Source organism: Myxocyprinus asiaticus, chromosome 42 (assembly GCF_019703515.2).
Source record: "Myxocyprinus asiaticus isolate MX2 ecotype Aquarium Trade chromosome 42, UBuf_Myxa_2, whole genome shotgun sequence".
NCBI classification, from domain to species: Eukaryota; Metazoa; Chordata; class Actinopteri; order Cypriniformes; family Catostomidae; genus Myxocyprinus; species Myxocyprinus asiaticus.
This window is the reverse complement of record NC_059385.1, coordinates 19,771,374-19,907,224: the sequence shown is the minus strand read 5'-3', so window position 1 is coordinate 19,907,224 and position 135,851 is coordinate 19,771,374. Positions and strand designations below refer to the sequence as shown.

General features: G+C 37.4%; 5 protein-coding genes across 9 annotated transcripts in view; 2 read left to right on the top strand and 3 right to left on the bottom strand.

Moving 5' to 3' along the window:
• Positions 1-2,197: 2,197 nt before the first annotated feature.
• On the bottom strand, positions 2,198-20,741 carry LOC127433006 (protein mono-ADP-ribosyltransferase PARP14-like). 3 transcript variants are annotated; one of them, XM_051684588.1, is made up of 17 exons: positions 20,496-20,737; positions 20,206-20,324; positions 19,846-19,876; positions 19,437-19,640; positions 17,262-17,489; positions 13,329-15,796; positions 12,649-12,885; positions 12,201-12,410; positions 11,942-12,050; positions 8,508-8,657; positions 8,292-8,354; positions 7,987-8,169; positions 7,607-7,813; positions 6,886-7,491; positions 6,552-6,691; positions 3,074-3,248; positions 2,198-2,985 (listed from the first exon to the last, which is right to left on the bottom strand). In XM_051684588.1, exons 1-17 carry the CDS (start codon positions 20,674-20,676, stop codon positions 2,705-2,707), a joined length of 5,592 nt encoding a protein of 1,863 aa, XP_051540548.1. In that variant the 5' UTR covers positions 20,677-20,737; the 3' UTR covers positions 2,198-2,704. The 3 variants fall into 3 exon arrangements, with proteins under 3 accessions (XP_051540548.1, XP_051540547.1, XP_051540549.1); XM_051684587.1 differs by having other exon boundaries at positions 6,552-6,694; positions 20,496-20,736; XM_051684589.1 differs by lacking the exons at positions 2,198-2,985; positions 6,552-6,691 and having other exon boundaries at positions 3,110-3,248; positions 20,496-20,741.
• A 13,551-nt stretch (positions 20,742-34,292) lies between these two features.
• LOC127433017 (Kv channel-interacting protein 1-like) lies at positions 34,293-96,403 on the top strand. 3 transcript variants are annotated; one of them, XM_051684626.1, is made up of 8 exons: positions 34,293-35,037; positions 89,833-89,957; positions 92,518-92,587; positions 93,229-93,299; positions 93,396-93,503; positions 94,164-94,268; positions 94,363-94,425; positions 94,654-96,403. In XM_051684626.1, exons 1-8 carry the CDS (start codon positions 34,950-34,952, stop codon positions 94,699-94,701), a joined length of 678 nt encoding a protein of 225 aa, XP_051540586.1. In that variant the 5' UTR covers positions 34,293-34,949; the 3' UTR covers positions 94,702-96,403. The 3 variants fall into 3 exon arrangements, with proteins under 3 accessions (XP_051540586.1, XP_051540588.1, XP_051540587.1); XM_051684628.1 differs by lacking the exon at positions 34,293-35,037 and adding an exon at positions 71,770-72,012; XM_051684627.1 differs by lacking the exon at positions 34,293-35,037 and adding an exon at positions 81,391-81,657.
• A 289-nt stretch (positions 96,404-96,692) lies between these two features.
• Positions 96,693-104,306, top strand: LOC127432867 (nucleophosmin-like). Its single transcript, XM_051684351.1, has 11 exons — positions 96,693-96,824; positions 97,876-97,955; positions 98,075-98,194; positions 100,220-100,313; positions 100,646-100,761; positions 100,851-100,906; positions 101,743-101,803; positions 101,900-101,980; positions 102,104-102,226; positions 102,458-102,532; positions 103,384-104,306. The coding sequence occupies exons 1-11, from the start codon at positions 96,785-96,787 to the stop codon at positions 103,432-103,434; spliced, it is 897 nt and encodes a 298-aa protein (XP_051540311.1). The 5' UTR covers positions 96,693-96,784; the 3' UTR covers positions 103,435-104,306.
• Positions 104,307-106,485: 2,179 nt separating this feature from the next.
• On the bottom strand, positions 106,486-112,567 carry LOC127432714 (T-cell leukemia homeobox protein 3-like). Its single transcript, XM_051684075.1, has 3 exons — positions 111,898-112,567; positions 109,480-109,717; positions 106,486-107,702 (listed from the first exon to the last, which is right to left on the bottom strand). The coding sequence occupies exons 1-3, from the start codon at positions 112,334-112,336 to the stop codon at positions 107,489-107,491; spliced, it is 891 nt and encodes a 296-aa protein (XP_051540035.1). The 5' UTR covers positions 112,337-112,567; the 3' UTR covers positions 106,486-107,488.
• Positions 112,568-132,357: 19,790 nt separating this feature from the next.
• Positions 132,358-135,851, bottom strand: part of LOC127432551 (UDP-glucuronosyltransferase 2C1-like) — a 4,293-nt gene continuing 799 nt past the window's right edge. The window contains exons 2-3 of the mRNA XM_051683763.1: positions 135,805-135,851; positions 132,358-135,225 (exon numbers count right to left, since the gene is read on the bottom strand). The exon at positions 135,805-135,851 is cut by the window's right edge and continues 97 nt beyond it. Of these exons, the coding sequence (XP_051539723.1) occupies positions 133,627-135,225; positions 135,805-135,851 (1,646 nt within the window). The 3' untranslated portion in view covers positions 132,358-133,626. The remainder of the gene's footprint in view (positions 135,226-135,804) is intronic.

The following is a 135,851-nucleotide window of genomic DNA, read 5'->3' as shown; positions in this document are numbered from 1 at the left end:
GAGCCAGGCCTGGTGCGCTCTCTCTCTCTTATGCACATGCAGACCAAGAAGAGAGAGAGAGAGTGAAGCCGAACAGTCTAAAGGAATAGTTCACCCCAAAATGAAAATTCTCCCATGATTTACTCACCCTCCTGGCATCCCAAATGTGTATGACTTTCTTTCAATGCAATGCAAATGAATGGGTGTCAAAATTTTGAAGCTCCAAAATCCACATAAAGGGAGCATAAATGTAATCCATATGACTCCAGTGGTTAAATCCATGTCTTCAGAAGAGATATGATAGGTGTGTGTGAGAAACAGATCAAAATTTAAGTCATCCACACCTATCATATCATTTCAGAAGGTATATATTCAACAACCAAAGTTGTCTGGAGTACTTTTATGTTGCCCTTATGTGGATTTTGGAGCTTCAAAATGTTGGCACCCATTCACTTGCATTGTATGGACCTACAGAGTTGAGATATCCTTCTAATAATCTTCACATGTGTTCTGCAGAGGAAAGAAAGTCATATACATCTGGGATGACATGAGTGTGAGTAAATGATGAGAGAATTTCCAATTTTGGGTGAACTAACATTTTAAGCAGTTTCTTTCTTGCTTGTTTTTTAAGCAGAGCATTTTGAATGATCTATGAATTTGTTTTGTTTTTTTTGAAAATGTGGTAAACACACATTTACACAGAGAATACAGATGCCAAAAAATTTTTTTTTCGTTTTTGTGCACGTCATCAAATATATTGCTAATGTACATAACTTTCATGAAAAACATTACAATTATTTGTCCAAACTTAAAATACATTTCAATGGATATTCATGAACAACTAATCTGTTAAGAATTATATAATGTTTGTTAATGACTAATGAAAGTGTTAAGTTAAAGTGTTATCAATATATTTTCATAAAGGTGATAAGTCATGACTGGTGTTGTTGGCTAACTAAAAAAAAAAAGAATTTGAAAAATGCTATTAAAGAAGGCATCTATTGTCCTTTGTCAGGTATCAAATACAGTATCTTTTGTTTCTGAATTCTGAAGTAGTTCTTAAAGGGATAGTTCACCCAAAAATGAAAAATATCTCATCACTTACTCACCCTCATGCCATCCCAGATGTGTGACTTTCTTTCTTCTTCTTTTGAAGAAAAATAGAAAACTCTCTCAGCTCAGTAGGTGCTTAAAGTAGGGCAGAGTTCACCTATTCTCTCGTGTGACGAATTCACGATGTTACGGACATAATCTCACGTTCTTCTCTCGGTTGAGACATCCAGGATAAGCACACAAATGCACCATTGTGAGTAAACAAACAGATACAAATACAGATATAAACAAAAACCAACAAAGCTTCTGTACAGCGTTCCTTCTACTCAGTTGTAGAGTGTGTCGCACGTGCATCAGTTCTTCATGCCAACGCAATTATGTCATATGCACATACCACTGCTGACCAAAGTGATGCTTTATAGTGAAAAAGTACTTAGATATTGATCTTTTTCACACCAAAAGCGTTCATGTCGCTTCAGACTTTAATTTAACCTCTGGAATCGTATGGATGATATTTATGCTGACTGTCTGTTCTTTTTGTAGCTTTTCAAAAGTCTGATCACCATCCATATGCATTTTAAGGATCTACTGAGCAGAGATATTTTTCTTCAAATGTGTTCTGCTGAAGAATGCAAGTCATAAACACCTGGGGTGGTCTGATGGTGAGTAAATGATGAGAGAATTTTCATTTTTGGATGAACTAACCCTTTGATACCTGCTTGTGCATATATTGTAGTGAGAAAAGTATTTCAAAACTGAACACTGACTAAACTCTGTGCCTAAATCTTTGACTTGAAAATGTTTTAATTTGTAAAAAATTTCACTTAGTGGCACGTGCACTCCAAAACAAAAACGTTAATGTAGAACACGTACATGTAGCCTAAAAGTCTCTTGTTGTAGTTTTGTGCCTGACAAAGTGTGCCACCCATTTTTAAAAGTTTTCATAGTTCACATTATGGGTGTAACAGTCTTAGTGGTTTATGTGTTGATTTATTTTTCATTTATTATTTTGTAAGTTTGCAATACAGTAGCTCTTATTTCACTTGCTCTAGTGCAGTTTATGCAGTGGCAAATATCTGACTTGCTGGAGAATGTCTGTGCAGCACAGGTTAGTTGCAACATTGGGGAAAGTGAAAAATCAATAAGAAGAATTGTAAAGTCATAGTCAGATAAGAATATTTATTACCGTAAACCTGTATTCAGATAGGGTTTAGTGACAATAGTCACATTAATAATGAAAGAAAAATGACACAAGGGTATTTCAGACACTGCAATCAATTAAAATGTACAAATTCTTGTTTTTATAACCTCTAGTAATTATGGGATGCCAATACAGTATAGCCATAGAAAATGTCAATGAAATATTTCAATCAATGTAATAAAGAAACTAAAAACAGAGCATTACTGTTTATACAAATGCGAGGGAAGAGAACAATTTATGCAAACAATGGGCTAAGGACTGAGATTTTCCTCAGGATTATATTTCAGCACAGACTCAGAGATTCCTTTTGTGCTCTCTCAGTTTTTTGTCATGTATGAGGAAGATACCCCAGCCTTCATTGTTATGATTATTTCCTAATAATTCCTTCTAGTATATATTACACCTGTGTGTTCAGCTTCATCTAAACAGTGTAATAAAACAGTACCAAATCATTCACTGAACTCTAAATCCTTACTGGAAAGTGATTAAGAATTCTGGGTAAGCCTGTACATCATTGAAGATTACAAACATAGATGGGTTGTTTTGGTTATCAGTCACACTGTTATAGAGATCAACACCGTTTGAGCTCTTCGCAGGGGGAATGACAAGGCCTTGTTTTCCTTGAGTGAAGTCCCCGACAAGCACCCTGGCGAGGTACATGCATCTGTGTCCTTTGGCATCAGGTTTAGGGTAGCCTTGGGCTGAGTAACTTGGATCAACAGCAAAATATGAACCCTTCCCATACATAGCTCCTAAACCAGAACAAGAGCAGTTGACAGTTAATTCAAATGACAAATGAATACAATTGCAAAAAAAAGTACACTGAATTCTGGCTGGTACCATGCATGCCAGCGTAGCTGCGATTGAAGCCATGATGGTTGATTTGATCTGTCTTATCAGGGTCAGTGCTGTGGAAGAGATGCTTCTCGTTGTTTTTGTGCTGGTTTTTATCTTCCAGTTCTTCCTTTTTGATCATGTAGTTCTTCCAGAGGGTGCTGTTTTGGACTCTTTCAATCTGTGCATGAAACACACAAGTATGCAGAATAACTATTCAGCTTAAACAAACATCACTATTACACTGAGGTACTACATTTAGTACAAAATACAGCAACACTAGAAAGAACTGATCGGAACCTTTTAAATCTGATATATTTACATCTATTATGTGAGTTTAGGTCAAACATACTGTATATTTAACCTTAATTTGCACAGTTAAATATATATACTGTATATAATATGGTAGAGACTATGGCAAGTTGCAATATAAGGAAGTTGTCACAAGGGCTATATCTTAGTAACTGTAAGGTTTTGAGTCAAAAACTCCCTCAGCACAAGAGTATTTTTCATAAATGTCATGTCATGGCAAGTTGTCTCATGTATCTTAAATGGTATAAAAGACTGTAATTTTTTAAGTACAGTATTCGTTTACCAAAACAATGGTTTAATATTTTTGGTTTCATTTTTGTTTCAGTTTAATTTTAGCTTAAAAGTCTATAATAAGCCTCGTACACACATGCAGCGACTTTCTCGCTTGATGTCGCTAGTCTCTGTACTATGAAGTCGCTATTGGGCGTTCCTACTGCTGTCGCTCTAATGTTATTAGTGGACACGCATCTGGCCATATCTTTAAAAATTGTGATCACAGATAAGATATATTGCCTGTAAAACCAAGATATAATTTTAATTTGACAAGGAATTTGTGTTCTTGTCAATAAAAAATTACATTCTGCTGTGGAGAGTGCTGTTACATAAACTACAGCAGTGCCCAATGCATTTAATCATTAACCAGATTAGCGATCTATCAATGTACAAAATCTACAATTCAAACCCACCCAGACTGCCAATAATTTCTAAAACGTCTTTCTAATTTGACAAATAATCACTTATTTTATCCTTAAAAATTTACATTCTGCAGGGGAGAGTGTTTTAATATGAACTGCAGCAGTGTATACTGCATCATCAACAAGATGAACGAACTACTGATGTATGAATTAAACTCACTCAAACTGCCGACATTTTCCTTTCCACGCATAATTTTTGTTATATCCATGTATATGGTCAGGGCCGACCCATCCTACAGGCAATACAGGCAGCTGCCTAGGGCCCCGATGTGCCTGGGGGGCCCCGCGAACACGAGCAAAGTAAATAAAATTCAGAAAAATTCATGACTTTTATTTTGAAATTCTCCACAGTTCAATTGTTTCTAAAGCACACACTCAAAGTTGCGATCAACATACAATTTAACATTTAACATACAATTCACAATGACGGTGAAAATTAAAAACAACATATTAAGTATAAAATGAGCTCTGAATAATCACAAAAAGACAAATAACTGAAAGTTACAACAAATAAAATAACAGCAGTTTATCTAAAATCTGCAAGAAGTAAAGCTAAGCAGTACACACTAATCTGCATAATTTATTCATAATGCAAAGCATTACTGGGAACTGGAGCGCGGCTTCTTATAACAGTATTATTAGACACAGATTGCACCTTGCTGAATAATGCTCATGTCTGACAGAAACACAAGAAATAAGTAATGAAAAATATTGCTTTGGGCTATTTGAGTCTTTGAGACTTATTTAATGTAAAGGATAACAGATACAGTGCTTGACAAATCATTAGGGCTTTTCACGTTTTCTCAAGAATAATCTGCTGGGGAAGGAATTCAGACACTGTGGATATAAACACGCAAAATACATGATGTGTTTATTCTTTACATTTGTTTACAAATATATATTTCGAGGTGTTGTTTTTATAGGCCCTATTTAAAATATGTAATTGTTTTAACTTTTATTTACTTCTGCACACATTCTGGCAAACTTTTTGTTTTCATTTATTTTGTTGCTCTAAGTAAACTTAAAATATTTATGTGGGCTGAAATTGTCAGCAGTGTCCTAAACAATTAAAACTACCTAAAACTATTTAAAACAGCATTTTCTTATTTTATGTAACTTTAATTAGTAACACTAACAGTTGTAAAAGTTAACATTAGTTAATACAATATGAACTAACATGAACAAACAATAAACAATTGTATTTTTATAAATTGACATTAGCCACGATTAATAAATGCTGATAAACTGTATTATACATTGTTAATGATACCTAATGCAAACCTTATTGTACAATGTTACCCAGTAATTATCAGACTTGCAGTTTCCATGACCTCATATTAATTGAGACACTGGTTTATTTGTACTTCTAGAAAAAGGCTGAAAGGTGATCAAAATAAGGTGAAAAAATGGTGACTTGTCACAGCACCTAAAATACACATATTCACTTATGCATGCATGTTAACCTAACATCTTCATGTTGGGAAAAAAAGCTATCGGATACCTTATTTGTCATCTACCAAGCTATACAGTATAGTGCTTCCTTGTTAGTGCTTTTTATTAAAAAAAACTGCTCATCACGTTTTCAGTGGTTCTATGGATGTTTTAAAGTTATGAGCAATTTTCATGATTTCGCCTAGGGCCCCACAAACCGGCCCTGTATATGGTTACAGACAACTCGTATAGAATGGTGGAATTGCTCCCAGAAACTTTCATTTCTCCTCTGTCTTGCCTGCACTCGACTACATTACCACAAAGGAAATGGGTGACGTGAGCTCCAGTGAACACCGTCTTCACTCCTATTGGCTGTCGCTCCCAAATGTCGCTCTACATTTGCATAATGTTCAACTTTAAAAGTTTTCATCTTTGTTGTGTCGCTCGCCATGCCCACATACAGTATAGTTGCCAGAGGTCGCTGTCACTCGTGTCACTCGTGTCACCGGAAGTCGCCAGCTCTCATTGAAAACGAATGGGATCATGTCGCTTTGTCGCTGGAAGTCACTGCATGTGTGTACGGGGCTATAGGCAGTTTAAAGACTGATTGATTCCATTATGACACCTTATAGTGTAACAACATGCCCCGCTATTATCAAAAAAGTTCCATTTGTGTTTAATGAACTGTATCTTTTTCCCTGGGTAATGGTGGTGGAAATGTTCAAAGTTTTTTTTTTTTTTTTTTGTCAAGACTTTGAAAGAACAGTTCACATACAATGAAAGTAAATGGTGACATTCGTTCCACTGAAGAAAGAAATACAGGTTTCCGAACACAGGAAGGTGAGTAAATGACAGAATTTGCCTTTTTGGGTAGACTACCCTATAAGGTATGTGCCCTCAGAAAAACTGACTGTCAAAAATAAACCTACCCTGAAAAATGTTCACAGGGGAAAAAGTTGTGACAACTTGCCCCAGTCTCCCTGTATATACTATTATGTATTTAACCTTAGAGGATTACATATTAATTTCCATTTAGCCAATCTTACTGTAATGATGTTAAAGGTCAGTCCAGTTCTCTTGAACGCTTTCTCCACATCTGCATATTCCTGTGATCTTGCTGCGAGTTGTACCACAACAACTGACTGTCCTTTCATATCATCCCAATGTGAAGGCAAAGTGGTTTGAGCTACTGAAGCAGGCAAAAAAAAAAAAAGAAGAAAAACCCCAAATTTGAGTAACTAATCTTTGCACATGAAGACCTTATAATCAGTGTCTAAACAGACAGAGAAGTTTCACCTTCACCTTCAGCATTGCTACACATAGCTAACAGCTAACTTTAATTCCAGCTTTACCTATTTTTATTAAAAAAAAATAACTTACCTTCCAGATCTACTCGCTTTAGTTTGAACTTCGTTCTCTGCCCTATGGCAACTTGCTGAAAAATATCGACATAAAATTCATCATTATCAATCTTGATCTTCACTGAAGGTTGTTTGTTCTGATAGGCCATTTCCAGATCAAAATTGGTGAGCATATCAAAGGATTTGAGGCTGTGCCCACCATCCATATATTTCCACTCAACCACGCTGCTGAGCATAAATGCATCACGTCTTCGTTTTTCATTCCTTTCCACTTTACGGATCATGTCCCAAATACGACTCTCTGCAATGTGTACGTCTCTTGTCAGTCCCTCCAATGTAATGACTGAGTGTTGGCCTTTCTTCTCAAGTTTGAAACTAACTGTGAGCTCCCTCTGCATGGCGTTCAGCATTTCTACATCCTCTTTGGTGAAATGAGCAATGGCTGGATCACAGATGGGAATGTTCATTTGCTCCTTTATTATCAAGGTGTTGATCATTTCTCTGGCATTTCTTAAGTCTTCTGCTGTCTCCCCACATAGTTGGAACACAACTGGCTCAATTTCCTTGCTCACTATCACAAACTCTTCATTTGTGGGATTTTCAGAACTGTACCCAAGGAAGAAGTCTTATGTATGTCCAGGTACATGTTTGATGGAAAGAAACATAAAGGGATCAATCATATTAAACTCACTAACAAGAATGGATCAAATTGAAATATATATATATTTTTATTTACTGACCTTTAATCTTGCCTAACATGCTTTTCTCTTCCTCCACTTTCTCACCGGATCTTCTGAGCATGCTTTGATGGAAGTCAGCTACCATGTTCATCTGGAATATAAGGAACTTCACAAACTTCACATGCACCGCTTTCTTTTTCTTCACAAAGTCAACAAATGCATCAACCATTGCGTCTGCAACATCAGCTGGATTTGCACCACCTTGACCTAAAGGGTTAGAGGTATATTTCAGTAGATGCAGGGATGTAAATGTAAAACTGGTAATACACACATAATGTAAGCAAAAAGAAGAGTTTGATAGAAGTAAATAATCACTGTTACTGCAACTGTGTAGAAAAATGAAATCACACACAGAATGTTAGGAATGTTGCCATTGTTACCTGTGCCAAGAGCTGGGAATGCAACAGAGGTAAATTTGTGTGCCTCACACAATTTAAGAACAGACAAAACACCATTCTTTATGTCAGCTGGACTATTACGCCCAATAATATGGATGATGTTTCCACATGGGAGCTGCCCAGCTGAGGTTACAATCTCTTTTTGCTGACTGTTTGATGAGCTCACTATGGAAAACAAATATAACAATAGCTTCTCAACAGCATGGTTCATTAGATCTATAGCAATGCATAAAGTGTTTAATTCAAATTTTTATCAAAATAAATAGTAAATCTGAAGCAATACAAACCAATCTGTAAACATTCCTGTTCCACTTGTAATCCAGCAGCACCTAAAATGGCCTTGGAAACTCCTGGATTACAAAGGGAAATAAAATGTTACATTATATTGTACATCTTACTAGCAACATTATTATATTGTCTTTGAATTTAAATAAGACATTTCAATTATAAATTAAACCAACATTCATCAAAATCAGTAATACTATGTTTGAAGTTGGATTTACCTGCTTTCAGAGAAAATGTATGATTTGAAGAGTTGACAATGGCATCAGTTTTTTCTTTAGTTATGTCTCCTGATGAAACCTCTAGGATCACTTGACCCACATGCAATGTGTGAACTCCGAGAGAGGGAGTGGAGACTTTGCCAAGCATTTCTAATGATAAGAAGAAAAAAACAATACAGAAATGTATGGAATATCTATATATTTTTATTCTGTCACTAACCTTATTATATAACTATCCTGTGACATTAGATTTATTGAATTAAATATTGGGTTCCACACTGAAAAATTGTATTTCATACTATGAGTGCAAATGATTAACTCATCCTAGTTTGTCACATATGTTAGAACTTCTCCTAGTGACCACTTGGGGCAGCAGTGTATGTTTTGTTAGGATTGTTTTATTTTGAAACCAACTCAAGTATCCTGTTTATTTCTTCTTTGGTCCCTGATCCACCCATTTGTTTTTTATCTGTGCATGCTTAACCTATTAGTTATTATCTCTCTGCACAGGATGTCTGATGTAAATTCTTGAATGTCCAATATGAATTTCTAAACCCCATTTAACTTTTGTAAATAAAAAATAGGGCAAACTCAGTAATCATTTCAGCTTAAATTTCTGTGACTACTCAATGAATCACTCGATGAAAAGATTTATTCTGAAAAAAATATTTTAAAAAATGTCTTCAAATGAATGCTTTTATTTTCAAATTTACAGTATCTCCTGTGAACATAACATATCAAAATTACAATAACAAAATATGAACCATTACTTCAAGGTCAGTGACCTGCCATGTTAATTTTAGACAAAGATGGTGCGCGGATGCCAGAATTTTTTGTACTAACTTGAACAGAACAGTTTCAGGGACCCTCTTTTCAATATTTTTCTTAGAAATTTGGCCCCTCAAATGCCTGTATCACCCATATACAAAAAACATATAAAAGGAATGGTTCACCCAATCTCCTTTTGTGCTGGTAGAAATTTACTGTCATTTACCCACCCTCATGTTGTTCCAAAACCATATGACTTTCTTTCTTCCATCCAACACAACAGAAGATTTAAGGCAGAATGTTAGCCACAGTTACCATTAGGGGTAGGCGATATACCAGTATACATGGTAAACCGGTAGAAATTTGCAACCAGTATACATTTTGGAATATCGTCTGTATCACGGTAATGCAAAATCGCCACCACGTGACAAGAAATATGCACCTCATTCTATTCAAGTCACATGTATGCGGTACACTGTCAGAGAAGTGGAGGATGAGGCAGAGCGGCTTCTGTTGAGACTTGAGAGAACTGAAGAAACAGGGTTTTTCAGATAGGCTACTGACAAGTGAAAATTTGGGCCGCCGAAGCAAATTCAGTTACATTCATCTCACGTTCTAATTAAACAAGCTTCTCATCTGACACATGCAGCTGTGTTTTACGTGATTGTCACGCATGCTATATCTGAAGCATGAAAGTGCGCCGAGTCCAGGCTTCACCGTTTGTGCCCCACAGACAGGAGATCTAAAAGCGGGATAACGCTACTCAATCTGGTTTCTCTCTATCGTGGCACAAAGTTCAAAACTTGCGTGACCCGTTTGAATTCTACCAAAGTCTTTCTAGCAATTCAGTCCACTGTCGGCCATCTTTGGAACGCTCTCGGAAGGCTATTTCCAGTCATGCCAGTGCAGCATCTATCTACTTGATTGGGGAACACCGAAATCTCAAAAACGGTTGGTCAAGATTACGATCAAAGAACATACTTCAAATCAGAAAATAAATTTGATAATATTGGAATAACAAATCGTGCTTCTTCACCTCATATTATGCTAAATCACGCAATTTCCCAGCTTATATAGCTAATGCGCGTGCGCGTTAGCGAGTTGACTGACCTGTAGTTTAACCCCATTGTTTATTCGCAGATTTAAAAAATGGCATACCTAGCCTAAATAGTAATTTACTAGGTTTCTTAAAAGCGTACATTTTTTTGATGAGCAAAATTAACACGTCAACACGGTGAAAGACTGGACTTGATTAACCTGAGCCGACAATCCCGCATTTGAGAAAGTCTGCTCAGTGGAAAAATACCTTACAAGCACGCGAGTGAGAGAGGGAAGAAGCATGAGCAGCCTGAGGTGAAATGAAACTTTGTAACTGCTCCAAATATCCTCTTTTTTTAATTTTTTTTTTTATGTGTAACATTAATATGACAGTAATTTAAGAGCAGACTTTGTAAAAATATAAAGCCAAACGTAAATCTGTAAAAATGTTCAACAGTTTAATGGGAAAATATATTAACCGACTAGCAATTCCAGTGTTGACTAGCAGCATCAGAACCCTTTAGTCGACTACCCTCGCACATTCCTAATATATACAGTATATTTACTTAAGGATTATTTCCTTTGTTGCATTGCTTTCAAAAGATGTTTACAATAAAAATAATAATACTAGTCAACATCAAACTGAAATGTGGCATAATGTGAAATTTATCATTACAGTAAGGTTGATTTAGAACTAAATTTAGTTGTTTTTGTTTTGTTCTGTTTCACTCTGACTATGTTTGTCATGTTCCAAATAAAGAAATTATATAAGTGGAAGTCGTTTTCATTTATAAAGTACTTAATTAAATGACTATTATTATTATTATTATTATTATTATTATTATTACAATTACTATGAATATTCAAAAATAGGCATTACAATATGGTTATTTAATATATCAACCAATTTTATTGACTAAACAAATTACTATATCGTGATATATATCGCTGTCATGATGTAAAATGATTCATATCGTGATATAAGATTTAGGTCATATCGCCCACCCCAAGCCACCATTCACTTTCATCACATCTTTTTTCCATACAATGAAAGTGAATGGTGGATGACTGAGGCTAACATTGCCTAACATCTCCTTCTGTGTTCCACATCATCAACATATGTTGGATCAACATAAGGGTGGGTACATAACAATAATTTTCATTTTTGGGTAAACTCTTCAGTCAAAGGTGCTGTAAGCGATTTTTTCATGGAAAAGTATGCAAAAATGTTCCTACTCCCTTCAAAATATTCATTAAACAAGTGTCAAGAGATATCTCACCGGTCTCTGTGACAGCTGTAGACTTTGTAAACAGCAAACAAAAATGTGCCCGTGGACCGCAGACATTGATGCTTTTCACCTGTCAATCATTTTGCTCCTTCTCATAGTGTTTATCATTAAGGCTATGATTCATAATATTTATCAGTTAAGGGCGATATTGTGCCACTGTCGAATTTGACAGCAACAGGAACAAACAATGCTGCTTTTTTGCTCAGTTTTGGTCTCAACATTATGTTTGGAGGGTGGGGTTTTGGAATGAGGGGGCATGTTCAGTCAGGTGAAAGCTTCAGAACACTAAGGATTAAACTGTTTTTTAAGTGTGAAGGACGTCAGATAAGAAAGTTTTACCAGAGGTCTGTGCAGTCTTGACAAACGAATTTGCTTTAGGCAAGTTCAGTTGATTTCCCCCTTTTGTGATGGGACCCTGAATCCCATGTCTAAAGATGTTGGTAAAGCACTGTAAGATAAAGCACAAAATGGCATTAACATGACATTAACAAGCTGTAGTTTAAACAATTACAATTTGGTCATACAGTGTACGAAATGATAAAAATGTGGTTTAGTGATTCTTTGGCTATGAATAGTTTCCCATCATGTAAACACTCACCTCAGCACTTTCCTTGTCAGAAGGGTGCACAATCACAGTTACCTCACGAAGGTTTTGAGGGGTAAATTGCTGGAATTCACTCAGCATGATCTTGGCCACTAGATCCTTAGGAAAGCCAAGGTTCCCAGTACCAATAGCTGGGAGGGAGATTGAAGCCATCCCCTGAGCGTCTGATTTTCCCAGGCAATCTCTAATTATCTGAATTAGTACCTTTCATCATTTAAAGAAAAACATCTGTTATACTCCTTTAAGAAGTATTGTCAAAGTAAACAAGTAAAGCCTACACAAGTCAATCTGCAATATCAATTTAACAATTCCAAATCAGCCAATTACACTGCAATGCTATTTCTAAAACTGTTAAGACTTAAAAACAAAAATTAGTAAAACAAATTAGTAAATTTTATTAGTAAAAAAATATTACTAGGCTAAAATTTTTATTCTCTCTAACCTCATCTTCTGAGCGATGTCCACCATTCCAAAAAGGGCAAATCACATGGAAGACCTTTGTACATTTTAGGTTATAACCATTTGTGATGACTGTGTCTCCATAATGTGGATTGTCTAAGCGAGCAGCTCTAGTGACTTCTGACTGAAGCTGATGACCAGCAGTCTGAAGGATTGATCTGGAAACAGCACCTTTCCTAAGGTCCAAGTCTTCTGATATAGTGTTTACAATTATATCAGCCTGCAGGTGAAGCAATGGAGGCACTTCTAAATGTCCATAAATAAACAGATCATAAAAACATGTCCTCATTAAAATGTCTTAATCAACTTAAATTGAGAATGTGCGTAAGTGCATACATGTATTGGGTATATCCAGAATGTTGTTTGATTACCACCAAACAAAAGAAAATGTAAATTTGGGCTTACTTAAGTTCTTGTACTGCCAAGTACATTAATAAAAGCAGTAGTTCTTCAATAATGTACTCAATTAAAATAAGAAATATAATGTCAGTTTACATCTTGATTTTTGGTGGGGATTAGTAGCAATTTAATGAAATTAGATTACGTAAATATAACTTATTTTAAATCACTTTAAGTCATCTTGGGGCCGTTGGAAATCTGTTGAGGCCCCGTGGTTGAGAAATATAAGTAATCTAGTTCATCAGTAATCTGGGATTCACTTACACAAGCATCCTGAATGTTCCCTTTCCTCAAGGTGATTTTTAGTCCCTCTTGTGTTGTTTTGGTCTCGAAAACACCTTCAAAGTTCTCTGATCTAGCAGGAGAAAATGAGCCTGTGGTTTCTCCTCTACCATGTGTTTGTCTTTCAAAGTCTCTATTACCATGTTCATTTTTTGGTTCATAATTGTGACTTCTAAAGTCTTGGTTTCTATGTCCATGATCACCACGACCACGACCACGGCCACGACCGCGATAGGCTTGACCTCTGTGTCCATGGTTGCTTTTCCAATGAGGTTTAGATGAGGGATGATGAGGGAAAGTCATTTTAGGGCTAAAAGCAGCAAACTCCTTTCTGACAGCATGAGCCATGGCTTTCACAGTGCTGTCATTGTTGTCAACCAAATTAATCTCAGTTAGGCTGCTCCTTGATCCACTGCGGTTCTGATCATCGATGTAGTCATGCACCTCCTTAGCGATTGTCTCAGTGCAAAGTTCGAGAGGACAGCCAAATATCCCTGAGCTGATTGTAGGAACCGCAATGGAGGAGCAATTTTTGCCTGAAGCCATGTTCAAACTTTCCCTCACAGCATGTCTTAGGCATTTCACTGCAGTAGGTCTGTCTGAATTGCTGAAGCGGGGTCCAACAGCATGGACCACATATTTACAAGGAAGTTGACCAGCCTCAGTGATGACGGCATCTCCAGCTCTTAGACGTCCATTTACTTTAGTGTACCGATCACAACATTGCTGCAGATGTGGTCCAGCAGCTTTGAGAAGTGCTAAAGCAACCCCACCAGTGTGCTGCAGATCTTCATTAGCAGCATTGACTACAGCATCAACATTTAACTTGCAAATGTCTGCCTTTCTGACTGTAACAGTTACACCCCCTGGCATCCGAACCTCACAAGACAGCTGCCCAAAATCTTCAGAACTACCTTCGTAAAATTCATCCTCCTCATCCTCTATCATGTGATCTTCCTGGAGCACCACCACAAATCCCTTTTCCTTCAAAAACATTGAAAGCATAAATCTGCCTTGCTCCATGAAGTACTTCTTTGCCCCTGCCTTCTTAATGATCAATGTGTCAGTGTAGAGAGCATCTGCCATCTTTATGAAGAAGGTCATAGCTGGCTGGACAAATGCACGTTCTCCAGATAGTTTGATCCAAGGTCTCTTTGAATCAAAATTTACTTTCACCTCATCAGATTTAAATAAACTCTTCCAGTCCTGTGATTTTTTGTCTTTTATGAATTCAACCACTGCGTGTGATTTGACACGAACTACATCTTCAATTCTACTGCGATTCTCAATGAAATCTCCTAAGTTTAAACTGACCTCTCTTACTGGTTCTCTGAATCCAGACACTATTACTTTGTCTCTCTGTGCTGAAAAGTTTATTAAAACAGTTCTCTTTTTGGAAGTGTTGTATGAATTTTGCAGTGTTTTATTGAGATCCTGCCACTGTGGCAATGCAAGGACACCCTGATCTTTTACAGTGAGGATGCTGAATGTGAGAACCATCCCCAGCTTCTTCTCTGCATCAGCAAGTGCTCTTTCTGTGCTCCCAAACAAAAGAATATCTCCATTAAAGACTGTGTAGACAGCACTTATTCCATGAGATATAAACAAATCTCTGGACATCTCATCACAATCCACTGATCTCAAGAATTCCAGGATTGAACGGTCCATCCTTAAATGCTTCTGTTTAATTTTTAATTTCTTCTCAAGGATATCATTCTTGAAGGTGAGAATTTCCGTTTTAAGACCTGATAAAACCAATTTGTTCAGGTCTTTTTTGTAGTCAATGTGCAGTTGTGGAGAAACCGTAGAAGCACCTTGCATGCCATCATGCACGAGCAGAAAGTACATGGTAGGGGACATATCCATGTCTTCTGTAACACTTTTCCTCTCTCTCTCCATCTGAGTTGTTGCTCTTTCTAACATTTTCTTCATGATGGGTTTCAGGCCAATTACATCATTGGCCACACCTGCCAGTGATACGATTCCTTTAGAGCTATCCATATCTATAAATACCATATCTGTCACTACTTCCTTAATTTCACCCTCCAATTTGGTCCACAAGGTGTTCAGTACTGGCCACTCAAATGCTGTGTAGTTGGACATCAATTCATTGAAGGCATCTGAGGCATTCTTACTCCAGCCATCAATGTGTCTTCTGGTTACACCTTTCTGTTTCAGCAATGCTGGATCAGGACTGAGAAGAACATCAGGTTTGTCCATGTTTATTTGGCTGAAATGTGAGCTCATCTGGTCTCTGATAGAGGAAATCAGCCCTTTCTTTAGAAGGAACTTCCTGATTGCAGGATGTACACTGACTGTGATGGGATCAGGCAGCTTCCATGTTGGCCTGTTGCTACCATATAATGCTGTACCCAGTGATTTAAAATACGGATATATCTTGACTGGAACACTGCAGATGGTATGCTCCATCTTCAACACTTTATCCTTGGCTGAAAAAGAATGAAAGCTGCAGGTCAAATGAAAATGCACTGTTTCAAATTTTTTTCAATTCAATTTTATTTATATAGCACAATTTAAAAACAACAACAGTTGACCAATGTGCTGTACGTGTCTGCAAAAACTTTTTAAATACAATAAAACCCACAATAAAACATAATAATATATACCTAAAAGACAAAAAATAATAACAACAGACAACATCACAAGTTGTAGGCTAAAGAGAAAAGATGCGTTTTTAACTTAGATTTAAAAATACGTAGTGTTGGAGCAGTTCTGGTAGAAGTCAGTAAGCTTTTCCAAAGTTTAGGTGCGGCTATTGCGAACGCTCAATCACCCCTAGATTTTAGCTTCGACTGAGGAACAGTTAATAAACTCTGGTTGGCGGACCTAAGAGCTCTTCCTGGACGGTGTTCACACAAAAGGTCGGAGAGGTAGGCAGGGGCTCAGCAATTTAAGGATTTATATACGAGCAAGAGCACTTTAAAATCAATTCTAGAACGGACAGGAAGCCAATGTAAAGACACTAAAACAGGATTGTTCACGTTTACAGACACCCGTTAAAAGCTGCATTTTGAACCATCTGTAATCTAGATATGGTAGAATTGTTTATTCCCAAATATAGGGAATTACAGTAGTCCAGTCTAGAGGTGATAAAAGCATGTATCGCTGTTTCGAAGTGCTTGATGGACAAAAAGGACTTCACTTTAGCAAGTACTCTTAGTTGATAAAAACTGGATTTTACAACTGAGTTAATTTGCTTGTCAAATTTAAGGGCACTATCAAAAAAGACCCCCAAATTTTTCACACAAGTTTTAACTGAAGATGATAAGACACAAGTTTTAGGGGCTTCTGAAGAGCCAAATACAATGATCTCAGTTTTACTTTCATTTAAATTTAAGAAACTTAAAGACATCCAGGCCTTAACATCAGACAGACAGGCAACGAGAGAGTCTAAGCCATTTTTATGCTTCAGGGGCAGATAAATTTGTGTATCTCCCGCATAGCAGTGATAATTCAAGCCATGTTTTTTAAAAATTTAACCTAAGGGAAAAATATAAAGAGAAATGGGGGCCAAAATAGAGCCTTGGGGACCCCACAATTCAGGGGAGCTACACTCGAGTGGAATTTTCCCATGTTTACAGTAAAAGTTCTATTTTTCAGATATGATTGGAACCAACTAAGGGCAGTTCCTCTAATGCCCACTACATGATGTTGTGGAGAGGAGGTAAAGAAATGGTGTGACCACTAAAAAATGGATCAAAATAGTTGTCTCTTTAAAGTAGAATGGTCTGCAGGTATTATGAAAATTAACAGACACTTGCTATATAAAAAGATGCCTCCTATGAGAATCAATAGGCATCATACTATATGAGATATAAGAGAACATGCCTCTTGAATTCCATGTCAGCCCATAAATAAATAAAAAGGACTAGCAACAAATGAACTTAAATTTACCTTCTTCCTTCTTGAAGGTCATAATGGCTGCTTTCTCCGATGGAACTGTGATAATGTCTTCTACTGGACCACCCCATTTTTGAAAATACAGTTCCAGCAACATCTCATTGGCCTCAGCTGGAAGATCCTCCACCCTCACACATGTGCTTCTCTCCAGTGCACGGGCCCTCAGATTATACTGCTGGAAATTTCGATGTGTCCTGCTCTTCTCAAGGAACTTTCCTGCAGCTGTTAATGTAGCAGTCACGTTTAAAAAACTATTCAACTATAGCTATAACAAGATGTACAACTATACATAAGAAAAGTATTAAAGGGGTTTTAAGGGATGGCTCACCCAAAATTGAAAATTCTCTCATCATGTAATCACCCTCATGCCATCAGATGTGTATCACTTTCTTTCATCTGCTGAATACAAATGAAGATTTTAAGAAGAAAATTTCAGCTTTGTAGGTCATTTCAATGCAAGTGAATGTTGGCCAGACCTTTGAAGCTCCAAAGAGCAGATAAAGGCAACATTAAAGTAATCCATACAACTCCAGTGGTTTAATACATGTTTTCTGAAGTCCAGCCGGTTTTGGGTGAGAACAGACCAAAATATAACTTGTTTTTCACTGTAAGTCTTGCCACTGCAATCTCTAGGCATGATCATGATACCAAGCTTGATTAAACTTCCTAGTGCTTGATGCATGGGCAGAGTGATAGATGGCACTATAGGAAGTGTAATCAAGCTTAAAATCATGATTGCCAAGGAGACTGCTGTCAAGATTTATAATGAAAAAGAAGTTACATTTTGGTCTGTTCTCACTCAAAACCAATTGGATTGCTTCAGATGACTTTGATTCTTATGGGTTACTTTGATGTTGCCTTTATCTGCTTTTTAGACCTTCAAAGTTCTGGCCACCATTAACTTGCATTGTATGGACCTACGGTGCTGAAATATTGTTCTAAAAATCTTTGTTTGTGTTCTGCAGATGAAAGAAAGTCGAACACATCTGGGATGGCATGAGTGTGGTTAAATTATAAGATAATTTCTTTTTTGGGTGAACTAACTCTTTTATCATCAAAAAAAATAAAAAATAAAAAAATAATAGTTCAATGCGCCAAGCTTTAAAAATAGTAAAGCTTTCATCTTAAATACAGCTCATTCTGAAATCTGTGACATTGTGACATCACAAGGAATAATACCACCTGACTGCCTACATTTACACATCACTGATTCTCATTCTGTGTTCAACAACTTGGCCCACTCAGTTTTGGTGAAGAAATATGAAGGACATAAGATATTATTTGTAAAGACCTGAAAACGAAGATGATTTTATTGTAGCTGGAATTTAACTTATGAAAAAAAAATATGTGGAAAATCTCCAAATGTTATGCTGTTTCTGGCAAACAGTGATAGAAACATGGTATTTGTGGCAACTGTTCAAAAGTAAATCCCTTAAGCAAGCATTTTTACTCATTTCACAAAAAAAGGGCATTGACAGAGAAGTTGTAAAAGTACAGTAACAAAACAGTACAACCTGTTTGATTCTAAAGGGTCAGAGACAGGGTGCAAATGGTCATATAAAGCTAAATTAAGATTAAGCTAAATAAGGTTTTTGGTTTTGCGTGGAATCTGTATACCACATGGGGGGAAATAAAATTCTTTAAAAAATGTGATATGACCCCTTTAAATGTGCACTCAGTAACATTTTACTTGTGTCATCTTGGACTTACAGTGACACCTAGTGGTGTGGATGCAGCATAATTTAAAATCAGTAGTTTTCAGTTACAGATGCCATTGTAGAAATTCACTATTCACAATCAACCATGATTAATTTAATCCAAGAGTGAAAGTGTCCAATAACAAGACGAGTTAATCAAGTAGTGTTCAGCTGGTCATGTGATTCTAAAATGGCAGCCCCCATGAGGGTGCCCCTGCCCCACACAGAATAAGACTTCTTGTATAAGGTTACTGATATGACTATACTCGTAATCTCATGTGAGTGGTCATGATTTTTTACATATGTTCTAAAATTACAATTAATTTCTTTAGGAGTGAAACTTTTTTAATGGGGAAAAAAATTACTGAGTGCACCTTTAAAGTGAAGCTTTCCATTCCAAATAGGGTTGTGTAAAGAATGTAAACTACACTCTTTTTTATAATAGTAAAACACATGTCACAAAACAACTTACCACTGTGATTATTAAAGATCACAACTGTTTTGTTTAATTCTGGTATTAACTCCATGCGGAAGTCATTCTCTGAAAGATTACTGACATTCTCCACCAAAAGAGCCAAAATATATTTTTTAGCATCATCAGGAACATTCTCCAGTACTACAGCACTTGACTCTTGAGGGTCCTTCACATCCAACTCAGTTTGAGGGGCACTTTGATCTTAGGGCAAAATAAAAGTGACATGCATATTTATCCAAAGGCATACACATATATGATAGTACATAATAAATAGCCAAATAAGTGAAATTGATAATAGCGAGAAGTATGTGTGAAAGTACATCGCAATAACATGATAACCAAACCAATAAAAGATCATATGGATCTACACAAGCAGCCAGAGTACGAAGTCCAAATAATTTCTTACTTGGTTTCTGATATCCGCATGCCTGCTCCTTCTGAAATACAAACAAGTAATTATGTAAATGCTGAACCCAATCAAACAAGTAGAGTGTGTCATTTGGACTCCCCTCCACCATTTTCAGTGTTAAAAAAACAAGAATCCTAGTGTCCTAGAGAAACTCTACAATGTAAAGACTCAAATTGTATTGCTTGTAAACCATATAGGCTTTATTATTTTTATGATACTGTTCGTACAGTAAATGTTAATGACTGAAACAGTCTACATATAGCAGATGAGAAGGGATTTGATTTGTGGAGCCTGGCCTATAGATTGTGCTAGTATTGTAAGAAAACACCCACCATGATGGGCAAGTCTAAAACTCACCGGTTGTCCAGTGTTGTCTGGCTGTTCCTCAACATCTCCAGGTTTGCTCACTTTCAACTTGACTTCACATTTTTCAATGGTAATCATGTGATCCGCCTTGGAAAGAACACCGTCTCGGGCTTAAACATAACAATCATACTTTAGAGAAATACATCACCGTGTCGCACTTTTTACATTTAAGCTTCCGATACGCAAACCTTACGTGCTCTAACTGCTTCATTAAACAACTAAATATAAAAAAATCAGCCATTTTAAAAACATTCTATAATTGTTTCGTGTTTAGCACGTACTGTCAGATGATTTGAACTGAACCGTAGCGGTGCCACTTTTCTCATCGTATTGCACAGCGCAGTCGCCTCCATTAGATTTCTTCTTACTTTGAAAGTAAATCTGAAGTTTATTTTTTACACTTTTTGCGTGTTCAGTTCGCCAGTCTCCCTCTACGATGATCGGATAAGGATAATCTTCCATCGTGAACTGTCTTCACAATGAGGAAATGACTGGCAAATATGTGTGTATATTGTTGAATCACTCCCCTCCAGTTTATTTTCGCTTTCGTTTCTCTGATAACTAGCGTGAAACTGGAATAGTGGCCTGTTGTCTACAGCGAGATTAGGGATGGGAGTGAGAATGTTCATAAAAGATACCTTTGGCCCTAGAAAACTAATGGGAAAGAATGCGAACAGTTTCTCATAAAACCGACCAGCTACGTATTATTTTTCTTTTACGAATGACTCTTACAAACCCAAAACATCCATTGGGTTTTAAGTCGGGCAAAGTGACCGCAGTGAGTTTTTAGGTAGCTGTCACGTGACGGCATAGCTTAAATTTCGTTCGGTGTCATGTGATAGCTTATATTATATATATATATATTTAACATTTAACCCCAACTGTCCAGATTTTAATTGTAGAGTTTGAAAATTATTTGCAATCTTTAAGGCTGTTAAATAACAAAAAGTCAAAAGTTTGTGTAAAATACTATGGTGATATGTACACAAATCCCCCTTAAGTGATGTCATTTTTATGACTCTAATGTTACAATGCTATGCTTGTGCTATTATGTACCTTTTTGAGTAAACTTTTTCTCAAATGAATAAAAAAAAATTATAATAAGTTCGCTTTGGGCAATAACAGTACCCTAAAAAACCAACAGATGGCGGTATAGCCTTACTTGTACTGTCTGATACAAGAAGCCCTGTTCTGATGTAAACCTAAATGATTAAGCTTGAACACATTACAAAAGTATTGGTACGAAAACTTTTGTAAAAAAGTATTTGAAAATAATTACACTTAATTATTACACATAGGCTATATTAAAATGTTTGAATAACTTTTGGAAACAAAAGTGTTCAATGAAATTGCATTCAATTCATGATTGCATTCTCTAGGCACGATCATGATTTCAAGCTTGATTACACTTCCTAGTGCTTGATGCACGCAGAGCGTAATCAAACTTGAAATCACGATCGTCAAGGAGATTTCTGTCAAGATTTATAGAGAAAAAGGAATTACATTTTTGTCTGTATGTTTATTATGCAATTTCTCGGTATGTAGCCTTGAATAGGTTTTATTTAAGCTGTCAAACCACAAAAAGACATATTTGTAACTGAAAATGTTGTGCAGGCCATACAAAAGATACATACAGGCTACACATTATATCATCCTGTGATGGCTAGAGTAAATAATCTATGTCCTTTGATAATGATTTGGGTTAAATTAATCGGAAATCTATGTCAGTTGCACTCCGTATGTGCTGCTGCAGAATCTTGAGCAGCCTCCGGAGTCGTAGCTGGGCGCCACAGTGTGCTTACCTTCATTGAAAATAATAGTTTCTAATTTTAGAATGCGCCATGTTGTCCGCTGGATGCCTCCGGTATGCGACTCCCTGCCATTCACACATTACCAAAGTTGTGTTTAGAAATATGTATAAAGAGACAAAAACAGTAGTGCAATGATTTGCAATGTGCTATTATATCAGGAAGAAATTCAGATACAGATTGATAATCATTGGCAAAATGTTCTGATTATCAATGTGTGAAAAGGCAACGATCCCAAGCCAAATATCTACTGTAGGCCTATCTATAAATTTGTCATTGTTTTAGAAAGACAGGTATGTAAAAGTAATACTTGGGTTATTCTCTTTCATACATAAAAACACTTCAGGGCTTTGGGTTCCTCTTATGGTCAAATGGAGCTGTTTTAAACATTTAAGCCTCTCATCCTCACTCCTCTGTAATTAAACCTCAGTACATGAATCTCACAATTACCAGTCAGCCAATCACATTGAAGCACACGCAAACATTTATTATACCATGTACCTCATGAGGTTTGGGCTCTTATAAGTTGTTTGAACTCCTGTCACCTTTTAAATTTTAAGTTTGTTAACAGCTTTTCAACATCATTACCCTCTGCTCACCTAACTGTATAGATATGAGAGGACAGCGAAGGAGGGCAGCTTCTGTGTGAGTGCTGGTAAAGTACTGCTTTGATGCAGACACAAGGCCCTAAATAAATAATTATTACTGACAGTATTGGGCCCCAGCCCAACACAAAGCTCTAGCAATTACCTTTCACTCCACTCATAGACAAAAGCATGGAGAGTGGAATTCACAGATGTTGTGTAGCCAAATATGAAAATGATTCTTCTAAACATACTAGGAAATGACAAAATAACTGAATAAATGTTGATGAAGCTTCATTATAGATCAATAATCCTGACCTTTAGTCCTAAGCGTGCAACCCATGTCCGCTTTTTGACAATCCTTCTTGAAATATGGAATTAAGGCCCTCCCCTACAATTTTGCCATCTGTATGTACAACAACACACCCAGCTCATCCTGAGAGAACGAACACTATGCCTCACTGAGTTCGTATGCAGTGTTGTAGCAGAGATCGATGGGGCAGTCAGCATGAAGTTTCTGCTCTTGTTTTTAGAGAGTAATGATGTGTAAGTAGTTTGTGAACTCAGCTTGATCTCCAAACATGCAGTACACTGAAACAGAGCCCTGGTAACATGCACAGGATCAAAGCTGACCTCCACAAGGATGACCTCCAAATGATGTCTTGTATGAATCTCTGGGCTGGATTAGGAGTCTCTCTCTCTTTCACACACACACACACACACACACACACAAAAGGTTTGCGTGCACTATCATGTATTTTATCAGTCAGCAGATGAGTTATGGTAGTCATAACCAAATATAAAAACAAGAAGCACTATGCGACACAGTTAGAGAGAGAGTTACTTAAAATGTCTCCAGCCCATTGAGGTATGAAACATTGGTCTAAAAGCTGTCTGTCTCCTTTGGTTATGTAACTCTTCTGCGCATTCAAGTGTTAATGTGTGTTGATGTTTGTGCTTTACATGTAACTTTAACCCTAACACTCACAAATCTCTCGCTTGAATCTCTCCACCCTTTAATCCCACAGAATTTATTTCCTTAAAGATCTCCTTATGCCAGCAACTTCATTGCTAACTCTCAGTCTTTCATAATTCATGATCATAAAACTGTGCTCTATTTTGCTCAGTGAGGTGAAACTTGCTGATGTAGTGGCCACATAACATGATGGTCCAATCACTGGTGACCCAACTGTTAGTTCATATCATTGCTGGTTATACATTTTACAGAACTAAAACTGACATAATGATACATAAAATTAAGTCAGTTTTATTTTTATGGCGTTTTCACATTATATATTATTTCAAAAGTGTCTTTACAGAAAAAGTATGCCTTAATGTCTTAAAGCCTTCAATGAGCAAGCCAGAGCCAACTGTGGCAAGAAAAAACCTTGAAAGGAGCCAGACCAACATTGTCTCATGTTACATAACTCATACAAAATGGATAGATATCGTATGACTTGGCTCGTATGAAAAGTTCCAGATTTTGTTCTCATAGAGACCAACCAATCAACAAACAGAATATAAAATCGGTAATGCACACAACACATTTTAGCCATCCTCCAACCTAACACTTTATTTTATGAAATGACATGTCTGAGAACAGATTCGGTTGCTTATTTTTTATGCAATAATAATAATTGATGTATGTGAATATCATTGTTAGGTTTAGGTTTTGAGTAAGGGGTTAGACATAATACGTGTCACTCATGTGTCTGTTCATTTAATAAATAATTACATTTTTCAATTTGTTAGAAAGGCAATTATTAAATTAAAAAGTTATTTTTTACAAAAAGCAATATAGTTCAGAGGTATGTGAAATAGATTAAACAATTTAAGCACAAACAATGTTCCTCTTCCTATACCATAGTTTCATTGGACACACACACACAAAACAAATATTCCTATTTAGCATATGGGACTGAGTTTGACACATTGTTATGCTGCATTCAAGTTCTCCTGAAGATCGTACCCATGAAGTCAGAAGTCATAATTTCGATGTAATGTGCGTTCAAGTAATTTTAATCAGAAAGAATGGACCCGTTTTGCAATTTCTTATTTATTTCTCTGATTTTTACTTACTGTCAAAGACAGAAATCTTTTTAATGTGTGCAAATCCACACATTAGGTGTGTAATCAATGCTTTACCTATCTCTTTTATCATTCTCGTGTGGCCACATACAGTCTAATGATTGGAAATTTTGTTGTACAAGCCTGTCGCCTCATAAACCAGCTAAATTAGTCTAATTTTCTGGCAAGCTTTGTTATTGTTATTCTTTATTAACAGTACAAACTTACAGTAATGTAAGATAAGGATATGGTCATTGATGGGACCAGAACAGACCTACATTTGTTATAAAGAACTGTTCATATAACTGAAATAGTCTGAGCTGGGTGGTATATCTCTACTCATTGGATCGTCTATTCTTTAGAATGGTTTAGATTGTATAGAGAGAGATCAAAGATAAGTAAATAGTGAAAAAGGGAGTGAGGGGGCAGAATGAACATGCTCATTCAGGGGCATGCAAGCGAGACAGGATCTAGAAGACAGTGTCTATTTTGACTTCAGGTGGCATTGGATTTAGGACTCTGTTTTCTTCAAGCACAAATGGATAGAGAAAAGAAAAGCTGATTTTTGCTGCATTACCATTGTTTCCTCCAGTATTATTACCCTTCCTATTTTTATTATGTAGACTTTATGAAGACAGCATACTGTTATTTTATAAACTTTGTTTAGGGTTTTTTCAAATCCCTAAACCGAGACTAACACTAACTCCTCCTAGAGCTTTCAAGCTACATCCACCAAACTTGGCACAATCCTTCAGACTGTTCTGGAATAGTGTGCTATGTCTTTTCTAAGGGATTGAACTTTCAGTTTTCATACAGCGGACGATCAAAACCTTAATAAACCTACTGAGTTACATTGACAGAATGTTCAAATGAGCCAACTGAATACTCGCTAATTCAAACTTAATAGCCCCTTTCACACATGCAACCAGGTAAATTACAGGAAAAAAATTTGGGTTGCCTTTACTGGTAAATGCACCACATGTATGCAGTTGACATACCATCGATAGGGAAATGTATGATACAACTTCTCATTAAGGGAATTTGAGAGCAAAGTTACCAGTATTTTCAAAAAGGTTGTGTTTAAACACGACATCTAACCTGAAAAATGCAGTACATTTCCTAAAAAAGGCTGTATGTGTGAAAGGGGCTATTGTGACTGTCTGTCTATCTATCCAGCTCGCTGGCTGTTTGTCTTATTGTAATGTCTGTATATCCACAAAGTCTTTTTTAGCAAGTGAGGTTACTCCGCGGCCATCTTTAGAACACTCCCAGGCAGCTATTTTTCTCTGTAAACAAGAAGTCCAAGATGTATCCAAATGCAGGGTTGAGAGGGTTACTTTTGAAATGTATTCCACTACAGATTACAGAATACATGCTGTAAAATGTAATTTGTAACGTATTTCGTTAGATTACTCAAGGTCAGTTACGTATTCTAAATACTTTGGATTACTTCTTCAGCACTGGTAGATTTTTTCACTTGTTTTGACTATAAAAATTCTGCCAGTACAGTAAGACAAAATACACATGTTAAAAATACATTCTCTGAAAAACCTAAATATCTTATGCAGTGTTGTTTCTAAAAAAGATAAATCAAACTGATCTTGTTTTAAGGATTTTTAGATATTTTTACAGGAAAACAATACAAAAATTATTATCAAGAATACGAGTTTTGCCCTAATATCAAAGGTCTTTCTAGAAAAAAATACATTTTGATCCAACGTAAATTTTCTTGATAAAAAAATATGATCGTGCCTGGTAACATGTGCATGTAAAATGGTTAGAAATAGCATTTTAGCTTAGCGTAAAGCTGACAATTTACACAAGGTTTATTTCTATTTATTTATTTTTTTGCTCCAAACTTACTTCAAACTTACTTCTCTGTCTGCTCGTATGAATGTAACACATCATAAGAAAATGTTTCACCGCTGATCAAATGCACTTTGTATCACATCATTTGTATGTATAAATGTTTTCCAACTGAAAGGACTAAATATTTAATGAAAGAAATGACAATAAAATGCAAAGTAATCTCTTCAGTAATCAAAATACTTTTTGAATGTAACTGTATACTAAATACCAATTATTTAAATTGTAACTGTAGTGGAATTCAGTTACTTATATTTTGTATTTTAAATACGTAATCCCGTTGCATGTATTTCGTTACTCCCCAACCCTGTCCAAATGTGCCAGTGATCTAAAAGTAACCCATCTGATCACACCTCAAACCATTACTGCACCATCATCAGCCAACAGTTCCTATCTCACAATATGGATCCATTGCTTCATTGGGCTTTCACCAGGTTGTATACCCTCCTGTCAGTTTGAAACTGCTGTAACCATCATGCTTGTCAGATCATGCTACCTGCCTCCAGTTTACTTGAGATGAGGTGCCACATCTGTCTGGCACCTGCTCTCTGTCACTTTTCAGACTCATTTAAATCACACACTGTCAATCTATTATTGCATATAAGACAACAGAGGCTGTAGTAACCTGACTGCATTTCAGGTATAGCAGAATAGTGGCGGATATAATCCATTAGAAGCCAGGTTGCTCTATCATTTTGTCTAGTGAGTGCAAATTATTCCTGCTTTGTACCATTATGTCCCGATGTATTATTATCTCTCCTCATACATTATTCTACATTTCTATAATTACCTCCTGTCATACCGCTACCTCATTTTATCACATTAACTTTGTCTGGATCATTAACTTTATCTTTCTCTCTCCCATACACACATGTAAGAAAGTCAGACACAACTGGTATTGAGAACATGTAAAAAAAAAAAAAAATAATTAAAAATTAAAAATTAAAGAAATGATATGACATTACATTTACATGTGCAGCAGAAGCTTTCTCACCAAAGCAACAGACTAGCAGGTGCACAGATTGCACAAGTGGTAATTACAAGAATGAGAACAAATCAAGGCTATATTTGAATTGCCAAGAAGATCACTAAAGTACACAGTACAAAAAATCTGCAATTGCAAATAAATGTTTTCATTGTTAGAAATGTAATGCAGTGCTGAATCATAGAGGGCAAAAATAGCACTAGATTTTGGCATGGCCTTGCTAAAGATATAAAAGTATTTAAATGGTTCTATCCAAATAGACTATCCATATATTTTCAGAAGAGCACACATAAAAGTGACTGCTCTCAGCAGTCTAGAGAAGTGCATGTCGTTTAGCAGTGTGGGACAGAGCAGGTTCAGGGGAGCTACAGAGCCTGAAGGTTAATTCAGCAGTGCTGAGTGCAGTTCCATGCCTTAAGTGTGTGAGTGTGTGTGTGTGTGTGTGTTTGTGTGTAAATGTGAGTCGTTAGCAGTAAAAATAGCCTGCGATGGGTGTGCTCAGACAGTGTGATGTAATGGTAGAACAGATCCTCTGGTGTGTTTGTTTGTGGCAATACATTTTTAGAAATGTTTTATGTCGCACAGACTTAGTGGAGGATTGTTAGCAATATACAGATCATCAGTCATTGAGAGGTCTTTGTGTTATGAACAGATCATGAAATTCTGAAAAACCATTTCTCCAAAACCTTTCCTTCAGTGAAATGCTAGCCAACACGATGTCACCAACCAAACATGTAAAAGGCAGAGAGGTTGAGAAGGCTTTCTAGTTAGCTTAAAAAACAATAAAAAAAAATTATAGCACTTGAAACACAAACGTTCAGTCTATCTCTGATCAACATTTACTTTTCATGAAAGTAAGGTCAGGGCATGTTGTCACATTTTTATTGGGGCAGGTTGTCTCATATGTTTTAAATGTCATAAATATATAAAATTTATTAATTACAATATTTTTTGGCCAATTAAAGCCATGTTTGATATTTTTGTATGTTACCTTTTTAATTTTTGTTTCATGAATCATTTTGTGGTTCATGACTGTTTTACTTTTTACATTTTGTTGGACAGCCTGTAATTGGCTGTTTAAAGGGTGTCGATTTAAAGAGAGGTTTAGATTTTGTTATGGTGGTTGTGATTGTGGGGAGACATTGCCCCGTCACTCCGCAATATTCACATAAAATCTACTCCATTAGTTCAGAATCAAGTTCCATTGTGACAACTTGCCCCATATAGAAAAATGATACGCCCCACAATCAAAACAAAAAAGGTCAATTTTTGTTTAATGAACTGTATCTTTTTCCTGGGCAATCATGGTGAAAATGTTTAACATCATTTTTGTAGCCAAGACTTTAACGTATGTGGATATGCAGAAATTGCCTTTCAAAAATAAACCTACCCTAAGAAATATTCACTGGAGTAAAAAATGTGACAACTAGCCCCATCCTCCCAAATACATATAAAGGCTAGGCTTCAGTAAGCTACACAACCTTTCTGTAGCAGTAACATGACATTTTACAGATGTATTAGAACATTCATTTTTGATGCATAAATCGATTAGGTGCAATCCACCAAAACATAATCATGCATAAGCAGATGCTCAAGTATCCATGAACACAGTCACATATTTGCATTAATAATACAGTTTTTTTTCTGGAGATATCATTTGTGCTTCTTTGCATCACAGTAGCTTGCGGAGTGACAGGACGAATGGAATAATAGACCTGCAAAACCGAAAGCCATCTCTGCAGGACTAAACCTCACTGCAGCTGTTCTGAACTGAGGTGAGCGCCATTTTGAGCGAATCCAGTCTCTTTCTTCCAAAGGTACCTCCAGACATAACACACACAAACATGTGCACTCATGCAGAAAATAGACATTTTAGATGTTTAAAGCATACAGTGGTGTTACTTCCTTCATAGTAAGTCTCGTTAGTAGTAATAATTTTCTCTGTGTATGTACATGCATTTTTTATTTTACTGCACAGTATATGCAAATTACTTTATTATTATTACAATGACAACCCACTTACTTACTAAACCCACTGTTTAATTTTTAATATCTCACATAATGTCATAATGACAATACGTTAGTTGCACTTCAGCTCATTAAAGCATGTAGAATTGAAAAATAATGAAAAAGAATATCTGGAGCAAAAAGACTATAAAAAAAACTATTGTGTCTATAATGCATATTCTATTACTTCAACTGTGTAAGACACTTAATCAATAAAACCAAAAGTCTCACTCTCTCTTGTTTGCTCTCCAACCACTTTGCACTTCCACCCACACAGTACAAAAATATTTCAACATGCAACGCATGACATAAAAGGGTTTTCATAAGCATATCTAATAGAATAAGATGCAACTGCTCTGGGGACAAATCTAACTTATCTAATGGCATTTTAGCCCTCTCAGAAATATAACCTCTACAAACCTCTCACACAAAGTCACTGACTGAAATAATGATAGCAAAGAACAAAGAAAGTTTTCACTTATCATATATTTAGAAAATGTTTTTGTGTTTATGCCCAGAAGAAATTTTTATTGCTCAGAGGTTGCTCTTTCAATGCAGAAGATTGAATGTTTTTAGCCACATATGCAGGGCCATAACCACAATATACATTGAGGGGGACAAGTCCCCTCCAATAATTGATATTCTTGTTGCTGTTCTATTGCAGTCCATTAAACACAGATGCCTAATTGTCATTAAACTGTTGCAGGGATTACATAATGGTTAAACAAAGTTTAATGTTTAACATGCTTTTTGGTTTAATACCACTCATCAATGTCGTTTGAGATGACCGATCAAATTAAAGAAGGCGGGACTCACATTTCATTGAAATGAAGCCGGAATCGAATGGAGCTGCGTTGCAAAGCATCAGCAAGTTCAGGAAACAGGTTATTACAAATTTGTCATTTTGAATGTATAATATGTACTCATAACGTTACTCACAATTGTGAATGTGAAAGACAACATTAACGGAGCAGTTTTCCATATATCAGGCATAAGACAAAAAGAAAATAGGTGCATATTGTTAATGAATGTGGTATCTGTCCACCTTTTGAAGCAGCCCATTGGAAAATGATTAATAAACTCAATGTGTTCACACTCAGATTTGAACTAGAACATCGTAAGGCTGTGGCTTTAAATTCATTATGTTTTTAGGTTGTGACAACAACAGTGTCAAACTGTATGTATACATATATTTTATTTGCAAGTATTTAGTAATAATTTGAGCTTGAACTATGTTCTTTATGACTTAATTCTACAGTTTGTACAACAATCTGCTAAGTGTCTTCTTTCAAAAGAGACCAGGGCTCATAAACAGCAGCCATTTGTTTAATAGTAGTAATTCACCTAAAAATGAAAATTCTGCCATTTTCTCACCCTTACATTATACAAACCTGTATGCTGTTGTTTTTTTTTTATTTTTATTTTTTTTATTGGAACATGAGAAATAGCCCTTTACACAGCTTTATTCTACAACAACAATTTATAGTGAACAGGGCTGTACAGTTTCAAAAAAGAAAATACAACTACTAGAAAGATGTATTAAATGCGCAGACTTCTAAGGCCATAAGGCAGTGTTGTGTTGTATGGACAACCACTGATGTAGGCTTTACAATTTAAATAAGAATGAAACTCTATCTCTATTACAATGCATATTTTACATTGCTTGCCATGTCGTATATTTCAGGTGACACTGAATATATCAGGCTGATCAGATAATTTGCTTGCACAAATGTAGTTTGTGGGAAAGAATATGTAAAGTGTAGACAGTCTATGTTATGTAGATAAAAACTGTTAGTTGAATTCTTGTAAACTTTAAAAGAACCATGCATTTTTACAAACCAAAATGTATTTAGGGCCTTTATCACATTTAGAGCATTATATAACCATATATTGTATTATTCAAGGATTTTTTATATTAAGGACCTGGCTGCAGATGGCACATATATGAAGCAGCATATCAAACAACAGTGTGAATGAGCACTTAAAGGGAGAGTTCACCCAAAAATATTTACTCCCCCTAATGCCATCCAAGATGTGCATGACTTTCTTTCTTCTGCAAAATACAAACAAAGATTTTTAAAAGAATATTTCAACTCTGTTGGTCCTCACAATGCAAGTAAATGGTGACCAGAACTTTGAGGTCTGAAAGAGACATAAAGTCAGTATAAAAGTAAACATAAGACTCCAGTGGTTAAATCAATGTCTTCTGAAGCAGTATTATAGGTGTGAGTGAGAAATATGTTTCTCATCCACACCTATCATAACCAGTTTTATACTGCCTTTATGCCCTTGTTGGACTTTTGAGTTCTGTCATTGTGAGGACCAACAGAGCTGAGATATTGTTCTAAAAATCTTAATTTGTGTTTTGCAGAAGAAAGTCATGCACGTCTGGGATGACATGAGGGTGAGTAAATGATGAGAGAATTTTCCTTTTTGGGTAAACTATCCTTTTAAGAGTATTTGAGTAGATTTAGTTCCTTTAATAGACAAAATAAATAAATAAATCATACCAAACCGTCTTAGAAAATGCCCCTAGGCGAAAGATTGTACAGACGTATATACTTCTGCAGTAGCTTGGTAACTCTGCACGCCGGTGTGTTCATGTTGACTGAATTAATCTGACAGAAGAATGTAACTGGAAATAACTGTTGGCCTAAAAGTAGGTGGAGAACCAGGTCACACCCCCAGTGACGTGGACCAATAGCAGTATGAAGGTGTTTAGCAGCCGGTACAAAGTTGTCCTGAGAGTTTGTGCTGGCGGGCTGTTTCAAACTACTGAAAACAAACTCAAAAACACCTTTTTTTGTTCTTAGTCTGGCCAAGTGGAGAAATTTCATGTAATTTAACTCGTCATAAATTAGACGTGGCCCCTTTAAGAACCAGAGTTTTGCGACACCAGAGTTTTGCAACACCTGCTTTCCACACTCTCTCATGTTAGAGACTGAGAGCATGCGTTGTGCAGGAGAGCTCCCGGTTTTGTTCATCGGTTGATAATTTTTTAGGTAAATATAAAATTTTACACAGAATGCTCATAAATTGCAGTAATTATGTGTTCAGAAGAGCTGTATGTTAAAATTGATAGTTTGTTTTGGGTTATTTTTGAAGGATTCATATGGATTGCATGTGAGGAGTTTGACCACGTTTTCTGCTCATGTGAGAACTATGTAAATTTTGAATTAACCATATCTCATTTAATGATTTATAGCCCAGAGTGATTTCCAGTTGAGTGAATAAGTGTAATACGTGATATATCTGAAAACATGTGTAATGAGAATTCTATTGTTTTAAACTGTTGTACATGTCCTTAAAGCCTGGTTTAAAACGCATAAAATGCTTTGAGTGATTTGAGCATGTGCAAAATGCGTACAATGCTGTGAATGATATAAGCATGTATTAAGGTGATGTATGCTGAAGCATATGGGTAGGCTAATGCCCTGTTTGTATTTTCTTTTAACATTAGCCTCTATCATATTTCGCTATACTGTATTTAATTTTTGTATTTAATTTTTTGTAATTTCTTTATTCTCTCTTTTTTATATATATACAATACGGCTCGATCGACCGCTGTTTTTTATTTTATTTATTGTTTTGTTTGTTATTGAATCAGCCATCAGAATTAAACCCCAAAAGATACTTTATCCTGTGGTGATTATTTTCAACCCATCGGCTACATTAGATTTCTCTTGAAGTATACTGGGGGCTTTGAGCCGGTTCTTTTGTGCAAATGATGTAGTTTGATTCTCGAACAAATGACTCTTATGAGCCAGTTCTTTATAATCATTATGACAATCACGTCCAGCTCAAAATTAACCAAGAACTGTTACCATGTTATGTAACATTTATGACTCTTGACACTTAAATCAGAGAGTGCAGTTACTGACTGGTTGTTCATATAAATAAATGAAATATATATTATCACATATTTTGTTTTTGTTTTTATCAAATGTTTAGTTACAGTAGGACCAGTTAATGGATTTAATTTACACCTCTAAAAAGTCTTTCAAAAGTAATTAAATAGTTTGATGTGTCTGCTCTGATGAAATCTGAAATTATCTCATCATTTGGCTAACGGCAGTATAAATGCAATAAAAATAAAAATAAATCTTATTTCCAAAAATGTTTTATCAAAAGTAAGAATCATTAATGGAACTGTTAAGGAACCGGCATCGTTAAAAATAACTGGAATCAGAACTGGGATCGTAACATTTCTCACGATTCCAATCCATAGTTGAGATTACTAGCATCTTTTTCTCAGGATTAAAATCTGAGAATAAGGAGACAGCGCATTTTCCCATATGAGCTTTTTTTTTTTCTTCACTCCATCATACATGTAAATATTTATACTGTACCTCTCTCCATTGCAAATCTCCATCATATTTCCTTTTGTCTTTACCTGTCTCATTCCTCTGGCATCATCCTCCCATTTATCAGAGTTGTCAATTCTCATTACCTCTTTTCTTATTCTCTCTCACTTTCCTGCTCATCTGACTGATGAGGTTCCCAAAGTCAGGGAAAAGAAAGATTGATGAAAGAGACATAGACATGGGGCTGGTTGAGTCATAAAAGGGGATCTTACATATTTTAGCTCAAACACAGCAAAGCATAAGAGAAAGGTGTGGAAGAGAGCCTTCCTGAGTATACAAGAGAGAGAGGGAGGGGGGAGAGAGAGAGTGCAGTAGAGTCTCCAGTTTTATGCTGCAGGAATCTGTCCAGCAGCACAGAGCAGTCGGAAACACCATAGCAGACCACAGATCTCTCGCAACAACACTACACAACACATGCACACACACATACATACGATTAGAGGCAGAGGAGTTACCAGGAGAAGAATTGTGAAGGAAAGGAAAGCCACTCATTTGTCTCCATGGACACTCAACTTCCTACGAGCACTTATTAGTGTGTGTAGCACAGGAGCGGGTCCTTGCCATCCGCTTAATAATTCATCAGGTTGGTCTCAGAGCTTTGAGCCTGCAGTGCTCACCAACTTTCCCACCTCTAACTTTCATGCAGCAGCAGTTGGCTGTTTCAGCAAGTCTCCTTTTGTACTTCAAATTGTTGGCACTGAGGAAGAGCCGAAAAATCAGGTGTGAGCATCTTGTATGTGTTTGTGCGAGTGTATGAATGAGTGTGTGTGGAGAGATTGTGAGAAAGGTGTGTGAGTGTTTTCTGTACGGAGGGCATCCTGCCGTGAAAGTGGACACTTTCCACTTTCCTCGTCTCATTATATTTGTGGACTTGTGAGTCGTTTGTTAAAACTGCCACTCTTGTGGGACTGGACGTGCAAGACAGCTGTTCGAGAGGCAGCTTGGAGGCCAAATGGGACTCATCTGCCAGTACTGCTGGTGAAAGCACATCTCTGTGCTGTGTTTAGGCTGTTTTAGGGGCTGTCTGTGCACTCTCCACAGATTCGCTTTCATCATGGCCGGCTGTACCAGCCGCTGCAGACAGGGGGTCCTAAAACTCATTCGGTCCATTCAGAGGCTTGTGTCTGGAACCCTCAGCAAAGGTAAGCCACCTGCATTAAAGGAGGAAACTCAGAGAAAAGGGAATAAAATGAGCTTGTTTAGCAATTGCATTTGATTGTCTGTCTATCTGTCTGTTTTTGGTTTTTTTTTTTCTCTTTGTTTGATGTTTCAAGCTTTGTATTATAATGCAAGATAGAAAGATACTGTACACCAACATTAGGATCTAGTATTGCCAATTCCTCACTCTGCCATGCGTCAACTGGATTTTTTCATGAGTACACGTTTTCTAAACCAATCACTCCACTTCCACCCTCGGGCCTTATAAAATAATTATTATTATTTTTCTCCATTATGTCACTTTTTCCCATTTCTTTCAGATGACAATCTTCTTACTATGTTTTACAGTGATATTCTTTTCTCTCTTTCATTTCTCTTATCACTTCTGTTTTCTGAGTATGATATCAATCTGTTTTCAACTTCTGTTTTCTGAGTGTCAGCAAAAAAAGCACTGCATGGTTCGTCTCCATGCCGACAGTGCCCGTGGAGACACTGGAACCAAACAGTGCCTGTTTATCTGCTGTTACTGAGTGCGGAGAGCTGTAAGCTCACCGCGCACTGCGTATTGAACCCCACTATCTACCAACTCCTTTATTATATCTTCCTCACAGATAGACAGTCTTCCTTTACACAGGGGAGCAGGCAGTTAATTTAAAGAGGATATTGAAGATTTGGAGCCACAGTATGGAATTGAAATCATTCTATCCACAATGCTAGAGCAACATAGTGAGGAAATAAGCCCAGAGAGCATTAAATCTGTGGCATGTGAATTAAATAGTTTGTGTTTGTGTGTAAGACTGTGAAAATAAAAAATAAATATTGCAGCTGAAACTTAGTTTAGATAACCTTTTCCATACAAAGGAGCCATTTAGAGTTCAGTTAGAATAGAAAAGAATCTTTATTAGAAAAGAACAGAGTCTTTAATAGTCAGTGATAGACCAATATATTGGCCAGGCAATTAATCTGCCATTATTTGCCCATTTTGAGATTTTCACCATCAGCCAATGCCTGATTGGTTGATTAACAGATGTGGTCATTTCATCTTGTCTTAGTTTAAAAATATACAGACAACCTTGTATGGATGCACTTATTATATAGATTCACCTTTGAAATTTTTTGCATCCAATTTTTGTCAAAAGTTTGTGTAAATATTGTGTAAAATAAGTGTGCATTAAATTCGGCAATTTTGTGTACATCTTTTTTGCTGTCCTCAGATTGTGTTATATACAAATTGTACTATATTGTATTATCTAAATTGTATATATATTCAGATATTGGTATCTACACCGGCCATTAAAAATCCCATATTATTGTAGTTGATTACTAAACCAGAATTTTGAATAGAACACAATAGAACAGAAAAGAATCTTTGTTCATGATGTTCTCAAATTTTAGAAGGCTATTGTTTAAAGCTCTCTGGGTGAACAGTATCATTTAAGAGTTGATAATTAGTGTGAATTTGTTAGTGTGAAAGAGGAGGAGGGAGGGAGGGTTCGTCATGGTTCTTCTAGATGACTGCACTTTACTTCTAATGGGTTAATGGCAATTCTTCACCCCTCTAGGAGCTGATGATATAATGTTGTATGAATTTCTGAGCATTCAACACTTCCCTGCAGTTCTGCCCTAAATATGCACTATTTTTACAAACACACTCCATAAATAATGTGTTGAAGTATATTCATCGATATATGGTTTTATGTGTTACTTTCCTGCAAACCCCATTTGTCTCTGTAAAGTGTATGACACAATTTGCATTCAGATCTTCCAGCAGAGCCTTTGTTTTTTGACAACAAAAAGTCAAGAACATTCTAGAAAGAAATATTATTGTAAACAAATACCCTAGAAGCAGTATCGTTGTTACCAGTAGCAAATGGAAGTAGCAGTGTCAAGGTCAGTTGAGCACATGGCAGGAGTTCTGTTAAGTGCAGGGTATGTGTGCGTGTGTGCGATTATGGGAGAGAACATGGCTATGCTGGTGTTTTGCTGAGTTTTACAGCTCAGGAGGATCAGCCTCAAGGGAAAAGAGAAGGAGCATTTGACATTTTAAAAGAGCACTGGGTCGATCAATCCTGCCTGATGCAAATTTTCCCTCTACTTTGTGAAGGAACTGTAGCAGTGACACGCACATCAACTCCTGATGAGAATGTATGCTGCATACAACAGTTACTGTGAACCCATGTGATTGACAGAATCAATACTGATGGAGACTCACTTGGAATTTTGTACCAGATCCAGTGTAACTATGGGAAAAGAGAGAGACCCTAAGGGCATTTGCTAGAGACTACCTACCATCTTTAAGTTTTAATCTCTAAACTAATTTGTGTTTGAGGGTTTGGGAAGGGGGAGGGGTGGGGTTGAGTATATATTTTAACAATCAGAGACATCAGGTTAAAGGAATAGCTCACCTAAGAATGAAAATTCTGTCATCACTTACTCACCTTCATGTTCTCCCAAACATGTGCGGCTTGCTGTCTTCTGTAGAACACAAACGATGATATTCTGCAAAATATCCAAGCTTCTGTTTTATATACAAAAAAGGTAGATAGGGATGAGGGACTGTCAAGCTTGATAAAATACATAAAAGCAACATAAAAGTATTACATACAACTTGTATGCTATATTCCATATATTCTTTACGTGAGGAACAATGATAAAATGGCTTTTTAAATTTACTAAAAATTTTTAAGGGTAAGTGCTTGCAGGAAATGTATCTACAATTAACATATATAATGAGTTGAAAATACCCATTTATTTTTTTTAAATAATTATTTTTAAAACAGCTTAGATGCCTTTAGTTAATAAAATGAAATCTAATCATGTTAATTCCACTTCTAATAGTCTTAAATTAAATAATCTTTTTAGGTTATCTCAGTATTTTCATAATCAGTGCGTAGTCCAGCAGGGTCCAGTCAAAGCTAAATATAAAGTGTTAAGGTCATTTGATTTGTATAGTTACTGCCAGATCTATTGTATCTGCTTTTTTATACTAACCAATCAAAACACTCAATTAAAGAAACTCAAATTGTTGAGAACAAGATTTACCTTATTTAGAAGGAACACTTAATCTCCATGATTGTGATTTCAAATGAAACACCATAATTGAAAGCATGAACAGCATAGGCAGGGGCGTACCAGGGGAAACGAGTAAGTACACCATAATTGAAAGCAGGCAGGGGCGTACCAGGGGAAACAAGTAAGTACAACACCCCCCCCCCCCCCAGAACTGTAACTCAACCACACCCTTATTCCTTACCAACAACACCTATTTACACTCCACATAAGCCCTGCCTTGCCCAGGCCTACATAATTAAATATTCAGGTGCAAAGAGAACAATTTATTTTTCCTAATTGACTTAAAATACATGAAATAAGTCTGTTCAAAACTCAGCAAATACATAATATATATATATGTGGAATATATAGTTATAGGTTATAGGACTGGCAGTCTCAGTTACTATTCATTTCAAAGCTAGGGTGTGTAATCCAGAGAGGCTAGCAGTTAGCAAGCTAGCTTTGAAAGCATAGAGCCCGCCCTCGCTTCGGAGGTGTCTCCAAAGCCATGCCTCTTCTATCACACATCAAGTAAAAACATGACATTGTACTCACTGTTTTGGGAGAGACTGATGTAATAGTCAAAACTGTTGGTGGTGGTGGCCTTATGAATCCATGCACCAGAGGTGTGGATGTTGCAGTGTTTTCGTAACTTTGAAAACATAAAAAGTTTCATTTTACACTGTAGCTGCTGTTAGCGTTGAGATAATTCGTAAAGGTACACAAACTAAATGAGCTAAATACTTCATTACATTAACAAAATATATCAAAAACAAATCAAACCATGTAATTACCTGTCCAAAAGAAAAACAGCAACCATGGCGTCATTTTTCTGCCCCTTTGAAAAGCAACACCAATGTTAATTCTGCTTTTAGCGTGCTCTTGATCCAGAAATTTTGTCGTTGTAGAAGTTTCTAACATGGTCTTTCTTTTCTTGTTTCCTTTTACTGGTGGTTCAGGAGGAACATAAGGTAGCTGCGGTTCGCCTTCCATTCTCGTGCTCGTTCTGCACAGTGTCAAAGAACCCACGCTGATGACATGTGATTGCAGCGGTATGCAAATATAGATTGACAGAGAGGAAGGATATCCTATCATTACATTCGGACCGAATGCAATGATTGGTTGAACATTTTTTAGTTCTGTCCCTTCCACAGAAGATATATTTATATATTTTTACATTTAGACCACTTAAATTATTGATTGCTATCAGGATGTGAAGAGACTTTCAACCAGTATAACAAAAACATTTCTGGAAAAGATTGCACACCCTAGCTTTAATTGCATGGATGTAATGAAAGTGAATAGAGACTGAGGCTGTCAAGAAAGTCATACAGGTTTGGAATAACATGATGGTGAGTAAATGGCAACAGAATTTTCATTTTTGGGTGAACTAACCCTTTAATATAATAATGCATTATCACATGCATTATTATAGATTCCTTCTCCATTAAAGAAAAAAAAAAATCCATCTGGTTTCAGCCAAACTCTTTAGTTGACACATTTTATTTTGTAATTTTTTTACCATCAGTCTAAAAGCTACAATGCCAATACAATATAACTTTCTCCCACACTCTCTCCCTCCTTCACACCTTTTTTTCTCTTTTATCTCCTCTGTCATTCGCTGATTTTTCAGCCATCTCTCTGCCCAGATCTTCTCAGATTTCAGTATTTTCTCTGTGGTCCTGTTTTGGTTTGCTTGGAGCAGCTTTGAAGGTGCCAAGCGCTCTTCAGCATCATCTTATGCAAATGTAACATTAAATGTGGCACATTCACAATCTTGAATTTATTCAGGCCTGTTCACATGCTCCTCCTCCACCTCGGCCTCTTGTTCCCACTGAGCTGTAGATAATATGTACTGTATGTGTGTGCCTGAGGCTCATAATAACTTTCGGCTATAAAACAGGCAATGCCAGCAGGACCCAACCTCTAACATACAGTATTTCTTTGCATCTAATGAGAAAAAAAGAAGAAAAAACAAGTTGTAGGAAAGAGAGAGAGACTAAAACACACTCTGTCATCCTAATCCTAACAACCTTCTCTTGACCTTTTAAAGAATATGCCTACATTAACATATGTCTGTACGTGTTGGAGACTGAATTCAGGTCCTGTGTTCTTGCATGTATAATTTTTGCATTGGAGTGGGATTTGCACTGCAGTCCATTATATATTAGTATTCAATATTAAAATTAGAACTGTGCAGTGGGAAAATACACTGCGCAGTCTGATACAGATATAGAAGGATGAAAATTTTTTTCCTTAGTTTGGTATTTTAGATGTTGGTTAAAATACTTAAATCTCAATATTCATGGAGAATAATACATCAATAGCTCAACTATTATTTTATCGGAGTGACTATTTGCACTAGGTGTAAATAGCACCTGCAACACAGCAGTAAAACACAATACAAATGTATATAAAGGTTGATTTCCTCGCAGAGATTTGGTCACAGTGAAGGTCACAGAGTCGAGAGAAAGGTTTGATCCAGGTAAAATTAATCATTAATGTAAAATTACTGTAATAGTAGGGTACAACAGGGCTAAATAAACCTGTTGCAGGGGCTAAAAGCCCTTATTATACACATTCTTTTTTTTTAAGTGGGGCAAATAGATTTGTTATGAAAAATGTTCATAGTGGGCTCACATTGACTGATCCAATCCTAATAAAGATTAGTTTGTTTATAGAATACTTGAGATGTAAAAAAAAAACACCAAATGTGTTTTCATCTTTAACAGGAAATGGTTAACTTTTTTTCTGAAGTTGTTATTTTGAGTAAGCATCAATTTAATTTGTTACTCAAAAAAGCATTTTGGTGTCTCAAAATGATTTGCATTAGTTGAAAAATGTTTGCACTATAACTATTGTCCTGGTATCTACACGATATCACTTTAAACCCCCTAGGGGCCTTTTTACCCCAAGCGAGGGAACCTTTTACCCAAAGTGTGGAGTAAAAGGCTCCCTCACCAACTTTTTTAATAACTTAATTGTAATCGAAACAACCTTACGTTACAAATTATGTTGCAATATCAATATTCAGTCAAATTAAATCTTTTTTTTACCTTGATACATTTTGTGCCCATTGTACCCAATTGTGTTCATATAGTAACCATGTGTAATGTTGTGGTTACTATCATTTTACTTCAAAATACCATGTTGATATTATGGTTACTGTGGTAAAACTATGATTAATTTTTGTAAGGGAAGGTTAGGTTTAGGGATAGGGGTTGGTTCAGGGTGTCTGTGGGACTCTAAATAAACACAATAAACATGCTGCAATGATAACCCTATATTATATGCTAGCATTTAATTAGGGGTTTAAATAGTATCTGCCACTGTTTGAACTGTGCTGCAAATAGCATCTATCGTTATTTGCACTTAAAGGAATAGTTCACCCAAAAATGACAATTTCTTTATTTTTCACTTTCCCTGATGCCATCCCAGATGTGTATGACTGTCTTTCTTCAGCAGAACACAAATTAAGATTTTTAGAATAATGTTGAAGCTCCGTAGGTCCTTATAATGTAAATAAACAGGTGCCATCAGACTGCTGGCTGTTTGACGGTCCAAAAGGCATATTTAGGCAGCATAAAAGTAATCTTTTTTAAAAGTAAAAAAGACTCCAGTCGATCAATTAATGCCTTCTGAAGCAAATCGATAGGTTTGTGTAAAGAATAAATCAATAATTAAAACTTTATTAACTTTAAAAAATCACTTCCTGCCAGCAGTCAAAGCATCAGCGATGTAAGCACGATGGCACGTTCACGCGGGAAGTCGGAAGCGTATGATTTGTATACAACAGAGGAACGATCGTCACACAGAGTTAATTCATTTCAAGCAGCAATACAGCACTGGGCGGAAGCAACGATTTAAAGTTCAAAATGTTTTAATTATCTATTTGTTTCTTACACCAACGGTTTGCTTCAGAAGACATTAATTGATTGACTGGAGTTGTGTGGATTACTTTTATGCTGCTTAAATGTGCTTTTGGACCATCAAATGTGCTTTTGTACTGTTGTTCCCATGGAAGAAAGAGAAACAACTGGATTTGAAGTAGTGTTCTGACAATTTATCATACATTTAAGCCCTAACTCAAACACCAAACCTAAACCTAACCAGTGTAACACTGTACCCAAACCCTAAACCGAACCATGATTTTTAAGAGGAAAATCATCATTGTGTAGATTTGAATCTGCTTAAAGTTTAAGCTGAAGCCAACACATTCTCATGACAGTTTGTAATAATTTGTACGACATGGTGAAATCTATTATATCATACGATTGTGCCATGTTGTATGAATCAAACCGCATCATGAATGGTAACGAGACCTGTGAGAACCAAAGACATATTGCAAACATCTTGTGTTTAGGAGTGTGGACAATATTCTGTAATATTCTAAAATAAGTTTATTGTACATTTATGTGCAAATTCAATATATATTATGCAAACACAAAGAAGGAGTTCAGTGCATTATATAGTGTTGTTTATATCTCTTTTTCTTTTGTCTTAAGCAGCGTTCATTTTGTAATATTTCAGTGCAGCATATTGGCTGAAGCATAACTACTTTGAAACAAACAGTTTCATACTGTCGTTTTGAGAACAGGTTTTGCACAGGCGAACTGAGGCTTGCATGCATGTGTAACCATGGTTACCCTGGATGTGCTTAACAGCATCTCTTTAATTGACTTTTAATGGAGAGATAAGCTAGAATGCAGAGAGAGCAGAGAGGAACAGCACTGCATGTGTATGAGAGCTGAGTACACCTGACAACAGTGTCCCAGAGGTGTGTTTGAGTTTACGGGAGTTTAAGGAGGGAGAATCAGCCATACACACACACATACGCACAGGCATTCAGTGCTTTTGGATGGTTACACACGCACATTGGCACACACTTGGACGCATTTGTTTCAGAAACACCTGGACAGAGCTATCTCTAGAGATAGCAGTCAGCTTTCTTTCTACCTACTACCTCTCTCTCTTTTACTGTCCCCCCTGCCCTTTACACACACTTAAACAAACGGACACACATTTAGCCTTGACCACACCCCTCCTATTTCCTCTCTCTTTCTGCACACACACACATACTCTACCATGTGATATAGGGCTGAGTATCAATACAGATTTCCCGATTTCTTCAACAACGATTCACGTGCTTGATTTGATAAGATTCTGATTCATTTGAGTGTATTTCAATTATAATAATGTAATTTTTTCTAACATATGAAATAAATGAGCTAATGCTGTAAACTAAATAAAGAGAACCTTCTATCTTAGTTCAAATGAAAATACTAACTTAAAAAAATTACATTAAAGGGGTCATGCCATGAGGGATAAAATGTTCCTTGATATTTTGCATATAAGAGGGCATTGTTCGATAAAAACATACTGTAAGTTTCGGAACTCAAAACTTCCTCTCCTGTCCGAAAAGAGCATTTTTGTTTCTTCTTTCTAAAACTACTCCAGACAACTCTGATGGTTAAATCAATGTCTTCTGAAGCGATATGATATGTGTGGTTGAGAAACAAATACATTTTTAAGTCCTTTTTTCTTCACTTTTACTTTCTCCTTCTTCTGTTTTTGGTGATTCACATTCCTTGTGCACCACTGTTTCTGTCTGTGTTTGTTTGATATGAAAGGAATTGTACAGTCAGACATTTTTATCACAAAATAAACATATCTAAGCATTATAGCAAGTAAATAACACCAAAGAGTTCACTGTTAAACATCCACCCTGAGACTGCTGTCCCAAACTTTTCTAAAGTAAGACTGACTTCGTGTGAGTAATCTCACTGTCTATCCAGTGAGACTAAAGACTCAGAATCAGCTGTTAAAACGCTGTCATTCCAGATGTGTGTCAGAGACATGCTGTACTGCTACAGAGGCCAGATGTTAAACTCACTGGAGTGTGTGAGGTGGGGATAAGAGAGCCTCTGTGTTCTGCGTCTGTCTGGGTGGCAGCAGTTCTCTCTCCCCTGCAGAGTGAACATAAATGTCTACTACTCCAACTTAGGGTATCTTGCGTTATCTCTGTCTCGCTCTCCTTCTCCTTCCCTCTCTCTCCTTTTCACAGCAGATCGAAGCTGACAGTGCATGTCTCCACTTTTAATTTTTAAATCACTCATCCCGTTTTACGTAATCTACTTCCTCCAGCAGTTTATTTTTATCTCCAGCATCCCCATCCATCTCTTATACCCTTTCTATCCACCTCTTTCCTTCCTTACCCATCTTTCCTCCATTTTCATGACATTTGCCCTATTCTCTCTCTTTCTCTCCCTCTTTTCTCTGCTCTTTGTTTCTCAATCCAATGTCATTTTTGCACACTACTTCTCTCTAGTCATACATGTCTTTTGTACACTTCCTCTCAATCTCTGTGCTTCTTTATCCATATTTCCTCCATTTTCATGACATTTCCCTTATTCTCTCTTACTTTCTCTGCTCTCTGTTTCTTTACCAATCTTTGATTTTCGCACACCCTCTGCTTCTCTCTCTTCATATATGCCTGTTGACCCAGAACAAGAGATCTTGCAAGCAGGTTGAACTTGCACAGCTCACAAACCAACCTTGCAGAGATTAGGCTTAGATATGCTCACTGAAGAGTATATGAGCTCCATTCCACTAAAACATTTACATTTACATTTATATTTATTCATTTGGCAGACGCTTTTATCCAAAGCGACTTACAAAAGAGGAAAACATAAGCGAATCATCTTAGGAGACAGTGGTATGAAAAGTGCTATATTACAAAGTATCACTAGCATCATAATAGTATTCAAAACAGAATAAAGTGCAACAGAAATTATATTTTTTATTATTATTTTTTTTTTAATGACTGGTTAAGTGCTCATGGAAAAGATGTGTTTTTAGTCGTTTTTTGAAGACAGAGAGTGAGTCAGCTTCACGGATGGAGTTGGGAAGGTCGTTCCACCAACGTGGTACGATGAAGCTGAAAGTCTGGGAAAGTGTTTTGGTGCCTCTTTGTGTTGGTACAACAAGGCGACGTTCCTTAGCCGACCGCAGGCTTCTAGTGGGCGCGTAGCTCTGCATAAATGATTTTAGGTATGCTGGAGCAGACCCAGTGACTGTTCTGTATGCCAGCATCAGAGCCTTGAATTTGATATGTGCATCAACCGGCAGCCAGTGGAGAGAGACAAGGAGTGGTGTAACATGTGCTCTCTTTGGTTCATTAAAGACCAGACGTGCTGCTGCATTCTGGATCATTTGGAGGGGTCTAATTGCACATACAGAGAGGCCTGCAATGAGAGCATTACAGTAGTCCAGTCTAGTTATGACAAGTGACTGGACAAGCAGTTGTGTGGCATGTTCAGAGAGGAAGGGTCTTATCTTCCTGATATTGTAGAGTGTAAATCTACATGATCTTGCGGTCTTTGAGATGTGGTCTGTGAAATTTAGTCTTTTGTCGATGGTTACCCCTAAATTTCTGACCGATTTGGAAGGCGTTACTGTAGTTGCACCCAGCTGCGTGGTGATGTTGTGTTCAACAGCAGGGTTGGCTGGAAAGACAAGGAGTTCAGTCTTGGCTGGGTTGAGTTGCAGGTGGTGCTCCTTCATCCAGGCCGAGATGTCCGCCAGGCAGGCAGAAATTCGAGCAGTCACTGTGGTGTCGTTGGGCTGGAAAGACAAGTAGAGTTGCGTGTCATCAGCGTAGCAGTGGTAAGAGAAACCATGTGCCTGAATGGTGGGTCCCAGTGATGTTGTGTATATAGAGAAGAGAAGTGGCCCAAGCACTGATCCCTGAGGTACCCCAGTAAGTAGCTGATGTGGCTTGGATACCTCACCTCTCCAGGCTACCTTGAAGGACCTACCTGAGAGATAGGAATTAAACCAGTCAAGCACAGTTCCTGTGATGCCCAGCGAGGAGAGGGTAGAGAGTAAGATCTGATGGTTGACTGTGTCAAAGACTGCAGAAAGGTCCAGCAGAATCAGGACTGATGATCTGGATTCAGATTTCGCCCATCTCAGCGACTCAGTGACAGAAAGCAGGGCAGTCTCGGTGGAGTGTCCACTTTTAAAGCCTGACTGATTGTCATCCAGCAGCTTGTTCTGTGAGAGATAGGCAGAGATTTGATTGAAAACTGCCCTTTCAAGTGTTTTTGCCATGAATGGGATGAGAGAGACTGGTCTGTAGTGTTCTATTTGTGTGGGATTAAGTGTGGGTTTCTTCAGCAGCGGGGTTACTCGAGCCTGCTTAAATGTAGCGGGAAAAGTGCCTGTAAGTAGAGATGTGTTAATTATGTGTGTGAGTGCAGGTAGGATGGACGGAGAAATGGCCTGGACAAGGTGAGAAGGAATGGGGTCAAGGGAGCAGGTAGTGGGGTGGTTGGAGAGGAGGAGTTTAGAGACCTCAGTGTCAGTCAGAGGAGAGAACATAGAGACAGAAGAGTTGCATACAGGAGACAGGTGTTTGACAAGGTGTGGTGCTGAGAATGTATTGCTGATGGTTGTAACCTTATTAGTAAAAAATGTGGCGAAGACATCTGCTGTCAGTGATGTGTCAGGCGGTGGAGGGGGAGGGCAGAGAAGTGTGTTGAATGTTCTAAACAAGCTGCGAGTGTCTGTGGTGCTGTTGATCTTGTTCTGGTAATAGGAGGTTTTTGCAGATTTAACGTTATCTGAAAAAGTTGCAGTCAGGGACTGTTATTTACCTAGATCTGCTGGATCTTTAGATTTCCGCCATCTCCTCTCAGCTGCCCTGAGGTCAGTCCGATGTTCACGAAGGACATCAGACAGCCAGGGGCTGGGTGGTGTAGCACGTGCTGGCCTAGAGGAGATAGGACAGATGTTGTCTAGACAGGTTGTTAAAGTAGAGCTTAGTGTGTCTGCGGCAGTGTTTACATTAAGCGTGGTAAATACATTTTGTGTAGGAAGAGATGTAGAGACAGCAGTGGAAAGGTGAGAGGGTGAGAGGGAACGGAGGTTAAGGTGAAAGGAAACCAATGGTGGAGTCTGTTTTAATGTAGATGGGAGGGTCATGTTGAATTGAACAAAGTAGTGATCAGAGACATGTAAAGGAGTAACAAGAATATTTGAGTTGGTACAGTTACGTGTAAAGATGAGGTCCAGCTGGTTGCCCGATCTGTGAGTTGCTGTGGTGTGTAGTTTTTCCAAGTCAAATGAGGCCAGGAGGGTATTCAATTCAGTGGCCTGGGGCTTGTCTTGGTGTATGTTGAAATCACCAAGAACCACAAGTGGCCTACCATCCTCCGGCAAGGTGGACAGCAGGACATCCAACTCCTCAAGAAAGTTTGTCAGCTGACCTGGAGGGCGATAGATGACAACAACATATATTTTTGTGGGTTGCATTGTAGTAATAGCATGGAATTCAAAACTAGTATTGTTACATAGTGAAGAGTGTGTTGAAAAAGTCCAGTTGTTATGAATGAGCAAACCTGTTCCCCCGCCCCTACCGGTGTGTCGAGGGGTGTGAGAGCAGGAGAAGTTGTTGGAGAGAGCAGCAGGTGTTGCTGTATCCTCTGGACGTATCCATGTTTCTGTCAGTGCCAGGATGCTGAGGGTGGACTGCGTGGCAAAGGCTGGAATGAAGTCAGCTTTGTTCACAGCTGACTGGCAGTTCCAGAGTCCCACTGAGAAAGAGAGCAGAGCAGGTGCTGAAGTGCAAAGTGGCCGTAGGTTGTGTGGGTTGTGTTTGGTCTTGCATCGATATCGTGTAAACGGTCTGTAACAGATAACAGGGATGTGCTTGAAGGCATGTGTTATTCGTGAAGTAGACATGTTAGTATATAGAAGGAAAATAATAAGAGATACAATAACAAGATACTTAAGTCCTACGTTGAGTGGTGCCTTGTCGGTGTCCTTGCTCGGTGGACTCACACAGGTAGACTCACTGGTCTTTACACAAGTAGGTCTTCACACGAGGAGGGCTTTACATGACGTTTAAAACAAACATTATGAATCTGTTAGTTAAGAGATCAGTGCAGGAGATCAACGTGACGACAGAACATCAACTGCTTATTTAGTGTGTGTACTAAATTTGGTACAACATATGCAAAACACCACACATACAACCAGTGGTGTAGTAGTGTCTGAAGATGTTAAATATGTATTTCAATTAATAGGTGTAATTAATGTTCCTTTTATTAGGCTACTATGAATATTGTTAATACTTTATTATTACTCTAACTAATAAACTAATTCATAATACGCAATAAACTCTTAAGCATTGTAGCTAATATGAGTGTAATAAAGTTCACATTAACACGTTATCTTGTATTACCATATATAGCCTACATAAAAATTAATGGTTATTTGTTTTATTTGTGTACTATTATGTGCTTTTCTCTGTATAGTGAAATTGTTTTCCTACTTAGAAACATAAACTGAAATGATTTGAAATCATGAGAAAAAGGCTTCACTTACAGCAGTAAAAGGCAAAAAAAAAAAAAAAAGCATCAAAAACTAGCAGTGGTGCTATAACATGCAGTATTTTCACAAAGTTTAATTGAATGTTAAATTTAAATGTAGGTGTTAAGGTTGTACAGATGTCAGCTGGTTTCCATGGAGATAAGTGTGGCAAGCTCTAATACAGTATTTATTGATGTTCTTCCCACATATGAAAGTGATTTAAATATTTTTCTTAAATGTATATTCCGGGTTCAATACAAGGCAAGTTGAATTGACAGCTTTTGTGGTATAATATTGATTACCAAAAAAAATAAAAATAAATACCTTCTTAAAAAAGTAGTCTCTCCTTGGTCACAGTCATTTTAGGGTTTTAGGGTTTACAGCGTTATATCGTCATGGAACAAAGTTGTAAAAGTGGATATAGCCGTACATAAAAATAATTAGTAAGTGATTTTATCATACTAAAATAATGTTAACACACATATTGTTCACATCTTGTGGCTATACTTTTGAAACAATGAGGAATTTAATGCTTACGGATTTGCCCCATTCACTTCCTTTGAATTGTCTCACTGTAACAGATTTTTGCTTTTTTAAATAAAAGGAGGGAGAAGTCAAAATAAATGTTTGTGGTAATCAACGTTATGCCGCAAATGCTGTCGACTGAGCTGAACTTATACTGAACCCGAAATATTTCTTTAAGTGTACTTAATAAACTCATATTCTCATATAAACTCATATTCTCATATAAACTCATATTCTGGAATACTAATAGTATAACTCTGCATTTTTGTCCAGATTGTGTGATTGAAGATAATTCCTTAAATAAACAGAAATACCTTCTTAAAGGTTTAGTTCAGATAAAAATGACAATTCTCTCATCATTTATTCACCCTCATGCCATTCTAGATGTGTATGACTTTCTTTCTTCTGCAGAACACTTCTAGAAGAGTATCTCAGCTCTGTATGTCCATACAATGTAAGTGAATGGTGATCAGATCTTTGTAGCTCCAAAAATCAGATAAAGGAAGCATAAAGTAATCCATGACTCCAGTGGTATAATCCATGTCTTCAGAAGTGATATAATAGGTGTGTGTGAGAAACAGATCAAAATATAAGTTTTTTTGTACTCTAAATCTCCACTTTCACTTTCACTTTTACATCTGAAAGTCACCTGTGGTGCCTGTTTAGTTTCACTTTCACGTCTGAAAGTGAAATTTAAAGTAGAGATTTAGAGTAAAAAAGGAATTAAATATTGTTCTGTTTCTCACCCACACATATTACATTACTTCTGAAGATATGGATTTACCCACTGGAGTCTTATGGATTACTTCTGTGTTTCCTTTATGTGGATTTTTGGCACTACAAAGTTCTGGTCACCATTCATTTGCATTGCATGGATTCCAGGGCATAGATTCCAGGGGGGATGTGGGGAGGTAACAATCTTTCTGCTGAAGAAAGAAAGTCATACATATCTGGGATGGCGTGAGGGTGGGCAAATGATGAGAGAATTTTCATTTTTGGGTGAACTAACCCTTTAACATCATATATTACGTCAAAATGATAGACTGAGTTTACAGACAACAACTGGCCATACAGTGAATGTAAAGCAATTTTTGGATTATGTTGCAAAAATTCTGATAGCTTATTGGCAATAGCATACACAGATTGAGCATTTACCGTCTTGTGCTCATAACAATAGGCACAGCTCTGGATAAAAGTTGCTTACAGATGCACAGCATGACTGCCTAATTATAAGTGCAATGCTGCCCCCTGCTGGTTTCATTGCTGTTTCACAAAATTAACATTCTGTGTACACCAGCTAATGGACTATTTGGCTTCATAAGGTAATTAACTGAAATAACACTGCCCTTGTTCCGGTTATCTGTGTTTACAATATGTGGTGGTTTCCTTGTTCCAGAAACACCATTTAAAATGAGTGTCCACAGGAGGATTGTACAATCTGGACATAAACAAAGACAGCAGAAGAAATATATCGACCACTGCTGTGTACAGTAAAACTTACACAGAGACCCAGGGTTAGCAGTGCTACTCATGGCCATGGGTTCAATTCCCAAGAAACACACATATTGATCAAATGTATACTACTGTAAGATATGTTAATAGACATGTGACAAGTTTTGATGTATTGAAGAAATGGTTCACCCAAAAAATGAAAATTCTGTCATAGTTTACTCACCATTATGTCATTCAAATACTGGATGTCTCTCATACTTATGCGAGACATAAAGGGGATGTTTTAACTAATATTGCAGTCTGTTTCTTCAGTGGACACTAATGTCTCACTTTAAAGCTTAAAACAGGACCAAAATATATCAAATAAGTGGCTAAATTGTGCCCCATATTCCAAATTTTATGAACACATATGATAGGTTTTGGTGAGAAAGAACCTGAAATTTAAGTAATTGTCAGTGTAAAACGTGATGTCCTTGATCACACGAGAGACGTTCATTCACAGTGTCACGCATGTTCAGGGAGAACTTGCATTGCTTTTAGTGCTAACCAGTGCTGGGGAGTAGTTAAAGGGATAGTTCACCCAAAAATGAAAATTCTCTCATCATTTACTCACACTCATGCCATCACAGATGTATATGACTTTCTTTCTTCTGCTGAACACAAAAGAAGATTTTTTTTAAGAATATCTCAGCGTGGGGCCTGGGTAGCTCAGTGAGTACTGACGCTGACTACCACCCCTGGAGTCGCGAGTTTGAATCCAGGGTGTGCTGAGTGTCTCCAGCCAAGTCTCCTAAGCAACCAAATTGGCCCGGTTGCTAGGGAGGGTAGAGTCACATGGGGTAACCTCCCTGTGGACGTGAATAGTGGTTCTCGCTCTCAGTGGGGCGTGTGGTAAATTGTGCGTGGATCGCGGAGGTAGAATGAGCCTCCACATGCGGAGTCTCCGCGGTGTCATGCATGACAAGCCACGTGATAAGATGCACGGATTGACTGTCTCAGAAGCGGAGGCAACTGAGACTAGTCCTCCACCACCCGGATTGAGGTGAGTAACCACACCACCACAAGGACCTACTAAGTAGTGGGAATTGGGCATTCCAAAGTGAGAGAAAAAGGGATAAATATTAATATATGTATATATATATATATAAAGAATATCTCAGCTCTGTAGGTCCTCACAGTGCAATTGAATGGTGGCCAGAATTTTGGAGCATCAAAAAGTACCGTATTTTCTGGAAATAAAGTTGCACCTGAAAATAAGTCACACCTGGTCAAAATCACGTTGACAGCAGCATGTCAGATGTGCGCCGTGGAGATTCCCTTAGGATTAACACATCGAATCATGGTGTTTTCAAGGGTTTTTTAATTGAGAAAATCTGCTTTAAGTAATCATTATAACAGTTTTAATGTTAGTGTTTCATGAAAAATATGCGACAAATAAGCCACATCTGTTGTACCTATGCTGTGCACAAATAAACAATATGCCTGTTGTATTCTATCCACAGTATTCTCAGCGAGTCCACTGTATTTCGCTAGGTGGGCGGAATTTCCGGTTCTCTAGCGGAAGTGCGATTGCTAGCCAAATTGCGTGGCCATTACGTAACTGCAACGAAATTTGATGACCAAATTTGGTGACGTAACTGATTACGTTGTGACAACCGGAAAAGTGAAATTCCTAGATTCGTAGGCAACGTCGAGGATCAATAATTCTTTGTTGGTAACCAGCTGGTAATTTTTGCTCTTAATGATTATTCTATGGGCCGACATGCAGTAATCTAACCTAATTTATGTCCTCATTTGCCCAACATTAAAGGTGCACTTAGTAAGTTTTTACTAATTAAAAAAGTTTTATACATAAAGACATGAATAGCATTTTTTAGAAAGATGTTGAAAATGATGTACACTCACGTGAGATGAAGACTCCAGTCATATCAGAAACCCTATAAAAGCTGTTTAATTTTACATGGAGCGGGTTGTCCCCTCATGGGCGCTGCCATGTTGACAACACATGATACTGTGTCATGCAATGATCATCAATAGTACCAATGATGGTACGGTATTGATAAACAGGAGTGAGATCCACCAGACAGTTCAAACAGAATGAGTAAAAGTAGGAAGATAAAATTTCCAAACAAGAGGTCCCTGCTGGAGTGATGAAACAAACAGCTACGACCTGCAGCTCTCATGGCGAGGATCACGGATAAGCAGTGCAACATAAAACGCCAAGCTCAAGCACAATACGGTGTTCAGCCGGTGTCCTGAAAATATATGCTACCTATCAGGACGAGCTGCCAACGCTATAATCGCATAGTTTTGAGGTTAGGGTTAGGGTTTGGGGTAGGGTTAGGGCTTAGTATAGCCTCACACCATATCACACTACATGATAGTTATGCTGGTAGCACATCCTGATAGGTATAATCTGCCTTACAAGATGTGCTACCTAGTTTTTAACACTTTTCATGCTGTTGCAGTACATACCGACAGATTCTCCCATGCCTCCTGACTTGTGCTATCCATGTTTTAGTTTTACACATCACTGTTTTTACTGCTGGTAGCGCATCCTGAGAAGGTAGCACAGACTGTCAGAACACCGGCCGAGAGCTTGCAAGTCGCGGCTGTCCGGTCACAGTCTGATGTGTGAAAATTTGTTAGGATTAGATAGAAGAATGTCCATTATAGGGATGTGTGTAATATGAGATGGATAAAAACACAGATTAAAAGTGAAAAAAACAGATGATAAACAAACATCGTGTTAATTTTTTTCTCCCTAAATTGGAATGCCCAATTCCCAATGTGCTTTTAAGTCCTTGTGGTCACATAGTGATTTGCCTCAATCCAGGTGGCAGAGGACAAATCCCAGTTGCCTCCATGTCTGAGACCACCAACCTGCACAATTATCACATGGCTTGTTGAGTGTGTTGCCATGGAGACATAGTGTGTGTGTGGAGGCTTCACGCCATCCACTGCGGCATCCACACTCAACTCACCATGCAGCCCACTGAGAATGAACCACATTATGGTGACCATGAGGAGGTTACCCCATGTGACTCTACTCTCCCTAGCAACTGGGCCAATTTGGTTGCTTAGGAAGCCTGGCTGGAGTCAGGACACCCTGGGATTTGAACTAGTGAACTAGCAGACTCCAGGGGTAGTAGCCAGTGTATTTTACTACTGAGCTACCCAGGCCCCCAAACAAACACATTTGATAAGAAGTGACAGCAATCCAGGATGATGGGTGTTAGTATAGAGTCCAAAACCGTAAACTACTTCTGGTACCGATTGAATGAGTAAGAGCCAGCTAAATCCTTGCTAAAATCTTACTTATGCTGTGTCTCATTTGGAAGGCTGTGTCTTCCGGAGGTCACATTTGCCGGCCGCATACGTCATCGAGACTGTCTCGTTTCAGAAAAGCGAGTAGGACGCTTCGAATGTAGCCTTCGAATGCGACCTTCTTTCACAGGAATTCAGAGGATGCATGAGGTGTATCCTTCGTGGGCACTCACAACCCACAATTCTTTGCTTCAACAGAAATGTCTCAAAAAAATTACGCCAATTTGCCCGTAAATGTAATGTTCAAACACAAGAAATGTTAATTCCCAAGTTGAAGTACCTCAGTAGATGGGTGCAGAGTATATAATATGTATTATTATATTAATATATAATTAAAATAAAGTATTAGACTAAAAGTACACCTGTAAAATCTATTTTCTTTTCTCTTTACATCATTATAACTCTCCTAAAATGTACCTCATGCATTCCCTTCCAGAGGGACTGTTCCCTTCCCACTCAAAGCGCTCGCGCTTGTTAGAGTGGCGTGATGTCATAGCAACCATGTTACATTACGTTTCTGTTTGTCTTACGAAGGCCGACTCGTTTAAACGAGGCTTGTTTAAAGGAGGACACTCGGTATACTGCAGCCTTCAAAGGACACATCCTACCTAGCATGCAGCCTTCGAAACAAGCCACAGCCTTAGTGCACCTTTAAAACAGTTATGCATGTGAATAACGAATGCAGACTCAAAGTTAATGTTATTCATCTGTTTTGACAGAGAACAGAGAAAAAATGCAGCAATAAAAGAAATTGAGACCTATTGCCACAGAATTGCAACGAAATTAAAAGCCTAAATTACTTTTATACTTAGACCAGCCTAACGCCTAATGACTTGAATTGCATTTGTTAATTTAATTTAAAGCAGATTTAAGGATATATAAAAATGGTTAATTACTTCATTACAATATATTTTTCAATAAATAATTATAACAAATTATAGCAAAAAATGTAAAATGAATCAAAAATTTAAATGAATGTATATAGATGATGGCAGGCAGGCAGACCAAACATTCCAATATCCCTGTTGACTTAATAGGCAAACATCTCATTTCAGCGAGTAAACATTTTTTTTAAAATCTGAAATCTGCATGTACATCCCAACAACGCAAACATCCCACACATGTAATAATTTATTAATTTAAAGTCAGGAATTTTTCCTGTTTCTTGAAAGCCCGAGCGAGTTGTGTGTATCTATATCAAACAGTATCACACACTATTGTCACTAGAGGGCGAAATGCAACTGTTGTATCCGCAGGTCCGGTGAAACGGGGTTTCTAGAATACTAAAATGGCCACTCAAACATTTCCGGTGGCTTCACCTCCTGCTGGCAGTTTAACGTTGTGTCAGCGATCCAGTTCTATATCAGTGGTCTTACCTCAGGAAAACAAATGGTCCTGCCAGACGCAGTTCCATTGTGCGTGCGCTGAGTTCAGATGATGCGTGCGCAAGAGTTCTGGTGGAGGCGTGTGCTGTTATATTACAGTACCTATTGTGTATTTCCCATCCATCACTATATTAAAAGATCATTGTTTATGCATATCATGTAAAATATTTTTTAACCCTGATAGCACACATACATCATCCAGATGTCTCTTTGATATGTATGTTTACATCTGGAAGATGTATTTTTTGGGTTGTTTGCTCATCTGCAATACATCTACAAGACGTTTCCTCTCGGAATTTGTTATTGTGTAAATATGTAGGCACTTGATATTATGCACATTTTGTAGATGTCTCCCATCCTTCTAATTCAAATCACTGGTATTTCTTTATTTTTTACTTGAATTTGACATGCAGGCTCTTATATTGTGCAGAGATTCACAACAAACTCTTCAGGTTCTGACTAGACTCAATATATGCTTTAAAATAACCATAATTATCTATAGTTCTCAAAACATGTCCAACTTTACAGCTGTGGAGGCGCTAACAGGCTACATAGCTTATCAGGTTTGTCTGCTCATGTTCTTCTATCGATGGATAAAATGCTTCTATTTGCGATATTTGGCCATCATCCTGAAACCCATAATCCTTAACAGATGGGTGAGGAAGAACAATATCGCAATAATTCTGTGATCATTTCTTCTCAAGTTTGTCATTTTTAATGCTGTGTTAGTAAATTGCATAACGATTGTTTATGCTTAACCGGAAGCTCCGCCCACATCATCCGCAAAGCGTGATGGGACTGGATTCATTTATTAACTTTAGCGACTGTCTATCTGTGAACAATTCTGATATTTGCAACCCTGTTTGCTATGCATTAATTATCTTGTTCACTGACTTAAAGGAATAGTTCACCCAAAAATGAAAAATCTCTCATCATTTACTCACCCTCTTGATATCCCAGATGTATATGACTTTCTGTATTCTGCTGAACACAAATGAAGATATTTAGAAGAATATCTCAGCTCTGTAGCTATAAGAAATACTTAAATTACCAAATTAAGTTAAGGTAGATGCTATTTACACTTATTGAGAGTGGCATATGCTATATGCTGGTGTATATTTTGGCAAATATGATTTGCACAGCAGTGTATTATAGTGTATTCTAAAAAAGTTTATAACATAACAACATTTTCAGTGCATGTAGTATTGTGACAGAACTTTAAAGGAATATTCCAGGTTCAATACAAGTTAAGCTCAATCAACAGCATTTGTGGCATAATGTTGATTACCACAAGAATTCATTTCAAATCCTCCCTCCTTTTCTTAAAAAATGGAAAGCAAATATTGAGTTGGGCACTTACAATGGAAGTGAATATGGACAATGTTTGGTGGTTTAAAGGCAGAAATGTGAAGCTTATAATTTTACAAAAGCAATTACATTAATTATTCTGTTAAAACTCATGTATTATTTAAGCTGTAAACTTTAAATATTTTTTTTTTTAAAGATATTTCAGGGTTGCTGACACAGTTGTAAAATTGGATAGAACATGTTAACACATACATTGTTTGGTTATTGTTGTGGCTATACTTAAAAAATAAATAAATTTGAAAGTCCAAAAATTGGCCTACATTCACTTCCATTTTAAGTGCCTCACCTTAACCCAGATTTGTGCTTTTTTTTAAAGAAAAAGAGGAACAAATAAATGTTTTTTTTTTTTTTTTGTGGTAATCTATATTATGCTACAAATGCTGTCGATTGAGCTCAACTTGTATTGAACCCAGAACGTTCCTTAATACATCGCTGGCAGCGGGAAACGCACCTGATTTGTTGCTTGAGAGGGAGAGTCTGCTTTTCCCCATGTGCGCATCATGACCCTTGCTCTCCACCGGCCTATGAGATGCAGAGCCGCTGAAGAAAGTTGCCACCCACGTGCCCTACCTAAACCAAACCCTTCTCTGCGCTGCCCAACGTTTAGTGAGCCCCCAGATCTCAGCAAGGACATCATGTTTACTTGTAGTTATATCACACTCCCCTTAGATATTTTACTTACACATTTTGTGTTTATTTTTAATTAAAATCGAAAACTCTCTAATGGCTTACAGCCACTGTCCGTCTTCACTTACATGAGATGAATATGGAGAGAAGAGTGAAGTTGGCAAAAGGTGGATTTGAACTCTGGTCACCTATAATGATAACAGCTGTCTTACTAATGTTGCCACACTAATTCTTAAGAAATTAGGAGTCAAATTTGCATACTTATGTATTATTATTTTTTTCTTTGATGATTATATAATATTTTTTTATAGTTTTGACAGGTTCTATCAAACTATTGCCATGCATATAGCCGGGCTGTGTGCCCAATGCTATTACACTGATTGCAAAAAATTATTTGGCCACGCTTAACACATGGTAGGGGGCCCCCTGGTGGTCACGGGACCATGCAGCCGCTTATGTCGCTTAATGGGCAGGACCGGCACTGCATTCAGAAGTGATCATCCCTATGCCGTATTCCCTTTGAACACTTTACCATCCACTGTGAGAGTTTTGGAGGGCTAAAAGGTGTGGGGCTCAAAAATAAGGGTCATTCAGAACATAGTTTTAAAAGTTATTTTTATTGGAAATTCTGTTTGAAGCAATCTTACAGCATGACTATCATGATTGTTCTCCCTTCAAAGTGCCCTTTGGAGGGTTATTTAACCTGTTTGAAATGCAGGGACTGATTCATTCAAGTGAGCTGGTTCTCACAGACGTTTTATGTTAATGAACTAGTTCACATATAGAGGTGGGGAAAAATATAAATATGTTAAAGTATCATGATATTTTTCTTGTGATATTGTATCGATATTTGCACGCCATAATATTATAGTGATGGGAAAAAATTATCTAGGAATTCAACAACAGTCCCTCAGAAGGTGCAATTATTTATACATAATCACCCTCCCTTCCTAAAATTTATTACAATTTTATAGTAACATTGACTGAGGTATTTTAACAAAAATGTTAGTGTCATATAAAATAGGCTAATGTTTTAGGTGAAATCTATTATACTTTTGTGTATTGAAAAATTATTATAATAAATAATGTTTTTAAAGGTTTTTGGCTACTATTGTATTCATAAATACTTTCGTTTTTTAGTTTATTTTTAGAAAGACTAGCTACATTGACCTAACCACAAAAATAGGGAGCCATTATGGTCTTACTGTATATGCTTATGGCTTTGCACTGTGTATAGATATTAGGAAATAAACTAGCATTGTTTTGTAAACTGGCACTTTTATATTAATTTAACAATGCATTTGGTGATTTGGAAAAAGTTATCTTAAGTCTGATGAAGACAAATGAGAAACATTGAGTGAAATATTGCAAAATATTGTAGTTTTGAATCTCAATACACCAAAAATAAAGAATTGCAATAATATTGTATCGTGACCTAAGTATCGATATTATATCGTATAGCCTGTTACCTTGTGATTCCCACCCCTATTCACATAAAAGATTTACTGATTCACTTGAGCCTATTTTGTTAATTGCTGCTGTTTATTATTTTGACTCAGTTATATAAAATAGGGTTTTTTTTTTTTTTTTTTTTTTTTTTTTAGTGTACATTAAGTATAAATTTATGTATCATTTAATATTGCCACCCAGTTGTTTAACCCTTGCAAAAATGAATGATTATTGGTCAAAATAACTCTATTAATAATAATTAAATTAATGGTGTATATATATATATATATATATATATATATATATATACACACACACACACACACACACACACACACACACACACACACACACACACACATACAGTACTGTGCAAAAGTTTTAGGCATTTGTGAAAAATGTTGCATAGTGAGGATGTCTTAAAACATAATGACATAAATAGTTTTCATTTCTCTCATAATGTCATACAAAGTCCAGTAAACATAAAAAAACTAAATCAATATTCAGTGTGACCACCTTTGCCTTTAAAACAGCACCAATTCTCCTAGGTACACCTGGACACAGTTTTTCTTGGTTGTTGGCAGATAGGATGTTCCAAGCTTCCTGGAGAATTCACCACAGTTCTTCTATCTATTTAGGCTGTCTCAATTGCTTCTGTCTCTTTATGTAATCTCAGACTGACTTGATGTTCAGTTGGGGGCTATGTGGGGGTCATGACATCTGTTGCAGGGTTCTCTGTTCTTCTATTCTAATCTTTTTTATTTGCAAATGGAATGTTCGGGAGTTTAAAATTTATATTTCCTGTTGACACATTAAAGCTGAAGATATAAATAACCATCTTAAGACAAATGTTTTTGTGAAACATCTTATATACAGTAAGACTTTTACACAGTACTGTATATATATATATATATTAGTTTTACTATGGTAATACTGTAGCAATCTTGACTGTAGTAACCATTGGTTCATTTTGTGGCTACTATGGTTTTACTACAAATAGCATGGTTAAACTATGGTTATTGTAGTAAAACCATGGCTAATATTCATAAAGGACTGTCACCCTAATTAAATGAATATACCTCTGATTGCTTAATTAAATATTATCATCAAAAAAAAAATTATATACTATATTTAAAAATGTTTTTTCCTCTAAATAGCTTTACTGTACTAAGCAACATTTTGTGAGTAGCTTGTAATGTATCTAACTACTGTTTTAAAAGTGTACTATATAGCTTGACTATATGAGTAACTAGCTTCAAAGAAGCTTCCTCAAGACTGGTGTTAACTATCTTGTTTGCTGTTGTTAACAGAGCCAATGGCTGTCATATAAAGAAGTGTGATTTCTCAGCACTTGTATGGTAGTAGGAGCATTTGTAGGGCCAATAAAAATCACAGCTAAAGAGATAGTAAACACATTACTGTAATCAATGAACAGCATATTCATGACTGTAAAAAAACATATACAGTATATGTATGTATATGAATGTGAAATGTTCGAATTTACTAACGTTCTTCCTGCCAGATGAAGGTAAATGAAAATCATCCACTTTCTTGTATTTTTGCTATTTTAATTACGGTTTGTAATCTGGAGTAGCATCCACAGAAGTTATTGATTTGTGAACACAAATTTTCTGAAACTATACTTGGAGGAAAGGCAAGGCAAGGCAAGTTTATTTATGTAGCACATTTCATACACAATGGCAATTCAAAGTGCTTTACAAATAAATGATAAAGAAACTACAAGATACAATTAAAATTAATTTTAAAACCAATTAATAAACAAGAAATGAGATTAAAAAGTAATACAATTAATTAAAAAAATATGTAAAAAATTATTAAAATGAATAAATAATAAAAAATAAAAAAAAGAATACAGAAATACAATGATGCCGTGCAATCAGTAAGTCCAGCACAGTGATCAGTCAGTAAATGTGTCTAATGGTCTTTTTGGGTAGGCCGGTGAGGATTCCATTGCAGGAGTCCACCCTACTGATGATGAATGCATGAACAAGTTTCTCTAAATCTTGACTGGATACAAAACATCTCATTCTGGCTATATTTTTTAGATTATAGTAGGCTGATTTAGTTATTGCTTTGATGTGACTATTGAAACTAAGATCTGACTCCAAAATGACACCAAGATTCTTTACTTGATATTTTTGTCTTTAGACCCTTGGAGTCAAGGTACTGTATGTATTCACCTTTGTTGCCAAATACAATTACCTCTGTCTTGTCATTGTTTAACTGAAGGAAGTTTTGGCACATCCAACTGTTAATTTTATCAATGCACTGGCACAGAGAGTCTATGGGGCTGTTGTCATTTGGCGATAGGACTAGACAGATATGGGTCCTCTGCATAGCTATGGTATGCAGTTTGGTTCTTTTTCATAATTTGGCCTAGTGGGAGCATGAACAGGTTGAACAGGAGCGGTGCAAGAACTGAGCCTTGTGGCACTCCACACGCAGGGTTGGGGAGTAACGAAATAAGTAACGGGAATACGTATTTAAAATACAAAATATAAGTAACTGTATTCCACTACAGTTACAATTTAAATCATTGGTATTTAGAATACAGTTACATTCAAAAAGTATTTTGATTACTGAAGAGATTACTTTGCATTTTATTGTCATTTGTTTCATTTAATATTTGGTCCTTTCAGATGGAAAACATTTATACATATAAATGATGCGATCAAAAGTGCATTTGAACAGCAGTGAAACAATTTCTTGTGATGTGTTACATTCATACGAGCAGACAGAGAAGTAAGTTTAAAGTAAGTTTGGAGCACAAGAATTAGAAATAAACCTTGTGTAAATTGTCAGCTTTATACTAAGCTAAAATGCTATTTCTAACCATTTTACATGCACGTTACCAGGCACGATCATATTTTTTTATCAAGAAAATTCATGTTGGATCATAATTTCTTTTTTCTAGTAAGACCTTTGATATTAGGGCAAAAATATTATTCTTAATAAAAAATTTTTTTAAAAAGATTATTGTTTTCCTGTAAAAATATCTAAAAATCCTTAAAACAAGATCAATTTGATTTATCTTGTTTTAGAAACAACACTGCATAAGATATTTAGGTTTTTCAGAGAATGTATTTTTAACATGTGTATTTTATCTTTTTTTATAGTTTTTATAGTCAAAACAAGTTAAAAAATCTACCAGTGCTGAAGAAGTAATCCAAAGTATTTAGAATACATTACTGACCTTGAGGAATCTAACAAAATACATTACAAATTACATTTTACAGCATGTATTCTGTAATCTGTAGTGGAACAAATTTCAAAAGTAACCCTCCCAACCCTGTCCACACGTCATGGATGTCCACTCAGATTCATAGTTGCCTATGTTCACATAGAAACCCCTCCCTTCTAGATAAGACATTGAAAGCTTTTCAATGATTTTGCCAATGAATGGAAGATTTGAAATGGGTCTATAGTTGTTCAATATTGAGTTATCTAGATTGCTCTTTTTAAGAAAGTAAGTAAGTAAGCTTGACAATTGCAGTTTTCAGGGACTTCGGAAACGTGCCTGAAAGAAGTGACGCATTAACTATTTCTAACAGATCTTTTTCCAGACAGTTAAAACTTATTTCTGAAAAATGATGTGGGGAGTGTGTCAGGACAGCATGTTGACGTTTTAAGATGCTGTACTATTTCTTCCAGGGTTTCGATTGCAATCAATTGCCTCAAAATCAGATACAGTGACTAATTTCTGAAGTTTTTGTGGTGGGTGCTGTCTGACCTCACTGCAACATGAGGATGAGCTGAACGCTATTCTAATATCATTTATCTTCTTCATGGAAAAAAGATGCAAACTCGTTGCATTTGCTGTCAGAGAGCATTTCACAGGCAACCTGTGTTGAGGGGTTTGTTAGTCTCTCTACAGTAGCAAAAAGAGTGCAGGTGCTGTTTATATTGCTGTTAATAATGTTTGAGAAGAAGGTCTGCCTTGCTGTGCCTATTTCCAAATTGAAAGCATGAAGACATCTTTAAATATTGCAACTAATCCTTCACCTCTCCTAACAGCTTTACAGACACTCATAAAAGTAAAGTTTGGAGGGGCTGATTCATTGAGGACTGTTGCACTGCAGCTGTTATCTAAGTCTCATTTAGAAACATAAAGTCCAGGTTGTTTGAGGTGATGAGGTCATTGACTAAACTTGTTCTTTATTGAGCGGATGTTTAAAAGTGCTGACTTGACAGTATCTGTTTTTTGCCCCACAGCAATGTCAGATTGACGTCTAATAGGCAACAGATTAGATCGGTTTGCCATACATCTTGAGAAAGCCTTATTCTTCCTATCACTTAACAGATATTGAAAAAGCTACTGGCACAGCGGGTTTCTGCTTGTTCTGTAAACATTTGTGAGTATCACTGCTACCCTAGCAGGGACCCGACACATATCACTAAGACACATATGAGACTATTGGGGTCTTTTTCTCAGGTGAAAACTCAGAGAAGCAGGAAACTGAAATAAATAGTTCACCCAAAAATTAACTTATAATCACTTATTCACCCTCTTGTGGAACACAAATAGGAAAAAGATGAATACATAGTAACTCACTTAAGGTAATAACTCACTTACTAAAGCACCAAAAAGAGTCATAAAAGTCTTCTGAAGGCATACCTGATGAACAGACCATAATTCAGCATTAGATCAAATCAAATCATTGATAAAGTCCATTAACAGTGCTGAAATCCAATATGTGACTACACCCATAACAACAAACCTCATTTTGTTGGTGTTGCTCATCTTGCGACCAAATGTCATATCACAAGACCTCATTGGTTCTTGGGTAATGGGATATTAATTAGATTATTTTCTTTTGTGTTCTGCAGAAGAAAATCAAATCAAATCAAATCACTTTATTGTCACACGGCCATATACACAAGTGCAATGGTGTGTGAAATTCTTGGGTGCAGTTCCGATCAACATAGCAGTTGTGACAGTGATGAGACATGTACCAATTTACAATAACATCAAATTAACACAACACAATTTAAACATCTGATATACACATAATTACACTCAACAATATACAAATAATAACATACACTGTACAGTATACAATACGCACTATATAGATACACATTATTCAATAAAAATAAAAAATAAAAATATATAAAAAAGTATATATAGTATATATAGAATGTACAGTATTTTACTGTATTGACATTCAGGCTATCGGTTGATAGTCAGTTGTTAAGAGAGAATATAATATAATAACAATATAATTTATGACAGTCCGGTGTGAGATATAAGAGTAAGGGTAATAAAGTGCAGTGCTGATGTATTTTGATCGTGGGAGATCAAGAGTTCAGAAGTCTGATTGCTTGGGGCAAGAAGCTGTCATGGAGTCGGCTGGTGCGGGTCCTGATGCTGCGATACCGCCTACCTGATGGTAGCAGTGAGAACAGCCCATGGCTCAGGTGGCTGGAGTCTCTGATGATCCTCCGAGCTTTTTTCACACACCGCCTTGTATATATTTCCTGGAGGGAGGGAAGCTCACCTCCGATGATGTGTCTGGCAGTTCGCACCACCCTTTGCAGTGCTTTGCGGTTGTGGGCGGTGCTATTGCCGTACCAGGCGGAGATGCAGCCAGTCAGGATGCTCTCTACAGTGCAGGTGTAGAACCGTGTGAGGATGTGGCGGTTCATTCCAAACTTCCTCAGCCGTCTCAGGAAGAAGAGGCGCTGATGAGCCTTCTTCACAATGACTTCAGTGTGGATGGACCATGTGAGTTCCTCAGTGATGTGGACACCGAGGAACTTGAAGCTGCTGACTCTCTCCACTGGTGCTCCATTGATGGTGATGGGACTGTGTTCTCTGTCTTTTCTTCTGAAGTCCACCACAAGCTCCTTTGTCTTACTGACGTTGAGGGAGAGGTTGTGCTCCTGACACCAGTGTGTCAGAGTGTGCACCTCCTCTCTGTAGGCTGTTTCATCATTGTCAGTGATCAGACCTACCACCGTCGTGTCAAACTTAATGATGGCATTGGAGCTATGTGTTGCCACACAGTCATGTGTGTACAAGGAATACAGTAGTGGGCTGAGAACACAGCCCTGCGGGGCTCCAGTGTTGAGGGTCAGTGATGAGGAGATGTTGCTGCCTATTCTAACCACCTGGCGTCTGCTTGACAGGAAGTCCAGGATCCAGCTGCACAGCGAGCTGTTTAAGCCCAGAGCCCGGAGTTTCTCATCTAGCTTGGAGGGCACTATGGTGTTGAATGCTGAGCTGTAGTCTACAAACAGCATTCTCACATAAGTGTTCTTTTTTTCCAGGTGGGAGAGAGCAGTGTGTATTGTAGATGCAATGGCATCATCAGTGGAGTGGTTGTTGCGGTAAGCAAACTGCAATGGGTCAAGAGAGAGTGGCAGCACAGAGCAGATGTAATCTCTGATTAGTCTCTCAAAGCATTTGCTGATGATGGGGGTCAGAGCAACAGGACGCCAGTCATTTAAGCAAGTTATTTTTGATTGCTTTGGAACAGGCACAATGGTAGATGTTTTGAAGCATGTGGGGACTACAGACACAGAGAGGCAAAGGTTGAAAATGCCCGCGGCTTTGCGGATATTCACCCATCGGAAGGATCAGGTTACATCTCCTAGAGAGACGGAGAGTGTACTAACCTCTGTAGCTTCAGCCGCGAGAGCTCTCTCTGTGAGGGCGGTGTTATTTCCCTCAAAAGGAGCATAAAAAGTATTTAGCTCATCCGGGAGAGAGGCAGCGGTGTTCATGGCGGAGTTTTTATACCCTTTAAAGTCTGTGATGATGTTAATTCCCTGCCACAAGCTTCTAGAGTTGGTGGTGTTAAACTGTCCATCAATTTTGTTCCTGTACTGGCGTTTTGCGGTTCTGATAGTTTTTCAGAGGGCATAACTGGCTTGTTAATGCTCCTCCGCGTTCCCGGAATTAAAAGCGAAGGTCCGCACATTAAGTGCCGCGCGAACATCGTTATTTATCCATGGTTTCTGATTCGGATAGATCCGTATTGTTCTGGTCGGAACCACGTCCTCCACGCACTTTTTGATGAAACACATTACGCTATCAGCGTAAAGCTCAGTGTCGTCATCAGAGGCGGACCGGAACATCTCCCAGTCCGTGTGATCAAAACAGTCTTGTAGCATGGAATCTGATTGGTCTGACCAGCACTGGATCGTTCTGAGGGTGGGTGCTTCCTGTTTCAGTTTCTGCCTGTAAGCGGGCAGAAGCAGAATGGAAGAGTGGTCCGATTTGCCAAATGGTGGGCGGGGGAGGGATTTGTAGCCATCCCGGAAGGGAGAGTAGCAATGGTCCAAAACCCGTTCCCCTCGTGTGTTGAAACTAATGTGCTGGTGGTATTTTGGTGCGACTGATTTTAAACTGGCTTTATTAAAGTCCCCGGTCACAATGAACGCGGCCTCAGGGTGCGCGGTTTCCTGCTCACTTATACTCCCATACAGTTCCTTGAGTGCCCGGTCTGTGTCGGCTTGTGGGGGAATGTACACAGCTGTGATAATGACCGCTGTGAATTCCCTCGGTAGCCAGAATGGTCGACACAGAAGCATGAGAAATTCCAGATCAGGAGAGCAGAAAGACTTGATAGAATGTACATTCCTCTGATCACACCAGGATTTGTTGATCATAAAACATACACCACCTCCTCTGCTTTTACCTGAGAGGTCTTTCGCTCTGTCCGCTCGGTGCACAGAGAACCCCGCGGGTTCAATGGCTGAGTCTGGAATCTCCGCAGACATCCAAGTTTCCGTAAGGCAGATAATGCAGCAGTCCCTTGTATCTCGCGCTTTCAGCTCGCAGAGCTTGTTATCCAGAGACTGAACATTTGCCAGTAGAATAGTGGGTAGCGGGGGTCGATTTGCGTGGCATCTTACTCTGATGAGAACGCCGGCTCTGTTTCCCCTTTTCCTTTTGTGTTTCCGCGGCTGTGCTGCCCAGACAAAGGGCTCCACTTGCGTGTTTGTAAACAGCGGGTCGGCATTGAGAAATTTGAAGTCAGGTTTACAGTGTGAAATTGCTGAACCGTGTGTCGGAGCTCGCAACGCAGCAGCCATACTATTTGGGAAATATTGAAAGAATTAAGGTTTACGTCTTATCACTCTGCGTCCCGTGCTGAGTTGATATGACATATCTGTTAACTCTTTAGTGTAATTCTCATGGCCATTGAAAATAATACCACAAATAGGTTGAAATATTGTTTGAGCACAGAGCGTAGATCTTAAGAATCAATTGACAAATTATTTAATCAAAATATACCACAGTCAACTTCTCTTTGAGTACAAACAAACTTTATTGACTAAACTACAACATAAACTAGCACAGAGACAAAACATGAACAGGTTAATGAATAAGTTTTGACAGAATTAATAAAATGATCTGTAACAGGAAAATGAACTTTATGGAGTCCTTACACCATGCCTTTAGAACCCTTAATGCTTCATTTAGTATGCCGTGATTTGAAATCGGGTTACACAAATTATATTAAAGAAACACCAGCACTTTCAGTGAAAGCTTGGAGGTCTGTACTTGCATTAAGGTGTATGGCATTGAAGTCCTTGATGTCCTTTGGAAGTTTGTGTTTAGTTGGTCTTGAAGTTCTGAAGAAGTTGGAGGGTTGATTTCAGCAGAAATCAACTATATACAATGGGTTGATGATAGAACTTCCAGTGGAGCCTGGAGGCTGTTGAAGTTTGCAACTTCTACATTCTAGAGATTTTGCGGACTGAAGAGGACACCCGCACGGTGCCTCGTGGTCCCAAGGGAGCTTTTCCCTTGGAAATTAACGTAGTGACAATATTAAAACTCATCTGCTGGAACGGGAGAGACTTCTTTAGAGCTTAAAGGCATGGAGAATTTTGAGATGAAGTTGGCTGCACCTCAAAGGTGACTTGAACCAATCAGAAGTGTCTTTGTCACATGATCAACTCCTCTCCTCCTCCTCAAGAGTTATTTATGAGTTATTTTGTGTAAGGATTGCTTAGTTTCCCGCTTGAAAAGGGCATTGTTTTAGTCATGAACTTTATATCTTAAATACAACAGATTATAATGATAAAATGAATTCATCTATTGTTTTCCTCATGGAAAGGCAAACTTTTACATATCAAACACGATATATCTGCTCAGAATAATAGTTTAAGAATAACTCTTTCAACATGAATAATACAAGATTAAAAATCATAATCACCCATTTATCAGTTATAAAAGTGATTACAAGTCATAACACATATTTTAAAGGTGACATCAGGCTATAATCATTTGTGTAAGATGGATTTTTACTATCAAAAATCGACTGTGCGTTGTGCAGTGTACAGTAGCAGTTTTAATCACCACGCAAATCACGCAATTGCGTGGGGCCCCGGACATCGGGGGGGCCCCCGCCACGGTAGGAAAGCTCCGCAAAAACTGTTTGAGGGGTGACATGTTGTTCTGGGTACACGCACGCGGTTCACATTAGAAGCCGCCGGGTCGGGACTGGTCAGTTTTTCAAGTTGGGTTCGGGCTTGTAATTTATGAAAAAATATATAGGCCGTCCGAACTTGTTTCACCCACGCACTCTGACTCACAGATATGCGCGAACAGATGAGTTAGGGGCTGTTGACATCGAATGTGTTCTTGCTTGCGTCTGCTCTATTTTTCCATTTTTTTCCTGTGTAAACACGCACTGGACGAACGTCCTTGACTGCTGCACCACGTCTCGCCGTTTCTTCAGTGTCTCAAGCAGGACCGGCACGTTTTTAGACACTATGTCAAGTGTTTCACAGTCTTTACTGTCACGTCTTCAGCTTGTCCAAAATGCTGCCGCTAGACTGTTGATTGGAACAAAGAAGAGGGAACATATTTCACCAGTGCTGGTCTCTCTCCACTGGCTCTCAGTCAAACATCGTATTCAGTTCAAAGCATTATTGTTTGTTTATAGGGTTTGCATGGTTTGGCTCCTCCATATATATCCAGAGACCTCAGATCAACCAATAGTCTATGGTTGACTGTTCCAAGGACACGTCTCAAACTGAAAGGAGATCGAGCCTTCTCAGTGGCTGCTCCACAGCTCTGGAATAATTTGCCACTTTACATAAAAACTGCGTCAACATATGATGATTTTAAATCTCTTCTTAAAACTCATTCATTTATTATTGCATATGGTCACAAGTAGGTGCAGTGGTAAAAAAAATAAAAAATATTGTGCATTTTCTGTGATTGTGTTTTGTGTCCTAATTTTAATTATTACGTTATTTGTTTAAACTCTGTACAGCACTTTGGCCAACATCTGTTGTTTTTAAATGTGCTTTATAAATAAATATGACTGACTGACTGACTAATAAGAGCTTCAGGTTTCAAAAATGCATGTCAAGACACCTGCATTCTGCTTCATTTGTTGCGCTGTGTCTAGATTGTGTTAAGCACAGGTGTCAGAAAGATTTAACGTTTTGAACAAGTTCAGGTTGCAAAGAGGCAACTGTTACAATATTTAACATTATTTCAGATTTTTCTGCAACAAGCAAAGTTTCAGCGCTTGATAAACGGCAATGGTTTTTTATTTTTCTTCTGCTCTAATGTGCTGAGGGGCCACTGTGTCTGTATGTTGACTGTTATAATTCTGTTACGAATGTTGCCTATGATGCTAACATAAAATGCATCCTTAGCGTCAGAATATAAGCTCCAGGTGAAAGTAAAGTAAATAAGACAGGAATAATATTACTATTGTATACAACAAATCCTCAAAGTAATAATAATACTGTATCATATTATAATGACAAACTAGACAACAATAAATAATTGTTGGGTTATAATAATAATAAATAACATCTGAATTCCAAAATGTTACTGGGTGAAGTAGTAGGTTTTGCACACCCTGTTCACAAAAAAAAAAAAAACAAACAAACAAAAAACAAACAACATTTTGTTAAAAATATATGTAAGTAAATATTGCTTTTTTACCACTGTTTTGTGGGAAAACTGGAAAACATGCATTAATTATCTTTAACTAGATTTTTATTTCATAATATTTTTTGAATATACTTGGCTACAATGGGTGATAGGAGGAATTTAAAATTATGATTTAAAATACATTTTATGTAATTTTTTTAAGCAAAAATTTTCTAAATGGGGCCCCGGGTTGGTCGGTTGCTTGGGGCCTCAGAAATCATAAACCCACCTCTGGCAGTGTAGAATGATGATACAATGGAGTCTTTTGATAGTGTTATATTTCATACTATATGTTTATGTATTGTAAAACTGTAAAATTGTCTTTTGAAAAGATAAGAAAAACGAAAGTTTGTGTCCAATAGTTCAACGGTTCAGATCCAGTGCGTGTCTGTTCAATCTCTCTTGAACAATGAGTTTTAAGCATGTGATGGGTATAATGGCTGACTGTCACATGATGGTCATTCAGTACATCATTTTAAGTGTTCATGTTTTCTGACTGAATGAATGGAACAAAGGAGCTTCTTTTGATTTGTGGAAACCCCAGGCTTCCATGGTCACAGTTCTTTCTCTGGAATGTGCTTGCCAGTTGTGGGGGTTTTGGGTAAAGGTTGGGTTTTTCTGGACACCCTCCTTTATTTTGTGACAGTTACATTGGCCAGATGCAGGTCAGCTCAGACTCCTTGGCACCAGTCCGAATTTCTAGCTTCTTAATGCTTGGAGGAATTTCCCGGAATTATCTTGGTGTAATTCTGTCTTAATTCTTTTTAATTTCCTTCTGCCTGGCTACTCAGATCCTACATGACATATGAACAGTAGTTCAAGGGAATAGAAAGATCAACCTCTTTCCTCCTCTCCCCCCCGTCCTAACCTGCCCCTGGATCCAGCTGCCCCTGGATCCTCCATTGCACCAGCAATTTTCTGACGGAAAAAGAGATGAGCAGGGTGGGTGGAAATGGGGATGCTGGGGTTAAAGATTAAGGAGAAGGAGAAGAAGAAAGCATTGGGCAGATGAAAGGACAAAAAGTGTTGTGCTAGCACATTGGTGAGAGGCAGGCTAAGCCGTGTTTCAGTGATCAGCTCATGACAGAATGAAAGAAGAACTCTCAGTTTCTGTCCATAACCTCAATTTCTGTCTTTCTCTCCTTTCCATCAACTTCCCATTTTGTTCTGTTTTCTTCGTCTTTCATCTGCTTCTCTTATATCTGGCTGTCACACACTGATGTCTTTGGAGAGGAATGACAGAGGAAAAGAGAGATTTGTGAAGAGATCAAGTGTGCAAAGCTTCGTTCTCACAATTCCTCACCATCCTCGGATCATCCATGTTTTTTCTATCCTTCACTAAGCCTTTTATCTGCATTTTCCCTCTCATAAACACATGCTTCAGCCTGCTTTGACACTTTTTTCCAGCTTGATGTTCTGTTTTTAATAGCCTAAACGCTTGCATTTTAATTGCTGGATGTAATTGAATCACTCATCTTTTCCCTATGTGTGTCAACGAGTCAATATAGAGAGCGGTACTGAGAGAAGTCAATGTTTAATTGACCCAGATAGATAAGACATCATTTTCGAGAGGCTGAACGAGCACGCTGTAGTTAAAGTGATTATCTTAAACCTCACGCTGTGATATTCTGACCACTGATCGAGCCCGTAAAATCTAATTGTATCTAAGTGAGAAATCTAATTGACTGTTAAATCTTTATCTTCAAAATTCCAATTTAGTTTCAAAATGAAAATGATTGCATATTAATATAGTCTACTGCAAAGCACACTTTTAATTCCAGTACAAATTTCAATTCAATTTGAATATGTATTTTGAATTTGAATTTTACATTTGAATGATAATTGCAGAATGATCTTGTGTAACAGGGAAAAAAAAAAACTTCAAATTTCTTATTGAAAACTGAACCTTTTCATTGCTGAACAAAGTCTGAAATTTTTACTTTTTCTAAGCAGCCATTATTCTGTCCCGACAGTGTTGGATGAACCTATAAACTACTCACCTTTTATAACTCCATTGTTCTCCACTAAAAATTTCCCCTCAACCACTATCAGAACTACTGTATTAGCTATACTCTCTCTCTTTCTCTCTCTCTCTCTCTCTCTCTCTCTCTCTCTCTCTCTCTTCTCTCTCTTCTCTCTTTCATGCTCCCTATCTATTTCTCTTTCCCTCTCTCGCCCCCACTAAAAACTCAGGAAATGATAAGCAGCCTTCAGAGTCCATAGACAGACAGAGCAAGGACGATAGTCAGAGAGAGCGAGACTTAGGTAACCAACAACCCTGCGAGAGAAAAAGTGTAGAGAGATCAGTAGATAAAGAAAGACACAGTAAAAGGGAGTAGTATTTTTTTCCAAAGTGAGATCTAAACAGAATAAAAAAAGGAAGAAGGTGGAAAAGTGAAGAACACTGCTAAAGATGGGTGTGGTGTTGGGGACCTTCTCTATGCACACAAAACAGGTCACCTACAGGACTGGTAAGATCCTATTTACACATAAACCAACCATAGATATACATGCATTAATAAAACGTTATATTTGTGTTTGTGAGAGAGAGGAGAGATAGAGTGGTCAGTGGCATAGTTTAAAAACAAATTTATTGTCGTTTTGATCATTTTAGTTTGTTTTTGAGTTTGTACTTGTCCAGTGGTCTTTATCGCAATGTTATCACACTTGTTCTACCTCATGTGTAAATCAAATGCAAGTGTGTGAGTATGTGCGTTAACCTAGATATTTTTTGGGGACAAAATGACTGCAAAACTGCGTCCGGAAGTTGGCTAAAACATAAAATAAATAGAATAAATATCCTCTTGGGGATGTCCTCAAAAGGAAAAAGTGTTCATAAAGATACTAAATAATAACTTATTCACTTCCATAAATGCCAAAAAAAATTATTTAAGAGTTTCAGTTAAGGCTAGTGTATAATATTTTTAATTAGCCAAATTTAAGTATAAAAGAAGTCAATGGGAAGTTCCTATTCAGGTAGCCAGGAAAACGTGTGTGTTTGTGTGTTTGAAATGATGTAAATGTGTTTGCATATTCTAGCTTGGGCTCCATTCAAGGAAATGGGTTATGAAAGAATCACATGGCAATTTATTCCAAAATTCGTACCTCCTTTAGTGCACAAAGTGTGCCCCAAGCCGGGAGGATGGTGGGGGCGATTTGAAGGTTTTGAAAAATGGAGTGATCAGGCTGTGAGTATTCGATAAGAACATGCATGAAGAGAGGAGAAAGAGAAGGTGGTTTGTTAGCATGATTATTTATGCCTTGAAGATAAATTAACCTACGCTTCATGTGAATTTACCATTTGTGATTTTCCACTGCTTTAATGTACAGTGCCATGCTATAGAATCCACTAAAACAATGCTAGTGAAACAAATCAACATCACATCAACACCACTGTGTGCTCACATGTGAGAGCATGTGTTTATACCCACACTGGAGATAGTGAGATAAATAGAGAGACCAGCACTTCAACACACACACACACGGCCTGAAGAGGATTACGAGTTCTGGGCATGACAGACAGAAAGATGGTTTGAAGTCTTCACTAAAATCCCCAGGAGTTACATGAGCTGCCTCAGAGTTTAGAACTGAAAACACAAACTGTGTGTCAGCTTTGGCACTCAGCCCTGACTAGCTGGAACTTCTGCTTGATATCCATGCTGCTTTAGTTTTTATGTTCTGCTGATGAAAACGGTGAGGATGATAACCAGGGGATATTTCCATCTGACTTTAAATATGGTATTGTTTTAGTTTTCTGTAGTTGAAAGGATGCCTTATATAAAGCACTAATGTTTTGACACTGTGTCTGTATTAGTGTACTTGTTGGCCCTTCAGGTAGGAGATTTATTATACATTTTATTATATAAACCCCCCAAAGATGTTTACCATGGAAGCTCATATCCACCACAAGAAAAAAAAATGCTTCAGGAAATCATAGTTATGAGATAGTAAATCGTATTTATGAGATTAATAAGTCATAAATATTAGATTCAAAGTCATAATCATAAGATAGAGTCAAACTTTGTAGATAGTCACAAAATTATTACATTATTATTATTACTTTTATTCTCATAATTATGACTTACTATCTCATCATTATGACTTCATATCTCATAATTAAGATTTTTAATCTCATAATTTTGATTTATATCATAATTTAAATTTTTTATATTACAATTATTAATAATTTTGACTATTAATCTAATCATTTTTACTTAGTATTTCATAATTATGGCTTCTAATCTCATAATTATGATTTTCTTTCCATAATTGTAATTTTGACTTTTTTATATATATTATAATTACGACATTTTATGGCATGAATATGACTTTGAATCTAAAAATTATGATTTTAATCTCTTAATTATGTCTTGCTATCTCAGAATTATGAGTTACTTTCTTATAATTTTGAATTTTTCTCTTAACTGTGACTTTTATGATATTCTAATTTTGATTTATGTCATAAGTGTCATAAATGTAACTTTGACTGTAATAATTATGACTTGTAATCTCGTAATTATTCCTTATTATATCATTATTATGACTATAACTCAAAATATGACTTTGAATCTAATAATTGTGACTTTTTATCTCATGAACAGGACTTAATATCTCATTATTTTGATTACCAAAGCATTTGTATCCAATGTGGTGGAAATGGGCTTCCATTGTTTACTTATATTTTCAGTCAAGGTTTTTTGTGCAAAAAAACCCCCCAAAAAAGCACTTTGCTACGCTCTCTCATAGACTACAAGTTTACTGTCGGAAACAATGTAGTTTTCACTGCCCCTTTAAATTATTTTGCCTATTTGCAAAGCTTGCATTGTATTTTTATATGTTATTAAAACAGTCTGTGCTGAAATGTCGCACTCTAACTGTTAAGGTCAGACTGAAATGATCAGGGGCCTTGTTGTATATAAATGTAGCCACTCAATTATAACACTGGCATCCTTGGGTTGGATCAAGAAGTTCTAATATACCTTGAAAGATTTATCTGTTAGCGTCCACATGCATCTCTATGGCAGTGCTCCCCTGAAGTACACAAGCTGAACTCTTTGCACATGGATGCTCATTTCTGGCACCAGGTGATACGTGACAGATTTCTCCGGAATAATAGAATCTATTCTCCTCATTGCCTTACCGTATCTGGGCAGGCCAATATTCTGAACACAATATAGGTGCCATCAGGTTTGGGGAGTAGTGGAATACATGTAACAGGAATACGTATTTAAGTAACTGTATTCCACTACAGTTACAATTTAAATCATTGGTATTTAGTATACAGTTACATTCAAAAAGTATTTTGATTACTGAAGAGATTACTTTACATTTGATTGTCATTTGTTTCATTTAATATTTAGTCCTTTCAGATGGAAATCATTTATACATACAAATGATGTGATCCCAAGTGCATTTGAACAGCGGTGAAACACTTTCTTATGATGTGTTACATTCATACGAGCAGACAGAGAAGTAAGTCTGAAGTAAGTTTGGAGCAGAAGAAATAGAAATAAACCTTGTGTAAATTGTCAGTTTTACGCTAAGCTAAAATGCTATTTCTAGCCATTTTACATGCACGTTACCAGGCATGATCATATTTTTTTATCAAGAAAATTCACGTTGGACCATCATTTCTATTTTTCTTGTAAGACCTTTGATATTAGGGTAAAAATCGTATTCTTGATAATCATTTTTGTATTCATTTCCTGTAAAAATATCTAAAAATCCTTAAAACAAGATCAGTTTGATTTATCTTTTTTAGAAACAACACTGCATAAGATATTTAGGTTTTTCAGAGAATGTATTTTTAACATGTGTATTTTGTCTTACTGTACTGGCAGAGTTTTTATAGTCAAAACAAATGAAAAAAATCTACCAGTGCTGAAGAAGTAATCCAAATTATTTAGAATACGTTACTGACCTTGAGGAATCTAATGGAATATGTTACAAATTACATTTTACAGCATGTATTCTGTAATCTGTAGTGGAATACGTTTCAGAAGTAACCCTCCCAAACCTGGGTGCCATTGACATCTAAATGTGGGTGGTCATGGGCTAAGAGCTGCTCATGCCGAATACGTTTTTGTTCTAAAAAAGTTAGATGCAGCAAAATGAATGAAACAAAATGCAGGTGTTTTTACAAGTTACAGCTCTTTTTAACTTAATACATAATAGTGAAAAATGTCCATCTAGTGCAAAGCAGTGCAGACAGTTGAGAACATGCTTGGTGTGAACGGCCCCTTAATGTAATCATCTGTCTGACATATGATGAAAATGCAATTTGAAAATACATCACAAATACAATACAAAATAATAACGATGTTTGATACACATCACATAAACCATGGTACTATATACAAACCAAATAAGAGTGACGAATTAGAATTTAATAAACATGTTTTTTGATGTTGTACATTAGTGATTTTACTGTACTGCTGTGGTAAAAACCTATAGATCACAAAAATCCCGCCCACTTATTCAGCGTCTGGGTTCCAGAAGTACTTTTCCCATTAATTTCTTCCATAGAGGTTTCATAAATATAAGAGATGTATAAAAGTTGTAAAGCATGAACCATACCAACCAGCTTTGAGGTGAATCACAACATTACAGAATTTGTTTTAAGGCAAAATCAAATGAAAAGACAAAGGTACAAGTCTTTGTACTTACTGTCTTTCATGAGGGCACGGACTACAGTCCCATGAAACATTGCCAATGACGTAATCAAATATAAAACTATTGATTTTAGGTTGTTGATTATATGTATAGAAGCAATATAGTTCACATTTATTGCAAAATATTCCAATATACACAAATATAGGAGTAGTTTAAGGAGAGTGCAAGGAGACTTGTTTGCATCATTCAGAGTGTGTCATGAGAGTGCGCGGCCGTTTCGGGGCTAATTTCGTGGTCTTTGTTGGCCGCGGTTCCCTGATTGGTGGATCTTTCTCTGCTGGACCATGGGTAATGTAGTTGTTCACCAGGAATTCTGCTATTATACATGATTTTTAAACAACTGAAGTTGAAATAACGCAGACTGATAGCTTCAACGGAAGCATATATCATCGATAAACAACCTCGGAGCTCAAGGTAGGTCTGTCTTTAAAGGTTTATAAGTTAGAATTTAAAATCTTTTGTCTATGGAAGAAATTAATGGGATTTTTAATTCTGTAACCAGACTATTGCACTCTATTGGTGCAGTTTATTACTCTATCACTGTATCACATTGCTATGATTGTAGGATTTCTGTAACATCTCATTTCGGCAGTGATTTGCACCATTGAATGTGTTTCCAATTAAGCCATTCATCTGCACCCATCTCCCAAGTGCATTAGCAGTTTAAATGAGGCACCTGCAAGGGAAAGTCCAGCATCATAAACACTTCTAAGTGAGAAAAGAGGCTTACACCTGCCTTTATGGATTTCACACATGCCAGTTGTTCTCTGGATATCATTGTTTCTCTTCCAAAGATTTGAGCTAAAGAAGCAGAAACCCATAAATGACAAAAATGGGTTGTTTTTATATATTTCAGTCATGACTGCTACACAGGAAGTACGGAGACTTGTGTTGGGCCTCATGTATTCAGATAGAAGACAAAGGCAGGCCTAACAGTCAAAAACATTCCTCAAGCCCCCACCTTCTAAGTCGTAAATCTTACTGATAAAAATCGCGCCAAAATCAAACAAAGGGAGTCCAAAACAGACTACAAATCCATGAAGCCTTGCTCACTAAAGGATCGAGCGCTCAACTCCTATTGGATGAGGCACACAACAGAACGTCCCTCAAACATGACATCATCAGGACTTCAAATAATTCTGAAATGCTTCCAAAGTGGCTTCCAGCGACTTAGTTCACCGAATACGGACGTAGCTTTTTGCTGCTCTCCGGTGCAACCTCGTGGCATAAGGAAGTAATGTCCGACTTGAAACTGTAGCCATACAATCTCCATCTCACTGGACGAGCTAAGATTACTCCGTGTTCAACCGAACACTCTAACGGATCCGAAGGAGACCGCCGAGCAATTCGCATCTTCATCCGTTGGCCTACAGAAGTGAAGAGATTAAAGATTTCTCTTCCATCTTCAATCAAGTCGACATTTCTGAGTTCTCCGCCAGCCCGCCGAGAATCAACAGCCGTACCGCCCTCTGAGAATCAACAGCCGTACCGCCCGCCGACAGCGCGAGGAAACGGCTCTCGTCATCACACGAGCCTCAAGAAACCGGGTCAGAGTTAAAGGACGGAGGAAAACACATTCTACCTGTGTCCTCATGCGATTCAAGTAAGAGGTTTACGTCTGGGCAGAGATAGAATATTATAGCGTGCTATTCTTGTGTTTCAAGGTTTTTGCTTGTACAGTTTACGGACCGCCATGTCCGCTAATTATTAATTATCACGAATTTGTTTTGCTGTATTGTGGTCCAACCAAATTGGACTGTTGTGCATTTTCGCCATCGCGGGTGAGACAACAACTGAGTTCATCCATTAAAGAGTCAAATAACAAGGGACTTTTACGAGCCCCGCTCGTAAAACCGCATCTCTGAGTGATGAACACGGCTGCTTTATCTCCAGCTATCGCGAAATCAGCTTTCGGGCTGTCACTTAATCATCTCTCTCTCTCTCACTAACCACACTGACACACACACTCTGTCACACACACACCTTATGTGTTATAGGATTATTTTTTTATTCCATATCTAATCATATCACTGTTTAGTTTGTAGTTGTAAGTCGGAAGTTTATTGACTGCATTGTATTAATTATTAATTGATATTACTGCATAAATAAACTTTGTTTATATTACAATGAGAAGTGTTTTGGTTTGTTTTGCATATACCTGTGTCATGCTGACGGGATGTCAGTGCTCAGATTCAAACCTTCATTCATTGTTTTTTTTTCCCGAAAATCGATATTCTTCGGATGTCGATTTTCCTAAGAAAACAATCTAATATTGAGACTGTTTTAATATTCGGTTATTAGTCCCTGATTTCAGGGTGGTGCTCCGTCAATGTTAATCCTTATTAATATTCTATTGATTTTTGATAATTGATAATTATCTTTGATTGAATTTGAACGATCAATAAGCTAGTGTTAATTGTAATTAATGTTTCATCGATGTTAACAATTAACGATTATCTTTGATAAGTGTTGATTTTAAAGGATTAAAAAAAAGCTAACATTGATTCTCATCAATGTTCTATTGATTTTTGTAATTAATAATTATCTTTGATAATTATTAATTATTGCTAATAACCAAACTTGCTCCTAAACGTAGCACACTACATTTACTGGAGTCCCATATGAGGTTTTAATGAGTTAGATCCAATTAATTAATTTAAATATTGATTAATAACTACAGAAATAATTACCAATTATTTCTGATAGTAACACTGATCTAAACAACCAGTAAAGCCCTACACTTGCTACTGCTTGAAAATACACATACATCAGGAGTTAGCATGTGGACATAATAGACATTACAAACAACCCCCTGGTTGCTGATCTAGGCAGTGAAGCTGGGGTGGAGGTGGGTTTCAGAGAAAAACTCTCGCAGCATGCTGCAGAGAGCCCAGCTTATCTGCAAAGCTGAGCCATTTAAATGTTAGACAAAGAGAGAGATTCAAGTTGATTGGCTACCCAATTACAAGTCAAAGGGCCAGTCAGCTTAAACCATGCGAGCTGATTGGTATAAAATGTCACATGTGAGCGAGCTGCTTGGCTAACAGATAATAAGTCAAAGAATCTATCAGCTTGCACCACATAGAGTTTCATGGCTGAACATTGGTCATTTAAAAGTTGACATTTAGCTGTATGCTGCAAATAATTTACACAAAAATGAAAAGTCTGTCACTATTTAGTCAGTGTAGGCAAAATGTCTACAGAGTGGCACCAAAAGCGTGTTGTATTTTTAGTTGTAAATGATGTAATACAGTGAACAGAAATTCATTTTTTTTAACTCAACCCCCTAACCCAAACCCCAACACTAAACCTAAATGTCAATGGAGTAAAAATTTAAATTTTGAATGAAAAAGGCAACTTCCATATCTCACTCATCATTGTTTATGTGAACATAATCACTTCCGTTCCCATGGGACCAAAGCCTGTGTCTTGAAGGTTGCTTGTAACACACTATCAGTAGCACTTGAGGGAAATGTACTTACACCTGAACTGAAGCAAAGTTGTCTTATGGGGGATGGCACTTGTCAGTAATTTGGCAGATTTTTGTTGATTTTAGGGTGCATGAACATTTGAAAGCAATTGTAACAAGGTTAAGGATGGGAAAGGAGGAGGCGGGAACTGGCTGAACCGTCAGAATAATATATAATGAAACAAAAAGACACAAAACATAAACGCACACACTGCAGCTGTGTGTGGCTCTCTCTCCCGAACTGCCGCGTTCCACTGCACTTATCCCTCTCCTCGGATGATTAGCCCAATTGGGGGCTGGGCATGCATAGTCACGGTACAGCCCCACCCTCCTCCTCGTCACAGCAATATGTTGATTTCCCATGTGATCCTGTTGTTCAAATATGGTGCATCAAGATGCATCACACCTCATTTGGGATCAATGATAAGACATGAGAACTAATGATGTTTGATATTTGGCACAATGGTCTTGATTGGTATATAAATGTATACAAATGGACTTCTTGAGGATACTTTATTGGTACTTTTTTGTCCTTTCTTTTCAGGGTGAAATATTCCTTTAAATTATGGTTCTCTGCCTGTGACTTGTGTTAGGCAGGTGGTACAACCGAAGGGTGTGACAGTCTAACCTCAAGGTGTTAGGTTAGTGAGATAGAGAGTGTGATTTGTGCAGATAATGTTCTAGTGATGAAGTGCAGATATCTATCTGGCAGAACGAGGATATCGCTGGATATCTTGGCATGGTTTTCAGGTCAATCTAGCGAGGTTTGCGTAATACAGAGTAGTGAGGGTTGAAATTATGTAATTACTCATTACCTTCAACTTCTCTCCACACTCCCAGCCCAACGCTCATCAGAAGTCTCATCTTTTTTGTATTTTTAATGAGGTTACAGACCTGCTGTTTTCAGTAATTCCCCAACAGCAATTTCTTATCCTTTGTAGTTGCTATCTTTCTCTTTCTCTTTCTCTTTCTGAGTTCCTTCTCCCCTACTATCTTTCCATCTTACTTTATCTCTGTTTATGTCTCTTTTATTGGAAAAGTTTGTGAGGTTGGTTCTGCACTGAGGCAGGATATGAAACAAACGAGAGAAGAATATATATTGGGTCATCATGTTACATTACATTAAAATGGTACGTGAACACAAACAAAACACACACACTCATTTGCACATAGTGCACACAATTATATTGCTTCAAAGAGTACTTGATCGATGAAACATTCTTATGATTGAGTCACTAAATTGCGAACACACACACACACACACACACACACACAGGCATATTCAGATGCACACGTATGCACACAAAAGCTCATAACTGGAAATGAACAGTGGATGATAAAACTACTCATAGCCGAACCACAACTCATTTGCTGTGTATATACAGTAATAGCAGTAGGGTGTAAAGGAAAGTCAGCATCCATCTTGCCATATTCTGGCTGTGTGAAAAATGAGTTCCATAAGGAAGAGATCTGCTTGCTTGGTGTCTTTGTGTGTGTATTAGAGAGACAGAGAGAGAAATCGAGGAGCATTTCATCCCCACACACACATTTCCTACTGCTTCCCAACACGCTGAGCCCACCTGCACAGCAACAGTTCCTGACACTGAATAACAAATGGGACACAGCAGAAACAGCAATGGCGAGAGCAAAGAGAAAGAAGAAAAGGGAGAGAGGGAAAGAGGAGAGAGGGAAATTTGTGGGAGGGGCGTCAAGGAAGGAACCATATGCTTTTAGCAAGAAAATTCCAGTTCTTCCTCATTCATTCATTCACAAGTGAGAAAAAAGTGGAGAAGAAAACAAAAGCAGGTTCTTCAAAAAGGCTCTTCAACAAAGAAAGAAAGGAAGACGGAGAGAAAGAGGCAGACTGGCGGACTCAACGCTTATTAATTTGAACACGCTTGTCTCCTTGGTAACAACATGGGAGCTGTAGTGGGTACATTGACTTTGCAGACAAGACAAAGACAAACAACCAGAGGTATGTTAAAAGATGAGAGATTAAAAGAGATCGTCTGACTCCTACTTAATGATGCATTAATTCAATATGGTTCTATAATGGAAAGACAGGCAAATACCAAGAGTTACTGTCTATCAATAAAAGTACTAAATAAATACCACAATGGCTAACTTAAAGATAAGAACACTTAAAAAGCTGAACGAATGTTCAAAGAAAAGAATGAATGTACTGATTCATAAATGTGTAGTGTGCCATTTCACAGACAAACATTACTTAAGAAAGACCATTTATGAGCAGACAGTGTTAAACTAATGAACTGAGAAAGGAGAAAACCAATACAAGGTTGAGAGAAGGAGATTTGCAGTAGACTGGCAACACATCACATCATTGGAGATAAACATCGGCGACAGCATGTTTGTGTGTGTGTGTGCTCTTGGTACGTGAATGGGAGTTTAAACACTCATATCAGCCCTCTTCCTGTTCGCATGCGCCGTGGTGTAGTTTTCATGGAGACAGCTTTGTAAGGGTTGAGAGAGCAGATGATGGGATGTTATGATCGACATGGCAGCAAGGACAGAATTACAGTACATACACGTATACTATAGAGCAGTGCACCTGTTCTCGATCAATTCACCTGAATCACATGTTATTTTGAATGATACACATTAGCCAAAGAGGCGTCAGTAATTTATTAATTTGTTCATTTATTTCTTGATCCATTCGTTGGAGGTTCTTGTAATGGATTTTACACTAAATTAGAGGTCAGCTGCATGACAAATTGAATGAAGAATATATTAAACACAGGAGCCCTGTGAAGTCAAAACAGCAGATTTGCCTTGATCAAATTTCTTTAAAAATACAGAAGAATATTGAAATAGTTATAGTGATAGTTCAAGCAAAAATGAAAATTCTGTCATTATTTACTCATCTCATTCCAAACCTTTGTTATTTTCTTTCTCTTCTGTGGAACACACACAAAAAAAATAGTTATTTTGTGGAGTTTTCAAGCTGAAATTTTTCATACAATTAAAACAATCAGGACGGGTGCAGTTGAGCTGAGAGAAAAAAAAAAGCATTTTAAAGGTCATAAAGATATATACTGTATATGACTATATTCCAAGTCCTCTGAAGCAATATGATAGCAATGTGTGAGGAACAGACCAAAATTTAGGTTGTTATTTGCTGAAAATCTAATATAATTTGTATTTGCGTACATGCAAATTTGGTATGTCAAGCATTGTTGCATTGATGCATCAAATGTCTTCAGTTGTGCGTGTCTCGTGATCAATCGACATTGACCTTAAAGGGTTATGAAAAACTAAACTACATTTTCTGAGATGTGAACAGATATGAGTTGCACATGACAGAAGACAATGTTAGCATCCTTTAATTTTAATTTTGGGATTTTTTTTGTACTATTTTCGTTATCTGGGTTTAAAATCAACAGAGTTTTAACACACTATAGTGCATCGCCACATCATCAGTTTCTCATAGTTACTCGTGAGACTGTGTGGCCTTATCCTAGCAGAAGGCGCTATCTCATGATAATTCATGACCAGGGGCGCATTAACTTCTGGGCTGATGGGCTCGCCGTTCCACGAGACCCCACTGCCAGTAGTCAAGCAGGGTTGGGGGGAGTCTGGGACTGTTGTTCTATGAACATGCGCTTCAAGGATAGCTTTCACGGTTGCACGCTATCTTCTTGTTTAAAACAGTGTCTCCCGCTGAAAGCGCTTCAGTGAGTGAGTCGATACCGGGCCGCGAGTGTTCAAGACTGCATTTGTTCCCTGTAATGCTAAAAGAGGGACAGGTTTTCAATCAATGGCGAAACCTTTTAAATGTTCGTGAAACACACATTTATTACCTGAGAGTTTCATGATAATGCGGTGAGGTGGACTGGGGCTCGTTTGAGGCACGTTTTACACTGACAGACAAATTCTACTGATGGATCCATCAAATCATCCTTAATGTGACTGTGTTAACTGATCTAAGCTCTTGTTTTTGTAAATCAACATCTTGGAATAAGTCTTAAAAGTTTTTAAAAATGTAAAAATCATTCACGTATTTGCAATACAGAGTTAATCGCTTGGCATTTAATTGAGCATTAAATTACAGATAGAAAATGACCAGTGTTTCTCTGTAATGTATTGTGAGTTTACAAAACAGTGTATAATTTATTCATGCATTTTACTTCAAGCAATTATGAGAATTTTTGATGCTGTTAACTGCATTGGTGAAATAAAGTTGAGTGACTGGATCAGACTGGTTCAGACAGTTGTTGAGTTCTCTCCATCATTCATCCCTCCACTGCCGACAAAGACCACTCTAAAATGTGGTGCGACCCTACTTGGCATGCCATATTTAAATATACACCAATGTGGGTTTGGAATGACATGAGGGTGAAAACAGTATGACAGCATTTTCATTTTGTGGTGAACTATTCCTTTAAAATCTCTTACATTTTCTAAGGCAAATTCAGTGACATAATTAATTGTTGCTATCTGTCAGATGCTCCTCTATTCCCCTTGTTCCAGCCAAAGAGTTTACCATATGACAAACATACTGGGGCATTAGGCTTTAAGCAAAATGTCTCTCCATTAAAAGATCAGTGATCTAAGACCTTTGACTGATCTGGATGGCTGTGGTTGAGCTATGGTTGAGGGGGAGTGACTCTGCCTCAGTCCTAATGAGTGGGGAGTGTAGAGCTGCAGTAACAAATTATTAACACTATCTTTATTGCAGCGGCTCATGAATATTCATACCTTGCTATTTAAATATTTGCTCACTATTTGGCACTTTAATTTGACATCTTATCCTATAGATTTAACATATCACTATGATCTAAAGCAGCTCCCTATAGTGATCTGCATAGAATGTGGGTGGCTTGCTCTAGCAAATTACCTGTTACAGGGTTACATATTGTTTAGTGTGACGTCAAGGGCAGGCGTCCAATGTCTTTGTCTTCTGTATGTTATATTGCCTTCTTATCCACCATGGTTCTGGAAGAACTATAATTTGGTAAACACTTTACAACAAGTTTCTAAATGTTACTCACATACTGTATAAGGTAATGCATCGTTTTTAATAGCATTTATCAATCTTGGTTCATTAATTAAAAGGATAGTTTGCCTCAAAAATGAAAATTCTGTCATCACATTTAGTCACATACTGTATGTACCCATATGACTTTTTTTCTTACATGGAACACAAAAGGAGATGTTAGGCAGTATGTTAGACTCCACTTTCAAGTGAATGGTGACTAAGGTTAACATTCTACGTAACATCTCCTTATGTGTTCCACAAAAGAAAGAAAGTCTTATGGTGTAATGAAGAAGTTATGAGATGCGAGATGCGGATCTAAGTGTGTGTGCGAGCCAGCTGAAAACCACAGTAGAGCCAATGGATGACCAGGGGTCCACCTGGAAACTGGTGGACAAGCTGGAGACCACAGAGGTGCTGGCAGACAACCAGGAGGCCAGGGTGGAGTCAGCAGGTGGCCAGGAGGCCATAGCGGAGCCGGCAGACGGCCAGGAGACCAATGGTGATCAGGCGAGAGAGATGGAGAGGCAACAGGGGACTTTAGCGAAGCAACAGGAGACAAAGGCAGAGTATAGCCAGTCTTGGGTGTAACAGACTGGGGAGCGTGGCCAGGCGGGACTGACAGAGGAGCAACTAGCATGTGAAACTCAGGGAACTTTAGAAGGGCAATAGCTTTGACAGGGGACTCTGAGGATGGAGCCATAGGGGACTCAGAGGGCGGAGCCACAGGGGACTCTAATGGCAAGATCAATGCAGATGGGTACTCAGAGGGCAAGTTAATGTCAGCTGGGGACTCAGGCAGGGTCAAAGAGGCCAGGGCATCAAACAGGGTCAAGGTGGCCTGGGACTCGGGCAAGTTCACGGCACTGGAGGTCTCAGAAAGAGTCATTGGATTAGGGGACTCTTGAAAAGTCAAGGCACTAGGGGACACCGACAAGGGTGAACCTATGGGATCACTGAAGCTGGGATCACCGGAACCACCGAGACTGGGACAACAGAGCCCACCGAAGCTGGGACAACCAAGACCACCGAAACTGGGACCACCGAAGCTGGGAGTGGAGGCCAGGACCACCGGAAAGGCCTCCGATGAAGGGATCTTCGGGATCACTGTAGCAGGGAGCAGAGGGGCCTCCGATGCAGGGATCTTGGGGACCACCAGAGCAGGGAGTGGAGGGGTTTCTGATGTGAGGGTGCTGGGTGCAGCCTCTGGCAAGAGAGCTCTGGGAGTCATCCACGGTGAGAGAGCGCTGGGTGCTGCTTCTAGAGAAAGAGCGCAGCTCTCATCCTTACATGAAGGGAAAACACTCTCCAGAGTGATCTTAACATACTCCATTTTTTTTTTTTTTTTTTTTTTTTTTACTTCCTTTTATTTCAATTTTGGAGGAAGCACTCTAATGGCACTAATTCCTGCCTGAATGGAGGATGTGCCAGTAAAGTTTATTTTATTGTTGCTGCTGCTGCTGCTGCTGCTGCTGCTGCTGCTGCTGCTGCTGTTTTTAAAGACATGGTCACACTTTTAAGCTTTAAAGAGAGAGAGAAATAGATGGAAGAAGAAAGTTTGCAGCTTCCTGCTGTGCTTTGTTACTTTTCCACTTTTTTATGCACTGATGCTAAAGAGACCCATCTACAGGCTCTGTCAACCTCTGTCTTTCTCTCATAGTCTGTTTACACCAAATGTAAAATAAAATGTGAAACAAATCACACACAAAATATCTAGGTTACACTTTACATTAATGCTTCCTTTATTAAGACTTTTTAAAGGGGTTAATTAATGACTCATAAGTCATTTACAAATGCATTATAAATCATTCATATGCAGTTATAAAAACAATAAAAATAAAAAGGTCTTATTATTCTGAAGATTAATCGAGTAATCTGGAAAATTATTTCACAACTCAGATTGCATAAAGTTGTTGAGGTGAAGTCACGTTTGACTAAAATGCATTCATTAGCCTAAGTTTTTCTAAGTTTTCCCCACCATATTCTGCCCCGTCGACATTCTCAGGAAGGCACACATGAAAACGTGTTCAGTGGGAAACACTGATGTAAACACAGAGAATGTGTGCAAAAGATAAATCCATCCATGTAGCACATGGTGATTGAGTGCGAATGTATGATAAAATCTTACATTAAAGTCAAACAAAAATGACTGCCTGTATATGCGCTCTACCCGTGCTGGTTCACATTTATGTGGTTTTTTTGTATATTAAAGCATGTAAACCTATTCTAGTAGACCCCCAAAATAAAATTATGAACCTGTGAATTAGCATAATATGGGCTTTTTAATAAATTATTTTTAGAAAAAAAAATGTTGTTATTGCCCTATTGCCCTATTCATTGTCCTGCCTACTTCTATGGCCACCACAATCACAGAGGGATTATGCCATTTTACTACAGGATGTCTTGTGTTTTTATTAATTACTGTAATGTCTCAACTCACTTGTATTGTCACGTTCCTTGTCACGCTGATGTCAAAAGAACAGTGCTACTTGGTTACTAATGTTGAATAAGTGTTATTAAGCATTTATAACACGTTGGCAAGTATTGCATATAATCACTGATTGATCATTTATATTTTAATATATAATTTAAATAATTTATAATAATTTTTTGTCAAGTACTGCATGGCAGTCACTCTTTTTATTGTTGTTATAACTGCATATCAATGATTTATAATGCATTTGTAAATGATTACTCATAGTTAGTGAACCCATTTATAAACCCTTAACAAAGAGAACATTAAGTGTTCATAAGATTCACACCAAGAACAAACCATTTTATCAGATAAAAATTAAAACCAAATTTACTCCCATACAATAGGTGCCGCTTTTTGATAAACACATATGCAGGACTACTGGGGAAAGTTATTATGCTAAAAAAATAATAATAATAAATAAAAAATTTAAAAAAAAGATTTTGCCTGTTTTTAAGATTTTCCCATTTCTATTTTATAAAACAAATTCATCAAATAGAATTGTGTAAATTTTAAACAAGTTTAATTAATGAAACTTTTTTTTTTAAGATTACTCAATTCAATTTGATGGAATTTATTATGAAATTGAAATGCATAAGTCTTAAAAAATATATATTAATTGCAGATTTGAGTTCAGTTATTGCATTCCCATCTCATTGGTCATTCAGTTTTCATTTTCAGACAAAGAGAAAAAAAACTGCCGACTGCTTTCTGTAAAAACAAACTGTCAGCATATAAATTTCGTCCCCAAAGTAATTAGGTATGCAGGAATCGACTGTTTAATTGGCCTTTACTCTGTATGTTTCTCTCTGCCTCTCTCCGTCTGAGAATCAATCATATCTTTCTCGGGTTTGTTTCCATAGTTTTTCTCGCACCTCTCTTTTCCATTCTCACTGTCAAATCAATTTGGTTGCTTGTGGTTTACTTGTATAAGCAGAAGCTTCACATCTGTTTATTGTCATGAGATGTATCTATTACATTATTTATCACAGTTATCAGATGGATTGGACAATATCTGGCAAAGTTGTGTTATAATTCACTTCAGATTCATGTGTTTATATTTTCCATTATCAGTTTAGTTTGTCAAAGTAGTTTCTCCATGGATTCAGAATTTGTTTGAAAATGTCAGAGATCTTTTATCAAGTGAGATTAAAACTGAAGCAAACAGGATTTTAAAAATGTAAATGAAGAGGCTGGAGGATCTGAAAATTGCTTGTGGCAAGACTTAACAGTGGAGCATTTGGTAGGTTTATGATTTTTTTTAGCACGAACTGGCTCTGGAATTTTCACAAGCAAAACAAAAACTTGAGTGGATTAGTTTACTAACGGTTTCTTAATCCAGTCTATATCTCACAGTCTATAGCCAGCATTGAAGAAAAGCATTTGCATGATTAACATTATGATATATACAGTTAAGATATATACAGCTCACACACAGCCAGCATCATCGGTGTAGACAAATTAGAGTGAAATATCTCCCACTGATTGAACACCCAAAGAACAGAAAGAAGTGAGAGAAAAACCAGCTGGAAAGACCAGCATTTCTAGGTAACAGCATATGTTGTATTTTGTATGCTGGTTTCTCCACCAGGCTTCTTAACTAGCCTAACCAGCAACACTTACCTTGTCAACCAGCTTCACCAGAAAGATCTGGTCTCACAGAATCACACACTTTACCCACATTTTCTCTAATTATTTTTTTCTGTGGCTCGTTGTATGTGTTGCGGTAGTTTCCTACAATTGAGGTGCCACAACAATGACTTTAATTCACTTTCACACAAATCATGAGTAAAAGTGCAGATTATCTGTTCATAAACACTTTTCATGGCCTTAAAGGAATCTTACACATTGTCAGCTTAAGAAGCATATTCAGTGTACGATCGTGCATGTAAACACGCTTATTGTTCAATCTAGTCAGTTTTCCGCTGAATAGTTTACCACAGGTGTGTGTGTGTGTGTGTGTGTGTGCATTTGAAAACCAGAGAGAGGATTTAGAAGGGGTTGGGGGCATTAATAAGGGGATGCAATGGCTCTCCAGAGTTCTGCGAAAGATGAAATTCTCCCCCTAAACTATCCATGCCCATTTTCATTCGTTCTGCAGATTTCCCCCATCACACCATCTGCCTCTTCACCCACAAGCCAATCACTTCTTCAGAGCTGACACAGCAGCAGCAGTAGCAGGGCCTGCAGGGGGCTGTGTATGCTAATGTGTATGAATCTGTGAGTGTGTATGAGTATCTTGAGACACATGAGTCATCTGAGTTACTTTTCTACCAAAATGAAAGTCTTTAATGTGCAGGTGTAGGTTATGGATTTGGTTCCAGCAGAGTTTTGTCTCTATTTTTAAAAGAGAAACAGTGACTCTGTCTGTTCCTAATCACCACTGCCATGTCTCCCATAATCTCACCAAACTGTATTGAGGAAAAACCATGTTTACATGTTTGCTTCAAATCCAGACTTCCGAGGACAGAGTACATTCGGCCCATCTTTTGAGTTTCAAAGCAACGGTTCATCCCATTGGAAGCAAAACAAAACAAAAAAAAAATTATTACTCAAATTTAGAAGGAACATCCAAGTTGACACTAATAAAGCACTACATAAAGTCTCATCAGCAAAGAAAGTACCCTGAGATTCGCAGCAATAACCGTTTATCGGAATAAAACTGACTCTGTTTCTCTCTCTAGATAAAATAGATGATGAACTAGAGATGACGATGGTCTGCCACCGGCCGGAGGGTCTTGAGCAGCTCGAAGCACAGACAAACTTCACCAAGCAAGAGCTACAAGTCCTTTACAGAGGCTTCAAAAACGTACGCTCCCATTCGTACCTGCCCAGTATTCCCCATTCATCTATCCCATCTCTCCCATAGCCTCACACTCACTTTCTTCAAATGTCTTTTGACATGTTTTGGAATCTTTTAAGATGCTGATGTTGTGTTTATGAAATATATCCTTATGCCTCAATATCCTCTCTTATGAATCATAGTCTCTCATCTGCATATACAGTCCCTGTGGTTCTGTTTGTTGTGTCTCATCTGTCTTTAAAACTCTGTAAACTCTTATTTTTTCTTTCTGCATTATCCAGCATGTCACTAATCACTACGTACAGGCCTGCAGCAATAGTCAGCTAGTCATATTTCACAATACAAGCATTCACACACTATATTAGACGCACACACAAACAGTCATGCTCAGCAACACACCCACACAGCAGCTCATATTTGTTTCTTCAGAAAGCCATTCCAAAACCTCTGTGTACTGGATAGCATTCTAAATTGTCAAACATTTTTGAGTACTGTCCTCAAAAGGAAGGTTTTACCCAACAATGACATGCAGAACAGAATAAGCTTGTTGATATCATTATTGCTTTTTATTGCAAGCTCTTCCCACATTTAATCATGGATGTGAATTATTGATATCTGTAATTCAGTTTTCAGTAGTCAAAATGCTTGATATCAGCAATAGAATTACTACTAGTGAAATTATTCAAACATAAATTCTTAATGTCAAAAAATTACATCATTATATGCTGAAATACCCATTATTGATATCAAAAATGGAATTTCAATTAGTAAAAGCTGTAATTTTTTATATCTGTAACTGAATTTTCCCAAGTGGAATTTCACAATGATCTGTCATTCGCTCCTGTTCAAAAGGCAGTTACAGATATCTATAATTAATTTCTTTAATTTCTTTCAAGATTAAATTCCTAATACATTTATCACCTATGAACTTCTTACCAGTGAAAATGTATTATATTTTTTATATCAATAATTGCACTATTACTAGTACAAATATTACTAGTACCATTACTAATATCAACAATTGAATTACAGCAGTTAAAAATGTTTTTTTATTTTTGGAATTTGGTTTTCACTATAGTGGCAATGTTATTTCAGATAGCTTTTTTTGATTGTAGCTAGTAAGAAAGCCTTTTAAGATATGTTTAATTACTATTCAGTTTATTGATATTTGGAATACATTTCCTGATATCTAAAATACCAAATCTAACATGTGGAAATAAATTTACAGATATCAAAAATAGCATTTTTACTAGCTGTAATTCATTTGTTGGTCATTCATTGTTTTTACCAGAAACAATGTAATTGTTTAAATGTAACAATGTACAAGTTGAACTGCCATTTTAGGTTAGCATTAAAAAAGAGATAATGAATTGTGAAATTAATTAGCAATTTCACTAATAGTAATTCCATTGCTGATATCAAGAATTAACATTTAGTGAAAACTGAATTATAGATATCTATAATTAATGTCCTGCACATGATTACATGTCAAAAGTGCTTGAGATATTGTAGGAAACAAATGTTACCCAATGTGATTCGCTACTAAGATCAGTAAACTCATCCAATTGTAGAGGAAAACATGTTGCCTGTTTTAGCTTGCCCACCACTTATTTAAAGAGATAGTTTACCCAAAAATAAAAAGAAAATTAGCTAATCATTTACTCACCCACAATGACATCCCAGATGTGTATGGCTTTATTTCTTCTGATGAACACAAAAAAAGATTTTTAGAAGAGTATTTTAGCTCTGTAGGTCCATTCGATATTAGTGTATGGTGGCCAGAACTTTGAAAGCCAAAAAGCACATAAAGGCAACATAAAAGTAATCCATAAATCTCCAGTGGTTAAATACATATCTTCAGAAGCTATATAATAGGTGTGGGTGAGAAACGGATCAGAAACAGTCCTTTTTTTATCAGTTTACACTTTCACATTCTTCTTCTTTTCTTTTAGGCAATTTGCATTATTCATGCATATCGCCACCTACTGGGCAGGGAGGAGAATTTATAGTAAAAAAGGACTTAAATAATGATCTGTTTCTCACCCACACATATCATATTGCTTCAGAAGACATGGTTTAAACCACTAGAGTCATATGGATTACTTTTATGTTGCCTTTATGTGCTTTTTGGAGCTTCAAAATTCTGGCCACCATTTACATGCATTGTATGGACCTACAGAGCTTAAATATTCTTCTAAAAATCTTTTTTTGTGTTCATCAGAAGAAATAAAGCCATACACATCTGGGATGGAATGAGGGTGAGCACATGATCAGCGAATATAACATTTTGGGTGAACTATTCCTTTAACATACTATCCATATTGTTAAATCTTCTGTATTTTTATGGAAAAATATAATGTCATAATATAATCAAATAAATCTTATGTGTTTAACATTCTATGTATATTTTAGCACATTATACTAATCAAATGTTTTATATATTGTTTAAAATGATTCTGTGGACCTCTCTGTAATTAAGTTAAGTGCCCACAGATCCTCAGTTAAGAAACACAAATCTGCGCACGTACATGAATCAGTCTCAGTTCAAGTCTCATTTTCCCCCCAGGAGTGTCCAAGTGGAGTGGTGAATGAAGAGACCTTTAAACACATTTATGCACAGTTTTTTCCACATGGCGGTATGTTACTTTCATTTGACCTCAAGAAATCCTTGTGTATCACATGCTTCATTGAGTACATACCCAGTGTTGGGTGTAATCTGATAACAAATAAATTACTGTAATCTAATTACTTTTTTTAGTAAAAATAATGTAACAAATTACATTTTATTTCTAGTAATCTAGTCGATTCTAGTAGTTCTCTTAGATTACAGTTGCTGACTTTCAAATAAGTTTACATAACTTGGGTTACACATTTCTAGTATTACATATGTAGAATTGAAAACATTAATTATGTTCATATCTTTGCGTTTCTGTGACAGCTGAAGGGCGAGTGCCCCCTGTAAGTCATTGTAGGGAGAGACATGTGGTGCTGTGTATGACTTGCATGCGGCAATGCACAAGCAGGAAATATAGACATTATTTTGAATTTGTTGAGCAAAAAAATATATATTTTCTGTGAAAAGTGTTTTAGAAAGTAACTTAAAAGTAAATAAATGAGTAATGTGATTACTTTTTCAATGCAGCTATCAGTAAAGTAATCCGATTACAATTTTATAGAAGTAATTACTCATTTGTAGTGGATTCCCCTTACCCAACAATTTATGAGAGATACAAAGTGTCTTATGTTGTTGTTGTTATTACTGCTCTACTTCTTCCAGATGCTAGCACATATGCACATTATCTCTTCAATGCATTTGACACCAGAAATGATGGATCAATAAAGTTTGAGGTATGAAAGTATAGCTTATGTGCATTCATGGCACAGTATGAGAATAAATATGTGTATTACTTTGCACACAGGATTAACTTTCTTGCTCTCTCTCAGGACTTTGTGATGGGATTATCTACCCTATTGCGGGGGACGGTCAGAGATAAACTTGAGTGGACATTTTATCTATATGACATTAACAAAGATGGATTTATCAACAAGGAGGTGTGTGTGTGGCACATTTGCTGGTTCAAAAGCTACAATTACTATCATAAACTGACTGATCTCATGAAAATGTTGTAAATGTGGCGACATTTTTCAAAATGATGTGGTTAATGACATATCTCGCGGCAGTTTCAAGGGAAAATGTCCACTGTGTGTTGGTAAAAGCTTGTTAATTGTTCTCAAAAACAGATTTTTAAATAAATTAAATGCTTTATTGAGTTTCAAATCAACAAAACCTACCTCTCTACCCTAAATCTTAAATGGATAGTCATAAAAAGCAAATGTGAAATAAAAAATGCATTAGCATAGTCATAAGCATTCGTAACGGCAGTGCACCATTAGTTGATACCGCGCGATTTGATTACACTTGAACAAGCTTGCACATGTAGGCTACTTGATTATGTAGTGCAAATGTTACAATGTCTTGCCTTACAAGTCATGGCCATAGTAAATTATTTTTTCATAACATAGCATTCTGGGAGGAACAGGGTGAAAAGTATGTATTTATGAAGTGATAATCTGCCATTTTATTTGTGATTACCCTGAAATTGTTGTTCAATTCACCAGGAAACTGCTGCGATATGTACAAGGAGCCACGTAAAAGTAATTTTGCAAAAATGTAAGTATAATAACTTAATTCTGTATTCACATACCTCACAGGAAATGACAGAGATAGTGAGAGCCATCTATGACATGATGGGGAAGTACACTCATCCGGCTTTAAAAGGAGATGTACCAAAGCAACATGTGGATGCTTTCTTTGAGGTCAGACATTATTAGATGAAATTAGCAATTCTCTATGTATGATATGTAAAGTAAATTGTCAGAACAACCTAAATGAATTTTCACCTTCACACAGAAAATGGACAAAAACAAAGATGGAGTTGTAACATTAGAGGAGTTCGTCCTTGCCTGTCAGGAAGTAAGTTTACATTGCATAGTAGTATGTTCAGATTTTTTTTTTAATTCTTCTTTTCTTATAGCCCTATTTTGTCCTATTTTAGCACTTTGTGTAAACATCCACATAAACTGTGATGTGCATGTTATGTGTTCCAGTTGCACTGAAAAGATTATACTGTCTCAGTGTGGTCAAACTGAAGAACTGCATGTCTGCATTCAAAGTGTCTCTTTTTTGCCACTTATTTCTCAGGATGAAAATATGATGAAATCCATGCAGCTCTTTGAAAATGTGATGTAAAGAAGATGAAACAGAAGAAGAAAAGAAAGAAACAGAGAGTGGGAAAAGAGAGCAAAAGGAGTTTATGACATAGATGGATGCACGAGAGTCTGTAGGCTTTCTTTTTCTATCTCTATTCAAACCATGTAACTTTTAATATTTTCCCTTGTAAACCTTGATCCAGCTAGCCTTTCAGACCTTCAAGCTGATCCAGAACACTGCATATTTTTGAAAGGGCATTGTCTGATGTGTGACCATTGGGGTGGCCATGATCAGCACCCTCTCCTGCCTGTGAAAGAGAACACTATTCTCAGGCTTTTTTGGTTTGCTTGACACTAAAGCTCAGGACCCTACATTTGTACTGGAACTGCATCCAGGAGGTATACAGCCTCCTTTGCTTGCTTTCTTGCCTAAAGAGCTTGCATGATTAAAAAAACAAAAAAAAACAAAACAGCAGATATGTTCCCAATGAGTTGCTTGAAGATAACGTTGGCCTTCAGATAACTAAGTTAACGTTATTAATCTGCATATACATTTAATGATTAATTTATTTATGACATGGGCTTGTGGGATCCTTAATTGGATGTTGATTTTGTGTCTTGTGTTGTCAGTGTTAACATCGTTGTTTGTAGGTATTTGCTGTCTCCAGTCTGCCTGCTTATGTCTGTCTCAGTACCTGCCAAACCATTTATTGCCCACTAGATCTTAACAAATATGGTGGATCTAAGGTTAAAGGTGTGTGTGTGTGTGTGTGTGTGTGTGCGTGCGTGCGTGCGTGCGTGTGATTATTGAGAAGAGACTGCAGAATCACATATGTATATATAAACCCAATAAATGACAATCCAGTCCCTTGTCTGTATGTCCATACAAGGAGGGAACAAAGGAAAATCAAGATTAATTACATACAGTATATATATATATATATATATATATATATATATATATATATATATATATATATATATATATATATATACACACACACACAGTACTGTGCAAAAGTCTTAGGCACATAAGATGTTTCACAAAAGCTTTTGTCTTAAGATGGTTATTTATGTCTTCAGCTTTAGTGTGTCAATAGGAAATATTAATGTTAGACTCCCAAACATTACATTTGCAAATAGAAAAGATTAGAATAGAAGAACAGGGAGCCCTGCAACAGATGTCATGGCCCCCACAAAGCCCCCCACTGAACATCGTATCAGTCTGAGATTACATGAAGAGACGGAAGCAATTGAGACAGCCTAAATAGATAAAAGAACTGTGGTGAATTCTCCAGGAAGCTTGGAACATCCTATCTGCCAACAACCAAGAAAAACTGTGTCCAGGTGTACCTAAGAGAACTGGGGCTGTTTTAAAGGCAAAGGTGGTCACCGAATATTGATTTAGATTTTTTAGGTTTACTGGACTTTGTATGACATTAACTGATAAATGAAAACTATTTATGTCATTATTTTTGAAGACATCCTCACTATGCAACATTTTTCACAAGTGCCTAAAACTTTTGCACAGTACTGTATATATATATATATATAAGATTATTTATATTGATTGCAAGTGGTCCAGTTCAAGTAAATGATGTATAAGCTATGTAAATACTTGCAAGTATGGTGCCACATGAAGAAATGTCCAACGAGGCAAATACAAACTGTGAAAAAGGAATTTTCTGAAATATATGCTGTGCAATTTCAGTCAAAACTGATTAAAAATATTTGTGGAATAACCATGCTGCTGAGTTTGCCGTGTTTGTTGTTGTTTTTATTGCTATTATTATTATTATCATCATTATTATTGTAGTGTTGTATAATAATTTATTATGCCATCTTCAATTACAATATCTTAATGTGTTTTATATAATTTACAAATCGTAATTTATTGTTGTATATTGTAACACATACCTGTACAACACTACAATAGATACGATTACAATAACTGTGAAATCACACCTAAAGTTCTAGCGTCCCTCATATGGAGCTCGTTCATTGGCTCTACCGGAGGACCATCCCAGTAATGGGCGTGATATATACAATGTGGGTTAGTGTATCCGTTTCTGCACTTGCACGGCAGTTTAGGCTACTTTCGGACGCTCAAACAGACTGCAGAGATGGATCTAGAACAAATGGGTCCCCAGACCTTCCTGTACGGTATGTAGATCATAAAATACCTCCATCGATCCGTTCTGTGTCACGTTATCTGTTAGATCACAAGTATGAAACGTAAACGTGGCAATATACGTACTTTTAAGTTAACATAGCATGCCAGTAAACCCAAGTTATATAACTAGACCACAAACTAATCAACAGCGCATTTGTTATGTTAAGTGAATTAAATACAATTTAACATCTTTCTAAAATAGCTCTACGCAGACTGACACTCAACTGCAACATGTTTAGCATGAACTCAAAGTGGCTAATTGGTTAGCACGAGATTCGGCACATACCGATTGTCAGCTGCTGACTGGCCACCTATTTATGTTTAAGTTTGATATGTCATATTCAAAGCATAAGTATGTATTAACCACATTAAGCATTTGAATCGAATTAATCTCGATGCACGCGATCTCTCCGCGCGTGGTGTGAAAGCACGTGCACCGGCCTGTAACTTCCAAAATGGCGTCATGGGGCTACACGTGGGTTTGAAAGCGCGTTGGAAGTGCAAATGTGAATAAAGTGCGCAAGTTTAATATTGCATTTTTCTTTTAATACAATTGTTAATTGTGTGCTCCTTACGTATTCTCTTCTATATTCTCTTCTGTTCTGCACTCATACATACCCAGACCTATGAGTATTATTGGGTTGTTTGCTTAAGTTATATTTTCATTTTATTTACCGTCCTCTTTTGGTGTATTTTAATGTTAGTCGTAAATAGGCTGAAATATCACAGTAGGTCTTAATTTTGTCGCATGTTTACGTCTACACAGCAAATCTCACAAACTGCCACGTGTACACACTTGCTTAAATTGTCGGACAGTAGTACTAATTAACATTAGTTGAATATTCATGTTAATTTTATTGTAACTTACACGGGTTGATTCTCAATAATTCTCCGATGTGCCATGAAGTCACGTGGTGGAAAAAAAGACTTCACCATAAAGCAACCCTTTAACCTTTTTTTTTTTTTTTTCATCCAACAAGGCCAAGGGGTCATGATGTACTCTTTTTCTGCAGTTAACATTTGTTCATTTGTGTTTTACAGGCTGTGAGCTCAAGGCAGGAAAGGATATCATTTTTAACCCAGAGCATGATGATTTTGATCATCAGTTATCAGTCAGAATGGTATGTGTGGAGTTTACGGTTGAACTGTTCTGAGGCGGCATACCACTTAATTTACATAATCATTTATCATTCTGGTAACATTTAGATCTAATTTAAGATATTTATTAATATCCCTGCAGGCGTGCGTTGATCCCACAACTAAAGATGAACTGAATGTTGTGGAGATCGAAGGACAAGACATGGAGGGTCAGAAGGTCAATGCAGTGCTGGCCACACTCAAGCCTTCCACCCTTCCCAGCGTAAGTTGAGTCGTTAATTTTTCCGCCAATGACCAGTGTTATGTCATGCATATGTTGGATCAACTTGAGTTGATACCTTGGAATTGCACTTGTCACACACAGGGGTGGAGATTGATGATAAATTTGCCAAGTAAAATCAAAAGATACATAAATATGGTAAAAATGTGTTGTGAAGATAAATGAATATTAATAGCTTAAAGGTTCAGTATATAAGATTCATAAACCCTTGTTATTAATGACACCTGTGGCCGTTAAGTGAACTGCAGCCAGCTAGCATCCAATGATGTAACACACAAAGAGACTGAAGTGATTCACTGGCATCATAGTGACAGATGAGGTAGCATAATTACAATTACACAGTTATGATTGTCTTACTACAAACTTTGAGACTAATCTAAAACTACTTATCAGCTAACATAGCATAGTGATACACACATACAGCTACATACTACCAAACTATACCAGACAGTTTACTGTTGCACTGCACTATGTTGCACTATTGTATGTTTTGTATGTCATATGTTGTACTACGATCAAGAAACCAGTGTATTTGCTTAAATTTATCCTGTATACCTGACTTTTAGTATAAAGAGAAGATCGTTGAAATGAATTGCAAGCTATCTTGCTTTGTAACTTTCATCAGCGTTATCAGGCAAGATCAGTTAGCTAAAATTACACCGATCAATCCTTATGGCACTATAATTCACATGCTTTGCAGTTATGTAAGCTTACCTGTCCAATAAGAAGAACGCCAATTCAGGGTCTGTTTTGATCCCCAAAACCGAACGAAGGTCCCTCCAGGAATCAAATGCCCTACCGATGTTCACTCTAGTTTTCGCTCGATCACGTTCTCGCTTAGCCAGATGGGATTCAGTAGATAAATGTTTATTTTTTGGCTTACTCTGAGTTTGTGTAAGAGTCGGTGTTGTGCTGGGAGCCGGACGTTTGCTGGATTCCATCTCTAAGATAACGTTACCTAGTGTTGCAGACTGTCTGTTGAATAGTGAAAGAGAAGCTATTACTGAGGCAAGGCTCTCGAGAGCACGCATAAATGTCACATCCTTTGGATGTTCCCGGCAAAACCGACCCGCTTCCTTCGCATGAAAATCAGTCTACAGGCTTTAATAGGCAGCCTTGGAAATCCGGGAAGGGCTCATATTTAAGCTGCGTTACAAGCCGTTCACACATTGGCAAATAAAAAGGCAAATATTACATGAAAATTGTTACATATGGCACCTTTAATGGACAATGTCCAGCTTAATAGACCTTAGCTCTATGGCGCTATAATATGGTTTCTGTAAATATCGAGAGCACATGCATATGGTGCACAAGCGTGAATCTCTCCACTAGCACACGGATTTCCTTTGTTCGCATAAAACTGGATGCGCGCTCTCAAAGATACGCTGCCCTTTTATGACATTTCCCTGCTCTCGTTCACAGAGGGCATGTGCATGCCCAACTTGTCCTGTGCACTTGCGAATCTAACGCCATATAGCTCTGCCTCTGTTCATTCATTATGACGTGTCGATTATTACGAGCTCAGCGTGATATCGGGTCTCTAAATGTGTTTGTGACGTACAGTTTCACAGAAATGTAGACTGGCTAATATGATGCGAGTTAACACAAATATGGGCAACAAAAAAAGTTACGAATTCCCATTGTCATATGGACAAACATGTAGTTTTAATTAAAATAATGGCAAATGCGTTTTCAAATTATTAATGGAAACATTTATAGCCATTAATCATGCAACAGTGTATGGCGTGTTGCCGAATGGGTCCGTTATATTGAATTTAAGGTTATTGATAATCATTGGTGAATTTCTCCTTTGCCTGAAATGTGATCGATTTTGATAATATAACACTAGAGGACAATACCTGATAAAACTTGTGGCCACAATGTATTGCTGTTTTTAGTGGAAGATATTTTTTGTGACACTTAGCATCTTTATTATTTACTTGGATATTGTATAGGCCTATATACACCATCACTGTATGTCTTCTAACTGGCGTGTTTGTGTTGCAGGTGTGTTTGGGCGGGTTTGAGATCACTCCACCTGTTGTGTTCAGACTGCGCACTGGTTCTGGTCCAGTTCACATTAGCGGACAGCATCTTGTCAGTGAGTAACTGTTACTGTTGTTGTTCACACTAATCTAGACCACTTTGCACTTCTCTTGCAAGAAACATGGAGCTTGCACCATGTTATGGGCAAGCTTGATGTGTTTGTGCTGTTAAAGGTGCTTGCTCCAAAATTCCTACCTACTAAGACTGATTCTGATTGGCTAAAAAGGGGTGGCCTGCTTTTTATTTATTTTATGTATTTGTGATGTTAATAAAATCACTTATAGCACCTTTAACAGGACATTTAGAGTGTCCTGTTAAAATAATTTTTTTTACTGTGTAGCTCACATTGCATTTCCTTAATTGTGATGTCATACTGTTTCCTTTTAGTCATGGGTGGAGAGCAGTCCTTTGAAGAAGAAGAGGAGGAGGAAGAAGAGGAGGAGGAGGAGGAAGAGTTGAAGACTTCTAAGAAACGGCCAGCGCCATTGTCCCTGAAGCCTTCAGTAAGTTCTGGACTGAATTTGTAGCAGCCTGTTCATTGTATGATTAAGTGAAATGTGGTGATTCATTTTCGAACAAACTTTCTCCATAGAAAAAAATAAAGATGGATGAAGAGGATGATGATAATGACGACGACGATGAGGATGTGTAAGTGTTGCCTTGTCCTCCATCATCTGAAGTTAAGAGTCTTTAGTGTTTTTAGTATTTTAGCAATGTTTTTAACTTAGTTGTTTTTTGTTTTAATCTCCAGGCAGTTAAAGGGATAGTTCACCCAAAAATAAAATTCTCCCATTTACTCACCCTAATGCCATCCCAAATGTATATGACTTTCTTCTGCTGAACACAAAGATTTTTAGAAGAATATATCAGCTCCTGTTGGTCCTTACAATGCAAGTGAATGGTGACCAGATCTCAGAATGTTCAAAAAGCACAAAGTCACCAAAAGTAATCCATGAGACTCCAATGGTTAAATCTATGTCTTCAGAAGTGATATGATAGGTGTGGGTGAGAAACAGATAAATATTTAAGTCATTTTTTCTCCACCTGGGACCAACCCTGACCAGTAGGTGGCTGAAAGTGAAAGTTTTACAGTAAAAAAAGGACTTAAATATTGATTTGTTTCTCACACATACTTACATTGATTGGAAGATATGGATTTAACCACTGAAGTTGTATGGATTACTTTTATGCTGCCTTAATGTGCTTTGTGGACCTTCTGAGTTCTGGTCACCATTCACTTGCATTGTCAGGGCCTACAGAGCTGAAATATACTTCTGAAATCTTCATTTATGTTCTGCAGAAGAAGGAAAGTCACACATCTGGGATGGCATTACAAGAATTTTCATTTTTGGGTGAACTATCCCTTTAACAGATCGTTAGACTGGGATTTGGCTTGCAGCATCTGCTGCTTTTGTTATAGAAAGTTGTTTTGGTGCTTAAGAAAGGGATGTCACTTTCTTTTCTTTTTTACTTTTCCCTTCAAGGGATGAGGAAGATGACGATGATGATGAGGAGGAGGAAAGTGAAGAAGAGACACCTGTAAAGGTGAAATCAGTTATTCAGCCCTAACTAATCTTGCACAATGTTTAAAAGTAATCTGTTACTTTTCTTTAAGTAACAATTGTTTCATTGTCCTGTCAGGAAAAGAAGCAACCATCCAAGCCACAGACCCCAGCACAGAATGGAAAAGGACCCAAACCCAGTACACCAGCTGCTAAACAGGTTAGTACCTCTCTATTCTGGCAGTAACTTTTCCACCCTTCGTTGTAGTTTATCTCTTCTTAACACTTCAATACCTTGGCTTACATGCCTTTGTCAGGTTGATAATGTTGTGTGCTCTCACAGAACAAGACTCCAGAAAACAACAAGGGTGACAAGAAAGCACAGTCACCTAAAACACCACAGACCCCTCGAGCGCCTCTCACAATACAAGAAATCAAGACCAAGATTATGGCGAGTGTTGAAAAGGTTTGTTTTGCCCTGTCCACTCTCCATCAAAGTACACTGGCTAGTCAGTGCTTTTCTGCCTAAGTAATAGTAATTGATTTTTGAGTTTTGAGCTGATGTATGCTTGATTGTGCACTGAATTCATGTTCATTAAATGGTTTCTGCAGTTCATTTATTAATACAATTTATTATGATAAACAAATGTTGTAGTAATGGCCACAAATGAAGGTTTTTTTTGTTTGTTTGTTTAAGGGTGTATCACTACCGAAACTACAGCCAAAGTTTGAGAACTATGTGAAGAACTGCTTCAAAAACAATGATGCAAAGGTATCTACTTTTTTTTTTTTTTCTGTGTGATATTTACAAAAATGTAACAAAGCTTTACAGGCTGTAGTGCAGATTGTTTTGATGTGCTATGGTCTGTAGAAATGCTTTGGACTGTTAAAGGGATAGTTCACCCAAATTAAAATTCTCATTTACTCACCCTCATGCCATCTCAGATGTGTATGACTTACTTTCTTCAGAACACAAAACGAAGATTTTTGTAAGAATAGCTAAGCTCTGTAGGTCCACACATTGCAAGTGAATGGGTGCCAACATTTTGAAGCTTCAAATAAGGGCACATAAAAGTATTCTAGATGACTCTGGTGGTTAAATCCAGATAGATATTTGTTTTTTTTTTTTTTTTTACTATAAATTCTTCTCCCTGCTCAGTCAATCTCCACTTTACTTCACTTTGACATTCTTCTGTTTTTGGTGATTCACATTCTTCATGCATATCGCCCCCTACTGGGCAGGGAGGAGAATTTATGATAAATGACTAATATTAATCTGTTTCTCACCCATACCTATCATATTGTGTCTGAACACATGGATTTAACCACTTTAGTCATGGATTGGCTTTGTGTGGATTTTGGAAATTCAGCATTTTGGCAACCATTCACTTACATTGTGAGGAAAAACAGAGCTGAAATATTCTTTTAAAAATTTTCATTTGTATTCTGCAAAAGAAAGTCACATCTTGGGATGCCATGAGGGTGAGTAAATGATGAGAGAACTTTCATTTTTGGGTGAACTATCCCTTTGTTCAGTATGTGCAATGGTACCAGTGGCAAGTCAAAGGAATGTGTATGTATGTACACCAGCATAATACACATCCATTCTTTTGTATCTTTAAGGTCATTGAGGAGCTGTGGAAGTGGAGACAAACTGTCAAAGAGAAGAACTAAACAGCCTTTTATTTTGCTTAAATTATTAGGGTTTGTTTGTTTTTGTTACCCATGATTTTACTTTTGTTACCTGTAATTTTATGTTTGTCCCGCATTCTCGAGTTTGTTAAATCCGTGCCATTCCTTTTAAAATAGACTTTATTCGGAAAGTGTCCCCTTTCATTCTTTGCAGTCCGCCCTTACCTCAACCATGTGTTGTCATGTCCATGGAGCCTGGCCTCAATCTGGCAACCTTAATGGTTAAATGAGACACTCTTAGCACAGTCTCAGCCCTCTACTGTCATTTATATGGGGCTTTGACTGTGCCCGTCCATGGTTTCTTTAAAATAACATGGACATTTTTGTTTGTGTTTTAAGGAGATGGCAATTTACATGAATCTTGTAAAACTTGACCTGGTTTGTTATACATAATTAGTGGGTTCCTGAATAATTTCAATGAATCATTGATTCATTTCAGTATTTCTGCAGTTGCATTCATTTTGTTATTGTTAAAATTCTGTAACATACAGGTTGGAATGTATTGATGTTTGGAATTGATTTGTGAACTCTTAATCCAACCGTCAGCCATGAATTTTGTATTTCATATCGAGGTCTGTGCAGCTAAATCCTGGTAAAAGAACCAAAACTCAAACTTTTGATTCCAGTTTAAATGTGAGTTCTGTGACTTTCTTTGAGATTTTGAAACCAGCAAATAAATATAAATAAACTTTATATTTCAGAAGCGTAAACCCAATTTCTTTGCAGTGTTTGTGGTGTTAAACACCAGTCTTCAATGTGCATAATGTAGGAAAACTTGTTTGCTGTTGTAAATCAATTTGTTACATTTGCATTTCATGTGATTTAAATATGGCTAATAAATCAGGATTCAGCTCTTCACGTGTGGCAATGAGATGATTTGCCACTAATTGGTAAGCTGGTGACATCTTTTTCCACATACTGTTTAAAGCCTGACTGCATTCTTGCAGGTATATTTGAGATGAGGTGTGTCTTGCCATACATCTATTATAGTGCAAGAAATTCTGGGGCCATTTTCCTGGTACTTTCAAGAGTTGTTGCAAGACATGCTTCATTAAAGTTCAGACATATCTGACGTGACATGAAAAATAAACACTACAGCTGATGTAGGATATGGAAGTGGGCATTCAATGAATCATTTTAAAGGCTCCAACAAATTGAATTTAAAAACATTAAGTAACTTCTTTTTTTTTTTTTCTTTGTAAAATAAATGTATTTTTGAAGCATATCTGTGAAGTCTTCGTGATTTAATGTAATATCAGTAACCTTACTAAAGCTGTTTTATTTTACATAAAGAGGGTCTCCTCATGGGGGCAGCCATGTTAGGAACACATGCCCAGTCCAGTACTACTCAGTTTCATTAACCGCACTGTTTTTGGATAATTTCACTGTAAATTAAATTGTCTTAATGTAGTAATACTGCACTCTGAAACCAAAATATTAAGGTTTGACTTCTAAACTTACTCGTATTACGGCTTCAAAGCTACGGGTCTATTACCCCTAGGTTGTTTCCTTGAGCCAAAAGACTTCTAACATTTGAGCTGCCGTCAGCAACAGACTCGACCAATTGTGTGAGTTGGGGCGGGGCTATCTCTTTGTACAGCCAATAAAAAACGGGTTGAGTACTGCGGACTCTGTCGATTAATTTTACAATTCAGTACCGTGTGACGCTAGTCGCGCAGAAATTACACACCTCAGAAGCACAATAGTAATATATCTGCTCAGAAGAGCCAGAACATGGATGTCAACTGTAGGTAACCCAATACCTTACTCTCATATTATTTTCTCATGATTTATTCACTTTTTAAATGTCATTAATTAACATGTTAAATCAAAATGCCTCACCTTAGAAGACTTGCTCTTCAGACTCTGACCGAAGCTGTCGTCAGTGAGTTTTCGTGCAGTCAGAAATTTGTAGTTCGAGAATCGTGTCTCGAATTCAAAACGTTTTCGGCTGATTTAGAGTTTCTCGCTTCGACCTGGTTTAAAGGTTGGTTTGTTTTTTTTTGTTTGTTTGTTTTTTTTCTTCATTCCCAAAATTGAAAGAGCATAAAAAAATCACAGGTTCACTTAAACTGGAAAGTTTGGCAGTAGTGGCAACAGGTTTTAGCAGTATTGTGTCAGATTCTTAATTGGTGCCACAGGTTTGCCATATAACCATTTGTCATTTATATTAATTGGCAGGTATTTGCAGTTAACAAAAGTTTAATTTACCTATAACCATGGTTTGAAGAAAATGTTTTTCACCCAAAGCGTTTGCATGCAAAATTCACATGTACCTCTGAATTGTAGTGCTACCTCTTGGCTGCGTCAGTTTCAAGGCATTTGGGTCACTTGCACGTAATAGCCAGCAGAGGGCACGAAAACACCACGAAGCACCTTAACATATGCCTCTGTAGTTGAGCGACCGTAAGAGTGGTGTAATTGCCGTAGATGTGGCAAGGAGCCAGGAATACTTCCTGTGCAAATTATCCTGAGCATTCCCTGAGCATCTCCCAAAGACAGCCCTGACTCAACTGTATGCATCACCTCACCCCACCCTCTGCAATCAAAGTTGACCAGGCACAGGTCACTACAAACCATCTGTCCACAAAAAGCAGCGGCAGAACTCCACAGGTTTACCTTGCGGAGGCTACGACAACATCATAATGTATGGAGTCTGTTAAATCACTTTATAATGGACACCCCTCCATTTACCCCCACCCAACCCTTTAAAACAGGTCAGTTCCTGACAGTCAGCACTTTGGGAGGAGGGGGTTGGTTGCAGAGGGCATAAAGGCATTTTTATGGTCCCTCAGGATCCCACATTTATTTGCTTGAGGACATAAGTGCTTCTTTGCTGTGGCAGGCATAATCGACTACAGCCAGCTACCATGGCTCAGTGTTTATTTGTCGATCAAGTTGCGTAGCAGTGTGGTGGGCTTGGGTGGACCTCCAAAAGTAAGACATGCTGCTGCTTAGGGATTTGGAAAATTGCAGCTTTCTGCCTTATCCGAGAATATTAGGGTAATAAACTAAGCAAAGCACACGTTTTGTGTTAATGCCAAAACAGAATGTTTATTACTTTTTGTCTGCTATTTACATATTTATCAAATACAAAGTATGATACACAGTTTGGGATGCAACAGCGCACCAACATCATAGGAGCGTCCAACCGACTTTTTCTTCAGTGGAAATCTTTCATCTCAAATTGTTCTCTTCATCTTTCCCTCTAACACACAACACTCAGCCATCAAAGCATGTAAGAGTTTCTCCTCTGAGCTGTGTTTGTAGTTACTGCTGAATAAATCTAATAGATAAAGGAAAATGCTACCACCCGAGCTGGACGTTTCATGCAGTTTCCCCAAATGGTTAGTGGAAAAAATGTAGCAGTTTAGCCCTTGGCCCTCAAAAAGACTGTTGAGAATTATTAAATTATTGATAAAGTATTATCGTATTACCCAGGTTGACAATATAAGCAGAGATGCCTGCATGAGGGGGACATATGACATGGCAGATAATGAGTGTGTGCCTAATTGTGCATGTTTGCGTCCTTATATTTTCTCAAATGGCCAGATCGGGAACATGTTAGTTTGTGCAACTCGCGTTATAAATAATTAATTCCTTGTTACTTTCCTCTTCTGCATTAATCCTCTATTCTATGGCTCTGAGTGGTGGAGGAACGAGACAGAGGTGCAGAAGGGCAAATGGAAGGATGATGGAGAACAACAGTGGATCTGTAATGCTGTAGTCAGTCAGTATAGTAGAGAGCTTGAGGGTCAGCTGAGATGGCCTGTTCCTTTCTATAGATCACTGACTTGTTGAAACTCACCCTGATTGGAAAAAGCCTCTATGCGTGCATACACACGGCCATCATTTATTCTGCAGAGACTCCTAAAATGCAGATGTCTTTTATTTATACGAGTTTGCTCAAAGTAATGCAAAATTAGTTCATTACTTGTCTGTGGAATGAAAAATTCTCAGTTGGACGGAGATAAGTTCAATCAACATCCTTGCCCTTCAAAAAAGAACAAGAATGTTTCTTCTTGAATTCTGATACTCATACAAGTGCTGTCACTCCCCCAAGCTTGCCACTCTCATCGCTGGCCCAAGGCTGTAGATTCTGCAGGGCGAACAGTGAGGAGTTGTGGATGCAGAGTGGGTCAGATGGAACTGAGTCGGACAATGACTTCTGGAAAACATCGTGCTGGAGTTGGATCATCAGCCGATTGGCCTGCTGACGCTCTGCCTCCCTTTCCTCTGCTGTCTGCCGTCTGGCATGAGATATTGAGAAAACAGCGGGGAAAAAAGAAGAGATGGAAAATAGAGTGGACAGTAGGGGCAATTAGAGAATTTACATTAGTCACTTGACTTGTTTTCATATGTATTTACTGCACTGTATTCTGTTTCTAGTTTAACATAATTTAGTTATATTTATACACCAAGCAATACTGGGTTGGGTTGACGAATCCCTCACACAGTACTAAATGGCAATCACAAGCAGTTAGCAACAGGATAATCTGGTCTCATAAGAAGCCGTAAGAAATTGTATGAATTGGCTCGTACAAAAACAACTTCTTTAGAGCAAAGTAAACAAATCAACAAATTATATTATTATGATTTCTCCTAAGTTTAACCCCAAACCTAAACCTGAATGTAACAGTAAAGTGTAACCCCTTTCCCAAACCCTAAACCTAACCATGATTTTATTAGGAAAATAACTTTAATGTATGACGGAAGAAAGTAAACATTTGGTTTGGAACAGGTTGTTGACACGCATCAGTCGACAATCATTTGTATTGCATACATAAATATGGAATGAGTAACCAGATTTGTTCACAGACATTTCCTTTCTTAAAATAAAGTATTGGATAGGAGGCTAGCTAAAATGTGATGCCTGTATTGTATGAATATGAAATTCTGTTTTTGATTGGTGGGTCTCATATGGGAATAAAAGTCGTACCATTTTGTACGAGCCAAGATATGTTACCATTTTGCCATCTTGTATGAATTATTGTTGTCATGAGCATAGTTATCACGAAACTATGTTGGTCTTTAAACAAATGAATAATTGTGTCAAGTTAATTTTGCAAAACTATTATTTTGATCGAAATAATATCATATTGGTAAAATTGGAAAAAATTATAAAATTGTGCGAATTTGCGATTTCATCAGCTTGAGAATTTTACACTAGAACTTAATTTTAATGGACAATACTGAATGGTATATGTTTAATCTTGATAAATATTCCATTTGATTAAAGTTCAACCTGCCCCTCTCGTCTAAAGTGTGACATGTTATTAACAAATTTGCCTTTATAAATAATTCAGATGTCTTCTTCACAATACTATTATTATCCCATTAATTCAGATATCTACCACTGTTAGTTGGTCAGCTCTACAAATAACAGTTGATTATTGGCACTTATTTGTTTTTGTGTATTTATATAAGTAAAATTGGTAACATTTTGAATTTCCTGTAGCTGTAACTCCTATAAATGCCACTAGCAATGCCAATGTTTGATTCCCAAAGACCACACACTGTGTACTTTGAATGCACTGTAAGTTGCTTTGGTCAAAAGAGTCTTCCAAATGCGTTAAATGTAATGTAAATGACACCTGTTCAAAAAGACATCAATCTTAGTCACCCAATCTGCTGTGCTGATGAAATGAAAATTAAGAATTTTGTTCAGTTAAATGATTGGATGACCAGGTTTGAAATTCCTTCAAGTTGGTCTACCTTAAGGACCATTTCCTTCATTGCGGACTGCATGTTTAAAGTGACTCTGCTAAGACCACGTTAAAAAGATCAGGGCACCCAGTACACATTCAGTTTTACTGCACTTTCTTTACAAGCCAAAAATTTGCAAATGTTTGCGTAATGGCAGATCTTATTCTAGACTTTTTTGTGAAATGGCAGAGTTCTTTTGTGGCTTTATTCCTTACGTCAGGATACACAGTGCATGCTGACTTGAATTTTGAATCTATTTGTCTCAGTTTTCTCAGTGATTTCAAAATTGTATTTTTATCAGTACTTTTTCTTTTCTCTTACCTCCACTTGGTCCTGCGGTTCTGAAACCAGGTTTTGACTTGGGCATCTGTCATCTTCAGAGTTTTGGCCAGGGCGGCTCGTTCAGCACTGGCCAGGTATTTTTGTCTGTGGAAGCGTTTCTCCAGCTCACAGATCTGCACTCGGGAGAAGGACGTGCGGGGCTTCTTTCTCTTAGGTGGAGTGCGGTTCTGGTACGGATGACCAATACGCCGAGCCACAGTGAAAGGCGTCAGTGCTGCTGTAGTATCATTGTGGAGGGAAAAACCAGACAGTGGGAGAGGTAAGTCAGTCTGTTTCCAATTTTTGTCCTTTTTCAATTCATATTTCTTAGTACATAATTTCCTGTAAAGTTTCCCTCTAAAAATGTTTTAGTTCAAATAAAAATAGAATATGCTTTTCATCTGTTTTTCTTGGCGCCTTTAAGGAAATGTTCTTAAAATGTATCCCTAATATTTCTAACCTAAATGTATGCTTTTTTTCGTGAACAGCAGATTTAATTTTTTTGCAATTAATTTAAATTATTTAAATATTATGAAGACAAAGTGCCTAAGCACTAAGTAAAATGGAATGCATTGAACATTCTCAGAATGGAGCAGTAAAGGAAAATTTGATTCTGTGAATATTTTTGAGAGGAGAATGCACTTCTAGACTATCACTTAAACTATTGTTTCTTTCTTTGCAGGGCTTTTTAGAAATACAGAGCTTTACAGTGGAAAAGCTTTCACTTAATGGTTTGGGGAAATGTGTGCCAGGTTAGTGGCTCTTGCTGAGTCAAAGGCAAAAATGTGTTCTTTATCATTCTACATTGCTGCATATCTTCATGCCCTATATACCTTTTAGATGACAAATTAGTCATTCAAAAAAACAAAAAAAAAAAAACAAACAATATAAATAGATGGATTGCTTATGCTCTTAAAATTTGTTGAGAGGCCTGTGTTACTTGTATTACAGTGCTTATGAGCAATACCGTAAAATCACATAAAACATATTAATGTTGCATCAAATACAAACAGCAGCTGTTCTCCTAATGACAGTAATTTCGTAAATTGCTAATTTATTTATTATCTAAAAACACAGAGCAGCAGATAGCGCCTGTAGGTGCCAATAAATAAAGCTTCTGAAATATTGATATGTCTTTCTAATGGCACAACGTTCTCCTCTTGTCCCAGAATAAAGAATGCTGGTGATCAGGGAGACAGCTCTGAATTGTTTATATTCATATGCAAAAGAGTAACTAAATACAGCACAACAAATTTAGCTTACTGTTTATTTAGCTCGACTGAGGGGTGTTCAATAATTTTTTTATTTATAGTATTTTATCATTAAATTGTGTGTAATTTTTGCACATTTTATTTACAAATATATGAGGGGGCTTGAAGATTAAATTGTTCTTCAATTCTATATACTTGTGCAAGCTGAATGTGTTGAGCTGTTGACTTTGTGTTGCTCTTTTTTTAAAATAATTTTTCCCGTCTTGGACGCAAGTGCTTCACCCAAGAGCTGTTCTTCTGCCTTCACTGTCGAAACTAAAACGAGCTTTTCAGCTTCATCCATTAAAATCTGCTGGTTCTGTATGGATATACCAGGATCAAGTTTCCTAGACAGACGGTGTAATATGTATCGAACGAAACCTAGATTAATTCATCCTCATGATATGATGTACAGATGCAAACATGCAATAGCACTACAATGCAACACATTTGAAATGACAAATCCGAGTCTGAATAATATGCATTGAAAACATACGCTATTTTTGTTAATATACATTTCTTCTAAACGCCCAACTATTATTTCTTATCGCGTTAACAGTCGATAATAAACATTATAAAATACTCAACAAATCCGTAATTGATGTGCATTAAAATATGAATATTAAATATGAAAAAAATATTAATCAAATGTTTATGACATTTCTAAATATTACAAAGTAAGCCTCCTTTAATTATTTAGCAGAACGAATTAAGCATTATAGCCTATGTATAATAGTCCCTTTTTTATTTTAAATTATATAGGCTAATAAAGCGTTACCAACAATGTAAATTAAAAGAAATGCTTTTACATTTCAGTTTTTCACTTTTAACGATGCCGCCATACCGAGACCTTAACGCATAGAAATCTTAATCTAAAAAAATATATGCATTTAATAGTTTGTCGTGAAAGAAGAAATTAGTATATGCTTTTAAATTTCATCCGATGCAGGCCTACTTGAATATCCCTATTTTAAACTACAAACTTCCGACATTTCCAACTTCACCGCACATATGTTTAAACCTGAACCTTTTACATTATTTTGTCTTCATTTACATTATTGTGCTTTTTGTTTTCTCCGTGAATTTACATTTCAATCATAAAGAGATTTTTGATAGCAAAACGAAAAGGAGGGACGAAAGAAACCGAACAAAAGAAAAAGAGTATTACCTGCAAATCTGTCTTTTGCAAAGCGTTGGCTGTTGTCCATCCAGGGAAAACTGAGGCTCCCAAGTCCGGGTACCGCGCTGGCCATGGGTGGAGGCACGGCCGCGGCCAGGGGCCTGTGAGCCGGGACCCTAATCACTCCTCCGGGTGCAAGGGTCAAGTTCACTCCGTACGGACTAGACTCCTCATATGGAGCCGCGATACCGTGAAATGTTCCGGTTAGTGTCGTGTAAGGCGTTGCGCTGGCTCCTGTTGGACTGCCGAGATGGTAACTGCCTCCGCTCGAACTGCTGGTCTCGGAATTATTCCTCGTCGAGTTCTGTTGTGACTCTTGGTCGGTATTGCTGAGAATCTGATCAATGCCGAAGCTGATGGGCTCATGTTGGGTAGGTTGTGATGTTTGACTAGTGCCACTCGGGCTGGAGCTTGGGGCTCGGTCCATCCTCACCACCCGAACCTTTCCAGTGCCTTTGGGTTTATTCCACTGACAATTTCAGACCTGCTCTGGACGTGCACAATGGAAACGTTTATGGGGTCCCTAATAATATCTGCTTTTGTAATGTATTACTTCTCGAGACACAATTCTTGACTTTCGATGCCTTGGACGCATTCGTCTGTGCGTGAAAAGTTTTTGGCACGATGACTTGGCAGATGTCTGGCACTTGCTGGTCTCTCTCCCTCTCAACTCACTGGATCCTTGCACGGTGCTAGTGGAGCTCTTCTCTTCTCTGATTGGCCAGTGCTAAATCTTCCTCTCCTTATTGGTTTTCATTTTGTTACAAGTCACGAAACATAACGCGCATTGTGACATCATTCTTTAAAAATGCAGATCGTTTAGTTCCCAAATTCTGTACTGGTCTGATGGTCAAGCATTGCTTTATTATGGACATGCTGACATCAGCATAATATAAGTAACTCGCTAAATATGTGAATTTTTAACAGAGATACTGCCGTGGCCTCATGTGGAAAATAAAGTATGCTTAATCAACTCTCTTATTTGCCATATATACAAATACAATGTCAAATCCTAGTAAAACGAATATTTACATGTTTTGTGTGCGTGAAAGAAAGATACAGGAAGTGAAAGTTTCAGATGTCCCATTTGAGTAAAGGACAATTTGATGATTTGATATTTTCGTTTTATATCCTCAGTGAGAAACTCAATTTGGTGTGTATTAAAACGAATGGCTCTCATTAACTATTCACGCTAATAATAATAATAATAATAATAATAATAATATCGCCTCCAGCAACATGAGGAGTGCTTTTGACCTTAAAGCTGCCCTCAGACCTTTTTTTCTAATATGTCAAACACCTTTAGACTCGTTCTCGTTTTTATTGGATGAAGAGATAACAAATGAAATATCCTCTTCATTTATTTTGTCCATGGGGCAATTCTGCCATGGCTCTTTGATTTTTGATCAGCCATAATTGGAAATATTGCGTTCCAAGTTTCCATTTTCCTTTTATTGTTAATTTAAGACCATTTTTTTTATCAGTCAAATCGAAGAATCAATAAGAAATCTCTGGTTTAATCACTCGGTTGTTGTATACTTAATTCCTCTTAATAAATCCCAATAGATTTCTTTGGATAGGCAAATCTCGCTTAGTGTGCCCAACGCCCTTTTTTCCTCGAATATTTTTTCGACAGTATATGACATTGAAGAGGATTTCTGCCGTTTGGATTTGGATAAAAGCGTCTGCCAAATGAATAAATGTAAAAGTAAATGCAACGTTATGGAAAATCATCTCTGACGATGCAGTTTGGCCAATGGTTCATTTGTTTGTAAAACTGGACACAGGGGACTATTGTAACAATAAACGTTCAACAAGAGTTATTTTAGCATGAGTCACTTCAATTTTAACTGTTAATACAAGTCAGCATCTTACATTCAGTGTGTCCTTAAAAGCACGTCCGTTATTTTTTTTATGGTAAGTATTTTCATTAACGTTTTTTACTGTATTGAGCCTGATCACCGAGGCCTACCGTCATCATTTCAGTAAGATGCTCTGTAGTTGTTGCATCAGGAAACCGTCAGTTTCACAGCTGTGCGTCAAAAGGAGACCGTGTTGGCGCTTGGAGAGCACTCCCATGCGCTTATTTAATCGGGAGTGTTGGGACACCCGATCTTCTGACAGCGGATCTGAGTGGTTCCTTGTAATCTGCCACGTAAAAATGATTATGCACTTTTGGCCTGGCCGCCGCGTTTGATTAGCTTCTGGGGGTGGGAGCTGGTGTGGAGCAAATCCGTTTACTTTGAAGTAGTTGATATTTTAATAGACCATTAGTGAGTGCTGACGCTAAAAAGCCTCGTTCCCCCGGGAGTTCGGCCCTCGTCCAGTGGCTGAAGACGTTTACGTCATTCCTGTGGTGCATGTAGATAACCCATGGTCAATGTTTCACTCGTAGCCTGTTAGCTTTTATCGTTTCAGATAGATAGATAGATCACGAACATAAACAGGATTTACATTAGGCCTTTATCGCTGAAGAACATCGGGTGTAGGCCTATATTAAAATATTTTATTTTAAGCATTTTTATATTTTTTCGATAACGAAAATGAACAGGTTTTTAGATGACCAGTAATAATAAATGCTAAAAATGTATTATTATAATAATTATTATAATTATTATTAATAATATTATGTTTTAGACATTACGATTCAAAAGTCTGGTGCAATTAATCTTTTTTTAAATCAACGAAATAATGTTCTTTATATAATCAGCTTTATTTTTATATTTATACTTTTCATTCTTTCCTTTTATGGGATATAAAAATGCATTTATAAACATCTTTAATATTTGAGAGGAAATGCTCCTCATGTCCCAGCAAACAATGCGAGTCAAATGGTTTCACCTGGCATGCAGGGCGCTGGAGGAGACCCCATGGTCCCACTCCTTAGCTTTGACCTATGCAGCCAATTTAGAACCCCGAAAATCAATAGATTGATGAAAACTGAATTAAAAGCGTGAAATCTCTGGCTCAAAGAGCAAATAAAGGAATAGTTGGAGAATTGTTGGAGTAATTACGGGGATCTGCATATGAGCGGGTGCGCGTGCCACCCTGCCTCCGGCGCTGTTTTTATTGCGCGTGTCTGCCGTTATCAATTCTGCCGAACATTTTAAATGGGAGTCTGGCAGGCCCGCAGTATAAAAGCGCTCTGATAATATGCAAAAAGACGACGCTGCTTTTGAATAATAAATGACGCAATTTTATAGCGGCTTTAAAACACCTGTGATGCTACGATATGAAAAGACCATGATAAGTAATAGTGCATTTAAAAAGGATCTAGTATGTTTTTATTACTATATTTTAAAAAGCATAGAGTGAGAGAGACGGCGGGAAGGAAATGGGCCGAACGAGGAGGGGCTGGGATATCTGTATCATTGCAATAAAAGCCAAGAAAAAGTGAAAGGCGCCGAAATTCCCTCCCAGCGAAATACCCTGCTTAATGAAAGTGTAGAGTCTCTCTCTCTCTCTCTCTCTCTCTCTCTCTCTCTCTCTCTCTCTCTCTCTCTCTCTCTCTCTCTCTCTCTCTCTCTCTCTCTCTCTCTCTCTGCGCCACGCGTGTTTCTGCCCATGCAATATTAACTAAAATGTTATATAAAGCTCAGAGCCTAATGTCCTTTATGGCTTTTCTTTGTTTTTCTTGTTGTTGTTCTTGCTTATTATTCTTGGGCTGTAATAGAACTCCTTTTAATTTGGTTTACATGGTGCGTCATCTGCGCCTTGCGAGTTAAAGCTTCTTTCTTTCTTTCTTTCTTTCTTTCTTTCTTTCTTTCTTTATATTGCACATTAATTCATATCAGGAGCTTTACAGTAATTATCCTGAATGCACATTCGCCCTACTTACTGTATTTTAGTCCCAACAAATATCCAAATGACAGATTTTCAGTTCTCAAGTTATAGCCTATGAGTTTATTAAAGAAGCCCCAGCACATGAGCAGATTCTGCCACACAAAGATATTTTGCTTGATCAGATAAGACATAAGACTATTTAAATACACATGAATCTTTAATCTGAATAATTTTAGCTGTCTGTATGCTGACATATTCAAGACAGACTAATACAGTCAGTTACACAAACATTTATTTGATTAAATTGCAAAAGTTTTGACTTTCTGTACATCATCTAGAACATCTACTTTTTGTCTTGTATGCCTTCCTCTTCAACTTATATTTATACTTTTACTTATAATTATACCTTATACGCCTTTCTCTACTTCTTTTTTGTTGTAAAATTATTATTGTAATTGTATTTGTTGCTTTGTTAGTAATCTGTAATGTAATCTATTTCTCTGCAGCTGAATCAGTAAAGACCCCTTGCCCTGGGATACTGTAAACAGAAGCAGATCTGTCTGTGTGTGTTTAAGGGGGGGGTACACTTTTAGAGATCTCTCAAACTACCCCTGATTGAGGATCCAGAAAAAAAAAAAAAAAGAAGAAGAAGAGAGAGAGAGAGTGTGCAGTGGACAGCTGTTTAAGACAATAGACTGGGCTTTAGTGTAACCTGCTCACTGGGAGTATTTCAGCAACAAAGAGCCAAATAAGAGTTGCCCCAGGGAGGAAATGGATAGCCTTTCTCTCCCCCTCCTCTTGTAGTGATCTTTCTCTCTTGCTCGCTCGCTTTGGTTCACACAGACACACAAGTGCATCTCTGTGTCTCATTATTGTTCAATGTTCAGATGAGCTATGCTCCATTGAGTGAAGAGATGGAGAGAGTTTAACACAGCCAGCTGTGTAGAAATGAGCTGCAATCGGAAGTACTCCTCTCAATGTGTGTGTGTGTGTGTGTGTGTGTGTGTGTGTGTTTGACTGTACCCTGTTTGATGTTCTGGAAGAATTGTGGTCTTGTAAATGCTTCACTATGGCCATTTACCCCTTAAACATTCAGTCTTTCTTGATGAGCTTTATCAGCAACAGCAAATAATACATATGTTTCAATAACGTGTTAAAAAAAACTTGATATATTAAATGATGAGTCTCTCATCTAGATAAATAAAGTAAACATGAATTGAACATGGATCACAGAATATGAACCAGACCCCATACAGAATCATTGATGTAAGAGGTTTGCCGATATAGCTATCACCAGAATGGACAGATGCAGCAGATGTGATTGCTGTACATGGAGAATAGATTGACGGTGTCTGTGCCTTAGGGGACGGTACATCTGTGATCTTAAGCATGTGAAGAGCAGAAATACAGCTCTGATGGTTGACTGCGTGGCTCTGTTTTGCCTTAATATGGGGGGGGGGGGTCATGTTTGAGGGGGGTGGCTGCAGGAACCATTGGCTTCTCTGGACCAACACAACTTTTATTTGGACACTTAACTGCACATGTTGGTTGTTTCTTCAACTTCGGGTACTTTCATGTTGCATTTTTACTAACCAGGTCTTCATCATTTATTTTTCGTACTTTACTAATGCATTTTATATCCAGATTTTTCTGTTTTAATCTTGTCCCCGACCAATTCTTTCCATACTAAATTATGAATATCCATTTTAAAAATACAAATTATTGCATGTTTAAAACTATGATAATCTAAACAAACTATTTATTGTGTGACACTGATTCCTAGCAATTTTTCAAAAACTGTCCTGTTCCGTCATTTCTACCACACCTTAACATTCAGTGAAGTGCATGCTTGAGATGTAATATGAGACAAAAGATGTTTGAAGAAAACATATAAAATTTGAAGTCAATTTCACTTGTGAGCAGAATAATGTAATTTTTCCCAATAATGCAAAAAGTGTTAAAATATATATATTTTTATTGTTTGCATTTAAGATAAATAAAATTAAATTAACCATAGCAAGACAAAGGAGTCAGACATTTTATTTCAGAAATGTTAAAAATGTAAATTCCATCACCGTCATTTCTACCACAGAATTCTAACCAATACAGAATTTGAGATGTGGTGACACTGAAATTACACTGTGGTGGGAGTTTTCATGAATTTCAGAAAGAAATTACATAAAACTGTAATGCATGCACATAAACTGTTGGACATAGTTAGTAGAGACTAGAGAGTGTGAAAAATGTTATAACGAGACTTACACCCAATTACGGTGTGCTGTCACTTCTCCAAAATTTGTTTCATGCCCTTTATCAAAATGTGTGTATATATATATATATATATATATATATATATATATATAAAAAGTGTGTATCAAAAAGTGTGTGTTAGTTGCATTTTTTTACTTCGCTTTCATATTTAATGAATTGTGCTTTCCGCTTTGTATGTAAAAGTGTGTACATCGTTGTGTGTGTATATGCTCATGCATTGATGCATTGAGCATGTGTGTGTATATGTGACAAGTGTAGTGTCAGTGTCAGCCTCACCGTGAATCGTGTCAGAGCCACTCAATAAAAAACGATTATGTAGTGTGTCGCTGTGCCTCTCTTTGTCTTCCTAACGACTGCCTTTTGACCTTCTCACCCTGCCTGCTGCCTGCCGGCGGGAGGGGAGGGAGCACGGACCAGCTGCCACCAGCCTTACTGCCCCTCTCCTTGGCAGAGGCCTCCGCTTCAGCCCCTGCTCCTCCCAGCACGCTGGGCCCTCAGGGTGGAGCAAGCTGTTGAGCCACCAGTCTCCCTGCTGTCCCACCTGCCCTACACACATTTATACATCTACACACACACACACACACACACACCATCTTTCAGCATTGCCTGAGGCACCTTCCCTCTCTGTCTCCTCCTATCTTGTTCATCTCCTCTGCTTACTTCCAGTCCATTAGTTTCTTGATTTGTAACTCTTTTTTGTGATTTTTACTTTACTTTTACTGTTAGTTTTCTGTTTTTTCCTCCAAGCTGTTTTGTTTGTTTACAGAGATGAACGCCAGTATGAAGTTACATTATGGTGACAGAAACTTGTAGCCTGTAGCAGACGACCTTTTCTGCTGGTTTGAGAGTGTTTCTAAGATTGTCTATTAATGTTGGTTGCTGTTCTTGTGTGTGAGTGAGAGTGTGTGCTGAGATCCAATATGGTGTTACTGTGTTTGATGCATAACTATTTGACTGAAGGATCAAACTGTTTATATTTTAGATTCATTTTTCTGTATCATGCTGAGCTGATCCCAGTGATTATGAATTATTAGCATTATTATAGTAAGTTCAGATGTTGTCATTAACATTGTTGGAGAAACTGTAGCTTCCCAAGCAACAAGCTACTAATAACCAGGAACTAAAAACAGTTCAAGTTCACCAAAAATGATTTTTAAATTTTTTTTTCAAGTGATTTTCAATTGTTGCTGAGTGAAAACGTTATTTTTAAATGCTGGTAACCAGTTATAACTGGTTAATTTTGTTCCAAATTTTTTTTTCATGAAACCAAATGCCAAAGGGTTTATCACAGTAAGTTTTTCAAATTATACCACTTCCTGCTGCCCCCAAAAAAAATAAAACATGTTCTTTGATCCTGAAGGAAACTGCACATTTCTTTGCCTAACTGCCTGTTGTGGATGTCACATTCTGTGAATGAAGACCTTTTTAACAACTATGTTTATTTACTACATATACTGTACATGCACGGCTAATCCAGATTCAAGGAATACATTATTAGAGATAAAAAGTATATTTCTAAGTTGTTTCCAAGTCTTCACCGAATTGTTGTTAGATATGATGCATTAATACAGATTTAATGCTGCTGTTTTGACTGAGAAGCAGATCTGTAATTACAATTATATTTAACTGTAAATGAACTGTATGCTTGTTATAATTTCTATGCTGATAAATGTGTAAAAAATTTAGTTTTTACGCTTATTCTGGGCTTGTTTTTCCAGATCAGATTGCTTGTTTCTGGCAGGTCTTTGATCTGGCAACACTGCAACTGGTATTTCATCTACCCCTTAGCGCAGATTACTGTCACTTTTAAAAGAACGTTATTAACCGTTCTTTTATTTTGTTCTATGTGGTTACCACTTGGAAAGGAGACAGCGGAACTTCCGAATCGGAATGGAAAAATACAGTTTTTGCTCAGAACGGTCCGAAATGAAAAACCTTTTGTTCCTGCTTATAGTTAAACTACAGTAAAGCTACTCTTTCAAAAAATGTGTGAACTACACTAAAAGTTACTAACTAAAAGTAGCTTACAACATCAAAGCTGTTTAAATATTTTTTTTAAAATATATAATAATCAAATGATATTGAAGAATTAATTAATAGCACCTGATTTTTATTTAATTAGGGTGAAATTAAATGTAACTTCTAAATATACTTAATGTAAACTAATAAAACTAGGAAAAAACTGAGTCGAAATATAGTAATAAACAGCAGGAATTAACTCAAATTGAATGTAAAAAAACAAAAAAAAGTTCATTTATGTCAACCGACTCACTAAACTGAATTCCCAATGATATAGATGGTGAATAGTTTATTTTAGCCAATTAATGTACATGAACTGTCCGAAAGAACCAATTCATTTACAGTAGCGATAAATGATTAGTACTGTATGTGAGAAAGAGGATGGCATTAGCGCATTTGGTAACTCATCGGCTCAATGGCTTCATTTGTAATACGATGGGAAAAATGTAGCGTTTATTAATGCTGCACAGTTACTCGTTGTACATTTAGCTATAGTTACTGGATTAGGTCCATTACATGAACCAAAAAACCTCACTATTGTAAACAAATAGAGCTACTGTTATGTTATTACAAACTGTAGTCAAGTTAGTAGCGTCGCTACTTTTACAGTAGTTTGTTACTCCCCAAAACTGGCCATTAGAGATACAGTAGGCCTACATGGTGTAAGGTGTACTGAAGTATGGAAACTGAAAGGAAGACTGAATGAGTGACAATGACAACTCAGTACACCCCTTATTTTAATTGTTGAATTGTTAAAACTTAAACTAGTGTTAGTTTTAGCAATGTACACCCACTCCAGCAAACCACCCACCAACAGCACTTATCAGCAAAAGCAATGGACACACAATGCACACACACACACACACATTCCCTCCCTCCCTCTCTCTCTCTCTCTCTCTCTCTCTCTCTCTCTCTCTCAGGGAGGGTTCTTTTTGCTCTTTTCTTTCTGACATCTCTATGATGGATGGCTTTCAAACACACACTTTATGAGCTGAGCATTCATCTGGATTCACAGCATCCACAGCCAGATTTATCTGGGACGTGTATGAATGTGTGCGCGCGCGCGTGCGTGTGTATGTGAACTGAATACGAGAAATAAAAAATAAAAAACTGGGTAGAGACAGAGTGATGTGAGGACAAATTTCTCCATTGGATGGTTATTCAATGTTTTGCAATGTGAGAGAACCGTTCTGAAGTCTTTTAATTAAAAATCTCAGATATATCTTTTAATAAGAATTATTTCGACGTTTTAAGTTGAAAACCACCATCTGATAATTCGTTTCTCAAGCGTTAGTGTCTGTTTTCCAGTGTACCTGTTGGTCCACAGGTGAACGAACAGGTAACCTCTGTCTGAACAGGTGTCAGTCAAAAAAACGAATGGGCGGGACTTTTAACTCACGTCAGAGTTTACATGTCAAAACACTGGCAGCGAAGTTTGTAACGAAGCCGGTGTTCTCTTCAAGTTGACAAGTTTGGAGAGAACTGTCAGGACAGTGGTGTGAAATTTAGTTATTCTCTTTCTCTCCATCTCCTTCACCTTCCGTCTCTCTCTCCCTTCCTCCTCCCCACTTTTCAGAGCGATTAACGCCCGGAGGATAAGACAATAAATCCTGACCGCGCTGAATGAACGCCATTCATCATATTCATTTTCCTGTCGATACAATTATGAAAAGCCTCTGGCCTTTCTTTCTCGGGAACTCAATTCTGCTCAGGGAAAACGCAATTAGTGTGTGAGAGTAGGAGAAGGCTATCTTCAACTCCCTCTCCTCGCTTTATCCTTTTCTCTATCCCTCCGCACCTCGCGCACACATTTCTTCCACTCTGTCAACTTTTCCCGCTTCTTTATTCCCGCGCGAGGGGCGCGAGCTGTGCAGTTCGGCGTTGAGAAGTTGCCCTCTGTCCATCTGTTCCATGTGGTCGGTAGTTGGAACACAGACTGACACCTGCTGGTCAAGTTTCTGTCGACTGTGAAACACGGATCCGAGACGTTATTGATTTATCATTATGTGTTTATAAAGCACTTTTCGGGCCGACACTTTGCTTGTGCGTTTATGTGTTTGTGTGTTCAAACAAGAGGCATAAAGTAGTGTGCTGGAGTCTTGTAGATGATACATGTGCTTTTATAGTACACACTGTATCATGTATACAGTTCCTAGCATGCTGTATAAAGTTTATGCTAGCGGAATATAATTTCCATTTCTGCGCGCGCACGTCTATGATTTCAGCAGAATAATTCGTTTCAAAATATTGTTTCTATTTGAGTTACAGACAATGGCAACGTGAACCATAAACTGGAATGCTTACTGTACTGCAAATATATCATGGTATTTTATGAACATCTTAAAAATTCATTTACGCTTGCTGAGCAGCACTGTGCTGGGAATAGACTAGCAGAAAAAGAGAGGAGAGATTCTAGACTCCCTTAATGCTTTTCAAACCCATCTTATTTCTCTTTTCAGCAGACCTCTTATTGTTCATAAGAGGGAGGAATGGACAAAGGATGTGGACAGAAGTGTGCACAGGTGAATGAAACAAGGGAGGAGCAACAGAGTTTATTTATGAAAGCATGAGGGGAGAGAGAGAGAGAGAGAAGAGGAGAGCAATAAGGTGAGTAACCAGCCCTCAGGCCCTAAGCTGCCAGACTATTTAAAAGTTATTAACACACATCTTTAAAACGTAGAAAGAGAGTAGGATGAAAGAGAGACAAAAAAAGAAAAACCCACTGAGAAGATGATCTGGATTGATGGACGGACAAGAGCATTGCGTTGTACGAGAGAGAGACAGGCCAGGTGTGGGGCCAGTCGTCCTCTGTGGGTCTTCCTCCCTTCGCCCACCCCCCTCCTAGTGCTAATTGATTCTGGCTGCTCTGAGCTGATTAGTGTGAGGACTCATGGGGTCTGAAGGCTTAAGCCAGCTGTCTCAGGGCAGTGTGTACCCCACCACCCTCCTGCAACTGTGATGCCCCCTATTGGAGTGGCAGCATACTACAAGTCAATGGGGGTGGGGCAAACAGACTGAGAGAGTGGACAAGCAATGCAACTCTCTCTTAATGCAATTTTGATTGCCTTCAGATGCCATCTTACCGGATGCAGAGTAATTAGTTAATAGGTAATTAGTATTTATTGTGTGCTTGGCAGATTAAGTGCTTAAAGCTGTGATGTGCTGATGCGATGAGTCTCTGTGGTGAGGCATCATATCGACACATCCCGAGGTAAAAACTGTGCTCAGTGCTGAGAAGATTGTACATTTTAGTTTATATCTTCATGATAATACCATTTATACAGCACACACACTTGCAAGATCAATATGAGATTTAATACCATAAGGGCAATTCAAGCTTGAAGTACATCTGCTTTTACAAGCCACGTCAATAGATGGCAGCTCGCCTAAACAAACCTCACAAGCAGCGCAGCCACAGAATGAGAACCGTTCACTTAGGAGGAAGCACAACAGAATACAGGAATCTCCCACAGGAATCTTTCAAAGTTTCCACTACTTTTAACTTGACACAGTGTCTTAAAAATGTGCCGTTTATGATGCTGAATACCAGTGAGATGCTCTAAACGCATCTGTCTGAGGCAAGCACATCTACATAGAATAAAGCAAACACTGTATTGAGTTCTTAAGCCACTTTTTGGTTTGTCTAATCATTGCTTTATTCATCTGTCACAATAATACAATTTATTTCAAACTGAATTTCAATCTGTATCATATATTTATTATAGGCCCTACATACTGTGTTATATTTATAAATATTTGAATTATTATGCATTATTTTAATGAATTATCTTTATTTGGGGGCTTGCAACAAATAATGATTTATGCGATTAATTAATCAGCATGTCATGTAATTAATTTGACAAAAACATTTAATCAGTTGACAGCCCTAGTTTTAATCCTTATTTACAAAAGCTACATAAACAGTGTAATTTACCTCAGTACTAAATCAACTTTTAGCTATTGAAGGTCTACCTTTGAATCATATAGTGAAAGGTAAAACTGAACTTGTCCAACATGAATGTTTAATTAAATTTGCTTATAGGAATAGTTCACCCCAAAATTATAATTCCCTCATCAGTTACTCAACATCATGCCATCTCAAACTCCTATAATTGTTTTCTTTTGCAGAAGACAAACAAGGATATTTTGAACTAAGTTTGTATGATGTGTTTGTGTCCATTCAATGTCAATGGGGTCCAAAACTTTCAAGCTCCAGAAAGGAAATAAAGGCAAGTAAGTAATCTATATGACTCGAGTGGTTTAATCTAGAGGTCGACCGATAGTGGATTTTGCTGATACTGATAACTAAGGTGTTGGTAAAGGCTGATATCCAATTAATCGGGCTGCTATTTTTAAAAATCGATTTATAGAATAAAAAGACAAAAAAACTCTTAGTCTATATTTACCTTGAAGGGAAAAGACATTGAGGCTACATGAGTCCAAAATGAATAAAATCCCAAAAGCAGTTTATTGTGCAACCAAAATCCCAATAATAACCAGAAAAATTAAGATTTGGTGCATAAAGTAGGACTTTTAACCATAAACAAGCCTGAAATAGATGGGGACTCTTATTATATATATATATATATATATATATATATATATATATATATATATATATATATATATATATATACAGTACTGTATATATGTCTCACCAGATGAGGTTTGTTGATGAGGAATTTAAAAAAAAAAAAGTTATCGACAACTATCAGCATAGATTTGTGCCGATAATTATAGTTCCAAAAAGCACAGATTAATCAGTAAAACTGATATATCAGTGTACTTCTAGTTTAATCCATGTCTTCTGAAGAGATACAATCACTTTGGGTGAGAATAGACTGAATTTAGCTTATTTTATAATCCTTCTCCACTATAAAGCTTGACATTCAGTCTGATAAGAACACAGTGTAGGCTTCAAGGTCATTTTTGACACTGAACGTGGTTGCCAGGTACTCAATCCCGATATCACTAAACATCAATAAGACATTGCATTTTTTATTTTGTACTGTTTATCACTGTGGTACATTTTAAAAGTTTCCCCAAAAATCTCACGCCACGACTCTATCATTTTAACTGGTGTCTGCATTTTCAAAACGGTCCAAATGGGCATGAAAACACTGCACCTGGCAACACTGTGTCTTGTTTACATTTATGCATTTGGCAGATGCTTTTATCCAAAGTGACTTACAGTGCCCTGATTACAGGGACAATCCCCCTGGAGCAACCTGGAGTTAAGTGCCTTGCTCAAGGTGGCTGTGGGGATTGAACCAACAACCTTCTGCTTATCAGTTTAGTGCTTTAGTCCACTACAACACCACCACCACTCCTTGTTCATGTACAGCATTCTGCGCATGCCTCAAATCATAATCCCGCCAAGAACACTGCAGATGTTAAGATTTATAGTAAAAAAGGACTTCAATTTGTATCTGATTCTCACCCGATGGGCTCTATTTTAAGAGCACTAGTGTTAAGTGCTGTGCTATGCCATAGGTCATAAGCACAAAGTCAGTGGGCATGGCCATTACATTTTTTTTTCGTGCAAGCATGCGCTAAGTCTACGTGCAAGTAGGTTTGGCGAAATCGCACATGCAAATGGGCTGGATTAAGTGCAATTTAATTCCAAGGTTTTCTCCGGTTATTATTCCACTGTCTGCATCCTATTATTGGCTATAGTTCATTCCCGCAAGCACCAGCGATATAAACCAAGACAGCACATTCATAAGAAGTTGGTAGTGTAAATGGACTGTATGAAGTGAATTAGAAGAATTGAAAATGTCATTCTTTTGTGCATTAACTGTGTTCTTGATGATTGTCAGGCATATTTCTATGACAGTGACACGCTCCTTTTATACGCATGGAAAATGTGATTCTCCTCAGAATTTGGATTTAGGCTCTGTTAAATTACAGAGAATATATTTTCTTCTACTGACACACAAATCATGACTAGTATTAACAGGGATTGTATCGGCACGCACTTAACTTCTACCGGTCGATTTGGATAAATTTAATTCATTTATTGAAACACACTAAAAATAAACCAAAACATTTCTAAATTGAAAGTACACTTCAAAAGGAACAAAAATATAATCAAAATAACAAAATGGTCAAAAAAATCATAGCCTACCAATTCCAAACATTTTACCCTTTTTTTTGCAGTGACTTAAAAATCACTACGACAACAGGTGGAAAAATACCTTTAGACTTACAAATTAGACCATAAATACAATTGTAAATGTAAACAATAATAATAATAATTGAAAAATAAACCATGACCTATAGATAGTTGAATGCAAATCTCATAAATGTTTTTTTTTTTTCATATAAGACTTATATAAAACTCTGATTGAGTTTGGAAATTAACTTTATTACCATCTGCTGGTGGAATCTCCAAACTGCAAATGCAGGAACTGAGTTTAAACTTCACGCTAAGTTAAGACTTGGTTTACAAACGTCTCAGCACAACGACCTATTTCTCAGGAAAATAGCAAATTGCGCCACTTCATTAACATATAATACACCCACAGTTTGCACGCATACACCAACAATAACGCAAACACCCCCACCCACGGCCACTTGCGCTTTTTGCTGTCATGAAAATTGTGATTACAATTAGCGCTGTCATGAAAATTGGGCAGGGTGAACGTTGCGCACGGTCGTTGCACGTAGCGCTGCACTTTGCGTGCTCATGAAAATAGAGCCCAATGTGATCGTATTGCTTCAGGAGGCATGGATTAAACCACTTGAGTGGATTACTTTTATGCTGCCTTTATGTCCTTTTTGGAACTTGAAAGTTGTATACCCCATTGACTTGCATTGTACGGGAAAAAAAACAATCCTTCAAAATGTCTTTGTGTTCTGTAGAAGTCATACGAGTTTGAGACGGCATGAGGGTGAGTAAATGATGACGGCGTGATCATTTTTTCTTTGATATCTATATATTTCTATAATATTAAAAGTACTCTAATAATTTATGAAGAAAATAGAGAAAGGAAGAGCTGAATGAGAGTAAATATTTTTGTATGAGATCCAAAAAGTAAAAATATGTGTTTCCATTCATATTTTTCATCTCTCTCTGAGAACAGGTAACGAGATGACAAGCTAACATAAATTTTCATCTAATATTGTCTGAAGTGTGGGTGTATACAGATTGAATATTTGTTAATGTTTGCCTGTTTTGATTAAGAGACAAAAGTTGTGTCTGTGTACCTGCCTTTGTTTGCACATAAGTATGCGTGCAAGCGTGTATGTTTGTGTGTGTGTTTGGTAATTGGCTGTATATTAAAGATAGTTGTGATCCTGTCCTCTCTAACACAGCAATAAAGCTCACTTAGAGTGTTTTATTAAAAACAGCCAGCAAGAGGGGGGAGAGGGAGGGATGGGGTGGCAGAGACTTAACAACATAAAAATATTGGACTTTTTCCCGTATCATTTTTTGTCTTTAAAAAGTCCAAATGACCACTCAAATTGGGTAGTGCATCATTTTCTGTCACACAGCTGAAAGCATGGCAGACAGTTCTAATTCATCATTTTGGTGATTTAATAGCTGAGAAATATATTAAAATAATAAAATGTGGGCTGAAATGCCCTGGATTTGCAGTGATAAATAGCCCTCTCTGGCCTGATCGGATTAGTTGCGCTAACAGATATATTGCGGTCAGGATTCACGCAGGCACGCACGATTGTTTTCCAATAAAAAGTTGCATATTAAATTCCAACACAGAAAAGGAGGGGAGAAGCCTTTCTATATACAAACCCTCCAGAAAAAGAGATAGAGGGGAAAAAGAGAGAGATAAATGTACAGAGGGAATAAGGGATTTTAAGTGTTACACCGATTCCATGCAGAGATATATTGCCAGAGCCGAACCAAAACAGCCTATAAGTAAGCTACTTAAACTTATTTATCTGGACATTTATAGCAAATTCTCACACACACATAATTCCTCATGCTCAGAGAGTCATATTAGCATGCTCACAAGCTCATACACTTTCATTTAAACTCTCCCCCCTCCCTCTTTCTCTTCCTCTCCCTTTTTCCCTCCTTGCATATCCCTGAGGAAAACATTTGGAGTCTCATTGTCCTCAGACTCATCAGGAAATGCTTTATTGTAATTAATTAGCTCATTTGTTTATGCAAATGTCTGCAATTAAGTCATATTGTTTGTTAAAGAGATAATTTTCCAAATCAAACAAAGATGTCCTGTATCCGAAAGCAAATGATGTTTGTCTAATTAAGCACATTAGTCCAAATTTGTAATTAACAATGCATAATTAGATGGCAAGATATCCTGCTTACGCATGACGTGATTAAGGGTTTAAACGCAGCGACAGAGAATAAGACAGACAGATGGACAGGTGGATGGAATCGCAGACATACAATGTGTAAAAGCTTAAAAACAAACGACAATAATATAGACTTCTGAAAATCACTATCCAAGGGAGTTCGGGAGAGAAAAGACGTTAATTTATGGATGTGGATTTATCAAATCATGTAACAATTTTCTAAACTATTCATGCCATCACCCTGTTGGACAGAAAAAATACCTCTGTGTTACACTGAATCTAATGTTTTGCAGTGTAATTAGTGTCTCCATTAATTTGCATTTGCTTTGATCCACACCCAAATAATGTGTGTGTATTTAATAGGGTCAGTGTGTGAGAAGCACAATTGAGGGATGATAATATTCAGGGTCATAGTTGAACATTAAAGGGTTAAATCTCTTTCATTATTACTCCCAAAATCAACCTGGGGGGATGCAAGGAGAACTGATTAGAAAGAGAGATGGCGAGGAGAGAGGAGGAATGAGAAAGCTAAAGAGAGCTGAAGACAGAGGGCAGAGAAAGAGGGAGAGAGAGAGAGATCTCAAAACAGTCTGATATAAATCATAACAATCATAACCTCAGGGCACTTCATGATAAAGAAGAGAAAGAAAGAGATAAAGGGAGAGAGAGAGGAAAAGAAAAGTCAGGGACACTATACAAATAGCCAAAACGTACTATATCTGTTGATGCAAAATACATTGTCTGTGATATACTGCACATGTTAAATTATGAGGGCCTTTATGAACCAAATGAGGACTATAATGTAGTACGCGTAGATGAGTATTTGTTACTTATGTGCCTGTATGAAAACTTATACATCTGATGGATGGATGGATGGATGGATGGATAGATGAAATCAGAAACAGTAGGTTGCCCACAATGGCCAAAGCAGTAACTGTTGTTGGGTATATGGGCAAGTGTGAGCTCCATGTTTCACGTGTAATGTCCACGGATGGGTGCCAAAAATGAGTTGTTAAAGGGATAGTTCACCCCAAAATGAAATTTCAGTCATTGTTTACTCACCCCTGTGTTGTTATAACCACATTTGACTTTCTTTCTTTTTCTTAACACAAAGGGAGAAATTGTGAAAAAATATTGTGCTCAGTCATGTCACACAATGGCAGTTTATGGTGACCACATCTTCAAGCTTCAAAAGAATGCAAAAATATAATTCAGAAGTCTAATAAATTATACTATGAGACTCATGATTATTATGAAAGCATACTATGAACTTTGGTGAGAAACAAACCAAAATCGAATGTATTATTTAGTGAAACTGTTGACCGACATTATTCTCCTCTGTGCATTCATGAGACTGCACGAGAGAAACAGTTCACTCAGCCCCCTCGCAACATGTGGCGTTCAAGAGAAAACACGTTTTGTTTATATCAAAACAGGTCCACCACAGTGATAGAAACAACAGAACACAACACAGCTGCACACAAACCAGAGAACCAAACTTACTAAATATGTCTGTTGAGTTTGTAGTCGGAGAATAGATGCATTTCTTTGCCTAGCGTCATTTGTTTGAAACAGAGGAGAACAGACAGAGAAATAGACAGAGGAGGCTGAAGGGAGCCACAATCACACAGTGTCTAACCTGATGGCAAATGACCTGTGATAAAAGGTATATATTCTATGTTAATCAGAGTTTTGGTCCTAACCAGCTGTGACGAGTGACAGTACATTCTGTCGATCGCTTGGTTTAAATTTTCAGCATGAAAACCAGGAAACCCTGCTTGCTATGAACTGGCACCGGTCCAAAAACTTTCCCATACCAGTTTATTGAAGACTGCATCTCACTAGCCGGTTAAAAACTACTTTATTTTGACTGAAAATGTTACACCTACTGAATATTTTTGCTGAGGTATCGATCACTTCAGTCGGAGGTCTGTCACAAATGCTCCCCCGGTCAGAATGTAGACAAAATATTCCTGCTTCCTCTATCTCTCAATTTGACTGAGTACTCTGTTTCAAACATATGAGGCTGGGCATAGAAATGCATCTATTCTCCGACTACAAACTCTTCTCATCAGGTATGATTAGCAAGTTTGGTTCTCTGGTTTGTGTGCAGCTGTGTTGTTTTCTGTTGTTTCTATCACTGTGGTGGACCTGTTTTTAGATTTAAAAATTGTGTTTTCTCTTGAACGCCACATGTTGCGAGGGGGCTGAGTGAATTATTTCTCTCGTGTAGTTTCATGAAGGAGAGTAATGGTCGGTCAACAGTTTCACTAAATAATACGTTAGATTTCGGTTTGTTTCTCACCAAATCTCATCGTATGCTTTCATAACAATCATGAGTCTCATAGTATAATTTATTAGACTTCTGAATTATAATTTTGCATTCTTTTGAAACTTGAAGAAGTGGTCACCATAAACTGCCATTGCTGAGCACAATATTTTTACATAATTTCTCCCTTTGTGTTAAGAAAAAGAAAGAAAGTCAGATGGGGCAATAACAACACAGGGGTGAGTAAACAATGACTGAATTTTCATTTTGGGGTGAACTATCCAGAAAACTATTGGAAAATGTCTGATAGGAGATGGCGCTTGTTGGATGGATGGATAGATAGATAGATAGATACTGTATAATGTACTAAATAATAAATAATGACTACACTTTCATTTTGGGGTGAAACATCCCTTTAGTCTGCACATTGTTTATCTGTACCCTATAATATCAGTACTTGTGTGTGTGTGTGGCCTGTTTTTGCTTGTCAGTGTGCATGGGGAGGGGTCTTAGAGAGAGCTGAAATGAGAAGTCTATCTCTTTTGGGCTGGAAAGTGACTCTGAAGAGATTTTCACCAGACCAGCCTGTGTCCCAAACAAGCCACAAATGAACAAATAACGCACAAGAATGTTGCTTTGTGCTTTTGAAGAAATATTACGTATCACAATAAGAAGGGAGCGCTAGAGCCACACTGCAGGATTTACTCATAACTTATAGTCAAAAATCAGCAGAGATTGAACACAGAGGGAAAAATAGAGAGAAACGTAGAATGACAATGGAGGTAAATTTGGAAAGAATGAAACGGGAGAGACTTTCAAACGATCAAAAACAGCTATCATTGGTCCTTGTGTGGCGAGACGAGTCTCTTTCTACTGTCCAGAGAGCTTTACACTGTTTCTCACGTTATGGGTGACCAGGGAGAGCAAAGAACAATGTCATCACAATGTAATTGTTTTTTTAGTTTTAATTTCTTTGTGTTTAACACAAATAGGATGGTTCTATTAATGTTAAGTAGGCTTGTGTAATAAGTTTCTGTGACCTGCAGGAATTCCTAATCATTAATTCTAGCAAAAGCCTAATGACCTTCTAATCTGTAGCATTTATGAAGAACATTAGTCTCCCTCTCTCTCTCTCTCTCTCTCTCTCTCTCTCTCTCTCTCTCTCTCTCTCTCTCTCTCTCCCACCTCTCTCTCATACTCTCTCCCTCTCTCTCTCTCCTCCCACCTCTCTCTCTCTTTGCTAAGAAAGGCTAATTAAAATAGCCATTTGGCAGCCAAGCATCCTAATTGCTATTCCCATCATTGTTGGTCGATTGGGAGGAGATAGAGAGAGCTAGAAGAAGGGGAAGGAGAGAGAGAGAGAGAGAGAGGGGGGAATAGAAATGATGAGCGAGAATAAGATTGATAATGAGATAACGAGTCATTAGAAGCATACATTAGCAATTACAGCCTAGGCTAATGTCCCCTCAGTCAGTAAGCGCTCTCTCATCCTTCCCTCTCTTCTTTTCTCATTCTGTCCCTGTCTGCGCTTCCAGCCTTCTCTTGTCTCATATCTGGAGAAAAGAATGTCCTCGTCAGGCCGATAAAGAGCTAGCAGGACTTCACTTCTGAGTCAAGTGCCATTTTGGTCAGTTTTGTGATCATTAAACTTCTGGATAAATTTTGTTTTAATAAATATAAAAAAGTATTGAGCTGATGTTAAATAACATTTTTGATTTTGATTACAGAAAAAAATACAAGCAATGTTCTACTGTAAATATTTATATCCATAGCGCCATCTTCTGGTGATCTTCTGTTAAACATATGTTAAAACAAACCTTGCTTAAATGTTTTTATTTTGATAACTGGTTGTACATTAACAATCATTAATTAACCATGTTTTACATAATGAAATAAGTGGTTACAATCAGATTTAACAGATTCAAATTTCTGAAACTACACATGCTTATAACTGTAAATAGATTTTCTGCAAGCTTTCAACATACCACTGTGGATCTGCTTAGTGAAGCTGGATGTCATATTGTAAACAGGCTGACTGTCTTTCGACTTATACAGCCTGGCTTAAACAATTCATTTAAATCTTGCACTTGAGTTACATTATACCAGATGAGCTAGAATAACCCTCAGAGACCCACAACAGAATTGCAACTTTTATTTAAAGCAACTAAATAATATTTAATATTCATTAAATATGGGTTAAAACTACACATAACAATAGCTGACATTCTAAACAACAATTTTGGTGGGAAAAATGTGCATATTAACTGTCTGATCTTGATAAAGTCACACAAAAATTTAACTGTTGGTTGACTTAATTGCTAACACTTATGGAACACATTTAGCTATTTTTCAAGTAAATATTTTTTTCAAATATTACATATGCAGCCTATTAAGTAAATCATAGTTAAACCATTCCAAATTATTTTAAGCTATTCCATTATTTAAAAATCTTTGTTTATGGTATTCATGGTACATGAATAGAGTTTTTTAAATTATTATTTAGATTATACCAGCAAATATTTAATCAATATCAATAGCCCTAATTAGTTGCAAAAATCAAATTTCTTAACTGTTCATTTACCCTTACTGCTAGTAATAAATTATTTGTCATTTACTTTTGTGTTTTGAATTGTGTTGTTAATTCAGAACTTCAACTTACCATCTTAAAAACAGTGGTGAAATATTGCAACTCTGAATGCCCAACATTGCAATTTTGCAATGTTTATTTCCAAAATTCACCCAAAAGAAAAATATATAAATATATAACCACTGGGTTCCTTAAAAACACTTTCAGGGAGGATTTTTTTTTCCATCAATATACATAAATGCTTGGGTCTCTGAGGGTTAAATGCATTGTTGAGCAAAAGTGGGGATTACAAGAAACTTTAAGGATTCCAGGAAGTGATCTGCACCTAATCACAAGCATACAGTTTAGTCTTGCCAGGGAAAACAAAGAAATAAGGAAAGAAACAGGGGAATTTGATAAAGAAAGAAAGAAAGTTAATGAAATAAGGAAAAACAAAGAAATAAAAACAGAAAAAGAAGAGGGAATAATAGAATACTGTATATAGCTCTCTGAATTCCTTGCCTATTCACTGAATTCTTTTTTTGCTTGCTCTTAGTTTCGGAATTGGAATGTTATTGCTTTCTTTCGAAATCATATTGCTCTCTTTCAGAATATAAATGGTCTCTTTCAGGATCTTACTGCTTTCTTTTATAGCTTTATTGTTGCTGTCTTTCACTGCCTTGTTTATCTCTCCTCTTCGTCGTTGTGTCCAGATTGTGTAGACAACCCTGTGAGTCAACAGAATTACAAAGAGAACCAATGCAGCCACATCTAGACAGTAGTAGGAGGACATGGGCATGTTGTAGGCCTCAGCGTGTAGATGGGTCGCACCTTTATTGCGCAGGACAAATTCAATCCAGAACATTGCTTTGTCAAGGGGATGCTGAGGCTGGTCTCGGTGTAGCTCGGAGAGCCTCCGCATGTTCTGACGATATGCCGGGTTCTCTAAGATATCGCTCAGAGCTTCCAGGAATTCTTCTGAAGTGCACGTGGCCACATCTAGCATTCGTGCAGCACCTCTCGCCTGAAGACGTACTATATTATCTAGCTGATCAAATAGCAAAGGTAGTCCCAGAACTGGCACCCCATGATAGATGGCTTCATACAGACCATTGGTGCCCCCATGAGCCACGAAAGCACGGGTCTTTGAATGGCCCAGCAAGTCATTCTGTGGTATCCATTGAAGAAGTAGGGTGTTATTGCCTAGTGATGATGGTTTCTCGCCAGTAACCCTCCAAACCACCTTCTGAGGGATACGGGCAAAAGCTGTGGCAATGGCTTCCATTAGCTCCTTGGGAAATGCTCCAATTAGAGTTCCCAGAGACATTACAACCACACCATGTTCCCCTGAACTCTGCATAAACTCTTCAAGCTCGGCTGGGAGAGGCTTGGACGGACAACACTGGAAGCCACCAATATAGACCAGGTTTGGCATTGAAGGTCGTGGGAACTCAAATACAAAGTCTACACGCACGAGCCATAGCTCTGCTGAATGTTGCATAGTAATGAGGTCAGCGTTAGCAGGGAAGTAGTTGAGTAACAAGTTGGTGTACATGGGGATGACCAGCCAACGTTCCAGCATGAGGTTCAGCCCATAATGCAGAAGATTCCGGCTCCTCTCTAACAGTCCCATGCGATCCGTCAGACCTGAACCAGGCACAGGCACATAGGAGATTGGAGAGGGTGCAATGGAGAAGTGACACTCTCCAAAACTCATCCAACGGACATTATACACCATTGGCAGTTGAAGGTAATGTGCCAAGATAACCCCACCAGGCGTGCCAGGGTCAGTGAGCATCAAGTCATAGTTTGCCTCCTTTATTTGTGTCATCAGAGCTTTGTTCTCCAGCATGGTGGTGAGCATGGAACAGGTTGCTTTGTGAGCCACCTGCAGGATGCCAATCAATTCAGAGATCTGGACCAGCGCCCCCATCATTGACCCCTTCCTGTTTCCCTCCAGGATTCTTTGTACCGCATTTTCGAACAGGTCCAGGCCTATCTCTTTCTCTTTGAGCTTCACTGTAATAGAGGTGTAGTAAGGCAAGCTCTCCTGAATGAACCAGCTATCTTCCAGATGAATCACACTCAGCTGGTGTCCATGAGAATGCAGCTTCTTTACCAGCACCTAGGGGGCAGTAATATAGAAATGCACTTATGAACTTATAGATTATAAACGAAACAAGCTGAATAGACCTTATTCATGGCAGTGCCATCTTTGAATATTTACGGAAATGACAATGAGGCTGTGAGGGACAGACGTACAGTCTCTTCAATGAACTGTACTGAAGTTTAAAGTGTTTTTGGATTGTTCCGCAGACACAATATTGAAAACATATCTTTCCAAGAACATTCAGTAGACAAAAAAGCTCCAGACAACATGAGATGAGGAAAATTAAATGGGATCTAGGAGCTTTATACAGCTTTATACCGAGCGTGCCAATGAAGAGATGGTTATTCCATCCCTCACATCCTCGTTTTCATTCCCATTAAAAATCAAAGACGAGCTACAGTGAATAAGGTGTATATTTTTTTAATTCCTAATGCTTTGCAAGCATATCTTTTGATCCTGGAATGTTTCATTTTGAAAATTATATTTAATTGCTGTACCCCCAGCAACCCACACCAAGTCACATAAGGATAGTAAACTGAACTGAAGTGTGTAGTGCCATAATCTTCTTCTGTTCCTGGATATTAAAATCAGTACCTCCATGTTCACCCAGTGACTGCCATCAATGGGGAAAACCAGGATCT

Excerpts from the sequence above, each read along its gene's own strand:
- LOC127432714 (XM_051684075.1), bottom strand. The coding sequence starts at position 112,336 with ATGGACCGAGCCCCAAGCTCCAGCCCGAGTGGCACTAGTCAAACATCA. Across the intron at positions 109,718-111,897 it reads TGCAAAAGACAGATTTGCAG|CAGCACTGACGCCTTTCACT; the intron begins GTAATACTCTTT and ends ATGATACTACAG. Across the intron at positions 107,703-109,479 it reads AACCGCAGGACCAAGTGGAG|ACGGCAGACAGCAGAGGAAA; the intron begins GTAAGAGAAAAG and ends ATCTCATGCCAG.
- LOC127433006 (XM_051684587.1), bottom strand. The coding sequence starts at position 20,676 with ATGGAAGATTATCCTTATCCGATCATCGTAGAGGGAGACTGGCGAACT. Across the intron at positions 17,490-19,436 it reads GATCTTTAATAATCACAGTG|CTGCAGGAAAGTTCCTTGAG; the intron begins GTAAGTTGTTTT and ends CTACATTAACAG. Across the intron at positions 8,355-8,507 it reads TACATTTTCTCTGAAAGCAG|GAGTTTCCAAGGCCATTTTA; the intron begins GTAAATCCAACT and ends TTTGTAATCCAG.
- LOC127432867 (XM_051684351.1), top strand. The coding sequence starts at position 96,785 with ATGGATCTAGAACAAATGGGTCCCCAGACCTTCCTGTACG. Across the intron at positions 98,195-100,219 it reads AGCCTTCCACCCTTCCCAGC|GTGTGTTTGGGCGGGTTTGA; the intron begins GTAAGTTGAGTC and ends TTTGTGTTGCAG. Across the intron at positions 101,804-101,899 it reads AAGAAGAGACACCTGTAAAG|GAAAAGAAGCAACCATCCAA; the intron begins GTGAAATCAGTT and ends TTGTCCTGTCAG.
- LOC127433017 (XM_051684626.1), top strand. The coding sequence starts at position 34,950 with ATGGCCGGCTGTACCAGCCGCTGCAGACAGGGGGTCCTAAAACTCATT. Across the intron at positions 89,958-92,517 it reads TTTACAGAGGCTTCAAAAAC|GAGTGTCCAAGTGGAGTGGT; the intron begins GTACGCTCCCAT and ends TTTTCCCCCCAG. Across the intron at positions 92,588-93,228 it reads ACAGTTTTTTCCACATGGCG|ATGCTAGCACATATGCACAT; the intron begins GTATGTTACTTT and ends TACTTCTTCCAG.